Genomic DNA, 144,179 nt, shown 5'->3' with positions numbered 1-144,179 from the left:
TGCTTTACACCAGCTGAAGATTTACTGAAGAACAGCTTCTCTGCTGGTTTGGGGGAGGCTGGATGGCTGATAACAACCAGAAACAGAAATGTCACTACTCGTTTTGCTCTCCATTTTATCAGCATAATAATGCTTGTACTGTTCAAGGCTTCTCTTTCAGTCCTTTGCTGTCAATACATTTCAAACCCAGCATCTAGCGCTACAAGCCAATTAAATCCCAAATTCACTTGTCAGAGCATTCCCTCTATGTGTCTGCCATGTTCTGGAGCCAAGTTCTTCAGTTTCTTGGGTTTAGTCCAAGAGGAAACGTTAACAATAAATAACTATGAAGAACTGTATGCTGGGAATTAAAACAATATCTATTAAAGGCACTCCATGAAAATGATCTTGAAATGCATGATGTGAAAATTAAATAAAACCTGTAAGAATATTAAAGCTCCGAGGAAAAAAATGGAATGACTGCAGAGAAAAACTGAAAATGAGGTGCCCAGTGTTTTTAAACTGTTCAGATTTTTGGCAACTTGCACAGTAAGTAAATGCTTTGAATCAGAAAAATTCCAAACAACTTTCAATTGCCTTTAAGCATATTTTGGACTCAGTTCTCGGTGTGGACAAATGTCACGGAGGAGAAGAAATCTGGCTCAAAACTATGAAGTATGAGTATTGAAAAAAACTTAAATATGCACAATATGTGACTTTCTATTATATTTTTAACAACATTTCAAGGTTGGATACATAATTCATGGCATTTTGGATATCTTGAGAGAAAGTACAGTGTTGTAAAATTTCTGGATCAGCATCTCTTGGCTCGGGAACGGACCCATGCCTCTGAAACTTTTTCAGTTCCCTTAAAACTGTTCTGAATGTAAAAATTCCAATGCTATGATCCAAAGCCCACTGAAAAAATCAGAATTCTGCTTATCCCAAAATGTGCTCTGAATCTGCCTGCATTGTGTAAGGAAAGGGATTCATTCCTTGTGTGGAATGGGCTATTTAGAAATATAAGGCAACAAAGCAGCATGCACGCCAGTAATTTCCTCCTTCAGAAAGTAGCAATCATCTCCTTGCAGAAGGGACCACACTCTTTCAGAGGGTTTATTTGTTGTTGTTGGTTTTTTTCATCATGGCAGCAGTCGCAACGAGGGGGGGGGCAGGCACCTTTGGCTCGGCATCGCGCCGAGCCCCATTTTTAAGGCGAAATTTGGACAACCGTGTCCTGAAGCCGCAGGCGGCTCCCACGCTGCCCTCGCATGCGGCTGGCGTGGGGTTGGCGGTGCTCGTACCCCTGTCTGAGACTCCTTCTCAAAGCACCTAGAAGGAAATAAACCTCAGTGCTAGTGAACTCCTGTGTTTTGCCTCCCCCCTCTCCCCCCCCCGGGTGGTTTGAGTCCGTTTGTTTTTTGCTGTTGGAAAGGAAAGCCGAGTGGTATGGTTGTACACAGCTCCCAGTCGCCGCGGCGCTAGGGTCAACCCGAGCTAAAACACGAGTGGCCTCTCCAGGCTCCCCCAGCCAACAGTCATCCCGAAGCCAACCGAAAACGGAGCCCCGCGCAAACACTTGAGCCGCCATCCCTTTCATCCGCGCTGAAAGGCTTTCGGTGCGGTGTCACCCACCGTCTCCCGGTCCCGCCAGCGCCAGGCGGGTCTGCCGTCGCGCCGGGGCTGGCCGCCTCTCCAGGGCTCTTCACCCCTCTCCCCGTCAGCCTCTGAAAGCGCGGGGGTCCCCGCGCCCGGGGCACCCGCCGCCCGCCTCCCCGCAGGGGCCGCCGGGGTTGCTCTTCATCACCATCTGCTCGACAGTTGTCTCTCGACTGGAGATACTCAGGGAGGCCCTTCAGCGCGAGACCCAGCCACGGGATAAAAGCCGCACAGTAAATAATAGCTGTTGTTCTCCATCCTCTGCACACAGAGTTTAAGGCAGAAAAGAAAAGAAGAAAGGGAGAGCGAGTGCTGTGAAAATAAGTAGTGTGCTGCGTGCTTAAGACTTTTTGAAAAAATGCTGCTAGAAATGAAAAGAAGGAGTAGGTAGTGTCCTCACCCTCAGGAATGAAATATTCCTTTAATAACTGTTTTCCTCATCTGCTCTTACAGCAGTTTCAGAGCCTTGTGGTCTTGCTGTTTTTCACATATTGCCGGTAGACTAAGACGAAACCCAGTCAAGTCCTCCCAAAGCCTCTTCCTTCCTTCACATAACCCCAGCGCCAAGTCAGGACCTCGGAGGACTTCTGGGCAACCACGTCCCTCCCTTGGCGCTCCCTGTTCTCCCCAAAAGACCAATTTACAGCTGGACAATATCATAAACACCTGCCCCAGAGGTTCTTTAATCCAGACCTTGGAGGCAACTGAACCCTCTGGATCTACAGTTCCTCACAACGTGCCTTACTTCTTTCTTGTGTTGTGATGATAAGTAGCTGCAACATTCTCCAGGGCTCAGTCCTGCACGTTGTCCCCTTGCAAAGCAGGTCACCAAGAGAACAAGCCTGTCTGGGGCAAGAAGGAGATCACCCCTACCAAGACAGTTTGCTTGACTCTCTTCTAAATAACCTTCTCCCGTAAGTACTGTTAGCGCTAGGGAGTGCCAAATTAAGAGCAATGTGAAATCTTTGCAAATGGTGACTAAATGATGGAGACAATAACAATGTAAATAACTTGGTAATTTAAATAGCTGGTTTATAAATAAACCAGAGTCAATATATATTCCTGCTGGTGTCTAAAGAAATTAGACCAGTAAATTCCTGTGAATCACAATAAGGAACATATTTTGTGCATTTAAAATAAATCTCAAAGCTGCATGATGAAGTACTTTTAATTATTGTAGAGTGGTACAGGCAGCAGCTTTATATATTATATCACACCAATCAATAACAAAAGAAGTGCTTTGCAGTAACTGATGTTGTACTTTTGGAAGAAAATAAGTTGTAGTTCAAAAGAAAAAGTTGAATGCTAACCTTAATTTGTCCTTGCTAGTCCTTTTATTTGACACGTATCTTAAAATTCAGTTGGTTACCTCATGAAAGATCACCGTGCTTAGAAGAATGTGGTGTACCTTAAACTGGGTAAAAGTTTGCTGTTTTTTGAATTTTAGTTGTAGTTGATAAGGAAAAAAAATGCAGAAATACTTTTCTTTGACTTTATATCAACATGTATGAAAGCAGAGATAATTTCTCTAAACATTCTTTTTATTTAAAAAAATATGAAAGCAACTCTGCAAGGTGGGCACTTAAGAATGGTATTTTATTTTAAAAGAAATGAAAAAATGCTCACAGTAGGCAAAATCCCCAAATGGAGCCTGTAGCCCGTTGCATTCAGCAGGTAGCCTGGATTGTTAGCATAATAGTAAAACTCCAACAGTGACACTTGAAGCAAAACTTTATGCATTTTTAAAGACAGATAAAAAACCCTCTGAATTTGATTCTTGCATTCTTGTTTTCAGACATGCCACTGGAAAAATAAGCCAATATATAGTCCTAGTAACTAATGTTAGCAGCCTGGACTTACCTCTGAACAAGTCTGTGCAGCGTGAACGCTTAAGAGATATTGGTCCCATCCAAGGTCACCGTAGATCCGTTTTTCAGAAAACCCACCTTGCTTATAGGTGGCTTCATGTTTAGATAACCACATCTGTCCTTCTGCGGCCCTTTAGGTTCATTCTTTTGCTTTGCAGTCATTCCTCAAGCAAGTTTTGTACTCCTCATTACCTGAGTAAATAGAGATTATGCTATTAGAAAGGAATAGCATCCTCTGAAAACGGTTTAGTGGCCAAGGTACTCACAGGAACACCTAGTTAACGTTACAGCTGACCACACTCAGGGGAACTGGGCGTACGCTTGGGGCTACTGGCAGAACTTGATCCAGAAGGTGAGAAGGTGGCTCATCTCCAGACCTGTAGCTATGAGGCTAAACTGCATTAGCTTTCCTTCTCTTAGCTTGCTTAGCTTGTGATATTGGTGTGTATTTTGTCCTGGAAATGGCCACTATTAGCTATTCATTGCGCCGTTTCACACCTTGGGTCTCTCTCAAGCTCCAGCTGTGGCTGTGGATTACTTCAAACTCATCGGAAACAGGCAGTGGCTCAAGACAGCTTCGAAGACATTTTCTCCACTTAAACACCATAGAATATTCTGGCACCTGCTTTCTAGTTTTCGTTGTGTTTAGCACATCTGGCAGGGTCGTTGCCCTCATAACAGCTGACATTTCAATGGCACCTCTGTGCCAAGGTATCCAAGGCATCCAGCAAACTTTGCAGAGAACATCCCGCTGCCGCTGGGGCAGCAGTTATCAGTGATTCCTCAACGGCACCAGGCAGTGTCCAGCCTGCGCTGCAAGGAAGGCTGGGGATGGGCAGAATGAAATATGCAATTTTAAATTGACACCAGGGTGAACATTATCCTGGGAGGAAGTCCTTGATAATTTTAATGACTGTAGCAATTCAGGAAAAAGCCTCTCTATTAGCTCTCATTCCGGTGTAGCATCTTCTCAACGCTGCCCTGAATAGCAAACGGCTGTGAGGAGGTGTCCTCTGCCCAGCCTCTCCATCCCAGCTCTGCCCCCGCTGCCCCTTTCCTCCCACAGGGCTCTGTGTGCCCTGGCACAGTCCTCCCAGGGATGGGAAAGGGGTCACCCATTGAAAAAGGGTAATAGGTGGCCCAAATATTCAGATACTTGCTTCGAATTTCTCTCTGTCCCCTGTGTCTATATTAAAATGCCCTGCCCAGGTCGGGGCAGGGAGGGCGGTGATTTCTCATGAGAGGGACAGCAGCGAGGCAGCACTTTGCCCAAGAACAGCTTGGGTTTTGGCTGCTCCTGTGGGAGGGAAGGGCATTGATTTCAGAAGATGTATAGGGACATCCACAGGAGCACCTTCCCAGCCCAGTGCATCAGTCCTCACTGTCTGATAGGGACGGATGCACCGCTTCCAAGTGAAAGAGAATTATCTCCTGAACTGCTGCAGTTCTCTTCCTTTGCCTACACAGCCTGCCAGCCAAATTCCTCATAGGATGACTCTGTTTGGTTGACAAGAGTCACTGTGATCACAGTCCAAGGCGACATGTCCGCCATTCGCAGGAAGCCATGGGTTAAAGTACAATTGACCTTCAAAGCCCACCAGTCCAGACAGCGCTTCGCTGAAGTGAAATGCAAGGCTAATTTATGAATGGGGCAACTCATCATAAGCATTTTAATGAATCAACGATGTGCCCATTCATTATTTTTCCATTTCCAAGTGTTAATAAACAGCCTGGTGATAATTAACTGAAATTCTACCTTTATAGAAAAGTGGCACTTCATAAATATCAAATTGTGTTATTAATGTACATATCTACTGGGTTTCTATGAATATATAAATTCAGCAATTACCTCTGGAACTGTTTGTTAAAACGTAAAAGCAGGTTAGTGAAGAAGAGGAAAGTCATACAGCAATTAAAATTTGAGAAACAAACAAAACGTCCTCTTGATTCAAAAATTCAATGACAGTAAACAGGGCAATGCAATCAGGAAGGAAAGCCCTGCCCTAATCAGCAAAGGTGATTTTTCACATAACTTGAGATGTGACTGAGCGAGCAGTGGTGAAACCTGCCTGCAATCAGCCGAGCGAGGATTTCAGGCACTGAGCATCCAAAATTCCTGCCCAAGGAAGCGGAGCCTCGAGTCGCACGACTATATCAGAAGGTCAGCTCTCTTTTAGAGAACAAACAGATGCCCCCAAATTTTTGAGCCTTCCTAGAAAATTACCCTGCAAAAAAAAAAAAATGAACTGACCTTTACCAGGGCCTGGGCTTTGCACATCGCTGGGAGAGGTGTGAGCTGCTTCTTTCATCTCAATGAGATGCTAATTCTTGTACTGTCTTTCTGCAGGGAGACACCAGGTCCCACCGGAGCAGGAGGCCGTGGGAGCGGGATGGAAGTGGGGAGCGGGACCCTCCTTCAGCACGTGGGGCATCCCCGAGTGACTGGGAAAAAGGAGGAGGCGAATTTTCCCTGAATTTTGATGAGTTGCAGGGCAGAAGGGAAAGAGCTCTTGTCTCCTCGGATTGTGACTGCCATCCTGGTCTGTCGTCTCTTGGAAACTAAGCAAGAGCAAGAGCTTGGAAGAAGATTTCAGAAGAAAACGGAGAATGCAGGACGTGGTGGAGGAAAGACAAGCACAGCCGCCTGTACTCTCCAGCCCGCGCTGAAGCGGAGCTGTGTCTGGACCGGAGTGCACTGGCACCTCTGGAGCCAGAGCATCCCTGCGGTGGCCTCAGCTGCGCCGGCGGAGGTTGTGGCAGCGCTGACTTGGTTCGGCTGAGCCCACGGCAGCACGGTGCCTGGCTAGCCGGTTGCGTGTGAGACCGAGACGCCAAGCCCATGCCCTCGGTTTGGTTGGTTCAGCATCTCCCTCATCGAGTGGGGCGGTGGGGGACACCTACAAAACTAGTGGCTAGTGATTCTGGGGCAGAGATATGTTGGACTAGAGGATTAGGGCTAGTTTTTAACATGCGTTGCTCCTTCACATTGCAAAGAGGTGCCATGCCCTCCCTGGGGACAGTGTTCCTTTACTGAGGGGAAAACCCGGACTCTCCCGCTCCCGGATGACCAGAGGTACCTGAGGGATGAGGAATAGCACCGAGACAGATTTCCGTTTTTTCAGACAGGCTGCGTAGCTTACATTGCTATTTCAGCTGCAAACCCAAATTCTGACTCTGGGGCGCAGGGCGGTGAGCGCAGGGACTCCCTCCCGCTTCACACTTAGACGCACAAACGGAGCAGCACCGCGCTACGGTCAGACAGCTACTACCGAGCGCTCGCCCGCGCGCAGCAGTTTTCCACCAGCCTGGGCGACGAGATTATCTTGCCCACAGCAGGTGACAGTGTTGATTCATGGCTCAGCCAGCCGCGGTTGCTTAGCTATGCAGCTGCCATCCCCCAGCTTCCCACATCTCCATACAGTTCCTGAAGCCAAGACTACTCCAGCAAGGGAATGCACTGGGCCTAGAAAGGCAACTTCCTTTGATGAGGACCTTTCAAACCTCTTTGACCTGACCTCACTGACAAAAGAGCCCTTCAAAGAAGATGAACTGTTTCATGTGGCAGCAATTTCTCATGTCAATCAAAAAGATTTTTTTTCTTACAGCAACAACTCTCTACCCTTTCCCCACAAAATTATTCATTTTAATACAGCTATCCTCCTCTCTACAGCGAACACCCTTGGGTAGCATCTTCCACTGTTTCACAGACACACTCTTCACTTCGTATTTCCATATTTTATTTTCTTTAAAAAGGGGGGGAAAGGGAATGAATTGAGCTTTCTTTGATTAAGATTCTTCTTTTGCATTTTTAAAACACACATCTTCTAAAGAGCAAATTCCTGTATGAGATCTGGTGGTCTTCTGAATATCTTTTAAGAAATAGATGCTCAACTTCCTTTCTTTTTTTTTTTTTTTAAATGATAGATTGTTTGACCTCTTGGCCTCAAATTTTTAACTCAGTTTTCTGCCTTAAAATATTGCTGCAGCAGTATTTGAACTTCTATGACATTGGGAGATACAAGTCAAACAAATATTTCTGATGTTGAAGTAACTATTAAACTTCAATGTGGATCCATAACCTTGAACCATATTTTAGCCAGGAAGCAGATAATATGGATGCACAACTCAGAGGAAGCCATACAAGCTGCTTTAAAATGGCCTACAATAGATTTTCAGCACATAAAATTGTCCTGCATTGAAAGTCCATTTTCTCACATTCCTCCCAGGCTCAGAGGAAGCCTCAGCCTCCTCTGTGACTCTGATAACCTCTACATCTTTGGAAAGGAGAGATCTCCTTCCCAATGATATAAAGCATCTGTCCCGATCCTTGTGCAGGAAATACAAAAGAAATGCTTGAGTAGGTTAGTTTAGAAGAAAAGCCTTAATCTGTTTAGAGGTTTGGAACATCTCAAGAGCTTCAGTAGAGATGGATGGATGGTCAGGGAGTCAATGAGGTGGTCAAATACACATGCATGATTTACTCATATTGTCATTGCTCCAGGACTTTTCCTCGCAGTTCCACGCTCCGCCATATGGCCATCATTACCCCAAACGTGTGATATGCCTGTGTGTTGAACATGTTCATAAACAAAGCTGTATGTAATGCCTACAGTCACGACTATATAACCATTTCCACCTTGTCACCTGCTTCTAATTTCGTTTCTCTTTACCTCCTCCTTTGTAACTGTCAGTGTTTTCTCAATTCTGTAATTATTTATTTATCCATTTATTTGGAAAATGAGCTGGCTTAGGCATTTTTTAAACTTTAAAAAACCCCAACACCTTTTCAAATGAGACCAAACTTGTCAAAACAAACAGAAACTGGACATTTTTGAGAAAGAGGATGTGTAGGAGAGCAAAATGTGCTTCCTGTCAGCTGGTGGAAATTAGCTGTGATTTGAAAAAATGGGAAGGTTTTTTTTTAAAAAATGTCCTTTTTTCGCATGCTCTCTGCATTTAATAATGTGCTGTGATCACAGCCTAGCGGTTCTGTGGGAATGCCTAGTGTAGGAGTATGTAAATCACACCCTGCTTTTCTCAATGATTATTGGAGTTGCATGGAAAGCTTTCTGCTAAGCTGCCAGAGAGATGCTTGTCACTGCCTGTGTCCAAGCTTTATCCATACAACTCAGGAAATTTATCCATATAACTCAGGAAATTTTACATTAAATGAGGCAGAAAGTTCGATCTCAGGTTGTACCTCCTGAACAGCCCCAGGTGCCCTGGTGCTAACAGATCTAGGCACATGGCACAATAGGTTTATTCCTGTCATTTTAAAGAAATACAAAAAAATCCATAGGAATTGTCTTAGAAGATTATTAACGTAGCAAAATTAAAGGTTCAAAGGCAGGGGGAAAAGGGTAAAAGTGGCAGCTGAACTTTAATTCTGGTCTCTGAATTAGGCTTTTAATTACGCCATCAAGCAGTCCTGCTCAGAATCCCAGGTTGCTGTGAACGCTGAAACCTGCTGGTTATTTCTCGCACCTTATCTGCCTCAGTTATCCCTGGACACTGCGGGATGAAAGAGTGGGAGCCTCCCGACTCTTCAGGTTGCAGTTAAAATGAAGAATACAGATACGAGCTGTACACGGCTGGACTGAGCTGTACACGCAGCTAGCTGCAGTTTTTACAGAGGGCAGCATTACTTTTTCCATGGCATACCAATGGCTGATGGAAACTGAGGCTGCGTTTTAGTTGTTGGTCTTTATTTATGTGGTCTTTATATTATGCCAGAATGTAGCTAACCTGCATATTTCTTTAAATGGAAAATGAGCATTGAAAGAAGCTGTAGCTGAGGCCTTTGGTCACAGCTGTTTGTTGTAGCTCTTCTTTGAAAAAGTAGATACAGGACAGGAATTCCAATCCAGTTTTCCAGTTTTGCAAGGGAAAAAAAAGACTTAAACCTGTACTGCCTGCGATCCCACCCATCCCATCCCTATCATTTCTTTAATCCGCTGATGACTGATGTAAACAAGTTTTACCAACTGCAGCTCTCAGATATGTGAGTTTATTAGAAACTGTGAAAAGCAGCATCTGCAAAAGGAAGAGGGATCCAAGGAAAGGCTGTGCTGGAGATTTCCTCAGGGAGGAGCTCAGCAGCAGGAGCCCGAGCCCAGCAGTTATCTGTGGGGTTCGGTTGCCAGCTGGCCAAGCAGGAGGTGCTCACTGGCCGGCACCCTCATCCCGTCAGACCAGGCAGGGTGCAGGCTGCTGCGGGGGTGCCACGGGGGACGGACGGCGGAGAGACGGCAGCGCTGGGGGAGGCGGAGGACGAGGGGGTGACGGGAGGATGCTGTGGGAAGGTATCGAGGCCATAGGGACCACGGTGAGGATTTGGGACGGTTGGTGGGGAGGAGGAGAGGAGTAGGAATATAGGACACAGTTTCATAGTAAACTAGGCTTTGTTAATGATGCGGCTCTCAGAACTGCTTGTTTTCTAACTTGCAAAGAGTCTGTCAACTGCTGCCTTTTTTTCTCTCTCAGACTTTTCTCCTCATTACTGTGTTCTTTTCTTTATTGCCATCCCATGCTGTGACTTTGATTCTCTGCTCTGAGTCACAACATATCCACTGCCACTTTATATTTTGAAATGCCTTCACATCAGCATTAATACAAGAATGTATTTTGGCACAATAATTGTATCCAGTTATTGACCACATAATCAATAGCGTGGAGTTGGTGGAACCTTTGCTGCCATTTAAATCAAATCATTAACCAAAGCAATAAAACCCTAAATGTATAGATCTGTAAACGGTCCTAGCAGTTGCTTTATACTGAAGGGAAAAACGGGACTCGGAGTTGGGTTTTTTTTTCCTCCCCGTCATCTATAAAGCTGCCAGATAAGATGATTTCATCCTTTTGTTCATCTCTCAAGCCACCCCAGGATTAGGCACAAATTACCACAAGTGTCAGGCTGGGCTCCCGGGAGGCCGCGGGCAGCCGCGGAGGGGACGGCGGGCCACGTCACGCCTGGATTGCGCGGGCAGAGCGATCCGGGAACGGCCGCCACACGTTGCAGCCCGCGGACGCTTCCGTGAGCCTGGCGCTTGCTCTCGGAGCAAAAATCAAGTTGTCAAGGGCTGCGTCTGTGCTGCTAAATAAAGCAGGGCTAGAGAGCAAGCTTGACTGCTGGCCATCCCGGCGACTTAGCGGTTAGCTCGCACCTCGGCGTGGCCGTGATACGTGCCGGCTTCTCTCCCTCGGGGAGCGCCGGGACGCGCTGGCCCCCGCGCTGGGCTGTGGCCGCCGGCGAGGGCACGCAGCCGTGGGTCCCTCCGTCCTTCTGCAAGACCTCTGCCCCTGCGGTCGCAGTACGGAGCCTGGGGTTCCAGCTGGGAACGTTCCACCGTCACGGGCTGCAGACCCTCATGATTCAGCGCCAATGCAGCCCCGGCAGAGCCGGAACGCCACGGTTGTATCCTAGGCCTGGAGGAGCATCCCACAGGGCCCAAGGGAGAGCCAGAGCCTAGTGCCACGCAGCTGGTTAGCCTGCGCCTTTTTGAGCCGCAGAGCCGGAGAACAGCTCCTGGAGCCGTTTAATTTAGCGGTACAGATACAGCTGGTGTGACCGGGAGTGTAAACATGTCAGATGGAGGATGCTTCTGCAAGGACGTATGAACTGGTGTGAGGTAATGCGCTGAGCCCGCTCATCCCATTTGCAAAGGTGCTTGAGCTTTGTATCTTTTCTAAGCTAGATAAGCCTTTCAGTACTGAATTTTGATGTCTTAAATGAACTTAATTTTCAGACACTGTTAACGCTCAGCATTATGGAAACTGAGACCTTTTATAGAGCCTTACGCCAGGCATCTAGAAACTGAGGAGCCTCAACTCACTGGTTACTTTTGAAACTCCTGGCCTGAATTTCTGGCTCACTTGCTCTCTTCTCTTCCTATGTGATACATCATTATGATATGTAAGAATTTCTCACTGCTGTACTTTCTCCAAGAGCCTGACTCAGTTCTTGCTCATTCCAGTTTAAAGGAGAATTACTCCCACTAATGGTAAAGGGGTTTCATCGACATAAACTTTCAGTACCAACGCACACGAAATTAGAAGCAGACGGCCAGAGTTTCAGGGGTTGAGAAGAAGTCACACTGGCACTGGTACTCACCTGCCTGTACTCCTTGTCAAACTGATGGCAAGACAGCACAGTATTGTTTTGCACTCTTTGCAGGGTGTATTGGCTATGACGGACATGTGCACATCCTTAAAACACCCCCATGCTTATGAGACTACTTGTTTGTGTGGAGTGCTTTAGGAAGGCTGTGTTTTTAAAAGGCCGATTAGAGATATTTGAGAAAAGAGAAGACAATGCACTGCTTTGGTTCCTTTACGTCTTCTTTTTATATAACAGAGACAAAATTGTTTCTGTTTAGCAAAGCCAGCCTCGCACTGTGAGCTTCACACCCACAGTTCAGGCTTTGTGACCTCAACCCCTCAACTGAGATCTTGTCCTGACTCCCGGCTCTCCCTCCTCCTCCCCTCCTTTCCCCACCTCTAGGGTCAGCTGAGCGAAAGTTACACCACAGCCCAGCCGAAAGGAAAAGAGGAGGAGAAGTCCTCAGAGATCAGCTGCATCAGGGCAGTTCATAGCTGCATCCCAGGCAGGGCAGCTCCCAAATCCCCCGCTCAGGTCTCTCTCTCACCTCTCCTCGTTTGGCCTCTCACCCCAGGGCTGCATGAGTTTCTCACAATTCATCTGAGGCTTTTATAGTCAAAGGGTCAAATCTATAACTCAGATGCTCATTTAATGTACTATGTAAATGTAACCTGCAAGTATAATGGAGAAGCTCGAAGTCTGGACCCTGATCTGAAACATTTTGTACGTGTGCTTTTAAAACCATAAGCAGACCACAAGCGGTCCTCCCCTACCGGTTCACAGATCTTTTTGAAATCTGACTGCAGCATCTGCTGGCAATGTTGTCTACATATATGTAAGCTTTGTTTTTCATGCATATTCATGCAGGAGGTCATTTATACACAGCATAAACAATAACAGACCAAGGACTATGTCTGATGGACCCCAACAGGACTAGGCTGAAAAGAAGATTTAGTGCTTCTAGTAACAATATTTTGTTGGCAATTTGACAGCTTTGACCTAAGCCAAGTGACAGCGTTAGGTGATACACAGTATGCTGACAACTTATTACATAAAGTATCATGGTTGGCTGTCAAAAGCTTTCTTGGAAACCAGAAATATAGCTCTGGCCAATTTTTATGGCAGTGAAAATGTGTTCAGTAATTTCTACCAAGGCAGTTGTTGAGTGGGGAGGCTGAAAGACAGGACTGATGGAGAGTTATTTGATAACAACAACAACAAGTTGTCCACCTGCAATCAGGCAGGTTTATCCACATGGTTTTGTAACCTTCTTGGCAGTGACTCAGACATTCCAATACAGTCTGGAAAACTCCTGTTTCTTTCTGGGGAAAAACACAATCCCAGCAAAAATAACATGCTACCTATTTCCTTTTTAATCTAAAAGTGCATTGGGAAAGAGTGGCAGTGCATGGGAATAATAAAGCAATGCCAGCTGGATTCTGTGCTTCAGAAATACAGGGCACTGCATTTTATGCCTTCAAACTGTGAGGAGTCTGAGGGCCAGCGGGCATTGCTCACCCTTGTACGGCCCTGGGAAGCTTCAGGGCATTAGCAGAGCCAAGGATTTGGCAGACCCACGGGTCTGCTTCTTCAGTAATGATTTGGAAATACAAAAATCACAGTTCTTCGTATTCTTTTTCTGAAGGTTTGCTTGCAATAATAAAGACACGATTCTTAGACTATGTCATGCAGTTTTGTGAGGAGAAGGATTGTTATGACAGGAATGGTCACTTTTGGGCAGCAAAAGCCCTCAGTGGCTTTCCTGAGCATCCTTCCCTTTGCCCCTGTTAAGGGAAGGGATCAGCACATGTCCAAGTAGCTGGAAGGACACGCAGTGTTTTGAGAGAGGCGGAGAGCTGCACTGCAGAGTGTAAGTCAGCAGGCACATGACTCACATACTCATCAGCTCAGGTATCCTACCAGGTGGGCTCAGATCTGGGCTGCTTCTTTTTGATGTGGCTTTTGCTACAGTGGTTGCATGCTCTGAGTTACAGAGGTTCCCATATAATTTTAAATGCAAATCAAGCATAGCATAATAGACACGTGCTCTTATTTACAAACCTTAATCTTGTTTTGACCAATACAGCAATTGCTCTTGTAGAAAAAGGACATTAGCCTAGGGAGTTAATTTAAATTAGTGCAATTTAGGCTGGGGAAAATCCCAGGAGGATCCACTGTCCGGGGATGCATCAACAGGCAGCTGGCCCCCAGCTTTTGTCCCCTGGGTTTGATAACTCTGCTACAACCCGGCTTGTGGGATGCAGTGGGGAAGCAAAGCAACACGACCCCCGACTGAAGGGGAGGCACTGCGGTTATCGGCGACGGCCTTGCCTTTACGTGACGCCGACCCATCTCGGTATAGCCTTATAAAATGAACCGGTACGGCGAGTGAAGCAACCACAGGCAACCGTTTTTAACTGCCTGCACGTGATCAGATGCACAGACCCCTTCTTCTGGCATGTCTAGCACAGTCTTAATTAAGAAAGTCAGGAGCTGGAGTTGAAAATACAGTATCACATTTCCCTTAATGTGCTAATTGATGGTTTCCTACAGTCAGCGCCGACAAAAATCTTCCCTTTCCTCCAAGTTCAAAGTAACTGTTGAAGATACAGATGGGCTGTATCTACACCTTTCCCCTCACAGGGAAAAGTGCTTTAGATGATTAAGGATTTAAACTGTATTGTGAGCGAGAACCTTAGCCATTTTAAGGAATAAGGGTTTCCTTAGAAACTGGGAAAAGTAGTTTAGGAGCAGACGTTTATGAGGGCGAATATGTACACCATCAATTAACACCTTGTTTCTTTCACAAGTTCAGTTATATTTACAACACTGCTATGAAGCAGTGAAAGCAGACAGTTTTGTATGTGCATCAGGGCTGTGAAAGATAGACTCTGTGCTACCAGACAAACAGGGATTCACACCATATGGCTGGTTCAGGAGTTTTGACCGATTTAGAGCAAATGCATAGTAATTTCCCACCGGGACCGGGTTAGGATGAATATTAATACAGATCAGAAATGACAAACGGAGAAATGGACAATGATTGTCCCCAGATTACATCCCCCCCCAGCCTTACAATAGGTTTTAAAGCTGTTTTCTTGGCAAAGTCAGAGATTTGCACCTGATTTCCATGGTACTATACTTACATCAGGTCTCCGTAAAATCCCACCAAATGTTTCCAGCTCCAAGCGGCAGATCATCGGCTGCAATCTGATATCCAGAAGAGTTCATAGGCTGAACATGTTTAAAAAGCAGCCAAACAAGCCAAGAGCTCAACAGTTAACAATGTTGAGGAGGCTGTAGACACCGAGCTTGGCACTGACAAACGCTGCTGTCATTCCTACCTTTAGTGCCAGTTTTATCCAAAGAAGGTTTTAGATCAAACGCAGTGCTGGAATACCAGCACATTGCACATACATATCCTGAGAGGCTGCAGTACTAATACATTACAAATAACATAGCACTTCAGCTGACAAGCAGAAGAGTAAACTATTGTGGACCCAGCTGGCATAAAATTAACCCTGGTTTTATCTTGCTTTCACTGAAGGAGATTTATTCCCTTTCTTTGCAAGAAGATAATTTAGAAGATAGTTTATAATTGCCTACAAGAGTCTCCTCAATTCAATTTCTGATCAGCTTGTGTAGTGGAAATAATGAATAATTAGTTCTGAGCCAAAACTTGAGTTCTGTGTTTGGTGCTAAAAATGGACATTTTGAGTTGTAGTCCTCCACCTCTCATTTCAGAGATGCAGCACTGCATTCAGCTCCATGGAAGGCAAAGGTGCCAGCACTTAAAGCACTGCTCCTCAGCTTCTAGCAGAAAGCCCTTTTGGAGATGATGACTGAATGGGGTTGTATCCCAACAGCCGGGTGGATCCGATCTGAGTACTCACCACCTGCAGAAACATAACAGCGTAAGCCCAGCTACGCTTAGGGTATGTTGATCCTCTCTATGGACAGATTCTGTTTTCATCTGACAAACTGTAACCGTGTGAGTGGAAATTTTTCATTCAATGGCTTGTTTCAGGATGGCCGAGCTGAAAGAATTCAATTCAAAATGACTCAGCTGATTCTGAGGGCAGGTTAATAGAATGACTGTTTTCCTATGTTAAAAAAATTCATTTATTTGAGGAACTCTCTCATGCAAATGCTCTGGAGTGGTGCCTTCAAATTTGGCAGGATGCTTGACTTTTCTATACAAGATTTGGTTTTTTTGCAGTTATTCTGAATATTCTCATGCATAGGTCTTTTAAAAGCTGCAATTAATACATGCCCTCTAGTATATGAGTCTGGCTTTTTTAAAACTGAATTATTAAGCATGTTGATATGGGGATTTTCTTGTGACTTCTTAATTTTCTTTTTTCTTCATTCTCTATTTGGGTTTTGCGTACCACTGAGCTACAGTATTTGTGTTGTATGTATTTTGCTTCCAAAGAGACTATATGAAGGAGCATTAAGTTATGAATTCAAAACTTAGGTAATACCCTAGCTTAATTTTCCCTTGCCCACCCAATGTACATAACAAATGGGGTGAAGACGACCAACTATCTCAGCAACTACATGCAGTTTAGTTTCCTCTCCCTTGTTTGGCATGCTTTATTTTCTATATGTTGTTGTATTTTCTAAATGCTGTTCACATTCTCGTCCAAAGGCAAATTTTCTGATTTTCTCATGGCTTGCAAGATGCTCCTCATGGGTCTATCTTCATGTTCCAAACACAAATTTAATTTTTGCAACGCTTGGCATCAAAGAAGACTGAAAAGACTACCACAGCCTGGAAACCACCTCTTCTTGAGATCCACTGCTTCATCACTACCCACCACTTCCACAGCAGAAGAGGCAGAAGTCATCCAGAGACTTGCTTTTTTTTTTTTTTTTACACAAGCTTGTTTCAAAATCTGTTGGCTGACTGTAGCATCAGTCTTGTGGCAAAAATGCAGCCATGTAAGTAATGCTTACTGCAGGTAAATATGAGGAATTCAAATTCAGGGTTTTTCAAACAATCTCAGCTGTTGCATAACCTATTTTCCAGAGTTCGATTTTCCCGCCATTGAAATAGTCTCATTCAATGGTTGTGCAACAGGTAGACTGTTTATACATTAACAAAAGAAGAAAACACAACAGACCTTAACTCCATGTCCTCAGAAAAAATGTCTGCACCAGCTTTAAATGCCAAAATGAAAGGCAATTCTGAGAGACTTCCAATAAGATATGGAAGAAAAAAACCAACCATGACCAGGCTGCATTTTCTTTTGAGCTACTGAAAAATTGTTCCTTGAGAATAAATGCATGTAAAGGGCCTCTTCCAGAATGGGATCTATGCAACTGCATCCTCCGACCTTTTGCAAACATGAGACCTCAGCCTGTGCAAAATACAGTAGGCTTAAAAATCTGAGCAGCCTATCACCGTCCGGCTGAGACAGACTCGGTGGACTGCAGGACTTGCGTTCCATCAGCGAGGCCGGTGTTCACCTCCTGCACGTTTCAATCAGCCCGCTGGCAGATGTGCCCCCGTACAAGCCCGCACGCTCAGCCCCGCCGTGGCTTCCAGCACTGTTTGGCAGCACCGCGACAGAAGCGAGACAAAGATAAATGGAAGTGCGAAAGCTATATTTACACTGCATTTAAACACACTGTATACTGGAGATTGAAGGGCTTGCTGATAGGTGACACTGCCGGTTTCAGTAGGGAGCACATCTAGTAGAGCCTTTATGCCTCACTCAGGTCATGCGGCTCCCATGACTTTACCTAAGGGTTGTTGTTTTGCCTGGAAAACAGTTTTTTTTGTGGGTAAAATCCAGAAAAAAGTGCAGTTTGATCCCTGATCAAACAGTAAAGCAGGAACATTGCTCTCTCAGAAATGCTCTTCAACTATTCAAAGATCATCCAATCTAAAGAGGAAATAAATACAAAAAGGAGCATATACAGGAAGCACAGACCCAGCAAAAATAGTTACTTTAAAAATAATTGATTTTGCTTCATAAGCCAAAAGCATGAAGCAAGAATAGAAGCATTACAATAATTTTTCACCATTTGCCATTCAAATAACATCTCCATTTGGCATACCTTTAGACATTAGTTTTACACTTCCTAGAGTGTTAATATTAAAGGTGGAAGAACATGAAGCTGCAAGTATTTGTAACAAAACAGATTTTCACTGAGATAGGTCTTTTTTTGAATTCACATAACATTGACAAAACTGGAGTAAATTTACGATATTTTGAAAGCTGTCAATCCATTTTTATCATAGGATAACTCTGGAATTTTATGTTGAAGACTGGCATAAAGGAGATATCAAGAGATATTACAAGGTATGTCTTTAATGAACAATATTTTACTACATAGATATAAAGAAATCACCACACTTACCATGTGTCCTTTCAAGAAATCTTTTGGTTCTGTTGTGAGTCACTGATGAAGAATACAGAGTACGAATGGCAATAAACACAGCGGTATAAAATAATAAATAAATTTTCATTGTAAAAGATTGTTTTAACCAGGTCTTCTTGGCTAGTGGATGGAATAGTTATGGCACCAAGGCAGTCAAAATCTTGATGTTACTGCTCCGCTAGTGCAAGGGATGAAGGACTGTTAATGTTACCAGCATCTCTGTTAGACTATTACACACAGAAAGGGATGTGGGTCATGCATGTTATTTGTACAAGTAGTGCCTAAGCACCTTGAAGAGGTGTGTCACTTGTTCCACCACAACAGATGAGGGGGGATTCAGCTGCCTGGCTGTTCCCTGCAGGCAGGTCTGTAGAGCTTTGTGAGAGCTCTGGCCATAGTTGTGGGGTGATATCTTTTCCCAAAAGCCAGTTCTGATCCTCAGAGGATGCAGTCCTGATGAGACTGCATCCCTGGAGAGATGGGGGGGATGACTACGGAAAGGTAGAGCTGCTCCCCCATCATATGCTGGGGGTTACAGCCCCTTCGGCTCCCGCTATTCCTCCCTGCCCATGAAACTGTGCCTGCCTTACTGTAGTGCAAAATAATTCAGCAGAAACAAAAGTAAAATACTTCAACCAGATGAAATTTAACTAGTATAAAATTGTGATTTGTGAAGTGAAACTGCTGAATGAGTAAAAGAAAAAGAAGCATGAACGATTTCGTATCAGTTTTCTCATTTCAAAAGGCTCACCTGTAGAATGACCCATCCAGAATTCTTCAGGCTTTAATTAATTAAAAGCAGGGAAAAAGTTAGGATTTTGGCACAGGATAAATATTCCAGACTTGAACAGAAGATGTTGCTTTAATGACCTGGACACTATCCAGGAAGTACGCAAAGGCTAGCAGGCACTTCTGACAGCTAATATATCTGATAAAAAAGAGCATTCTGGCCAATTAAAGAACTGGGGTAGAAATAATGGTTTGTCACCAAGTGTGTAACGGAGGCCAATTGGTCCAGATTAACCAATGGGTTATCCTTTGTAAGTGAATTTAAAGGTCACGATGAGCTGTCTTGGTGGGTAAAAGATAAAAATGTTAAATTAATACGGTGGCAAAAGATTTTCAAATGTGAGACGTGGAGATAAAAATTAGATTTGCAAATCATGCAAAATCACCTGGAGTGGACTAAGCAAATTGCTCTTATGGCAGAAGGTCATTAAGAAAAATGTGTGAATAAAAGTATGAATTTCTATCCACCGTAGAAAGCAGAAGCTTTCTTTAAGTATTGATAGGCAAATGTACTCCTGAAGGACTTTATTACAAACTAACAGCTGGGTGCGTATACCTCTGTATGCTTGGGGGAAGCGAGGTGGGGCTGTTTCAGGGCAATCTCGTTTCCACCTTCTACAGTAAAACAACTGGTTATATCATCGGTAGCTGACCTATGCGATACAACTTGCCCATGAAGAGATAATCTCTAATCTAGCTGTAATTGTTATCGTTTCCATGTTGCAGACTGTCCTGGAGACAAATCCTACTGAAGAGGATTTTTCCAGCATGTTTTTCTCTACAATCTTCCATTGCAGAGAGGTAAAGTTTGACACTGACTCTGGACGAAGAAGATGGTCGCAGACTTCAGGATCCCCATGAGACCTACAGGAAGCTCTAGGATGTCCATGGGGATGGAGCTTTGGTGTCCCTGGTTTGGCGATGGCAGCCTGTGACAGAGCAGAGTCCCTGGGGTTACGTTGCCTGAGTATCCCAAACTACAGCCAGGCCCCTTGGGAGACGACTGAACCCAAAAGTTTGCACTCAGTGCTGGGAGGTGATGTCTGTTCCTCCCAGGCTTGCTCTTGCCCTTCTCCCCGCTCAGTCCTGCTCTCTCCCCACAGATTGATGTAGGTGCAGACGTGAGTGGCCGCTAACGGGATGAAAGGATGTTTACGCTGTAAATGACTGTCTGGCTTCCCAAATGCAAAAAAGCCTGTTTAGACACGGCGTGGTGCCTCGCTGAGAGCTGAAGCCTCTCCAAACTTGACTCTCCTTGTGGGGGGCAAGGCGAGCTGTCCTGCCCTCGTGCCGACGCCGTGCCCGAGGGCTGCGGAGGCAGCCTCACAGCCCTGGCTCTCGCTACCAGCACCGGGGGCTCCCTCCCGTCCAAGCACCCGGCCCTCAGGTGGCTGCTGCTTGCTGCTCCTCCCGAGCACCTCTGCCCCATCCCTCTCCAGAAAGCCCTGTTTTGCTATTACCATTAGAAAGAGCCTGTCCACCAAACACTTCCGATTGCATGTGCATCACGGCCAGCAACTGTATTCAAACGGCTCTGTTTGCTGCTACTTGAGAGATAAGATTCCCCAAATAAGGCAATAAATATCCACAGTAGCTGTTGCTTATTTTTACAAGCACCTGCAATAGGGAGGCCCCACATCACGACTGCAGTGCATAAAAATGTAGATGTTTATAACAAGCCAAGTCTAGCCAGCCCTGCAGGGAGGCCTTTTGGTGCTCACGGCCTCCCAGCTGTGCTCGGCGCTTCCTAGAGGGGGTAACCCCAGCCCCCCGACCGGGGGTGCCGCCTGCTGCCTCTTCTGGGTCCCTCTTTCAAGCAGACGAAGAGCTTGGGAAGAAGCCTGCCTGCCACCCACCTGCCCAGGGCTGAGCTGCCGGGGACGGGCAGGCGGGCAATTCCCTTCTCTTCCAGGGCAGGCAGGCAATTCCCTTCTCTTCCAGGGCAGGCAGGTAATTCCCTTCTCTTCCAGGGCAGGCGGGCAATTCCCTTCTCTTCCAGGGCTGCCGGCCAGGAGAAGAGGAGCAGCGACAGCCCGAGCGCGGAGGAACAGGGCAGGGACGAGGCGGCCGCAGCTGCCTGCCCCTTCCTTCCTGGCACAGTGCAAATATTTCAGTTTTAGCCCCCTGCTTCCAGCCCCAGGTCTAACTGCGTGTGCAAACTGCTGTTCTGGCAGGATTTGGATGGCTTGGAGGCCACAGCAAACAGAGAGAGCTCAAGCAGTGTTAAAAAGCGTAGAGCTCCATTCCTCCACATAGCGCTGAGATACTGGTGCCAGGCCGTGAGATTTCAGGACTTCAGAAATGGGTTATTGCAAGTATATAACCAGTGATCATAAACGGCATTTATTTTTCTTTATGTGAGTACCTAAAATACCCAAAACACACATAAAGCAGCTATTTATTTCTCTGAGGAGCATTTAAAATGCTTGTTCTTCCATGGATTACCCGTGTGAGTGAATGAACTTAAACCACTAAACAGCTGATTCTGAGCCAAATTTTCAATGGATATTAAAAAAGATGTACACATACGTAGGAAAGTGTGCATTGCCACACGAGGTAAATGCATGCAAATGAAGATATCCAAGTACAATGGCCATAAAGCGTTGATGAAAGGTATTTTAGTGACACTGAAGTAACCTTGTTGAATTGCAAATTTTGGCTTCATTTCCTTTTCTGTAACCAGTGCAAAAGCAAAGAAAGGATCTGATTTCCTGGAAGCAGGTTTGTCTTATCTGTTAATATATAGTCCCACCTTCTACATTGGGTGAATATATTTGTATGTCCTTGGTTGGCATAATTTGGGACGAAAAGGAGGCGATATCTTAGTTTTTCAGAGAGAAGTGGCTATTTTGAGGATTAATTCTAGAGAAGCATTCTGACATTTCTTTAAAGAAAATGTAAAACCAAATCATGTCTAGTCAGAGCATTAGCAAATTGCCCTTCTAGTAGAAGGAATTACAGTACTGAAACTTTTAGTACATGGTTTCCTATAGGTAGACTACCTTACAGGGTTTGTAGGAAGTGAGACACCCAAGTTGAAGTTATCTTGTACATGAGATTCCTTACGGTGGGAACTTCAGAAATACTGAGAGGTGCATGAGTTTTATTCCCATTTTTGACAGAGACTGAGCTTAGAAGCACAAGAGCATGTGGCAGCGCATGCTGGCGATGGTGTGGAGAAGCCTGATGGCTGCTCCGGCTCAGGCTGCGACAGCATCTGCCTGGGTCTGCCTCTGCCTGGTGGTGTCTGTATGGCAGTGGCAGAGCTAGCAAGCTCTTCTGATACCTGCTGGTGAGGTTGGTTTCAAGGCTGTGCTCATGTGGTGCCATTTCAGGGATTGCTACACCATACTTAGCTGCACTAAGGTTCCATCGATTCTCAATTCGGTGCAGGCTCCCCCATCCCTTACTCTCTTTTGAAGACTCACTTTAGAAGCTTCTGAAACTTTTACCTTAAGTCTCTTTGCTGACACCCTGAGAAAGTGAGGGAGCATATGCAAGTACCCATGTACAATAAAAATATACATATTTAATATTTGTAATCTCAATGGAACTGCTGTTCTGTTTAGAGATAGCACTGTCCATTCAAGTGCTACAGTGAGAAGCATCTCATCTTAAACCCACAGAGCTGGCAAAATCTCCTTCTGAAATCACAGTATTTCTTTCATGAGATGCAAAATATAGGGAAATAAAGCTCAGTTGAACTTTTCCTCCACTCTTGGTAAGTAACATGTAAAATAGAAGAAAAACCCTACACAAAAAACGAGCAGAGCCTTCTTGACCCAGCTGGCTTCACTAGTTAGTGCCTTGTTTTCTTCCTTTTCCTTAGCTGTCATTGCATCTCGCCCCCTGTATGCAGCTCAGTCTCATTAAGAGCAATGTGGTGAAACTAGCCACATCATTATACTCACTTAGACGGAATTCTTGTAGCCAGCACTTACCGTTCATAGTAACTGCCACTTAGGATTTGTGAACCCCCTATTGGCACCTTCCTGGAGGTTTGTTGGTCTTTTTTTTTTTTTTTTTTTTTTTGTGTGCGTGTGTGTCTTACTTTGAAATTTACATGTCTTCAGAACAACTAAAATTCGCAAGAACAAACTAATTAATGGATTCCAGTTTTGACAGCTACAAGAAGACAGATGAGAAAGTAACATGCTTCTGGCAGCGTGTTATCAATTGGGAGGCACCAGTGCATCGCCTCTATGTGGTACAGTGAGCTGGAACCGACACTGACAGATGACACAGCCCTTGACAGTGAAGCCTGTACAAGCTGACAGCTCCACTTGCACTCAGGCAGGTCCACGCTCGGTGCTGGAACTGAACCAGCTTGATGTGCAGAATATGCTTGCTTTTATCTTCCCCCCGGCTGTTCAGTGGGCAGGCTGAACAGCACTGTCAGGTGGATCCCAGGTCCTACCTTAGAAAGGTACAACTGGAACAAGTGCTAAGATTTTAACAGCAAAAATAAACTCAAACAACAAGTATTACTATCTTCCAACCGGTGCTTTGCTCTCCTTTTTGGAAGCAGGGTGGCTCCCTGGCCAGGGCGACTAAGGGAGCCTGGTGTCCTGCGGAGCAGTGGGTGTCTCTGGGTGGATTCTCAAGTGTCTACTAAGGGGCTTGGTCGGAGCGAGCCTCTGGGCACCCCCAGCCTCCCTCTGCCACGTGGATTCTCCAGTGTCGAAGAAGGACTGAACGCACACGCCTGCCTTTGTTTCAGACCCCTCTGTCAAATTTGGTCAAAACTGGCCAAAGGTTTAAGTTCAGGTGGTGCTGGGGGGTGGAGAGAGGGTGCGGATGTGCATGCAAATACAAAGCGTGACAAGACAGACCTAATTTCCTTTGAAAATAAGGGTAATCCAGCAAGGGTAGAGTTTCTTCACACTATACATTCAAGACATATATCTACAATCTTAAGATTAGGTTGAATCTGAGTGTAGAGGCCCTGGAGCCTTGTCTAACTCTTCCCTAAGGGGACAGGGATGCTAGAGGCACCTGCGTAACTGCTCCGTGCTGTGGTGAATTACAACCCTACAGCAAGTATCTCTTCACAGATTACTGCGATAGGTCTTTGTTCCAGTCCTCCTCTCTCAGAGTACGTAGATGAGCTCAGGAAGAGGCCGTATGCTTTTAAAAGGAACAGAATACTGGAATCAATATTCTCTCACGGATTTAAGAGAATATTGTCTTAATGAAGAAACAGTCTGGTCAAATTAGTTTGAATCAGCCTAGATCTTCAGGAAGCTTCCTTTCCTTCATCTCTAATGCTATAATTTTTCTCAGATCACATTACAGAGGAACTGAGAGCCCTATTAAGGGGAAAATCCAAGTTTTATGGCTCCAGCGAGGGGATTTATTGCAGCCAACACATCTCTCTCCCTTGCTCCTTACAGCTCCATGTGGCCCTTCTGCATGCTTCCCTCCTGTTCATTACAGTCTCCTTTGGCCCTCGAGAGCAGCTGCCAGTGCTCCCTTGGCCTAACACCGGGGTGACACAAGCAATAATACCGGCAGAAGCCAGAATGGCATTGGACATACTTGTCCACATTCAGCAGCTGTCAACAGGAGCTATTTGAAAGACAGATGGGGGTTTATGTGGCTTTGTTTGTGCACATGTGCCTCAGAATAGGGCGCTTAACTAGAAGGAACATAATTCCACTAGCTTCACTGGGACTATTCGCATCCCTAATATTATGCTGATGTTTTAGGGACTTTGCTGAATCGGGACCTAAATTCGTGAAATTTGTGTTGTGTGCACATCTGCCTGGATTTCTCTTTACTGTGGCTACCTACACATGCTGTTGTTTCAGCTCTTCAAGAGCTTGGTAGAACTATGTAACAGGAGGTGCATTTCACACAGTCTGTTTTTGATTGTTTTAAAGTGTAAGAAGAGAAAAAAGTTCATTAAAGATTGGTCTCTAAAAAGACAACTGGGAAATTTTGTTGAAGTGCTTTCCTCTGTGAAGCTCTATGAGGACAAAATTAAGGCTTTTTTCCAGGTATTGATACTTTTGCTTACTGTTCACATCTGTGTGATCCATAAATAATAGATTTGCTGGAAGTCTTCAGAAAATTTTTTTTAATGAGGATCAAGATTAACAGAACTTCCCTTTAAGTCAACAAGAAGGAATTTATATTCCTTTTTCCAGGTAGCCTTTGTGCATCACTTTCCCTTTCCCTAGAAACCAAACAAAATCCACAGCCTGAGTGGCTCCAACTTCTCAGGTGGATCATATCACTGAGAAAACAGAAAAGCATGTAAGCATGATCATTATTTAGCTTATGCTAATGCTTAGATACTCTTATTCCAACTTCACAGTCAAGGAACAGTGAGGCAAAGAGGAGCAATTGCCTAAAGCAGCATTGTGGTCCCGCGCTGAGCCTTGAAGCCCCCATTTCCTCTGAAGCAATGGAAAGCCACAGTCACCTCCACTTGGTCCTTCCTTCTCTCGTTGAGGCAATCTGGATGCCTGGGTAAGAGCGTGACAGCATGCAGGCGCTAGCTCAGCCACGGCAGCATGCTGGAGGGCAGCACTGCAGGCACTGCCTGGCCGAGTCAGGCTGGTCGTGTAGAGGTGAAAGGCTTTGCTTTAACATTGCAGCAGCATGCTATAACTATGTTTGAGCAGACAGTTATTGCTACGTTCTTGCTTTCAAGATCTTACACCTACCTGAAAAGTCACCTTTTAGAAAGAAATTCAAATAATTCTTCTTAGCCTAAACCAGTTTGGAATCAACAGAATACAGAAAAGCAGTGATTTTCACCGTAAAATTATTTTCATAGGCAAAAACATTGTATTTCCTGTATCCAGATGTTTGAACATATATGTTGCACCAGATAATTTTTTAAAGAAAAAGCTTATAGAAAAGATGAGCTAAGGATATGTGGCCACAGTTCTTTCTCTCTTATTTCATGCTGATGAAAACTGATTTTATATAAGCAAATAGAAAACCATCACTGGTATTCTTAATTTTTAGGTATTAAAAAAAAAACCTCTCTGGAGATAAAAATATCTTATGGATACTGCTTCTGATTTAAGAAAAGTCTTCCCAAGCACAGAACAAACATGCCGTGGGAGGTGCTCAATGGCATTATAACTGAGTGCCCTGGATGGTCTCCTGCAAAGGTCAATAGAAATAGCTATTTAGAAACCAGGCCCTCACTTCAATCCCTCTAATATGAAATTGAGCAGTGAATTGACTACCCTTCATAATACACCTTGCAGCAAGATTGTAGGGTGTTTGACTATGCAGAACCGAAGGTATTGTCCTTCAGGTATTTTTTTTCTTTGAGGTTTTTTGCTTCTATATTGGTTGTGAGAGTCACATCCTTACACACTTACAAAACAAAGCAGGATCACTGAACAGGCAATTTGTGAACTCTGCCTATCTAGGTTAGGAGCTGAATCCAAATTCAAACTAGATCCAGATGAAATATTTATGAGTATGCATAGATAGATATTTACACAGAGAGACATGGATATAGACAAATTCAGATTATCTGTTTTTCTCCCGCATGATCAGACTGTTCCTGGATTGCTCGCTTAGATATATTTTAAATGGCTTGCATTTATATTCATGGTGTTGCACATATCTGTGTTCTTGCTGTTTTAGATAGATTTTAAAATATCATCCTGAAATTTTATGGAGCCTGATAAAGTTGGATAGCAAACTTTCTTAAACAGAATGAAATTGTACTATCTAACATCATACAAGGCTATCCAAGATACTCTTTAACTTCTTTAAATACAACATAGAGCATGCAGTTCTTTTTCTTTGACATTTTTTGAGCAAGTTCTCTTCAAAAACCTCCATCATTTATATCTGCAACCCAAGAATACATGCAATATTTCTTTACAGCCTTGTTTATCATGAGAATCTCAAGCAGAGGAAGCTATGGTGAGCCAAATTTTCTGGTGGTGTAAGTGGGAAAGCTCACTGACCTCATGAAGGCTCTGGCAATTTATACTCCTAGAGTCTGACTTTTCTGGATAATGGAGATTAACAAAATATACGTAAAATTTCAGCTGAGTACGTATTGTGATACTGTCAGCATGAAAAAAAGTGTATTCTATACAAGGAAAAAATGAACTTAAATTTTTCTTGACATTTTCACTCCATTGACTCCACCCTGCATTCAGGTAAATGTAGAGTGTCTGACTGTTTCTTGTTTCTGTTTTGGGGCCATCCATGGAAGAGAAACCCACCAACGGCTGTTAAAAATGAAACACTTTCTCTGGCTCAGAAAGCCCCTGAGATGCAAATTGTGGTTGCTAGGAGAGTATTTTGGGGAAATATCACTATGTGTTTTCTCTATTCTCATACTTTTCTGTAGCCATCTGCCCTCGGACACTGCTGAAAACAGGGTCTTGGGCTAGATGGACCTTACATTCATTAGAGTCAAAGAGGCTAGGAGCAGACGTAAACCCACACCAGTTTAAATTCTCGAAGTTGTCCTATAAGTAGAAATGTTTGCTGATACTCCGAGTGCATTAGATTCTGATAATGACACTTTCCTCTTTCCTAGATGGCCCTGGTTCTTTTCCTCGGAAGTTTATGTTTGTGTTTCTTTCTCAGAATTTGTGATGAGTAATCAGACAAACCTTATTCAAAATATCCTACTTAAAATGTCCTCACAGTGCCCCTTGTCTCTGTCTCTTATGTCTGGGAAGGACTAGCGCTGTGCTTTTTTGTCACAATATCATACCTGGCATATGAGAAATGAAGTTGCATTCTGTGCATGGATTTTCTGCTGTAACTCTGGAAGACAGAAATGTGGAGCTGAAAGTGGTGAGGGCAGCAAGTGGGGAAGAGTTTTACTCCTTTGAGGGCATTAGACACTAAATAAGAAACTAGAACTGTCTTTTTTTTTTTTCTTTTTAAATGGTGTTTTTTCACAGTAAATGAAATGAGGAAGAGATTATCCAGTGGTTGAGTAACCGGGCTGAGATTCAGGACATGCGGCTTCAGTTTCTGCCCTATCCCAGCAGCTTCTTGCATGTCTATAGGAGTCTGTCCATACTACTAAATGAATGAAGACCAAAGAAGTTTTCACTCGGGGCCCCAGTTATGACCTGCTAATTGCTTTCTCACTCCTGGCTTTGGTTTGGGTCACTGCAGACAACTCATTCACAGGCAAGGCACAGGTAACTTCCCTGCTCAATTCACTCCCAGGTCTGTTCTTGAAAGTCAGTATTGAGGAGATTGCATTAGGTCTGGCTGCTTCTGCCTGGCACAGTTTTCCAGCACTATCTCACCCACTTTGGACCCTCACATCCCCCTCCAGGACATGTTATGTGAAGCCCTCAGTTGTGTAAAAACATTGCTCTAGTGGGTTGCAGTGCAGGTTTCATATTATTCCAGCAGTTCAAGTTGAAGAAATATATGGAGGGAGTCATGATCACATCAAAATCTGCAAAGGCACCACTTGGCCCAAGAAGAGATCCAGGTGTCGTGTGGATGATCTGTAGAGAGCTGAAGGAAGTATCTCCTTCTGCATTCCTTTCTGAGAAATCTGAGTCAGCAGCTGTCTTTAACGATATTTTTTAAAGCAGCTAGATTAACAGCTGGAATCTCTAAGCACTACTGTAAGCTTAGTAAATAATAAAAATGAAGCTACCTTTTTGATAAAGCAGTTTTGGTAGGAAAGAACAAGATTGTCCATTACTCTTTCTGAATGCGATGCCTTTAAAGGATGGCTCATTGGAAGTGTATACAGCAATCCTGTTTGAAGAGACTCTCAAGAATTTCCTTAATTAGCCATCCATGTTTACTGTACTTGTTCCTTATAATATGTGCAGTGTTATACTTGCTATCTGTAATCTCTTTGTTGATTTTGATTTTTCTGAAATGCATTTTTCCCCTCAATGAAAAATACCAAAAGGGCTTTCATTCAAGAAAATATGCTCGGCATCTGAAAGTTTGGGATATGTGGGAGTCACATCCTTTTCATACAGTTTCATTTAGTACAGTGGGAGTTTAACTCCTTACTGTCTCCTGCAAAATGAAGTCACTTACGGAGCTTGCCGTGTAGGTGCTCAGAGGGAGGGGAAGGTTTCAAGAGAAAGCCCAGCAGCGGCTGCTCTCCTGGAGAGGGGGCAGGCGGAGGGAAGGAGAAGAAGCTCTACCTGCGCTGGCCGTGCTGTGTCCAGGACAGGCAGAGCATCGCTCTCACCACCGCAAAACAGCTAGTGCAGCTGTAGAGCAGCTGTAACTTTGGTGCTGGATAGGGAGGGCTCCCTGGAAGCACTTACCTTTCTGAGGCTGAAGGTCTCTGCAGGCTTAATAGGCTGCATTTTCAGTTTTTATAGATCAGGTTTTGTACTGTTAAGGATCAGGCGTAATATCTCCATGTTAAGCTTTTTACATAGCTCCTCTTTTATTTTCCAGTACTGTTCTGACTCCAGAGTCAGGTTAAAAGTTCTAGAAGCTGATGAGAAAGTATTGGATGCTGGGCTGGAAAGAAAATAAACAATATTTTGATTTTGTCACCTTCTTAATTTTGGTTGATCTGTGGGCCACAGGGACTTCTCCTCTCCCCACCACCTGTAGATGTTCTGCTTTCACAGCCTTGCACACTGGTTATGGCCTGTGCCACTATGCACACTTTGCACATTAAATACATTTTCTCCCACCCAAGAGCCACCTTCTCCCTCTCTTGGCTACATTTGTTCAGCCGAGACTATATGGCAGAGGCATAAGAGCAGTACAAATGTAGGAAATGTTGAGACTGCAGCACCAGAGAGTGCTTCCCAGCTCCTAAACCGGCTTAGCATCCCACCAAGGTCTGGACTGCACAGAAGCAAGGGAGCTATGATGCTCTCGAGCAGGGCCCCTGAGGGCACCTGCCCTGTGGTAAAGGCACAGCCATGGGGCTGATTTACTCTTTTTGCACCTGAGGAATTGCCAGAGATCATGACAGGCTTTTTACTTTGCAGGAGGAATATAAAAGAAGGCAGGAACCAGTATCTGGCTCACTGACAAAAAGATTTCAGGCCAAATGACTCACCTCTGGAGGAGTCAGACAAAGCTTTTCAGAGGACATGACTTACAAGGGAATTCAGTAGCTGGGATTTATTTATTTTTCAGGACTTGTTGAGCTTTTTTTAGCTCTTAAACAGTAAATCTGTGCACACAAAGAACACAGACTTCAGACTCATGAGGTCCGAGGACAGACTTCATAAATGGTCACTTGTTGTGACTTAGACACAGAGGAAGAGAAAGCAGGTTTTAAAATCTTATTGTTGCCCAGATCATAAGACCCTGATGTTTGTTTTTGTGAAGATGGCAAGCTGAGCATTTGCCTCTCGTTATAAACACATCATTTGTGAAAGCATCCATCCTGAAAGAGAGGTGTTTGCTTCTTATGAGAACTGTCTCCTTTTTCCCTTGGTTCTTCAGCTGAAGCTTTGCCAAAGAGGTCAAGTAGACAGCGGTTTCACAAAACTGAGAGTCACCTAATGTACTCGATGTATTCATAACTCTAACGGTTTCTAAATATACTGCTAGAGAAGGACCAGAGTGTTCAGGAAAAGACCACACTGATAAAAACGTGAACGTCCAGTACAAATAGCCAGACACAGAGTAAGATGTAATACAATGGACTATTTGGAGCATAACTCTAAAGTTGCATTACCTTGAAATTCTTCACATTCTGTGCAATAGTTTACACCTTAAGTCCTTCGAGCATTTACCGCAGCATAAACTATGTATGTCAGAATAAATTCACAACTCACTCCAGATATAACTGAAAATTAACTAACTGGTGTGTTTGCCTGAAATTGAGGATATTATAATATGTGGCAATTCTAGTGAAATGTTTACTTTTGCCATAATAACTAGAAGTGATTATACTATACAGTTTTCAAGAAGAACTTCCCCAGTGAATTAAAAGGATAGGAAATTGCTTAACATATATTGGTATTTTTTCCCTTTGAGAAGTCATATAACAGATTTGTTGGGTAGTTTGTTCTGTAACACTTTGTATCTTCAGAACAATCCCTTTTACATGGGACAGAGAATGCTTTGATACCTGCTTGTGATAAAATTACAGGCTGCATAACATTGCTGCTTCACTAAAACATGACTTGAAATAGGCTGAATTAAACTCTAAAAACAACAGTTCAAGATTGACAGCTTTCAGGTACTTTGCAAGTCCATTTTTAATTAACAAATTTTGCTATAGATAATATAACTGCAAACAAAACACATTTACAGAAAGCTTTTGTGTTTAGAATTCTAAATCTACCAGTAAAAGCCTTGCCAGGGTATTAGATAAAAAAAAAAAAAGTTGCATTTTTCTGTGCTATGAGTGTTAATTGGGACTTCCTTGTCACAATGAAGGGTAATACAGAAGGTGATCTAAAGAAACTTCTTATAATCTACGGTACCAGTACTTACAGATGGCACTTCCACTACTACTGCTGGCCTGATCTACTCATTTCGCTAGGTTTACATAGTATTTCTATGTTTATCTGTTGCAGAAGTGAAGAACTGTCATAAATAATCTAGGAATTCTCCTAATTATAAAGAAAAAAATACATAAGAAATTAAAAAAATATTTAATCAATGGACTACAGCTGCATTTTACAATTATAAGGAATTGTAATGGCTTGATGAGCTAAATCATGTAGCTTGTCTAAGCACAACAAGGTGAGCTGGAAGAATAAAAAAACCTTCTGTCTGTAAATAGTTCTTCTACTGGGACCATTCTCATGGTCTGCTTCAAGGTAAAATGGCAGCAGCAGGGGAGGATGAGTGGGGAGATGAGAGGAAGGTGTTAGATGCCCAAGAAGCTGAGGCATACCTAAATGGTCTTCTGTGCGTTCTTTTCCTGCCAGCAGCAGTGTGCAGAATTAGGCAAACACCTACGCCTAAAGCCAACTCTGCTCAGGGTGCTCCAGTTTTGTCAGAGCTGGGATTTTCAGCATTTCTGGATTTGGAGGCCCGAGGAAGGATTCAGATCAATATTAAGATATTTTTGTTTGGAGTTGCAGGCATGGGTTTTGGTGGCATCTTGCTTGCACTAAGCCTCCAGCTGTTGGTCCAGAGGGGTGCAAGTTGCTCATAGCCTTATGCAGATGCCTTAGATACCACAGAACATCTCAAATAACACCAAGTGCCTATATTTAGGTAACTAAACTGAGCCTTAGGTGTCTACATGGAGATTTCTACAGGTGATCAAGGTATCTCATCTTCCTTCGTAACCTGTGGAGATCTACCCTGTACAGTCAATGGAGACCTGAGTTTGTTCTCCATGGTCCACTGACAGTATTGACAGGGTGTCTATTTATCGAGACAAGAGCTTACATACCTGCCTCCTATGCAGACATCTACACATATGCATCTATACCTGGAGCTGAATCCCACTCCAGATTCTGTCTTAAATTCTGGTTTGTTTTTTTCCCATCAAAACCAGACATTTTTTTATTGCTCTCTAAATTGTGGTGATGTCTAAGATGTATGCCGTTTGAGATTAAGTAACTCATTAATCCAGTCGACTTTAAAGTCTAGCTTGATGGTGGCAGAAATAGCACATTCACCTGGGGCATGCTGGCAACATGGTAACAATGTGATCTACTTACTGCAGAAGACTGCAGAGAGCAGACTATGAATGAAATGTGAGTGTGCAGGTTCCCTTCCTGTTGACATGTAAAACGGACTGCTCTGGAAAGCAGCATTGCTTTTAACTGAGCTTTTCCTGTTCTTCACTGCAAGATAGCAAGCTCCTCTCAGTCTGTCAGAACATGGGACTACCAGGAGGTGTAGAAAATGTTCTTGCAGTCGGTCATCTGTACGTGGCTCCAGCCAATTCTGTTTGTTCCTTCGCTCTGTCAACACCAAATTTTAGAAAAAATATGTACCTGTCAAAAGTGGATTATTAAGGGATCTCTTAATTTCCTTCTGATGTTGCACCTGAGAAGCCAAAAAGGAAAATGAGAAACAGTCTATTTCATCTAGGTACTGACTACAGATTAGAGAAACAGCAGGAGGAAACAAAAAATAACACTGGATGAGGCCAGGCTTGAATGGCCTTGGCTGGATGAAGAAGAAATGCCCACAGACAAACTTGAAAAGCTCAAAGACAGTGTACAATTTATCTAAGTAACTTTATTCACTAGGATTCAGCTCACAAAGCTTGGTGCTTAAATAGGATATATAGTCACAAATTTGGGTGTTGTAATGGGCAATTATCTTTGGGTGAATAAAAATGAGGCAGAATTTGTGCCTCCTACTGCAAATACCTAAGTATGAAAAGTTGGGTTCTAAATATTTGCCTTCCTGGCTAAGAACAATTATCAGACGTTATATTTTAAGGAGTACACTTTATAGCTTGCAAATAACAGTCATGTGTTTTAATGTATTTAATTTTACTGGCCTGACTTTCACATATTTTAAGAGCTCTCTACCTCTCCTTGGCAACATAAGAAATTTATCTTGCCAGAGGGATATAAAGGGTCTGTAAATGAAAATCAGGGGTCGGTTATTCTACATCTAAACATCAAGGTCTCAGGTATTAGGCTTTTTGATATTATTGTTACCTACCCTACCTTAATGTGAAGGTGAAATCATGCAGTGAAGAATGTGCTAGGATGAGTGAAATATTTTCCCCTTCTGTTGTTGTGTTTTGTTTCCTTGCAGTTAAGAGAGCATAAAATGTGCAGTTGAATCCTGTTTGGTTGATATTAAGATAATAATTTCACACACATACCCGTACAAACAATGCTGCAATGAAAACTGAATACATTCCTGCAACCTATGTAGTAAATAGCCCTACTCTAAATTAAGTAATAAAACTTTTCTAATTACGCATGGTAGAAAGGGTAAAGGAGAGTGATAGCAGGAAATTCCTTTTGCCTCATGCTATGGGTTTGGAAATGCAGTGACATCATTCCTACTGCCAGACACTAGAGGAGATCATAATGGGATATAATTGTTGCTTGCTCATTTGATTGAACTCCAAAACTATATCAAATAACACTTAATTATACACATAGAATATCATTACAGAAGAGAACTCAGAACTGAGAACTCAGTGTAAGCAGAAGCATTTAATAATTATACAGCTCCTGTAGATACAAATAGATAACTCGCCGCTAATTAGTCTGGAATTTAACTCTCACAATATCCTAAGTAAATCTAGTGAAAATTAGTTGGGAGCCTGAACATACAGTTTTACTATAGCTCCATCTGGTACGTGCCCTCTGATTACCCAGCACGTTGGCTAGCTGTTTGAGGGACGCATTTGATATCTGGCCAAGTTTAAAGGTCTGCTGGAGGTAAAACAATGCCCACCCTTTTACAAGGGGATCATTGTTGCTCAACAATAAAGCTCTCTGGCTTATTTGAATGTCAACAATTCAGAAAAGTTGATGTTTGGAGCCATCAAATAAAATGTTTTTGTGAAACAGTTTATTATTTCAGTGGTAATTATTTGAATCATTCATGGTAAAGGATGTTTGCTAATGAGAGCTTGGCTGCTGTAAATTCCAGGGAGACTGAATGCTCTTTGTGCTGACAAAAAGGCCCAAATCACTGGAGAGCGACTGACTGGACAAATCATTCATCTATGCAAATGCCAGCTGAAATGGTCAGATGCATTTATTACCCTCCTCATTATAGTAAACAAGGCAGAAATCGTGACTGGCAGTTATCAACTTGCCCTGAAGTGTGATTTGTTCTCCTACCACTATTTAAATGAGAGGAAGAAAGGCATGCCACCAGGGACTTTGTCGGTTTATAAAAGAGTAAATGTCACATAGCCCAGTGCTTAAAGACTTTTGATTGACAAATGTTTTATTTGACATATCAAACAATAATGGTTTTCATATCAAATAGTCCATATTTGTTAGCAGAAATTTAACCCTTGGAAGAGTGAGAACGGATTTTTCAGAATCCTCTGAATCCAGATGGAAAGTCACGAGTAAAAAGAAACTCTCTAACTGGGTGGACTGGGAAGACTCACACAGTACTGTAGAAAGATGTTTTTAATGGAGGCTTCAAATGAACTGCTGTCTTAGTTCCTTCAGGAAAGCATCTCACATCGGGAAGGCTAATAACATGTAACAGAAGGAAATAAAAGAGTGATTTATTTTTTTTTTTTTCCCTAAAGGAAATACAATAGCAGCTTGAGAGATCTAAACAGGACCTGCTTCACCCTGAAACTATGTTCCTGGGACACTTATGCTTGTATTAGGACTAGACCTATTTGTTTGAGGAATGTATGGGTTTGATAACCAGATAATACTGAAAAAAATAAAAACAAATTAAAAAGAAGCAAACAAGAACAAAAATCAGAACTCTTATTTGTATTAGGAGTGTGTATTTGTTGCTACCTTTCATTTTAACATGCACAGACTTTTGTGTTGGTGATCTGATGTTATTGAATATGAACCATTTATTATATAGGTGGTTCTAAGACCCTGTATAAATATTTACAAAATCATATGTCCTCTGGTATTAAACAAGAAAGAAATTACAGGTGATTAAATGATGCTCCACATCATTTGCTGATTATGGCTTTCCACCTCTGTTAGTTGGTGCAAGGACTGGATGGAAACAGCATGTATGCTCTATCCAAATGGGAATGTACACTTTGATTGTTTGAGAATGATCCTTTTTCCCGCTTTACAGAAGTGGCAGGACAAACTCTGAGTCAGATCCTTTAAACCTTTTCCATCCAGAATAGTAAACTGGGTCTCAAGAATGAGATCCTGAGGCTGAGAAAAAATGAGAGATCATTAGGTATTGTCAGAGGAGAATAAAGCTCTTTGATCATGACTTGGGGGGCAGCAGGGGGACATGATCCCACCTTTCTATATCTTCTAACCTATGCATACTGTTGAACTGACATTCTGCAATCCGGGTAGCCTGGAAGAGAAATACTAAGTGGAAAAGGAGCAAGAAAAAGCATATCAGAAAGATGCTTTGGGTTATCTAGGAAATATAATGTGATTTTAATAATAGTATGAATATGAATAATACTGCTTATTAGATAGCATGATAGAGGGAGGAATTAAAAACAAACAATGTCTATATAATGCTTTATGGCTCTTGTGAATCAAACATTAACTGATTCATTTTCTCATTAGCTCTGTGAAGTAGCATCATTAATCCTCCTTTGTGATGGGAGAGCATCTGCATGCATAGATAGGTGATAGATATTTAAGGTCACTCAGCTGGCTGCAGCAGACCTAGGTGTTACTACCTAAGGCATCTGCTTTCCACTTGTGTGCATAGCTATTACTGTATGCTAGGAGTATGTACAGAGACATTTCCTACATGCTGAAAATGGATCACCACAGCATTAACTTGTACTGCATACCTCTGCTATCAACATTTAAATGTCCCTGCCTTTTAACATCATAAAAAAGCACTTGTCATCGTGACTATCACCACTGTCATTAGAAATACAGAATTTTCTGTTCCAACCTGAAATAATGATTCTTAATTCCAGTACACGGTGTGTGGAGGGCTGTGCTGCCTTGCATATGGAAGGAAAAATCCTCCACAGATATCCCAGAACCACAAGGACATCTGGTGAGATATACCTTGTAGACAGAGGACTACAAACATTCTTGCTGATCACAAAATAATCCAACAGTAGTATTTGATTCTGTGACATCATGCAAAGATGACTGTCAGACCATAATTATTGCAAATACATGGAAGAAAATGTTCCCCCTTTTTTCTAACATAGCTTCTATTATTAGATCCAAGTGCTCCCTTGCATTCTGTTCCTAATGTAGTCTGAATACACATATGAAAAATAAAAAGTCATTTGTTACCAGCATCCTCTTTATAGGCATTTTGAGATTACCCTCCTGTCTTGGGATCCGGCCAGCTCTTATTTATGGGAGTCCCTGCTTCTCCTCCCTCCTATGCCCCCATATTCCCCTTTTATCATCCTCATGCTCCTGATTTCTTCCTCAGTCTCTCAGAAGCTGGTGTGTTTAAATGCTCCCATCGGTCCACCATTCTAGCTGCCATCAATCTCCTTCAGACCTGCCACATCATTCCAGAGCCGCTGCTTCTGCAGGTCTTGAGGGTGCTGTCACAAGGGGCTGATTTAACACGGTGGAAGAGGCAGACAAATGGTTAGCTGCAGAGACAGGACAGGCCAATGGAGCTTTGTAAAAGCTATAAATAGCGTTCTTGGTTTTGAGGATTTTGCAACTGAAGAAGGCAAGGTGCTAATGAGGCAGGGAGGAGCACCTGCTCTTCAATGACATTGCTGGCCTCCACCTTCTCCACTGGAGAAAAAGTTAAAGGAGTTGATTAATATAGTTCAGGAAGGTTTCAGGATTAATTTTCAGGAATGTGAAGTAATCAACATTTTCTCAAGTAGTTAGTATGTTCAGTCAATAACAATGCCACCTTCAGGACTAACTATGTGCCCAGAATAAGTGATCATCAGAAAGCCAGGGACAGGACAACATTCAGTCTAAATGGTTATAATAATAGAAGAGAGAAAAATCTCACTAACAGTGCTGAATATCTTTCATTAATGCATACTGGAAGCTAACAGCAGGCAGAAAAAAACCCTGTTTCATTTTGCCAGTTATTCCAAATAACTTGGTGTCCCCTGCATGGAGGCGAGGGGGCTGCGGCTGCATGCACATAAGCAGTTTTCTGTGCATCCTGAGCCTCCTTAACCCGTGCAGGAGCTGCAGATGTCACTGCAGTTTCAGGCTTGGACTGATGATCCCTAGCTATGTCCTCAAAACAGTAAGGAAAGCTTTTGGTGCCAGGAAGCAGAGACATCAATACATAAAAAAACCAGATTCAACCCAAACACTACTCTTCTGGTGAAACTGCTGTATTTAAAAGCTAAAAATGAAATTGCTCTGCCATGAAAAACATATTCCAGTGATCTTAGCAACTGCACACTGTTTCCTTAGTTTTGGATGACCTAATTAATTACAGTACCAGTAACTGACTGGCAAATCTCAGGCATGATATGTCGGAGGAAAAAGCTCCAGGAAGAACTGACCTACCTATGATCTTCCTTAATAGACTTTATAATGGGGTAATTCCAGTTACTTCAAAGGAGTTACCCTTGTTCAGAATTGTACAAATCAGTACAGCAGTAGGCCAAATATTTTATATATATTTGTAGTCAAAACCTATTCAACAGTCAGAATTATGTGAAACCATTGGCAGATATGCTGAACAGCCTGAAACTGAAGGGAGAATGGAATAAACAAAACAAACTGTGAAGACATTTCTACATTAAAAAAAATGTTCCTTACCCAGTCTGAACTGTATCCAATACAAAGATATGAATACCACTTTTCATTATTCAGAATTCTTTCAGCAACTGCATCCAAATTAACATAACCATCTATTTCCATGTGAGCAGGAATTCATGCTAATTGTACATTAATTCCCAGGATGAATAATTGAGGTATCAGATGCAACAGCTCAAAAAACTAAATCTTGTTTAGTGCTAAAGTAACAAGTTATAAGCCTTAAGTTAATCAAGAAAACTATACATAGGTCTTCATTAACATACCAGGAATCAATCCACAGCTGATAAAATCACAGACCATGCAGGTTTAATGGTGCGCGACTCTATCATACCTAACTCAGTCTGAACACATCTGTGTCTTTAAAGTTTCACAGCGCTGGTAATTTTATAGCTAGGAACCATCACCTCCCATTATGCTATGAGTCCTCTTTCCAAAGCAATAATGATCTGTGGATGTGGAAAAGGAATTATTTTTAAATGATGCCTAGTTTTAATTCTTTGGGATCAGCTAGCATTTACTCCTACTTCCTTGTATTTCTCCCTGGCAATGCTGCACAGAGAACTTATATGTAGATGTCCTGCCCATTACAATTCCTCTGTGTACTAGTATGACACTACGTTGCTTGATATTGCTGCCTATTCACCCTCTCTTTGTAAATATTACCTAGATCACAAGCCTACTTATCAGCTATGGAAACCAGCCAAATTCCTGCAAGAAAATACGATGATTTCAAATGCTAAAACATGCAAAATAGAAGGGAGCTAGCTAAATAAACTAAGAACTAATTACTAAATAAATGAGGCTAATTACTATACTAAGGTTGGAGAACTACTCTTAACTAACAGCTCGCTTATTTCTGACTAGCTGTAAGACAGAAATAGAGCATTCAGCCCACTAAGGTAGAAAATTCCAGTATAATTAGTAGACAAGAATGAAAAAACCCCATATTCTTGGCTTTTATATTCTGATTGTTTGAATGCCAACATGGTATCCACACATACTTGAGAAGTGACTTAGTCCAGTTGTTTCTATTGCTGTAGCAAAGTCATTCCTAAACAGAGAATGCTTGAGTCAGACATCTGGCTGTGTTATTTTGTGTTTGCACCGTATCCATACTTAAGGGACTTTCACAAATTAAGGAGATCAAAAGTGTTTCCTGCAATGGGGGCAGGCTGTGTGTGGGGGGGGAGTGTGTGTGTACACATACGCATATTACAAGCATGCATACACAGTGTAACTTTCAGCTGTTGGTATAGCAGGGAAAGGAAGGTAGCTACAAGCCTCTAGTTAGACGTTGAAGCTCATTAAGTCTTTCCTGAAATTGGCTGCTAAAAGCTTATATATTTAGGGAAGTGACAGTCTATTTTCATACACATTATCTGCTGGAAACAAAAAGCAGAAAGAACACAACTAGAGACTTCTTGCCAGTTTTACACACCCACCCTAGCAGTATGAGCCCCCTTTCTCAGTCCATTCTCCTAGTTTGCTCTACATTCTGGAAAAATGCTTGAATGACAAACTCAGCTGCATGACCTGAAGCCATTTATCCTCAACTCTGGGAGGACTAAACTTCTGCTGATGAATAGACCTTAACTCTTTGAGAAGATAGGTTCCTTTTTTGTGCCCTTGCCTGCTGAAGAGGACTCATTAGGTTAACCAAGAGGTCATTAGGTCATTAACTGCCCAAGTTGTGGTAGATTTCCCATGACTTGTCAGGGCTTGCATATACTTAGAGGTCCCAGACTTTCCTTCACTAAAATTCAGGAATAATTTTGTTTTAGAAGGTGGCAACAAAGTAAGATGCTGAATTCTAATACATAGTCTGAACTGTACCATCACAAAATAAGCTTTGCAATGTGCTTTGTATATTTCCTCTCCTTTTTTTTTTTTTAATAAAACACAGCAAGCACTAAAGCCTCCTTAATTTTTTATGGGTACATTTTCTTATATTGTTTTTTAATACATCGCTTTTACTTTTTATACTTGTGCGATATCTTTAGCAGTGGAGAAAGGTACTAAATAAGCATAAGTTTTACTGTTGTCATATTTACATGGCTGAAAGCAGCTTTTCTGCATGCAGTGGATGCACATGCTATTTCTGAAAGAAAACTTGCACATCTGGTCCATCGTGTTGGAAGCCTAAGACATCAGTTGCACCACCACCCACTTCTCCATTCATTGCCATTGATTAGAATGCTCACATTGATCTGACTGGAACAGCGATATGAACTTCACAGTACTTTTCATAGTTTTCCAGGTTTCTAACCCATGGGTGGAATCATCTTACTGTTTAGCATCTGTAAGTCTTCAGCTGTGCTAAGCTGTGATTTGACTGATCATGCCATTGTGAAATGTGGCGGCAGTAGATGAGCCACAGGCAGTTTTGTAGCTATGGAACACAACTGACCTATAAAAATATCTCTGGTCATATGAACATATTATAAAGGGTTTAAAATAGTTATGTGATGCTTGATGAAAGGCTAAGAATGTCTCTTTGTGAGGCTAAATGACATCTCTCTATTGAAATCAATATGGCTCAGATCCGCAAACACTGAAGTACTGCACTGCAGCTGTACCTATTCCCTTGGTTTTTGTGCTAAAAAACTGCACAGTGTGGACATTACACAAGTCTATCTCAAAACTACCAGTCACCTGCTCCTTGCTGCCAGTCAGTTCATACAGCTGTTATGCAAGAAAATATAAAATGGCTGATATATTTCTAAAGAAAAAGTACTGGCATGATAAAGGAGACTTGAGTTGATTAACAATTACTCCCAATCAATATCATAAGCCTGATAAAACAGAGTCCCGCTAATTATTAGAACTTTCCTTTCATCATGAAATTACAGAAAGACCTTGTGCAAAGGTACCTTGCAGCTCTCTAGTTGTTATGAAGAAGGAATCAATTGTCCCTGTTACTTGAGAGTACATGCCTGTGATACTCTTCTGCACTCCTAGCAGGCTGCAAGGAAAGCCTAGAGACTAGAAGCAGCCGACAGTGCACCAGAAGCACTTAGCTTTAGAAATCTGACATTCAGAAGGTTAAAGCAACGGGTCTGGTTTGAAGAAAGTTGGTGCTTTGCCAGAATTGCCTCTGGGAAAGTTTTTATGGCATAGACACCTAGAGCATTTACTTGTCTGCTGGAATAGAAAAATGGCGGTAGCCCAAGGGCTAAGGGAATTTCCTACTTACTCTTTCAATTGTTATTCAGGTTTCAATGTTACTGTATATCTTGCTAAAATGTTATACAGGTTTTACATTCCCACTCTTATATTTCAATTGAATGCAGTAACAAGCTGTGCAGTGTCAACACAAAAGCTTAATAAGATTGTATCTACCTCTGTCTCTCTAGATCCCTATATGAAGCCTATTGCTGGTTAAAATTAGCATATTATCCTTACTGGATCCTATTGCTGCTGACAAAGGATTCTGATTTAAAACTTGTCTGAAGATTCTTGCACAACAACCTCCCTGTGTACAGTAGATTTTACTATCTCAGATTCCCTAATCCTCATTAGAAACCTCACGAAGACTTCAGTCAGCACATCCTTTCCAGGCTTTAGGATTATTGCTCATATTTCTGCAGAAAGACAAAAAGGAAAGAGGAAAGATTTTTAACCACGATATGTCCAGGTAATACTGTATTTTGATAAATTAGGATTTTCTCATTCTTTATGCTTTTTTCTTAAAGCTTAATTACATACCATGCAGAGTGCTTCCACAGTAAGGGCAGTGCTTAGCCACTCAAATGCTGAAACCGCTATTGTTATATAATTTGATAATGCATACTAGGTACTTCACAGGAGTCATAGCAAGACATTGCCCTTGCCCCAGTGAGTCTATAGTCTAAATTGTGTGATCTCCCGAGAACCAGCGCCAAGCAGCAGAAACACAGACAAAACACTGCAGTAGTTTAATTGTGTATAAAATTTTAGCAAATACTTGTACTGTGGCACTTTCTTCTCTTTATCTTTTAATAAAAATATAGGAAAATAAAGGTAAAATGCAGCAAATATGATTAACTATGCAATATGGTGTTTTCATAGAGCACAGCAGAGAGAGGATGCTATGCAAAATATTGTTACACGTCAAAAAAGCCCCACAGGGAATAAAAAATTTCCTCTGGAAAAAACAGAGTTCAAGCTGACACAGAAACCAATGACTTGTTAGACCTGGCTCACGGAAATACCGACAAACATGTTTAAATTTACTCAGTGAGGAGTCTCATTGACTTAGTATACTTTTGCTTCCACTTCAAAGAATATATGTAATTTCACATATCAAAAAGCAGTAATGCTGGCCCAAGAGGCAGTGAGGTGTTTCCCGTGCTGGGTTAATATCCTGGGATGCAGAGGAAGCCAGAGAGAACAACTCACACCAGTGGCAACAGTGTTATGCATACGCACTCAGTGCTGCTTTGCAGTTAACACTTGGCTAAGTTTGTTGTATTAAAAATAACTCACTGATTAAAATGATTTCATTATTTTTTGGGTTCAGTTTAACACTTTAAAATACAAAGCTTTGCAAAGTGATAACAAAATTCAGATCAGTTTCCTGCTGGGAGCAGGAACTGATGACTTACAAGCCAGGTAGTTTTTCGCATGATTTGTTTATTTACAAAATGTTTTCTCAACCAGTATGTTAGAAATAGCAAGACAGGCCTCTCTTTTTTTGCAAACTTAACTAAAGTGTTACCGTGTTTTCAGGTGGAGCTGTCTCTTAACTCTTTATCCAAGGCTCAGGCAAGCTTCATTGGTTAATCAGCAGATTTTGTTCTCACTAAAAATCCCTTTGCTACATGTGCTTTTTCAACAACCACCTTGCCTGGAAGAGTGGATCTGGACATCTTCCGGGGGTGCAGAACGTAAAAGAGCCTTGGAGCTCCAACCACCAGACACAATAGCTGACGTGGTGGCATCTTTACCTCCTCCTACAGGAAGTTTCCCTCTGGACATTTTTATCAGTCATCACAATGGTGCCTTGTGGTGACAAGTGAGTTAAAATACCTGGCCGTGGATCCAAGACCCAGCCACACATCTTGGGAGTCAAAGGTAATTGAAATGTCACTAGCCATATCATTCCTTTATGTGCCTTTGGTATAGACGCAGACATAACTTAATCACATTTAACCATGCCAGTTACATGGCTTTTCTATTCTTTACACCTAATTTTGAAATAACAGTATCCCTACTGACTTCAGTAAGTTTTACCCCTAATGAGCAAGCCATAGGACCACTTACCATAACGAGCAAAAGCTGAATGAGGAGCAGGATGCTGCTAAGACATGAATTTGGCAATTACAAAGTTTGATTAGCACACAGAAGATAAGTCTCACTGTTACTTTACAAACGGAAGGCTTCCTGTACTGTTCTACCAGTGTATTTCCTTTCAATATGGAGGACCATTTCTGGAACATATTTTATGCCTAGTTTTACTGCTGGTGTGTATATAGAAATATGTATAAAGTGTTTATGTGGCACAGCTCACTGGAAATTATCCATCAGCTCCAGATGTGGATAACTGTTGAATAAAAACAGATCATCAATTGATTTTTACAAAGGCTGCGGAATGACAATTTGACAGTAATTTGGAGCACATCTTGAATGCATATAGCTTGAATGCGAGACAGCAGCCTAGACAAAAAGGACACTGTCACCCAATGTCCTCTCTCCCCTTCAATAAATACTAGTCTGTCTGCAGTTTTAAAATGCTACCTGCTGTTGGACAACCTCTGTGAATAACGATGAAGTTGGTTCTGTAATTTTTCTAGCTTGGTAAGGATGTGTTCATACACAGCACATCCTATTTGCTGTCTGAAAGCTTGGGGATGGTCTGTGCTAAGTGGAGAGAGGTGTACCTCCAAACGGTGGTATCTTCTGTGCGTCTTCGGCACCTGTCATAGGAGTGAATGGGATAGGCTGGATCACCTGGAGGTATCCATGTCTCCCCATGGATTATAGCATAAGCCTAGCAGACTAGATCAGAGACACAACTTTTACAAAGCTAAATTTAAGTAAGATGAATCTGTGGTAATTCCAGCCTCTGTGAGCTAGCAGATGAGTGGACTGAGAGAAAAACTTTTCATACCCATCTATCTTCTGCACTGATGCAGAAACTCAATCTCAATACAGTCTTAAAATAAACACAGTATAGGAATGATTTGGCCAAACGTAGACATCTGTACAGCTATCTCAAATAGTTTCCTGCTTTTACTTTATAGCAAATAGACAGAAACTTCTAGGTTCCTGTTCTTAGGTGATACATTTAATGCTAAAGTAGAGGTCTTAAATGGGTTAGGTAAATTGTGCCTTCCAAGTGTTCCCTTTCTCTTAATTTCATTTGGAAAGGGAGGATAGCACGATACGCACAAAACCTAAAATGAGAACAATAACATATAGAAAATAAACCACAAAAATTCAGCTTCATGCCTAACCTATTTTCTGACTCACCAAACTTATTCATAGTCTTATTTTCTTTTTTTTTTTTTTTTTTTTTTTTTTTTTGTATTACAAATTCAAATTTTGAGGCAGCCACTGCCTGGGAAGGTGGTTATTGAAAACACCTTTATAAGCGCTTGGCAGCTAGCACCTGACTGTAGAAGTGAGGCTGAATGATGCAGAAAGGCATGCTACACCGCTGGCACTGGAACATGAAAAGCCTACCTTCCTCCTCCATAGATAGGAGCAGTGCCTTGAAAGTTGGGGCTTAAATTGTTATTTTAAAATGGTACAGTGGCATCTTATGCATATAAAAAAATGTATGTATGTGTATTTCTGTATGTGCATGCAGGTATATGAATTGCCTATGAACTGGGCACCCTGGCATGTCTGCTTGCAGAAAGCAGGGCTGTGCAGTGGCCTGTCTGCCACTGCGGTTAGCAACAGAGAAGCGGTCTATCCTAAATTTATAGATTTCTGCATTTGGAATTTGCTACAAATGTATAGAATTTAAGCATTATACAGAAAGTACCTTAGATATCAAGAATTTTGAACCTTTTCTGGCTTTTTAGAATTATTTTTTGACCACCTAGTCAAAGTCAGCTTCACGGTTTTCTACCGTAACTGAGCGGTCCCAGGTAGCATCCCACACGGACCATGGCCGGAGGCACGAGGAGAGCAGACGGGCTGACGGCAACTTTGGTGATCATCACAGGGGCTTGGATCGGAAGCGGCGGTTGAGAGAGAAGGCACAAATGCTTGGGCATGCGTACCAAATTAAAGGCTGTGGAAGCAGAACACGACGCTTCCTTCGCAGTATGCCAGCGAGGGAGCCAAGAGCCACTTCAATTCGCTGGAGCAAGTACTCATTAGGATCAATTAAAATCAGGGCTGCCCTTACGACACGCCGGGGACTCGAAGCACCACGTTGAAAGCATGACGCGGGTGGGCTGGGGCTAGGGCGAGACCTACGAGCCGCCGGTCACGAATCTTGGGGAGAAACCAGGCCGGGGCTTGCCACGGGCAGGCGGGCTACCAGAGGGCGGCTGACGGCGCCCGCCCCACCGCGGCCTTCCGCGGCTGCAGCCGTAAACCGGCACACACCGGGGCGGGGCGGGCTCGAGTCACAGGCGGTAGCCAAACAATGACCCTCCACCGCCTCTTCGCTTGAGTTTGCGACTGAAAGAAAGGCAGGACCGACGGGACGGGACGGGCCGGGCCGAGGGCTCCTCTCCTCAGGGCCCGCCGCGCGCGCCCCGCCGGCAACGGCCGCCCCGCCCCGAGGCGCGGGCACGCGCAGCCCGCCGCCCCGCCCCCGCGGCGGCCCGCCGCCGCGCCTCTTCCTCCGTCGCCCCGCCCCCGCCGCCGTGCGGGGCTTCCGGCGGCCCGTGGCGTGGCGTGGCGTGGCGTGGAGTGGCGGCGGCGGCGGCGCGCGGCCCGAGCTGCTCCGCCCTCCGGACGGGGTAGGGTGGCGGCTCCGCTCGGGCGGGGGAGGGGAGGGAGGGGCGGGCGGGGGAGCCGCGCTGCCTACCGGGGCCCCTCCCCCCGGGACGCAGCCTCGGGGAGGGGGTCGCCTCGGTGAGGGCGGCAGGTGCCGGGTGCCTTCCTCCTCCTCCTCCTCCTCCGCGCCCCCCCCCCCCGGCCCGGTCAGCCCATCCGGGAGACAGCCCGGCGTGGCGGGTGCCGGTGTGCGCGGGCTCCCGGCCGGCGGAGGAGGGGAGCGGGCCGCAGGGCCGGCGCCCCGGCGGTGGTCGGCGGGGCCGGGCTGCTGCCCGCGCGTCGGTGAGGGCGCCCGGAGAGCAGTGGCGGCACCGGGCCGTCCCGCCTGCCGCGGGGTGGGGGTGCCCCGGCGGTGCCCGTGGGCCCCGGCGAGACCCCGGCCCGGGGAAGGTCCCCGTCGGCAAAGAGCGCGGGTGCCCGGGGCTGGATGACGGGGAGGATGGCGGGGGGCGGCGGGGCGGGAACGGCCCCGGGAGCAGGGCAGGGCTGCGGGCCGGTCGGGGCAGGGGCCTGCGCGGGGGGCGCCGGGCTCTGCCCCGGGGCGACCGGCTGCGCGCTCCCCGGTGCGTTGCAGGACGGGACTGCCCGGAGAGGTGGTAGGGCACTGCCGAGGGGAGAGGGCACCGCGAATGCTCTCGGGTCGCTCATCCAAAGTAGCGTTGAACGGGGACGCGCCTTCCTCTCGTCTCGTTTCGGCCCGAGGAGGAGGGTTTCGGCGCCGCTGAAGGGCGGTTGGCCGAGGTGAGGTGGGGTAACGCCGGTGTCGTCAGGCTTTGTGCAGAACGAGTCGTTTTTAAAAAGGGGCTACCTGACGATTTACCTGCATCGAGAAACAGTTTCTGTTGCGTGTCAAGACAACCTCCGGAAGGCAGGGTGGTCACTTCCAGCATGTGGTGGGTGCCCAAGGAGTGTTTGTCCCCGTTACGCTGCGATGCTAAACCACGCAGTGAGTTCTGGTCCTAGCGGGAAGGAGCAGGCAACCAGTGAAGTAATCTGAAGTTGCTGGATTTTGCACGTTTTGATGTCCACGATGGCAACACAAGCAAGATTTAAATACATAGAATTGTCATAACATTCCAGTTTTTTTCAGGCTGTAAGTTGCAAATGTGTAAAATGGCTGTGTCTTTAGTGCCAGCGCACATCACAGGAAGAAACATAGCAAGCGGGGCCCGAGTTTAAAGTATGCTGTAAGAGCTTATTAATTTTTAATTAATATCAGCTTCCAGTTTCAACAAGTTGAGTGTAGATGTTGGTGTAATCCTAGGTAATTAACAGTGAGAGATGCTAACCTGTGGTAAAAATACTCCGTTTTAGCCTGTAATGTAAGGACCCAGTATTCCCTCAGTGCATTAACGTGCAAAGATAATTAAGAGATTTCCCGTTTACCATCTTTTATCTAAGACACATGTATTAAATTGCATTAATCTTTCTTCAGAGATAATATAATCTATTGTTTTTGCCATTTATACGTTCTTTGTAATTTGTCAATGTTGCGTTTCTTTTATAGTCAAATGAAAGGAAACTCTGCACAGTACTCCCAAGTGTGAGATTAGCGAAGCTGGTGTAAAGAGGAGTTATTACCTCTCTGGCTTTAAAAATCAAACCTGGTGTAGACATGACTTCTACATACAGCATTTGCTCTCTTGAAATAGTACGAACTCTCGTCTAACACGTGCGTTGCCAGGGACAGCTCAGGGATGAAATATGCCATCTTTTGTTTTTTTCTGTGTCTAATATCCGTTGTTATGTTTTTACACACATCCTTCACTTTGCAGTCCCTCCAAATCCCCAGTATTTTTCTGTATTTCCCACCTTTTCTCAGCAGTCTGGTTGGTGGATAACTCCGTAACTATGTCTTGTTTCTGCTCTCATGGGATGAAATTGTGAATACTGGGGAGCTGCATTTGCAAAAACAACTAAAATGAATAGGTACAATAATCATTCGCGGGATGGTTTGCTTGGAAGCTGGAAAATAGATTTGTGTACATAAACTCCCTGTAAAAAGAGGCAAAATAGACTGAAGGGATGTAGTGCTTTTGAATGCTTTAGTTTAATTAGTGCCTGTTCCCATGAAATCTGTACAGAAACCATAAGACCTTTTCCTTTATCAAGGTTTGTTGTGTTTGAAAGAAGGAGATAGTGAATTACAGTCTTAGAAGGCCTTCTGTTTGTATAGCACGAAGGGAATAAAGGTTAATCGTAATGGAAAAGGGAATTTGCCCATATAATTGGAATAGTTGTCAGTTAAATAATGATCTGAATGGGAGAGGTTGTAAATAATATGATGGGCTCTAACATATTTTGAATGGAGGTAGCATCTGTCTCCCCTAGGAAGGGTTTATTCCAGGTCTAGTCCAAGCTGGCTCTCTGGAGTCCTGTCTGTCTTGTAACACTGGAGGTAACATTTCCATGGCCCTTTGAGCTGGTCCGACCTGGGGCTCTTGCAGTCTGACAGCCCCCCTGAGCCAGCGCTGACCTCGTGTCAACAGGCAGCCGCTTGGTTCGGGGAGATGAACGGACTGAAAAGTACGCTTGCAAGAACGGCTGGCGTCGGGCTGGACGAGCCCCGGGGCTCGCCTGGCTCCCCAGCAGTGCCGGCTGGAGCGGCGGCCCTGGAGCAGGGAGGGACGGGTCTGCGTGGGGCAGGGGACGGGAGCGCAGAGCTCAGGCAGCCCCGAGAGGGGCCGAGGACGGGATCCGGTCTGGAGGTGCAAAATGGGCATGTAGGCGTGGGACAGCACCTCACAACCTCACTGTACCTTCATAGTGTGTTGCTTTTTGTTTCTGACCAAACCCTTAACGCTCTCTGTGCTAGTCTGTGGTGGCTGTTGAAGGTCCTGGTATTTAATAGCGCCATTTCAGTCCATTTAATGGTATCTTGAAAAAAAAAATTATGACATGAAAGAAACCAAATAAAAGAAGTAGAAGGCTGCTGCTTGGGAGGAGGATAATAAGATATATTTAAAAGAAACCTTTATTAAGCTTCAGTTTAGCATAACTGTACCTGTACAAAAGAAAATGAACAATATACAACAGGCCAAAGATGCTGCCAGAGATTGGAAGGTACGGTTGCGTAGGCCAGAATGCAGATCTCTTAAAAATAATCAAGCAGTTTGGGGGACGGGGGCAGTTTTTCACATAAACTTTGCATGTACATGAACTGCTTTGCTCCAGAGCTGTTTATCTTGATGCTTTGCATAGGCCTGAGTCTGCATTTTTATCCTTTTTTTTTTTTTTTCCAAAGTTAAATCCCTTTAATTGGAAATCGGCTTGACCTGTGGTGGTTGCTGAAGAAATCTCTCTATATCATCCGGCCCTACTGATCTGTATTTAATGTAATTCTTTCACTAGCTTATTATCCTTCAACCTCCTGAGCAATTTTTCATTGGTCTTTTAACTCTGCACAATTCTTAATGCTTCTTTTATAATGCCAAAAGAAGAGTTCCTATTTGTATTGTAGTCCTGATGCTTGTTTATCCTTCTTTTATAATAGTTTTCTCTTTCCTCTTACTTGTGAGAAACTACTGAATCCTGTGTTGCTTTTAACTCTTTAGAAGTAATTTACCTTCACTTGTATTGTTTAGACTAACACATTTTTATGAAAGCTGTATGCTCTTCCCTGTTTCTTCCTACTTACTTTTGAGCCGGTTGGCCAATGTCAGCCAAAATTGACAATGTTGCATCAGTGTCAAAGATATCAAATTTTTACCGGTTTTATGAAAATCATCAATTTGGTAGAGAGGGAATGACCCAAATTAATGGTTCTGCTAATGGAGAATCTGCAGCATGATTTCAAGTTATCTGCTCCGTTAGACGTGACTTAAACTGGGCAGCTAGTTGACGTACAGCTCTGAACCAGCCGGCGGTTCTGCTTCTCTCTGGCAAGCTGATAGGGAGCACAGCTGGGTTTGACAGCGCTGCTGTAAGAGCTCCGGGACGTGGCCAGAGGAAGCCTGGAGTTTGCAGCACTGACGTGAAGTTGTGTAGGATGTGTATATGAGAGAAGTGATTCGTACCTGATCTTGAAGTACCCCAGGCTGAATGATTCTTGAAATTGAGCTCTGTAAAACCGTAATTGCCATGGAGCAGCCTTCAAACCATGCTAGTCAGTGAAATTTTGAGTTAGAAGCTGGTGTATGTGCTCGTCTACCTACACGATTCCAGGGCTTGACAGCAGTAAGTTTGTTGAAGTTTAATGTCTGTTGGCATATTATGTAAATAGATATTTACTTTTAAGAGGGAAAAATCCAGAAGGAGAATGTATTTGTAATCTTCACTTACATCTTACAGCAGCTCCTCACTGAAAAGATAAAATAACAATTTTCAGTTTGGAGTTGTGGGGTTTTTTGTTTGGTTGGTTTTTGGGTGGTTTTTTTTAAGGAGGGAAGGTTGGGGTTTGTGCTGCTTTTTTCCCAGTGCTTTTTCTAAAAGGTGGTTGAACAGGATGTTTGGGGGAAATGTGACATTGTTGGGTTTTGGCATTCCAGGAGAGCTTGAAGTGGATCCAGCATATTGTCTTATGCATTCCCTTCTGCACTGAATGTCAGGAGTAATTCATGTTGTTGACAGCTATGTCAACATGTGAAACTGAATGAAGGACAGGAACTAAACAAAAAGCTAATAATAGAAGAGGAAGAAAGTGAGAAGTGAACACTTCGTTGGTAAACTTTCTTGCTGTCACGAGTAAGAGGGTCAAATAGTGCAGCCTGTCCTTATCTGTTACCACAAGCGCCTTCTTGTTGGCAACGTTCAAGAGCTGTTTGTACATCTATGTGCGTTTTGTGAGCATGGGAAAGAAGCAATTCACCCAAGAAACACGCACAGTGGATTTATGTAGAGGCATACAAAAATCACTTTGATTCATCGCCATTTGTCTAATTATTTACCCTACTTTAACCTTATGCTTCCAAAAACTCTATTAAGTATGGTCTCACTTGTACCGATTGCAAGCATTAAATATGTGGTTTGTCTACCAGGCAATATGAGGCATTACATTAGTTGTTTTTTGATGCGTCTTCTGCGGCGGAAGAGTCACTTCTGTTGGTTCAGTGATTACCACAGTATGTATCCTGTGATAAACTATCTGGCAACTCCAGTACAGGCTGTTGAAGAAACATTTATTGTATTTTGAGACATGCATAGTCATCCCTGTTTTGGCCTCTAACAGGTTGTGGGCTTTACTCCTTATTCTTCCCTTGTGAAGCTGATGAACAAGTTAATTGGAAGGCCAGCTTGTGAGAAACAGTTTGTGGTACTGGAGGATGTGAATTCTGGAGTGCTGTGTTACTGCCCAAGTGTGTTGTGTACTGCTAGCGGAAATCGGAGAATACGTCTCACATTTCGTTGTGTGTTGGTAAATCTAACAGTTTATATCACGCAGGTATGGAGCGGCTGCTAAATATGGGACAAGCATATGTAAGAGGATCTTTATTAGTAGAGAATATGATACAGCCCTTCTGTGTCCTGAAGACAACATTCAGCTATCAGTATTTCTTCACCATTGTAAATAGAAAATTTTAGTAAAGAGGTTTACCTTTAATTTGGCTCTTTCTAATTGTTAAACCTGTTTGTTTTACTTGTGATTTGGTGTAGGCTGTGTAAAACACATCAGTATCCTTAACTATTAGTATGTTTTGTGCTGATTTTTTTAGGTGGCCTGGCAGTACACAGATCTGGTACATTTTATGTTTATGTGAATTGTTACATAAATGAAAATATTTTCTCTTATCAGAAGTAAAATGCTTTCTATGGAGACTTCTGCTTCTGATGCCAGGACTCTCTTGAAAACTTACTTTGTTGCTTGGCTTAAAGGAAGATGATGTCATTAATGAATTCTGAGCATCCTTCAGGAGGCTGGTGACCCTTCTATCATTGGTGAATGCTGTCATGGACAACTTCAAAGGGTAAAGATGGTATTTTTGTGAGTCTATTTCACACTAGTGTTCTGATATAGGAAACGTGGGTTAAGTTTTTTGTTTAGATTAACTGCCCAAAGTTTACTCTTTTCACTCTTAGAACCATTCACAAATTATGGAAACAAATTAGAGGAAACAGTTTGCTGGAGTAGCTGTCCAACTTTCTGTATGAGCTGTCTTTGAAGGGTGTGTTTACTCTCTAGATTGTAATATAGATATACTTGAGCTAGCTTTAAACTAATTTGGGTCTGGGAGCAGTCTTACTGCAAAATAGAAGCAGTGAAGTAACTTAGGTTTTGTTGAGCTGTATACTGCTGCAGCCTGACTAGGCACCTGAGTACTTTGTTTAAAAGTCAGTTTTAGTTAAAGTATTTCAAAACTATACTACGCATAATTTTAGCTGTACCTTCACATACTCTTCTACAGTTGTTTACTGCAAGGGATAGGTTTCATTTCATACTTGATTTCATTTCCCTAAATCAGTGCAAGATCTTCTTCTCTTAATAAATCCCTGAAAATAAATAATGCTTAATTTAACCATTAGTCTTTTTTGTTGCTCTAGGGCTAGTTTTGGCTAATGTTTGTTCATAGTCTTCTCTTTTTTTAAACACGGTAAATGGGAAGCCACACTTAGTAGCCTCCAACTAAATAATTGTCTTAAAATAAAATGTAATAGTTTATTAATATTTTAGTAGCAGTACTTTGTTTAAGAGGATATTTGAAAGAGTACGGTTTTCTTTCTAAGAATGTTTCGTCTGCTCACTGTGTTTATTCATTCTGTTTCATCAGCTCTTTTCCAAAACACCACAAGCAGTTAGTGCACCTTACGAAGGACTCCTGACCTTTCTCATCTTCCTAAGTCATACGTAGATGTCACCAGTGTTTCCCATGTTAACAGTTCTGAGCATGTTTTACTATATGTGCCTTCGGCGCCGAGCTAGGACAGCGACGAGAGGAGAAATGAACAGCCGGAGGGCTATTGAATCAAACACCCGAGCCTTACCAATCAACGTTGAAATAGTTCAGTATGCCAAAGAAGTGTTGGATTTCAGCTCTCACTATGGTAGTGAAAACAGCATGTCCTATACCATGTGGAACCTAGCAGGTATTCCAAATGTGTACCCTAGTTCTGGTGACTTTACTCAGACGGCCGTCTTTCGAACTTACGGGACCTGGTGGGATCGCTGCCCTAGCGCTCGGCTGCCCTTCACGAGGACGCCACCCACCTTCTGTAGCCAGGACTATGTGGAACTTGCTTATGAGGAACCAGTTTATCCCACTGCAGTGCACATTCTGGAAACGTATCATCCGGGAGCTGTGGTCAGGATTTTGGCATGCTCTGCAAATCCTTACTCACAAAATCCACCAGCTGAAGTAAGGTAATTTTTTCTTCTTCTCCTTTATGCTTTCCTGTAAGATGTTAAATGCTACAAATAATGTGGTTTAGAGAACTTCCTAGTATTTCTCTGCTTTGTATCTGACCCACTAACGTTTTCTTTATTTCTGCGTGTTTTTAAAACTGTGGTGACATGTTCTTATAGCAACTTCAGAGCTGTGGATTTTTTTGGTAGGAATTAATGCAGATCCTAATATCAGATTTGATTTGTGTAATGGTAGCTTTTGTGTTGGAATTTTTATAAGCAGTAATTACTATATATGTACAAAAATCACTTTTGAAACGGCAGTTCCGAGTTCTCTTTCTCCAATAAGAAAAGCAAATTGTGTAGAAGAGGCTGAGGATTCATGGTTGCTGTGTCATCCTGCTTCAAGTTGCCATAAACTCCTTTTTCTCTCTGCATGCTTTAGGCTCTATGTATAGTACAATCAGGCTCTATAACTATTCATATGGAAATGAGGCCAAAACCAGAAGCACAGAACAGTCGGACAAAAGATGATGCCATTTGTCTGATCTTTATTTTTGGTCTGATCAAAGGGTGTGAGCCGCGCTTCATTTTTACACTAGCTTCATAGACTAAAAGAAGCAGATTTGATCCTGTTGGTTTTCCTTATAGTAGGAACTCCTGATGAAATTCCAGTTGGGGGGGGGCAGGAAGATGGGGACCTGGGGAATGGTAAGATAGTAAAAAAACCACTGTGTATGAGGTGTGGAGCTCTTAGTGAGGAGGTGAGGAAAGAGAAATGGAAGGAGAAAGGGAACAGGTAAAAGCACATAGTGGGGAAAAAATTGGGAAAAGCTATCAGTATATGCAATCAAAGTATTCCGTATACATCAAGAAGAGATGAAATTATACCAAACTCATAAAGGAAAGGAGAACCAACAGAAGAAAGACTTAACAAAATGTATCCTGTAGAAAATGATATGCCAACAAATACTGTATTCCTTTAAAATGCACACTTTGGTGGTATAAGTTTAGGTTTTGGTTCTTAAAACAATACACTTTAGTTTTGTGTAAAGACCAAGAAGTGTTGAGGGAAAGCTCTAGAAATGTTAACTGAAGGACCTATTTAATAAGGTGCACTAAAAAAAGAGAAAATTGTTCAGAGAGATAAAAAAAGATGGAAGTGAAAAGGCTAGTATAAAATTTACTGGCATGTGCTTTATGACTTCTCTTGGGGTGTGGTCAGAGTGAGAGCTCAGACTTTCCCTTCTTCATAAGAAAGGACGAAGTTTCTGTAGGACCCTGCTTTTGATGTGTAGGCAGGAGAGTGTCTTCTGTTCTGCCTACCTAGGTTAACAGCATTTTTGGTTAGAAGAAGATTGTCTCAGGGAGCCTCAGAACTAGTTGTCAGTGCTGCATCTTCAGTACTTGCCAGTCTTTATGCTAGAGAAGTGTTAGAGGGACTTTTTTTTTTCTTTTTTTCTTTTGGCTTACCTTTCCTCAGCAGGACTTGTCTGTTCAGAGCTGCACATTTGGTTTGTCTCCTCCTTTCTTCTGAAAGAGACAAACATGTCTTATGCATCGTGTCTTGAAGGCAAGATGAAGGGACGCTTTCTCTACATGAGGTATGCAGTATTTTTTCTCTGTTCATTTGCTCACCTTTATGAGGGGAGTATGAAGAGTTGCAAGAACACGGTCTCTTTTCTGCTTCAGTTCTTGGTCCCTTGTTTTCATGTCCAAAAATTGTCTGAGATGTCTACTAAGAATTATTTTTTCAAAGGTGGAATGCTGCTGGTAATCTCAGTGTTTAACTGATGTTTTGGACTTGAAGAACTGCCATACTATTTTCTTCTGTTAAAAAAGGCCATGTCCTAGTTACTTGAAAGGCACCTAGAACCTTGTTCTCCGCTTCTGAATGTTTTGATACTCAATTTTAAATCACCTTATTACCTAAAAACCTTAAAGTGCTGCTTTGTTTTATCTGCGGACTCTGGATCTGTTTCTTTCTGAACACCAGCGTAGAAAGGGTAGGCCATTAGAAAGGTTCCTTTTCACCAGTTCTTACTTTGATATAAAAAGAAGGCCAAATTAATGGTGGAGTCAAAACTGTTGAGAGGAAAAAGTCTGTTGAGACTTGTTTAAATGCTGTGTAGTGGATTATACTAGTCCATCTGAGTAATCTTTTTTTCTGTTTGTTTAGTATTTAAAACATTAGCTCATCCAAGACTTTGGTGTGTGCAAAAGCTTCTAACCTACAAGAGGCTCTGTAAGGACTTGGTGTACTGCAGTCCTTGCTCAAGAGCATTTTATATATTCTTGTAGAAAAATGGCAATAGTCCACATAGTTGGCCAGTGTGTTGCTCTGTTGCTCACTTTATGCTTCAGTTGCATGGAAGAAAGACTTATGCAGGTTTTCAGAAAAAGGTCTTTAGTCATGTTGCTCTGTTGCTGGTGGATTGAATACTGCTATCAGTTACAGCTTTGTAGGACACTGTCTCAGATCAGCTTTTTTCAGAGTCTTTTTAGAGGTGGGATCAGGTCTTCATGGAATGGGAATAAGCATTTATTTTTCAGAATGTAATGTAATTGTTCCTAAATAGCTCAAATGTTTAAAACGTGACAGTTAATTTGAAGTTTTTTCCTTATGGTTTAACCAGCTTCCAGGAATTTGAGGATTCTCTGTCCTTTCATGTCTTTTGCTACTTTAAACACAGAAGAAATTACATCACTCTCCTGCACATAAAACAGTTTTTAAAAATCCTAAGTGTCAGAGAAACTACTGTCTTTACACATGGAGACCTTTTGTGCTTTTCTTTAGTGCCACTCGCACCTTCACTGGTGAGAATTTCTTAAACTATACTAACATGTGCTAGTATCCATGTACAGATTTGTTACATGAATTATCTGAGTGCAGAAAGTCCGAGCAAAAATTAATAATCTGGGATTAAAGGAATATTATAGCATATAGTCTCAGTTTTTATGTGGTGAAGAAATCCCTCCCTTTTTTGTATTGTGTTGTGCTTACACTAGTGTAGCCTTGAGATTTTGCACTGTGGTGCACGTTCTGTGTACGCAGGGTTTGGGGACACCGACGAGTCCCTCTTCGGCCAGTGGAAGAGGCAGAGCTCCGCACAGACGTGATGGGGACACCGCACCTGATAGCGGCGCGGCTGAACCCAACCAAGAGAATTTTCTTTGTTTCTCGTAGTGTATTGGGTTGATGGATAAGATGTAGCTAGCTTCTGTGATGAGGAAAATGTTTTCTTTCTGGTCTCTTTCCTCCTTATTTACCCGGAAGGCTTACTCTTGGCGATTCCCTAATGGCTTCTTCGGTGTCAGCCCTTTTGAAACATTTCAATACTCCTAATAGTTAGCTGCTGTCACAGAAAAGTTTGTGTATGTTTAAATGGGAGCTTTCAAGTCAGAAATAATTTTTTCAGAAGTTTTCCAACTTCTTCCTTTTACAAAAATAACTTTGCTTTTTAAATTTGGAATATAAAAGAAAAAGTTGGTCCCTGTTCTTCTGTCGGGGTCTTTTTTTAACTTAATTTGACAGTTTCTCTTATCTCATGTACGTTATAGTGACACCACATATTCATGTGCTTTTATAAAAGCTCAAAACCAGAGATTCCTAACTAGTCTGGGATGTATGGCAGTGCTTGGGGTGATGTTTCATAGCATATGTCCTTACTGCTGTGCAATGATTGCTTCTGTAGTAGACTGGAGATTGTTTTATGATTATTTTTTTTTTCTTGTTTTCCACAGATAAAGGGTAACACTGATTAGGTTGTTTCTCACGGGTGAGATACCATGATCATTTGACTGGCTAGGAGCAGTTCCATTCTGCCTTGTGTGTTCCCGCTATTTATTTCTATTTAATTTCATTTCTTTCATGTCATTTAGAATTTTGCTAGATGCTCTTTTGAGCAAAATTCCGAGTTTGATTTGTAGATTAACAGTTTGGCTCAGTATTTCCTAGCTTAGCTGTGTTTGTTCCATGTGAGGTTCCTTTCTGTTTCTGAAGGTCTTGAAACCTGTAGAGGCAGAAGCTGCTGCAACCAGAGGAGCAGGCTAAGGAAGATGGACAAAGTAAAAGGCTCCCTTTCCTTCCATTAGGAAGTTCATTGTATTTACGCAATACAGTGCTAATCCAATGTTGCAGATTTGTTTGCTGGCACCCAGGATAGGGACCAAAATGTTTGATGAAAAAAAAATGCTCCCTTCTGATAAAGGAATTCAAACTAGAAAGGCAGTGTACTGAACGAATATCCTCTCTTGCTTGTAGAGAGTGGCATTCAGATGGTTCTTTCGTTCTCCCTTTTGTTCCCTGTGATTCTCAGCTGAAGGCACCCAAAGCACTGCTGATACCATCAACACATTCGAGTGTGATAAGGGACCTTCAGGGCTGTATCTCACCCATGTGTAACACGCAACTTAAGTTCTAGCCACTTGTGTCCTTACTTATAACTTGTTTTGACATCATCAGGGAAACAGCCTTTTCTTGTCCAGATGACTGTCATAGAAGAGTGAATTCTGGGTTCATGGGACACCGTCATTTTTGAGAAAACCATAAAAAAAAAAAGCTCATGTGGACAGGGCAGTTATTTCAAATATCTTTTGCTATTGTAAATGCCCTGAGCATTCTTGGAGTCCTGTCTGCTCACTCTGGTATTTCAGAATTCAACTCTCAAAGTGGAAGTGAACATCTGCTGCATGTTCCCCCATAAGTAATTAGATTGCTGTGAACCCTGCTTATCACCTTTATCTGAATGGTTCTAAAATTGTTCTCGTATCTTCCTTTTATATTTATGAACTGACAGCTGTGGTCAGGGGTGCACTGTCCAGGTTGTGTTAAACCTAGTGTGCTGGAGCATCCCTGGCATGGTAAGAGACAGGAAACATTTACTTGTAGGTAGCCTACAGATTATTTACAGAGTACTTGCTTGGATAAGAGCAAATGGGATGCATTATAATCACGTCATGATTATAATTGTTGCAGAAGTTGTAATTTCAACAAAGGTGTGGTCATATTAGTCTCTGAGTTTCCTTATGTTCTCCTTGTTGGTCTATCTGAAACGTTCCCTTCTTTTGGCTTTTAACACAGCTATAAGTTTCTTGGGACAGGGCATTTATTTTTTGTGCTTGAATTGCACATAGTGCTTTATTCACTTTCTACACCAATCTCAATTTTACAGTGCAAGAAATCTCAGCAGATTGCAGACAAAATTTAATCTTGTCTTGCCAGAGAGAAATCTGATTACTTTTCCTAGGAACCACTTTTCCAAAGAATCTTTATTGTTATATATTTTCTTCAGAAGTATCCAGGTCTACTCAGGTGTTACCTTAACCATTAAAAAGCTTTCCAACAACATTAGGTCAACAAAAAATTAAACAAGCATTAAATATGTGCTCTCATTTGACACAAAACTTGCAAGTATGTTTCTCAGCCTAAAAATCACTAGACTGTATTTTTCTTCATGGTGAGGAAGGGAGCATGGGAATTTATTTTTTTTTTTTTTACCACATAAGTGTATGGAGTCTTTAGGATCAGAAATTTTAGCAGAACAAGTTCCTGGCTATCTTTGTGAGATAGAGAGAAATCTAATGGAAAAACTGAGTCCATTAAAGCTGAATGGAAAAACTTCACTTAAAGTCCTCATTTTCTTCAATCACTAGAGAATGAATATGGGTGTTACTGCCTCTCATTCAGGCTTTGCATGGCAGTGTAAAGATTGAGGCTTTCTAGCACATTGCTGGTGAAACCTTCTTATCAAAGCACTCTCATTACAATGTCTTTGATCAGCTGTTACTGTATTATCTGCAAGACCTGAGGACAGAAAATGTCCTACCTTCAGTCATTTGATTCTGCTTGATTTTTTGAGAGCTACCTAATTAACTCAAAGGGGAGACAGGGGGAGGAAAATTCCTTCAACTTCTTTACAGGTATTTGTTGGGATTCAGTTTCTCTTTGTTTTGGGTTAAGTATTTTATCAAACATCTTAAGCTTGGAACAAATGCAGACAACCTTATTGGGGAAGCTGATTTTGGTACACACTCTCAAACCAGGACTGACTGTCAAAATGCCTTTCTTCTGATGGATTTTGAAATGGATGACCATAACAAAAAAAATGCTCCAGAGCAGAAGAAATGCAGTTCTTACTGAAGCCTCTTGGAAATTTAGACTTTTTTGGTCCATTTCCAACTGTGGAGTCTTCACTCCCATTCAGATTACATGTAGCCCGTAAATGTCAAAGTGCTGATCCTAGATTAAGAGGCTGCTTCCAATAGTAGTAATGGGTGTATTAAGAGTACGCCTACACTCAGGAAGAGTTTGCCAGCCCTGACTCGGAGCAATGCTATGGCCTGTTCTTGTGTGCGGTGCCACCAAGGCAAAGAACATCAAATCAACCTGACAGACTTGAGGTTTTCCAGTTAAACCAATAGCTAACTCCTTTAAAGTTATATTAGTGGGCTGTTGATGAAAACAGTATGATAAGGACAGTGGGAGACATTCACCAGTGCTCTTGTTCATCAGCACTTGGTATGTAATGTGGAATTTCGCAAGACTGTAAAGTCATGCTGCATGTCCTTCCTTTTCTCTAGTTTATTACAAAGACTGGAAACTAGAGACACTGCTTGCTGAAGGAGGTTATTGCTCTGCAGTTTGATGAACCTAGACCTCCAGATGCATTGTTTTTTTCCAGAGCTCTGCTACTGCTAGATAATCCTCTCTCCAGGGCACCAAAGGAGAAGTCAATAACTGAGACACGTTCTGTTAAAAGTTGATGGTCCAGTGTGTGCTAAATTAGTGAAAAAATAGCCTTGAGTTTCCCTAAGGATAGTTTGAGTGGGTATATCAAAGTGTCTAAGCAAAATGTCAGATGGTGATCTGGATGTGTTCAAGAAAGGTCATGTGCATTGCCAACATTAAGTATTTGCTTAGGGAATCGACCTATGTGAGAGGGCGTGACAGTGGGACTACATCTCTTACTTTTTGCCATGAGTCGACATTCATTTCCTAAATGAATGAAATCTTCTCTTAGTAATAAGTGTCTCTTAACAAAACCTGTTAACTTTAGAGCAGAGTTGTCTGCCCTCCTATGTTGGTACTTTCTGATGTGCCATACATTCACCAGTCCTGCATGTTTGGTTTTAGTTCATGACTTTTTTTTTTCCTTTGACAGAAGACTTCTGCAGGCCTCCTGTTCAACTGTAAGGTATTTGTGGAGACTGGCGTGATGTAGGATAGGAAAATTTACCTGTGCATACCTGAAAATGTCCATTGTGAAATGGAAATTTCAGCCGATGTGGATTAATTTTCCTACCCTTGAAATAGTAGCAAATACCAAGCTTCTAAGCCTTATTTATACTGTGTGCTATGTTTTAATGAAAGTCCTTATATATTTTTTACTTTCTGTCATGACGAACAAAGTTTAAGCATTTGGTTCTGGAAAATAAAACGTTTGATTTTTTTATTTATTTTTTTTTAATTAATATTTTTCCCCTTTGTCTTCTGCAGTACATGTCAGTGTTGAGCAATACTTGTAAGTTCAGAATAGTGGTATCTGGTAGGGAAAGCCAAGATGCTGAAGTACTAGGGAGCAGATACAGCATTTCTAAGACCTGTGTGACAGGACAAGTAGCCTCAGAAATCCTTGAAGCTGGGACTAGGGTGATCGGAAACAGATGGAGTAGATGTGGAAGTGTCTGGGCTATGCACACAGGGTACAGAGATGGCTGTAAGCAAACTGTCAAAGGGAGTAGCAGCAGTGGCTGCTGGAGGCATCCTTCTTTAAGGAATTAACTAGACTTGAGGGAGGAAAAAGATGGACATCAGTGACTGAAGGACCTCTAAAATCCATTCACTGGATGAGGACCCATGCAGTTATAAAGAGCATGTTTCTGTTTTCAGGCCTTTAGGTAAGTCAGGGAGCACTGAAGACCTAAAAAATATAAGACTTGATTCTGCAGATTGCTCAATTGGCAGCAGGTTTTGCTGTCATTTACTGGAGGAGATTTGAGGGGTGTGTGTAAAAGTAAGGGTGTATGTATGGAAATTCTGTGCGTGCCTTGAACCTCCTTCTGTCACTGGACCAAAGAGGAGAAAACTTTTTAGTTTAGCGGTTTGGAAATTCTAATGTTTTTTGCAAAGGACCCTTTCAAAAACGACTTGGAAGATTGTATTTTCTTTGGTAATTTGACAGTGGATTACTTTTAAAAGCAATAATTTGCTTGCCTAGACAGGTAAAGTAAAGTTTAGATTTATTTTTTTTTAAATAATTTTCAATGCTGCAATTTGAACAGGTTTGATGCTAAAGAGTCTGAGCTGTGGGGTTTTTTTCTTTTTCATTTTTTTGTGAAAACCTTCTGTGGGAAATAAGAGGTGAGCTGACTGTATATTTATTTAGGTTACATGGCAAGACTATTCCCTGCATACTTACACTAACACACCATCGTTGTGAAGACATCTAATCCATTTGTTATGATTACCTTACCTGTGAGTTGTTAGAACAACTTGCATGTGTGTAACAGTACTCTAGCGCAAGTGCCTGACTATGAGTACACAGCTTGTTTTGTTCATTAGCAATGCAGAGAAAATATGCTAAGGTCATGAATTAGTGTGCCCTGTTAAATTAATCCTTAGGGTATTTATGAAATTTAGGGAAAACAATTTTCTTTGTCTTTTCAACCATGTTTCTCATTTGTTAAATACTTCTGACAGAGAAGCGCTCTTACTGTGTTCAGGAATTGCTTTATTAACTTTGACTTATCTGTATACTGTCTGTGTGTGCAATTTTTCTTTCACAGATGGGAAATCCTTTGGTCTGAGGCACCTACAAAGGTGAATGGTCCTCAGGCTCGGCAGTTCACACCTTGTATCAAACAGATAAACTTTCCCACAAACTTAATCCGACTAGAAGTGAACAGCTCTCTTCTGGACTATTACACTGAATTGGACGCAGTAGTACTACATGGTGTGAAGGAGAGACCTGTGCTTTCGCTTAAGGCTTCGATGATTGATATGAATGATATTGATGAAGATGAGGATGAAGAAAAATACGGCTGTGGAATGGACACCCTTAATAAGCAGTTCAGCGTTGTTACCCTCAGGGAATGGCCGACTAACGGATATTTTGATAAATTGCCTTATGAGGTAAGAAAAGCATGTTTATACTCAGTATATTTGTCTTGATCATTAAGGGTGCCAAGGTGCTTTATAGGGTACTGGTCAAGATTGTTGTTTTTTCCAGTTAGTTGCTTGCATTCTTTTGTGAATCTGTTGCAGCTATTGTATAGTTATGCCTGAATTATGTAAGTCTGTCTACTTCCATGGATGGATATTAGCAAGCCACTTTGCTGGTATTTGCATAGTTATTGCACTTTTATTTCTCAAGAATCTGTCTACTCACAGTGTTTACGCCAGTTATTCTAGCCTTGAATTTCTAGCTCTTGAACTTAGAAGCTTCTAACAGTTTTCCAGTAGTCTTAGTCCTCATGCTTGATGAAGAAGATAATATAAAAGAGATATGAAAAGAATGAATCAAGATCTGTAAGTGCAAATAGTTTGTAATAGGCTAAAAGCTTCTTTTCCTGTTATCTCTCTTAAAAAAACCCCAGAACTTTGTTCTTGAAACGACCATAATATTTTCATATTATTATGAAATAAGCCTCTTCCATCCAGCTAAGTTTTGAATCATGGTGGAGGTAAAAAGTGTTATAGCTTGACTTCTGTACACTGTCTTGTTTTGATGTTTGCACAGAAAACAGTTGTGAAGAAACTACTCCTTTCAGATTCCCTGGCAGTGGGGCAGTTGCAAGTGTGCTCAGAGTCAGTGTAGATAAACATTTTCTTTCCTGTAATTTCCAGTATGATGAGATTGTGAAGTATGATTGCTGAACATTGTGTGCAGGCCAGGAAATTCTCAGTGGGGTATAGCTGTTCGTGGAGGCTAGTACCCTAGTTAAAGTAAGAATTGAGAGATGAAATCATTGTCTTCACCTCTCCCAAAATAAACTGGGTTTGCACATAGTAGAAAGGAGCCTTTACTTGCCGGTCAGACCTCTGGTCTTGGGCAGAGACATGATTGTTCCTGCTCTTCACTGTACTGCAGTCTGGCAAAACAAGCGTTTGTTTACTGCGGTAAATCATCAAATGCTTGGAGTGCTTGTGGCTTGAATCGGAGTTGCTTTTGAAAGCAAAGGGAGGATGGTGAGAGATGCTGTCTCTGATTGCAGGGCACTTTCAGAAATACATGATCTGATCAAATAATATTTTGGTTTTGTTACATCCTTTGTCTCTAAGTACCCCAATTTGGCATGTGAAGGCCATGGTTGGGTGACTGTGTGCCCTAGTAACCTGCACAAGTTTGCTGTGCTTGTGAAGAGGAAGAGTGGGGAAGAGAATGTAACAACTCTCCCCATCTTTCCCCTGTGTATTTATCTTCTTTCTTAAGTCTTCTTCAGTTCTTGAGTTTGTTTTGTTTTTTTTGTTGTTGTTGCTGCAGTGGAATAATAAATGAGGTTACTAACTTCACCCTGAGTTAGCTCTAGTGGTGTTTTTTCCCCCAGAGTCCATATATTGTTTAATACACTGTCAGTGCTTGTGTATCAGTACTGAAGTAAAGAAAGTACTTGGCATATGCAAAGGTGCAGTTGATTCCAGAATATCTTAAAACATATAACTGTTTGAAAGTTTGCAAACGTGTTGGTTTTAGTCATTCAAAGGAATTGATTGTAGAGAAAACTTGATTTAAATCTAGGAGGTCTTGTTTGAAAAGGCTGGATAAATTGATTTGTAGTATAGTAGACTACCAGAGAGATTGATTAATCTCTCTTCTGTTCCATGTGACTATGCATATTCAGATTATAATTTAGGAAGTATTTGTGTAGTCCTGTTACTCCTATGAACTTCTACCTCCATGTACTTTATTGTGCTTTTCTGCTTTCCTGTTTGTGTACCAGCTTCCCTTTTTATCCATTTTTTAACAAGTTTGGTTTCATGAATATATTTATATCGTCTATCAATACCAAGCACATTCTTTTTCTCCTGCTTTGATATAAAGAAACTGAAAATAAGGGTGGAATATTTATCAGAAAACTACAGGAGACTATTTCTGGACTGGTTTTGTGACAGCAGAAATCCCAGTCCCCTACTTTCTTGGTCTAGCTGGAAGGTTTGGGTATCAGAACAACAAAAATGTTGCACTTTGTAGTATGACAGTTTTTTACCGCATCAGTTATGGGAACAGTACTCTGCATGCTGTCTTCAAGACTGACAAGTGTCAGATTTTTCTGGGAAGTGTTCGAACCTTGTAATGATAAAGTAAGGCAACTGCTGACTCCTTCTAGTTTTGATTGATACATTACATGAAAAATTGTATCTTTTTATGTGTTCATGTTTATTGTGAATGTGTAACTGTCCTAAGTCTTCATACATACGCCTGTTCCTTATCTGAGCTGTTTCAGGCTTTTCATACTACCCTCCGTAATTCACAAAATACACAAGCTGAATGGTCTTCTGTGCTAATCTTAAAGTAAGCAGCAGTTCCTCCAGCCTTTGTTTTGCCTTCGTTGTCTTTCTGAAACTTCCATAGACTATCCTTTCATAGACTGTGTTGTTCCTCAAAATGGCATTAGGAATGGCTTGCTGCAGTGTGAGCTCTAAAACCATTGTAAGAGTCTAGATTGCTCCTGCCAACAAAACAGAAAAATGCTCGACTCCTGGGGCACAGAATTCCTTAGAAGAAAGTGTGAAATCTTGGATGACCTAGGTGAGATAATTTTCCTTCCCTGCTCATGAATGGTGTTAACCAGCCCTTAGTAGCTGTTCTCTAGAATTACCTTAAAATTGAGGAAGGGTTTTCTAGGAGAGACTTCACGTCCTTGTCTTTCTTCCCAGTTATCTTTGATTAACTTGTGCTGGTTGTAAAGTGGAAGGAGTAAGGCCTTAGTCTTAGTTGGCTTTGCAGGAAGGCTTGAGACCTGAAGCCTGAACAAATTAAAAGCCTTTGAGAAAGGTGAAGAATACCTGCCACAGCATACCTGTTGTGAAGTTTGAGACTCACCAAGATGTGCCAGGTACCAAGAGCCTAACTTTTGTTCTCCAGAGAGGAGAGTCAGGAGAAATCCTGCATGCTGCAGTCCAAAAGATATTTTTTATATAAATTTTGATATAAAAAGATACCAATGACATCTTTGTCATTCCTTGAAGCCAAATTTTCCTAGAGCTGCCTACAAGATTTATGAGCTGTTCACGTCTACTGGGGAAGTGAATTTCACCGCTAAATGTGGATTTGGCACCTATGTTACAGGAAAATGGGTCTTGAATGCAAGATCTGCATCCCTTAGATGATACTTAGATGGAAGAGTCGGAGAAATAAGCAGGAGCATTTTTAAGTGTCACACACTTTTTTCCCTCAACAGTAAACTTCTTGGATCTTTCCAGAACAAATATTTGTAGGCTTTCAGATAATCTGCAAAATTTTATGCCTCGCTTTCTAAAGAGAAGCTCATGAGGGTCTTAGAAGCTCTCTTAACAGCTAATAACCATATGGCACAAGATTCTTCCCTTCAGTTAATGGCCAATATACTTCCAGTTGCTATAGCAGACTAGGCTGTGAGCAATGGCACGTGGAGAAGATCTCTCCAGCTTTAGTCCTCCTGGAGTCTCGATTATTTGATTGTGCAGTCTGTCAGTAAGATCCTTTTCTGTTCTTTGAATCAAGAAGGAGCTCAGAACCTTTACAGCCTTTCATTGCTGAGAGGGTCAGAGCCTATAGCCTGGTGATGTAAAGCCCTCTCTGACAAAGCATGTTATGGGAGTAGAATAAAGGAAAGAGAGACTTAAATTGTTCTGTTTTTGTGAAACAGTTGCAAGATCCACTTTTCATGTGTTCATGTGTACTATTAAATGTGTATGCATTTGCTGGTTCAAGCTATAGGATCATGCAACTAAGGACTGTGTTTTCTTAAACTATGTTGAGGAATGTCAAAAGCCCTAGAATACCATCTTCTCCTTCCTGCCTTCTCTCTTTGCCTTTGTCGTGGTTTAACCCCAGCCAGCAACTAAGCACCACGCAGCCGCTCACTCACTCCCCCCCCACCCAGTGGGATGGGGGAGAAGATCAGGAAAAGAAGAAAAACTTGTGGGTTGAGATAAGAACAGTTTAATAGAACAGAAAAGAAGAAGAAAATAATAATGATAATGATAACACTAATAAAATGACAACAGCAATAATAAAAGGATTGGAATGTACAAATGATGCGCAGTGCAATTGCTCACCACCCGCCAATCGACACCCAGCTGGTCCCCGAGCGGCGATCCCCTGCCCCCACTCCCCCCAGTTCCTAAACTAGATGTGACGTCCCATGGTATGGAATACACCGTTGGCCAGTTTGGGTCAGCTGCCCTGGCTGTGTCTTGGGCCAACTTCTTGTGCCCCTCCAGCCTTCTTGCTGGCTGGGCATGAGAAGCTGAAAAATCCTTGACTTTAGTCTGAACGCTACTGAGCACAACTGAAAATATCAGTGTGTTACCAACATTCTTCTCATATTGAACTCAAAACATAGCGCTGTATGTATTTTCATATTGGAGGGACTCACATTGAAGAACGAAAGAGGAAATGTGTAGAAAGTGCAGATATTCTAGGTTTGACCAGCATCCAAGCATTATTTTCTGACCAAATCAAGTTCTGCATTATTGTGCTCTACTCACAGAAAGCATTTTATTGGGTACAAATGGTTATTGCTTGCTGTTATTCAGCAAAAAAGCTTAAAAAAGCTGGAGAAACTTTTGGGTAGGTAAGTACTATTAGGAGCGACACTGTTGGTAAAGTTTTACCCCATGTATTGAAGAGTGTGGTGGAGATCCTGTCTGAGCTTATAAGTGAACTTTGCACGGGGTGAGATGTCTGGTTTTTTAAGTTGTTACATTTTTTAATTGGTAATTCAAAATATATGCATATATGTAAGATGCTGCAGTCAGGGACTATGATGATAAAACACACACGGATCAGGATCTATTTTCTGCTCAAACAGCACACAATGGATTTGTATACTGCTGTTTGATGAATTGTTGTGGAGAATCATGATTTGGAAACCTCCAGTTTTTGGAGGTTTTCACTGTAGTGGGTGTTGCTCTCACCACATCTCTAAAGCTGGCATGTGCCATGTTTGCCTTGGAAATGGGAGAGAAAGTACTTCTGTACTTTTTGTCCATCATAGCCTAAAAAGGTGATCAGTGTTGTATAAATTATATTATGTTTTCCTCTTTATACTCCTTTGTATTGTTTTTCCAATAATTTTTGGTTTTTCTTGATTGATTTAAAAGAAAGTGTAAACCAATAATGGTTGTCATAATTTTTCATAAATGCAGAGTAAAACCAGTTGTTTGCGAGAAACTGTGTTATGAAATTAGTTTTCAAAGCAGATACTCAATTCTGCAGCATTCTTCGAATCACTGTGAACACGGCGTAGCACAATACAGCACATCATGTCACATACTTATTATGGTATCAAACTGTGCTTTATGCTAGGTTACACATACAAAAAAAGCAAGTTTCTGACAGACATCAGACTCCAGACTAATGACGATTAATGGTTATTAGCCTGGAGGTTTGGAACCTGTTATCTTTGTTTAATCAAAAGCCAGAAGAAAAGTACCTCATATCTTCATGTCCTAGTAGTGACATTTTGTTGTATTTTTTCATTCTAGATATTATGAAGTAGCATAATTTCAGTAAAAAATAAAGAAGGATTATCTTTTCTGATTAAGACATTCATATAGTGAGATTTCATCTCAGGTGTGGAAAGATTGCAACATCCTGTATGTTATGAAATACTTATTGAAGTCATCAGTTGGTGTAAAGGGACATTGGCGAGGCATTTATAGTTTCATTCACCATTATCTTTACTGCTCAGAAGTTAAAAAATAACTTCTTTTTTCTATTGAATGAAATTTGTGTTACTTTGTTTTTATCAGACATTATTATGCCACATTAATTTTAGACATAAATTCAGCTAACTGTGCAGCCTTTATTGCTGACCTCTCTGCTCTGGAAAACTTATTAATAAGCATGGAAAAATCTGAGGGAAAAGACATTCATAAAATAGATATTTAGGTGGCTTACAGAGTGTGGAATATCTAAAGATTGCAAAATAGTCTGAAGCTGTCTTTCAGGATATTGAAAATTATTTAAAGTGAATTGATGGTCTTGGAAAAATAGGTATATGTTTAGGTATCTACTATTAGAATGACAAACAAAACTGTGTTAAGCAACTTTTAAGCTTAAGTATGGGTCTGAGCCAAGCAAAAATCAAGATATTAACTTGGGATTATATCTATGTTAGCTCCTAGTTATTTTACTTTCTTAGATACCAAAATGCCGACAACATAAATGTCAGTTGGGAGTGAACTTTGTTGGTTATAATATATTAACTGCAGTTATTATGTATGTGTATATATTTTATATATGTATTGCTGTCACATTGAAATGTCTATGCAGATCCTCTGCATCAAGCTGAGGTGAGAGTTCTGGGCACCTGCAGGGACAAAAAGCTTGGGCTGTGTTTAGGGGAAAGGAGGAGCGAGGAGAAGGGAAGAGGGAAGGCTTGAAATCAAGCTTGAGAGAAACTGGAGTATATGCAAACACTGTATTTTGGCACTGGAGTTGAAGTTAAATTTTTTGAAGAGTCGTAGATTGTGTTTGAAATCCAAATACTAAATCTGGAGCTGAGTAGGAAGTAACATTTTTCATTTTGCAGGAAGTTGGATTGTTTTCTTATTTCTTCTCTTCCAAAAATGAAGGGGGGAGGAGGGGAGGTGGAAGCTAGCTGCATAATAAACTGGTACTTTGGAAGTACAATCTGTTTGGATCTCACAAAAAGCTTCATTTTCATTATGTCAAGCCTTTTATTCTGATTTTTGGCGGTTTTGTCTTATGAATCATTATAAGACACTAAAATGAAATATAAGACATTAAGGTATTTTGAAAGGGCCACAGGACTCTCTTCAGTTTAAGCTGATTTGTGGGGTTTTGTTGTTTTTTTTTGTCTTGTTTTGTTTTTGGTTTTGGTTTTTTTTTCCATATACACTGATTCATTTCAGTGAGTTACTGTTTCCCACTCTGCTTGAGAACACTTAGTCAATTTTAGTTACATAACTTGAGTGCAGGTACTTACAGCTGTTAAAAACAGCCCTGGTAAAGTAAACATTGATTTTTTAGATTTCATTTTTCAAGTGTATTTTCTCTCAATTTCTAAGCTAAAGGAGACTTTTCTTTGTTGTCGAGCATTTTTGTTATTTCCTAAAGCAAGTATTTATGTGTCTGTGTGTGTTCATTTTCCTGTGGAAAGGAAAACAGACCATGATAGGAGATGGGATATTTTTTAATTTCTGAGTGTGAGATAAGTCATTACAAAAATATGTGTAGTGGTGCTAGTCAGAAGGACTGGTGATTATTCTGAAGCTGAGATGATTCAATCTGATAAAGGTAAAAAGGGGTTTTGCTTTTCCGATTTGACTCTGGCATAGAACAGAAGTGCTCTCAAAAGTATTACAGCAAGGAAGAGATTACTTTGTCAGAGAAGATGTGAATATGTTGAATTTTTTACCTAGTTGCATAGTCTGGCATGGATGGGAAAGGTTATAAGGTAGAAGACAAAACACCGATTTTTAAACCAGGGAGCAGAGGAGTAAATCTAAAATCAGTTCAAGGTGTGGGGAAACTGGGACGTAATATGTTTTCTTCCATGTACTCTGCAAATATGCTACCATCTTAAAAACCAAATCTAGAGAAGAAAGAGGATGCCAATTCAGTGTTCTGATCAATGGCAGTGCAGACATTATGAAGGGAAATATGTAAACATAGTGTTTACATATATATCACTGTTTAAATTAGCATGGGTAAAGAAACTTCTAATTTGAAAGCTTCCTGTCACTTTCATATGCTGATCTGTTTTTTCCTTTCTTGTTTAATATGTTGTCAAATTGAGAAGGCAGTGCAGTCCTATTTAATAGTTAATCAATGATTTATTTGCAAAGTTACTTTTAAGTAAAAGGACTTACTTTTCTTTGAAGTTAGAACATCTTTTCTTATTCTTTTGCAGTTTTCCCTTAACACTTCAAGTGCTATATGACCATCTGTGACTTTTTTTCTGTTTTTAATATAGCTCATCCAGTTGATTTTGAGTCACCTTACAGTACCAGACCTGTGTAGACTAGCGCAAACTTGTAAGCTGCTATATCAACATTGCTGTGATCCTCTACAGTACATTCATCTCAGTTTACAACCTTACTGGGCAAGGATTAATGACACATCTCTGGAATACCTACAGTCTCGCTGCACTCTCATCCAGTGGCTGAATTTATCTTGGACTGGAAACAGGGGAGCCATCTCTGTTTCTGGATTTAGCAGGTCAGTGCTAAATGTACAGAAGTATTTTGACAAGCTCTGTTTGCAGAGCTGCTGCACAGTAGTTTCACTAAGTATTTGGAACCTTTTTAAAAGACAAGAAATGTCTTTGATTTGCTATAGAGGGTGTGATTGTTATGATGTAGAAAAAAACAACAGCTAAAACAGTAAGAGATACTAGATATAGCAGCGGAAGTCCATTTCAATATGTAGAGTCTGCGTGTGCCAAACTGCCTGTGACTGAAAGGCTTCTTCCAGGGGGAGCAGTGTTTTGCTTTCTCCTGGGCTTCTAAAAGACTCCACTAGAACCAAGCTGTCAAAAGTCTGTCTCACGGAGAAAATGTTTGCGGTTGTTCTTTGTACAAATGAGTCATCAGTAGGACTGTATTAGAATGGCTGCAGTAATAAACTGATTACAGTGCATGCTTACAAGGTATGGGCCCTAAGTAATCACTGGAGTGCAATGTAAATGCAAATATTTTCATAAAAATGATTTAAAACATTAGCCCTGTTGGGAAACAGGGAGTTTGCATGTGCATCTTCCACTGAGCTGAAAATACGACTGTGCTGTAGGTCATTAAAATAGCAAATTCACAGGGATTCTTCTCTGTATAACAGCCGTGTTCTCTGCTTTCTTAACATATCATTTCTTGCTTCTTTGCTCGTTTGCATTAGTTAAACAGCATCTATCAATGCATTTCATTTAAGCAAAAAATTGCTGCTTCAACTAAGAGGTAATCAGCAATGGCAGGTGAAAGCAGAACTTGACTGATAAGAAACAGAAATGTTTAATATATCTCAAAAAAATTGTCTTAACTCTCATTTGTTTTCTGAATGAAAAGGTTAAATCAAGTATTCGAACATTTTCTTTCCTTTGGTGCCTGGGTGCCTTCCCTGGGGAATTAAAATAATTTAAAGAAATACTTTGTCAAGATGAGAATGTTGCTTCGTTTTTTCCTGACCTTCCAGTATAATCCAGGAGCCCTATGCTCTTTTGTGCTTGTTGGTAGAAAAAGGAGATAAACATCAGCTAGTTGTTGAATGGGGTACAAACATTTCTTCTAAATTTGGATTTCATACTGGGTACATTAGGCAGAGGATAAATATGCAAGCTTTAATTGAGAATTGAACTCTGAAATCATGAAGTGCTTGCTTTCTGATGCTTAGCTATTAAATCTGTCATTTAAAAACTTGAAAGTATGTGCATCTTTCATGATTTTTTTTTGAACATGCAGTACTGCTAAAAATTTTTGTAGTCCTGAAAGAAATGAATGTCTAAATTCAGAGAATTACAAACTTTGCAGTTCTGGCATTTCTGACTTCCACTTAGTTGAAAATAGCTTTATCGTTAATGACTTTTTTTTACTTCAGTGCTGAACTAGTAGCAGCACTTATGTATAGTCAGCATTTCTAAAATAATAAATATTCATTGTTTGACTATTAATAATCTGTGAATAAGCATGGTCAATTTATATTCATTATAACAGGTGATATTTATTTGTAACAAGGGGGAAAGTGTTCTTGGACACTGATACAATTGTGAAGTTATCTGTATTTCTAGGAAAAAGTATTTCTTGGAAGAGATACATGCAGTCTGGGAATGGGAGATGCAGTTCAATCGTAAATTTTTGAAACCAAGTTGTAAGGTAAATAATTTTCAGGTGTGACTTCTGCTCAGAATTTTCACTTCTGAATCAAAAATTCTCCACCGTAATTAGGTCTCATTTTGAAAGTTTCCTTTTACCTAATACAGAAATAATTTTGCAACTCAGTTCTGTACAAGTGTCTTTTCTAGTAAAATTTCCAAACACAAATTTTCCTTTTGACATTCTTCATCAGCATGTTTGTCAGATTTGCTGGCCTCCAGGAAGGGAAAATTTGCTGCTCATTTGCTGTGGAAGTATCTATTAATAAAGGAGACTTACTAGAACAACACTTACTTTTCAAAAGCATTAATGTAACTTTCTTCAAAAAAAGTAGCTTCCTGGTAAGAGATACTGTTCCTTAAAGGAGCAATCTGTCAAGTAATGTTTTAGTTCTGTTGCCCTGGCTGTCATTACGATACCACCACCACGACGTGGGTGTTGCAGCATCCAGGACACGTAGTCATGAACTCCCACAATTTTTCCTTTTGAACTCCTAGATGTTCCTCACTCAGCCTGACTTTTGGGAGATATTATGCAAAACAGAGTTTCCAAAGAACTTTGATTTTTCTAGGAATTCTGTTTCACACTTAAATTTTCTTGCCAGTTTATTCTTCAGAATATGAGTATTACAGAGGAGGCTCTCAGGCTGGGGAGAGTGCGTTGCTGCTCTTATCAGTTACCTGCTGATGTTAACTGTTACTAAAAACTTAATCAGATTTTCAGACTGTAATTGTTCTTTGCAGAAATTAAATACGTATTTCTGTATGTCTCTATACATAACAGTAGAAGACATGTATCACTACATTTATTAGTGTAAAATCTTCTCTTGCTGCCTACTGCATGAACATTTCTGAATCTGTTTGTTGGCTTCTCTTTATCTTGCTCTCTTTGGCTCCCTGTCTGGTCTTGGAATTTTCTATTTCTTTCTGCAAAGGAAATTTTAAAATAAGGCAATGAGGTGTGCCTATAGAGTACCAAGCTGCATCTTTTATTTTGGATTTAATTGGTGAAAAAGTCTTTTTGTAACTTGAGATTGAGTTGAAATGAGCCCAAATTGCTTGTTCCAGTACTTCAGGTTTATAAATTTTGTGGTAAGTTGCTGAATAAGCGACCAGGAATGGCTGTCAAGCCAGCTACTTGGAGGTGTAGAGAATTCTGCCTAGAAGTAGTAACAATTTGAAGGACTCTGTTATGCTGTTTTTAGAAGGCCAACCTACATTTGTCAATTCAAGGAGAAAAAACATTATTTGCTAAATGAAATCTGTAAATAACTTCACAAACACTACAAATTGCTGCAGTATAGAAATGGCAAAATGCTAAACCCGAAATACCTTATCCTCATAACAGTATTTCACTTTTACAGGGCCTGTTTTTTTTATTTTGTTTTGGTTTTTTTTTTTTTTCACTTTTCTCAGCATTTGGTGTTACAGTTGGCACTGTCGAATTCAAAACTGGTAGAGTTAGTTTCATTGGTACAACTATACAATTTAGGTTATGATTTTTGCAAGCCAGGGCACCTTTAAATGCTATTATTGCTCAAATTTTATTTTGGCAAACATCTTTAAAAAATGTTTTTATCTGTGGTTTCTTATGACAGTCTTAAAAGAAGTAGCTTGTGTAAATTTGTGTGTTGCTTTAAAAGGTTCATACAGACATGATGGTAAGAAATAATTGAAAATATATGTTTTCTTGCAAAAATAAAGTAGAAAATTTTTTAAAAGAGTAATTTTAAGAAATGTGACTGAAGCAAATACTGTATTATCATGAGAGGATAAAATGCTTCGGGCATATGAACATCCTGAGGCAAAGCTGAAGGTATTTTAACTTATTGATAACGTCTACTCCTTAGGGCTAAAAATGACTATCATAAATTTTTCATTTCAGCATATAATAGAAATTAACTAAACTTTATCATTTAGATTGAACTAAAAGTATCCAGAAAAGTGAAAGACAAATGAAATGAGTATCTGAGCAGTCTCAAGTGTCTGGAATGCAAAGTGACAGGGAATAAGCAAAGATTTCACAGCAAGCATTACATAAGCAGCGCTGCATTTCTCTTGGCGTTAGAGGTATGGTGAATTTCTTCACGCCAGGGGAATATCAGCGGGGGAGGGTAAGACCTATGTAGGAAAAGTGAGGCAAGTTGATTGGAGGTATACTAAATATCGAGAAGCTGAATAAATGCTCTGAGGTTTAAACAGCTCAAGGACGATGACAATTTAAGAACAGAGTTCTGCATGGAGATTTCTTTGTATCACTGATAATGTCATTAGCTTGTTTAAACTCTTTTGCTTTAACTATCTGAGGTATTAGGATTTTTATTTACTTCTAACATTTTATACTGTGAAAATGAATTAATAGTGTTTTATTTTCAGGTTAGTGATGCAGTGTTTGCATGTCAAGCACATCGAGGAATGTTTCTTTAACAATTTTCTTGTTAACGTTTGAAGGCTTTAGTTGCTGTTTAATAGAGGTGTATTTTGACAGTGTTTAACTTGATGAGGCTTTGCTATGAATCAAATGAGCAGGAAGGTCATAGAAATTACTGAAACATACATCAAATAGTCACAGAAAGTTCGAGTAATGTGTGACTTTACGGGTATTCTCAATTTAAAAATCATGTCTGTCTCTTGCTTTAATTTCCACATTTTTTTAATAATACCTAGGGTTGCTGTAATCGAGATTAAGTAATAATGTTTGTTTTGCATGTTTCTACTGAAATAGTTTAATCTGTGTTGAGAAAAGCACAAGATTGGAGACTTAATATTCTCCTTACTTGAATGCAATGTTTTAAGGTTTGCTGACCAAAAAAGAGTGTAATATATGCTAGAGGAGAAAATAACACTGTAACAATTAGAATAGCTTAGAGGAAGGGAAGGTGGCTTCATTTTAAAAACAAAATTATTTTACTCAGTCTCACTCTCAAGCATGCATGCTCGCATGCACCAAGGCGACTGAGACGTGTGTCCAAAGCAATTTGTCTAGCGTGTAGTCTCACTATCCTGTGCCACCTCTGTCCTTCATCTCCTAATCTGCGTGTCCTGAGAAACTGCACATATATATGTTCAAGGATCTTGATGACCTGCTCATCTGGCTTCCACCAACACACACCGCCCTACCGGCCCTTGCATTGCCATTTGTTCTTTCTCATGCTTCTACACCTGTATGTACCCATTTGTTCTCCAGTCATACCAATCTTAACACTTTTATTACAATTATCTGTACTAGATGCTGCTGCTGTTGTGTAACTCAGCAGTCCTGAAAGGAAAAGCATCACCGTGAATGTAAAAATATCTGAACATGACTTTAAGTATATTAAAATGTATTTTAATATACATCCACAAGTCATTGGATTAAATGAAAGACTGTAACTGCAACACAGGTTGAGATTATGAAGTGCTCTGCTGAGTTTGTGCGAGTAATCATATAGATAGAACTACAGTAATAAAGAGAAGACCTCAAGATCTTAGTAGTGAAATGAGGAAGAATAAAATCCAAGTGTTTTTTTGACAGTATTCTTGTCTGGTGGCAGGCTCCAAAAAGCAGGAGACCTGAGTAGCTAGAGGGAGTGTGTAGTTGGCTTGAAGCAAACTGAAACGGGTGTTTTCATGAAATACTGGTTCTAGGAGGGAGATACCAAGGAAGGCTAGGCAAATGGGGCAATGTTATATCTGTCAAGTAATGGAGGTAACATCCCTGATCTGGATGCTAGCATAAGGCAACACTACAAGGGAAAGTGCTAAAGGAAAAAAAAAAAAAAAATCTATCCAACCTTATGTTGTTCATAAGTGGAAGTTGTTCCTTCCCCCCCCCGCCTTAAACACCAAATGCAGTGGTTTATATGTCAATAACTAAAAAATTAGTACCTAAGATTTTCATTGAAAATAGATTTGGTAAAATCAGCATGATTGAAACCTGTTGGGATAGTTGTACTAAAGGAACATAAAACTAGGTAGCTGTTTGTGTTTAGGAAGGATGAGTAGATGAGAGAGAACTGAACTGTGATCCCTGTTGTAGAGTTTTCAGTAACTTTGAACCATGGGATATCGAGTAAGTGGGGATCATTATGCTAACAGTGAAGTGTAGGTTTTGGATCCAGTGCAGTTCCATTAGAAACCATTGGATCAAATGTGATTTGTTCAGTTCCCTCATAAGCATATGTCTGAAGGTATTTTGCGAATTTTGTTTGGGAGGTCTTATGGAGCCGGTTCTGACATGAAGGGTGCTATCTCTTGTATCTTGATATTTTAATTTTGGATCTTCTTTGGCTCATGGGATATGCTTATGATACAGACATGAATTACAAGGTTGGAAGTTCTTAACAGACTAAGTGGCCCCATGATTATGATGGGTTTAACATTAACATCAGCATCAGCAAATGGTGTCCTAACTGCTAGTAGATATATTTGATGTTTCAGAAGGATTTCACTAGGACTAACTTAATTCCCAAAAGCTGAAGCTGAAGGTGGGGAAAATGAACAGCAGTTCCTGAGAGCAGGCAGAAGGTGACAGAAAGTGAGATAGCTTTTTTTTTTTAATTAAAAAACAAACAAACAGGAAACCCCTAAACCGAACCAAAACAACCCCCCTGCAAAAAACCCAAACCAAACAAAAAACAACCATGCCTCCCCCCACCGCCCCCCCCCCCCCCCCAAAGCCAAAAAAACCCAGCCAAAAAAACCCCTGAAATACTGCAGTCTAGAACAAGGATAAATTTAGAGGGAAAGGCCCAATCCAGTGTCTAGCAAAATAAATGTACATGTTCACGTTATTCTAGGTTGTTTAGTTAGTCATATTTCATAACAAACATGAAGGGATGAAGGGAAATTACTTCAGAAATTGTGTGTATAAAATATTGATGATAAAAGCAAAACTAAAGGGATGGATGACTGTGCAGAAAGGAGGAGAGACTAAGAGGAACCAGTCAATCCTCAGTGATTAAAGGAGAGGTATGTGAAGATATGTTGATTTGGGTAGAAGGTGCTTTTGGGGAGTTGTTTATTTTCAAATGAGCTAAGTCAGAGTCAGGCATTCAGTGTCTGTTAAGTCTCAGAAGTATGAAGGCCATGCCACATTCGTTCTGAAAGCACGAGAACCCATGTTGTACCTTGCTGTATGGCTTTGGAGATCCATGTAGAAAGACGTTAGCAAAAACCTCTGTCCTGAGCAGCCTGTTAAGTGCAAACACAGATTGGGGTGTCTTGATCATTCAGAGAACTCTGCAGTTCTGCCTAATGTTCCCTGTCCTGTGCTGGTTGGTGACTTCCTCAAATTCCTCCTCCTGTTTCTGTTCATCTCTTTACTTCATGCCTGTGAGCTCGTTCTTGTACCCTGCTGCATGTCCCATATCCCCCTTGCCTTTCTCTTTAACGTCTCCTAAATAACCTTTTCCAAAAAGGTACCAAAGCCATGAAGTGCAATGCTCGTTGCTGTTGCTGTGTTCACTCTGCCTTTGTGTTTCAAGTGTAATGAATGTAAATAAAATGTTATGAGGGTAGTAAGTCCTCAAGCTGGTGAGCCTGGAGTTCTTCTCCAAGTCTAGGGGGTTAACTGAGTGTTTCCCTGACTTGGTAATGTTAACTTTTAAGTCCTAGAAGGAGAAAAGCATTGATCTGTACCAACATTTGTAACAGCCAAACCCTGTTAAATTATATGGCAGTTAACCTAACATCCATTATTGTAATGGAGTAATTCATAAAATATTTATCCGTTAGCAAATTAAAAGCTAGAGGTATAATAAGTGACGATTGACAAGGTTTTATGGAAAATACCACCATTCAAACAAACCTGATAATTTGTTGATGAAAGAAGCTGTGTGAATGTATTGTTAAACCACTCATTAAATAGAGGAATTGGCTAATTGGTAATCAGCAACGAATCCGTATGGCTCAACTCTGATTTCCAGGGGATTTCCATCCTGTGTTTCTCCATGGCAGTGTTGAACTCTGTTGCTAGTCTAAAATAGCATTTTAATGTTTAAATACCTGATGTTAATTGCTGTGAATTGTCATGTCGTTTCAGCTCTGACACTCGCGTAAGAAGGCTTACCAGTCTAGGTGAATTCTCTGTATCCAGCATGAAAACAGCAAATAAGTCCTTGGTGTTTGATTAAACTCTGATTTTACAAGCTAAAATATATTCTAGAGGGAGACTGCAGAGTTAGACAAAAATAGTGGAAGAGTAGGTTTGAAGGCCATACTTGGCAGAACCCCTGTGGCTCTGGGGCTTATGTCTGCCCTTTCGTGTCTCAGACGCTCTCTTTGTTTCTGTTTGCATAGGCTCATAGAAATGTTGGATGTTAGGGACCTCTGAAGGTCGTCTACTCCAAGCTCCCACTTGAAGTGCCAGTGTCCCCAACGCTAGATCAGGTCAGTCAAGGTTTCAGGTGACTCTTGGAAATCTCTAGGGATGGAGATGCCACCCTGGAATCTCCTTTCCCCTCTGTATTGTGTAGGATCTGCATAATCAAACTAAGGCTGTGTAATGTGCAAGATGAAAGGAATAAAGAAAGGTGATGATGAAAGGCAAGTATGACTTGAGTGATGAGAAAATAAGGAAAGGAGAAGGTTTGAAAACTTGGATCTTGAAAGATGGACTTCAAGTCCCATGCTACTGTTAGTGTCATTGAGGAATGCCTCCCTGAATGTGTCTGCTTTTAAGACCAGCAGCTATGTCGTCCTAAGTTTCAGCAGGAGCAAAGTCTTGGGAAGGTTAATACCTGTTTAGTTGTAGCAGTGGGAGTTTTTGTGCAAGCAGAAGCCTTGTGTCTCTCTGGCATTTACTTCTATTGTATCAGTTAAACCCAAGAAGTAATACTAACTAAGTGCAGTGAAAGTGTCAGAACCTAAAGCTACTTTGTCTGCTTGAAGGTTTTTGTAGGCTAGAACTGGTAATAGAGCAGATCAGAATATTTATTATGAGAAATTAATTCATGCTCTCTCACAAGTAGCTCCATTATTGTAGGAAGTAACAAGAGGAACTCATTGCAGCCCATAGGTTAGGAACTTAAGTTTTTATTCTACTGGAGAAACTATTAAAATAAAGTATAACAAAATCATGACAAACGTGGCGGGGGGGTTCCTATTAAATATCAAACTTACAAGCCTAGTGATTTATTTACAGTTTGAATGTTATCTTTGCAACAAAAAGGGTTATAAGCTTATGTGTTTTTAACTAAAGCTTGGATTAGGTATAATAGAGTTTGAATTTCTGATGCAAGATCTCTGACAGAAGGTGTAATTTATGCAGAGACCATCAAAGTTTCTAAATTTTGGATGTTTTGTCTTCAATTTTTATAATTCCAATGAAAGTCATATGAAATATTCCTTAGCAATCTCTGTGTTCTAGAACAGCTACAAGGTGTTGATTTCGACTTACTTGTTAATGAAAGAAATGAGATGTTTTTGTGAAAGTCTTAAAATATTTCTGAGTAGTTCATCCATTTAAAACTATTTGTTTAATGTCATCTTGACATTTGCAGATTTTTCTGAGATAAAGATAAATATGAAATTATTGGTGGTAACCTGCAGGCCATTGTCAGAATTGGCTTTGGGGACCATTTAAAACCGTTTCAAGCATTATCTGTGTTGTACTTTGCTTCATTGTCTCAGAGTAAATGGCAAGAACGAAGCGTGTTCCAACTTTCTAAACTGAAACAGTTTTCAAGACTGATGTTAATTTAATAAAAAACCCTCTCTATACTGTTCTCACCCCCAAGGATTTTTGCAATTAATTTTCAAGTTTTTTAAGACTGCTTTAGTGACATTAGCCTCCTTATGCCATGTACAGCATTATATAGCCTTCTGTGTTTCTTAAAATGTAGTCAAATATCTCTTTGTATGAAACATTGTATAATATGTAGGTTATATACAGTATCAAGTCAATGTTGATGAAACAGCCTTGATTCTCAGACTACCTTTTTTTTTTTAATACTGCTCTCTAACTCAACACCTAATTGGTTTGGTCTCTTCTGGATTTGTACAGATTTGATTCAGAAGTAACTTCAGAGTGGTTATGATTAATGTACTTTAACCTAATCATGTTTTCCGTTAGTTAACTGAGCTGACATAAGAGCTGTGGTCTGTAGGCTTTTCATTGTTGAAAGGAATTATTTCCTGGTTTACATGCATAAGGTTTTGACAATATTCAGACTCTCACCTGAAAGTATGTTTATTTTTCACTTAAAATGTGTTTTTTGCAGGTTCTTGAAAGTTTGTGGCTCTGAACTAGTACGTCTAGAGTTGTCTTGTGGCCATTTCCTCAATGAAACATGCTTGGAGGTCATTACTGAAATGTGTCCAAATCTTCAGGAATTAAATCTCTCATCATGTGATAAAATACCACCTCAGGCTTTCAACCACATAGCCAAAGTGGGCAGCCTAAAACGTCTCATTCTCTACCGAACAAAAGTGGAGGTAGGAACAAGTATTTTTAACCTTTGCAATAAATACTTTTAATCCTGATAAAGTTGTAATTTTTTTTTCAATTAATGAAGAAGTGAATTAGAATTTTGCATGTAAATTCAAAGGTAAATTCAGAAAATTCAAAGATAGTTTCAAAAGCCATAGGATATTTTTATTTTCTAAATAGCTTGTGGATTTAACAAAAATAAATAAAAAGCCTCCATGTTTTTACTTGCATGGAAAATTGGTGACTTTTCACCAGCTGTTTTAAGCAATGTAGTGAAATCAGAAATGTGAAATCTTTTCTCTTGTTTTGAAGTGTACTCCAGTCAGACTGTATTTGGCAATATAATTGGGAAATTATCATGTTTAGTAACTTACTGTAATTCTCAACATTCTTTCCTTTAGAGTGCCTTGCTAATTACTAGATTCCTACTGTCTTTGTATAGTAGTAGTATGTGAGACATGGAACACAAATTTTTTTAAAAATACTTTTCATTTACAGTGTAAAAATTACTTCTTTATACAGTTACTGAACTGCCCGAATCAGGGTTGTTATTGTTTGCTGCAACACATTTCCTATCTAAGATGGAATGGTTTTACATGCTACGGGTTTCTCCACTGTTGTAGTTTACTACATTTTAAAAATGCTGTATCCTAGTAAATACAGCAGTTTGAATCAGAACCAGTTCCATTCCTTCTCACTAGCTACATTACTTATGTATTACAACTGTACTACTCTGGTTTACATGGAAGCTCTCATACTTGTGCTTCTCTTGTTGCAAACACTACTGTTTAGTAGGCCTCCAAAATGGGGGGGAACATGTCTCTGCAGTTTTTTCTAGCTTTTAGCTCCAGGTGAACATTTTAAGAAGAATTTTCTTGTGTGTGTGTTACTTCTGCTTATGCTTTTGATACACAGGAGTGAGGTTGTGACACTGGATTGTGTGGGGTTGGTACGCTGTAGTGTAATTGAAGAACTGGAGCTGGAACAGTAGGTTCTGTCTCCTAGATGTCCAAGGGTCGTCTGAAGTTACACTACCTCATTCCATTTTAAGCAGTTCACACCTAACACACATGCTACAAAGTTAGTTGCATCTTGTTGTCCTTTTTTTGGTAAATCACATGTACGTTTGTGTCCCAGCTAGCTATCTGTAACTGTGATTTCATAATGCAAGGTAGTCAGATTAAAGGGCAGGCTACCTGGAGTGATGGGCATTTGCTGTGGGGTATGCAGGCAGTCACTATGAAGCCAGTGCCCCTCAATAACTTGTTACTTTATGGTAGTTGCTCTGTGTATTGAAGCAATTATTATTTTGTACAAACTAGAAAATAAAATAAATTGGTGAGCCCTGCTTTTAAGTGCCTTTTGTATAGAGCTGAATCAGTGGCTTGGGTGTATCTGTTCTGTTTCTAGATCACTAGTCTTTCTGTAAATCTTGGAGAAATCTCCTAACCTCGTTTTGACAGTGGGCTCTAATTCACAAGGCTTTTTCAGATCCAGGAAAGATCATTGTATCAGAGGTAAAGATTGTGTAATTTTATTTTTTTCTACTGTTGATTGATCATAATCTTCTTGATTCTACTCAGGTAACTTCTAAAATTTGAGACTTCATGCTTGTAATAGTGCAGCAGCTGAGGTATACTCTGAAAATGATTGGTAACTGTCACTTCTCAGCTATCATTTTGCTGAACAGAGCTTGAAATTAGATTGAATGTAGATGGTAAAGATTTCCTGACTTTGAAGCCCTTACGTTGTGAAGATTCATTTCCGCTTTTCATGTGTATGGACATGCATCTGCTTGTACCTGACGAGAACATTGATTTGTAATCAAGCTTACTTAAGATTGTGCTTCTATTTTATACATAAGTATAAACAAAAGGCACTGTTCCTAACAAACCATGGAAGAGAAATTTCTAGAAATTTGAATAGGTAAATTGGTGAGGATGCTTTTGTGTTATTTGTAAATATGAAACCACTTAACATATAAGTTGTGCCTCACAGGTGGAAAAGTAAAAGGGAAAGAATGAAAAGGTAGCATAGAATTTGAATTAGAGGATTAGAGTTATAAAAGTCACAGATTTGTAGAAATAACATTACCTTTCTCAACATTAGCTTCTCTTAATGCAAATCTTTGGTTTTCTATACAAAATAGGCTGCCATTCCTTCTGTATTCTTCAGCTGATACAGAGATGCTAGGTAGTGACTGGTATCTAGATGCAAAAAAGGCAGGATGGATTGATCAAGCATACTCTGAAGTGATTTAGACTTCTCTGAAACTTGTCAATGAACTGTATGTTCTTGATAGTACAGATAAAACACTACTAAATACAGTAGTGTTCTTGATTTTTGTGAAATTTCTGCTACTACTGCATCTTCATTGTTGGAGTTTCTAAGCAAACAATGGAACGATGCTAATGTTTAATCAAGAGCTTGATGTTGTATTGTTGCCAACTGGACCTGCTCAGAGAAAACAATCTGAGGCTGTGAATCTACTAAGGAAAACTGCTGACTGATAACAAATATGTGATTATTAAGAGAAAGAAAGAAGGTGAGAACAGAGCTGATGTGTGTGTTATCGTCCTCTGTAAAAGTTCTGTCTCAAAATCCAAAAAAAAAGAAACCAAAAGAAAAATTCGTTCATTCCATTTAGCCCATCATCTTCCTAAACAGATCAGTGGTTTGCTTTTTTTCTTAAAAATAAACCAAAGAACAAACAAAATAAAGCACCAAGTCTCTTGATCTAAATTTTTTTCTCGCATCATATTCTAGAATGGCAAATGTACAGGTCCTACCCTAATTATCAGTGTGTTGTCATTTTTTGTGGCAGAAGGATGGCATCCCTGTTCATCCTGTGTTAACCACCTTGATGTAAAAATGGGGTACTATGTTTCTGATATTATTGGAGATTTTGAAGTAGTTGCCAAAATGTGAAGAGGGAATGAATATGCAGAGAACAAATCCGTAAAGTTGACCAAAATTTCTCCAGTGAAATATCATAATATTCTTTTTGTACTGCACAATTAGAGGCAGTCTTTGGAATTGAAGCATAGTAAAATTAGATCAGATTAGGAGGGAGACTGCCTTTTATGCTTGTAAACAGGGATTTACTGTTTAATTTATTAAACTGATTAATTTATTGTTACAACTGACCGAGGTAAACACTTAGGTTGATTTAAGTGAAGTGAACATATTTTTTAAAAGGGGCAACACTAAAGAGAACAGGAAAAGCAAAATAGGACTTAATGCTGTAATTGACTTTTAAAGGAGGGCCCTTCTCTGCATGTTATTTGTGATGCCAGTGAAAAAGGGGTCTTTTTCCTACTCCACAGTTGTCAGTCTCTGTCAAAAATGCAGTGTTGTGTTAGGGCACATCTGGGTAGATAGCACAACTTGCTCTTTTGGTTGTGAATTTGGGCATGTGATTAAATAACATAGGATATGGAATGAACGTTCTCCATCCTTTTTATCAGTATGTGTTAAAGCTGTTTCTGGTTTTGTATGATGCTTTATAAAGTACAGCATTAACATTTTAATAAAAGAAATAGTATTTTGATTAAATAAAACCAAACTCACATGTACCTGCCCAGGAGTAGGATTTCCTTACTCAGACTGTGTCTTGCAGTACTCTTGCCTTTTATTTTATTGTTTTTTAATGCTAAAAAAAAGAGAAAAATTGCTTTTAACTTTAAATTTAAATTATTTGTTGTACTTTTTCTGTTTATATGATTACTGTGACACTAATGGATGAATTCTGAGAAAATACTCTGCAGAAGATTGACTACTGTTAATGATTTTTGTGTTAGATACAGAAAAACAGATTTTGAGGAAAACGGAAGCTTAATAAAATTGACAACGTATTATGTAATCATCTGAGCATTTATGACAGTTCCTTGTTATTTTAGCTGTTTTCTTTGAATAGGTTTTGTATTTAAACATATTCCCATTGTCTCTCTAATCAACGCTCCAATTTTTAAGTGTACATTTTTAGCGAAATGGACAATTCTGGTGTTCTGCTACTTACTGCACTGCAATGCTGTTTTGGAAGATAGCTGTACCATCTGGAGGTGTTTACGGTCTTTGGTCCTAACCCTGCTGATTCTTAAGGCCATATATAATGTTATTTCCTTGACTTACTGAGTGCAAGTTTCTGTGTGCAAAATCAGTTTCAAACCTCTGAATTGAAGCTTCCAACACCCTTGAATTATTCAAACCTCTCTGTTACAAGAAGGAAAGTCCAGTGACTTTCAGTAACTTGTTCCAGGCTGAACAAGCAAAAAAAAAAAAAAAAAAAAAAAAAAAATTGTCCTGTATTGCTATACTCCTCCCCACTAAGTGCAGCTCATTTTTCCGGTGCTTCAAGTTCATTGTTAAAGGTGCCATTCTTAAAGGTTGTTCGATTATGTGTATGCTTGAAATAATTTGTAACTTGCTTTAAGAAATTAATCTCAATGTTTTATAAATGTAATATCTGCTAGCTCAAGACCACTGTTATACTTGTGGGATTTTTGTGCTGGTGGTTTTGGTATTTACTGATACATGACTCCTTAATATTTATTCACTGAGAGTGTATTCACAGCATAATTTAAACACTTGTTGGCATTGATACATTTGAAGAATACAATGAACAATGGAGGTATTATTGTATACTGTAATTGACAGTGCACATCTTTATGGTTTGAGTATGAATATTATCTTGATTTAATGTTTATCATGAAGTATTCCATCCATATAAATAATGTAGCCAAAATCGTATTTTAAAGAAACTGAAGCCACAATTACAGTAGGAGAACTTGACAGTCTCCTTATTGCTGGGTGTAAATTTTAATGTAAGATTCTGTATTTCATGTTGCATGACATTATGGATTCTTTATAATGTGCGAAGAAAAGGTTTTTAAAGTTTTTGTATTATAATTGAAATAAAAAAATGAACTAAATTTAAATCAAATTACAATGGACAAAGCACACATTTTAAAGCAAATGTTGTATTTGTGAATTTTATCTCTGATACCTTTGACCAAGAGCAAATTTGGAACTTGGGCAGCTGTATGAGAGGACAGTGGAAACTTTAGATACCAAGAAGAGGCATAAGAATCTTAGCAGTAAATGTAACAGCTCTTATTTTCTTATGCTATGAGCAATGAAAGAGTTAATGCTGCCATAAAATTGTTCTACAGAGTTTTCAGAAATAACCTGTTACGGGTCGTGTTACACTTCTGAGAGTTGTCTGAGGTTTTTCAGCTTGGATGAAATTTCATTGGCTTGGGTACAAATCTTTAGGATTAAGAGTTACAAGCAAACAGTGGAAAAAAAGAGAAAACCTCTAGCTAGAAAGTGCATTCTTGTTAGGAGGTTGAGCCGGTGACAGATAATCATGCAACACAGGGCCTTGACGGTGCCCTTCTGATCCCGTGTCGGGCTCATCGGCTGAATTTGGTCATTTGAGCCTGTAATGTGAAGAGTGACGGGGAAGAATGAAGGTGTAAAACAGATTTGCAGACATAAGGGAGGGTGTAATTTGACCAAATGAAGCAAACCCAAAATACAGTAATTGAATTAACTACAGAGACTATTACTTTCATTGAATTAATTCAGTAATTGCCGTGTTGCTGTGTCCCAGTCCCTGCTGTGTCCCTGGCACTGCCAAGTAGCTGTGGAGAACAGAAAGGTGCCCCTGTACGTCCTGAATCCCGGCTTGCAAATTACACTGTGCCTGTTTGTGAGGAGGCAAGAATTTTGACTTTTGAAAGGCTACATCTGCCTTTCAAAATAAGGTTCATTCCACTTTCATTTCCATGTACTCTTGTTCTTCTCTTACCTGATGCTCATACGGTGTTCATATCGCATCTGTTTTTAAACCTGTGTCACAAAGTTTTGGAGGCAAAAGTTTGATCACTGTCCAGTTCTTCATCTCAAAGGTGGTCCAATAATCCGAGTACATTGGGGTGGGGGCAGGAGGAAGGAAGGGGGGAGCTGATTTTTAACAAATATATTCTGATTCTCACCTTTTTCATCATGTTTCTTTCCACGTTGTATCTTCCAAGGTGATAGCTGATGGCTGCTTGAAGGGAGAACAGACTTTCTGTTCTAATGCCAGCTTATACGGTACAGGAAAATGTTTCTCCTGCCATGTTTATTTTGAATCTATCCCTGACAATTGTTTGCATTAATGTCTCTATCCAGAAGGCATCACTTAAACACACTTGTGATTGTGGTAATGAAGGGCAGGGTGGGGGGTTATCCCCTTCTGCAAACATCAGCTGAGGAGGTGTGAAGGGACTGGCTCCTACATCTGTCGACGGCTTTTTTCAGTCTGGCTGGAGAGGCCCGCAGAGCTGGAGCCAGCGGGGCTGGGCTAAGCAGTCTCCAGAAGAAGTCCCTTCCAACACTCGGCTCTTCTGCGATTCCGTGACTTGGTGGTGACGGCACTCGCTGAGGACTGACTTAGCCTATGAGCTTTTGTTCTCCTGGGCTGTGACCGGGGCAGTGGCCAGTTGTGAGACGCACCGTTTCTGTATGCCACGCTTTTCCCATCAGTAAAATTGGCGTAGTAGCACCTTTCTCATTTTGTAGCTGTGGTATGAGGATAGATATGCAGAAGATGTTGAGATTCTCTGATCTGTATGGTACTGTATAGGGTACTGTACGTAGGGGTGTGTGTAGGGACTTGAACTACTGTGCCTTGATAACATGCTTTTCGAAGTTGCAGGAAGTTCAGTTAGTTACAAAGCTCAGCCTTTTTCCTCTGAAAAAGTGGAGGAAAGGATTGCTAAAGAAAGCTTGCTCATAGAAGTATAAGCATTTCTGTGAACTAAATGATTGGAGACTTTCAGTGGTTATCTCTGTCTGGGACTATACGGGTACCTTGTTCTTCCTAAAGGCCACAGAAACGACCTTGTAAAGGATGGGGTGACCTCTTCTATTTGCTTCCTCATGAAGTGGCACCAGGTAGCTCAGGGAACTGAAGGACATAAGCATAAAACAAATTTGGCCACCATTTAGTTCTAATTTGGCATGTGATTCCCTGCCATTTTCTGTAATTGACATTTTCTGTAACATTTCATTTAACTGAAAACTAACATATGGAGAAGTGAAAATAGAAACCAAAAGAAGGTGAACAACTTGGATAGCTTTGTAGACCTCTGGATTCAATTTTAGTTTCCAGAAACAGTATATTATGTATTTTGTGTGTTATTGAATGTTCGTGTACTGTCCCAAGACGTGTTCTTTCTGTCAAAAATAAGATACTGAGGATAAGTATTTATCCTTAGAAGTAGTCTGAAAATGAGTGCTTTCTGGGAAGCCAGCAGGTATGAAAACTTTTCCTGAAAACTAAAGCTAGCACTGTATAAGTATCTAAAATTCATTTTGTGTTCTTTTTTAACTGGTTAAACCAATGACTCTTGTGTTTAAGCACACATACCATCTCATCTCTCTCAGCCTCTCAAATTCCCTCATATCTTTAACATAGTTGTTTCAAAGTATCATAGTACCCAACAAGTATATAACTGAAATGATCTTGATGCCTTAAAATGTCATTGGGGGTGGAGGGAGGGGAAAAATAAAAGACCAGATGCACATTTTACAGTTTATTTACTGGAGCAGATTTAGATAAGAATTTTATTTCACCATTACTATACCTTTTGTTTCTGCATTATTAATGTATTACATTCTTCTTTCTGTGAGAATAATTGCTTTTGGGGACTATTGTAGGTTGGTTTTTAAATGCTGAGGTACAATACCTTGAAATTCATGAAGTAGTTTTGTTTACCTTGTTATAGGCAATATTGATTTACCCTGTTGTACCTTTCAAAATGAACGGTTTAATAGAAGTTTACAGAATTCTGGCTTTGCATCTGATGTGTTTTTTAATTACTGTATTAGAATAGCAGATGCCAAGTAATTTCTGACATAGTTTTTTTCAGAGACTGTGCCAAACCCCCCCACCCACCCAAACAGTTGATATTTGGCTTTCTTTTTGTGGTATATAATGCCAAAGGGAGGAAAAAAAATGTATTCTGAATTTATATAGATTTTGAATTACTTTTGATGATCTTAACAAGATTACCTTTTACATTTGCATGAGGTGTTTGTAATTACAAATATTTGTAGCAATAGTGGCACTCAGATTGAAATAAAATTGTCTGCTTTCATCTGAGGTTTTTGTTGGTTGGTTGGGTTTTTTTGCCACAGGTAGTTCTAATATGGTAAAACCTTTTTTGGTGTGTTACATGTGAAACAGAACTTCACTGGCTTAACATGAAGACTGTGATAAATTATAATTGTATATTTTCAAATAGTTGATGGAAGACACCAGTAACAATGTTTCTGTAGTATTTTTGCTGCTAGAAGCCAAAATTGGAGGGAAGAACTTTCTCTCTGTTGCTGAGCGGTGTTACTGGTGGGGGGAGCATTGGTGGTTGTTTTCTTATTTTTGAAGGAGTCTTACTAGAATGTCCTTTTACCCGGTTTTACATATGGAAATCAATTGCCATTCCGCAGATACCTTAGTCACATATAGTAATAGCTGTAGTCTTAAAAAAATGAATGAAGTGATGTGCTGCCATCAAGATTCCTTGCAGTTGTTATTCACTAAGGCATTTCTGGAAGTCCTAAGGCAGAGTTAACATTTAGTTAAGAGTCTCAGTCATTTTCCCTGAAATTAGAGGTAATTTGGTTCATTTTCTGAAATATTTTGGCAGAGGTTGTATATGTCAGTTTGCAGTAAAGTGAGGGGACGCTGCCGTACGGAAGAGGACAGCTCAGGATGTTTCCCGTGGTGGTGGTTTTGAGGAGGGGCTCTCTCCAAAGGCTCGGCCGTAGACCACCGCAGCAGCCTTTTTCTGTCTGAAGGGTTCTTGCTGAGACGTGGGGCTCAGCACGGTGTGACCTGTCTGTACTAACCAGTGTGTGTTTCTTAGGTCCCTGCACGTGTCCCCACTGTTACATTAATTCTTATAGGGGAAAACTACTTTGCTGCCCGTGGGATCACTAACCATTGCACTTTTCAGGAACACATCCTCGGTGAAAAGCAGGATGTGACTGTTGTTAAGTAGGATGGGTCTTACCAAAGGAGGTTTGAACTGTTGGTGTGAAATTGGGAAGGGGATAAACTTGTATTTGCTAGTCTGCCCTTCAGAAAGTTTGGCCTTGATTCTGGTAGCCAGGCTGTTGTGTAAAAAATTCCATATACCCTTTTGAGTCAGATTACTCAATCCCAATAAATAACCTGTGTGAGATGATTATCTCAGTGTCAGGTGGTAAGTACCACAAGCATGATTTCTTTTCTTGATTTGCCAAGAGCTTGTTTGTAGTTTTCTTAAAGCAAATCATGGTTTCCTTCCTATCTGCTTTCCAATCATCTTGATAGTCTGCTTTTGACTTTACCATGAGGTTCTTCATGCATGTGTGTTGAGCATTAAGAGGTTTGGTTCTACTTGTGATAACTTTGCAGATCTTTTTTACTATTATTTTAAGGAAGGAGTTCTTAACCTGTTGGGCATGTTAACTTGCTAATTTCTATATTATCTTTACTTTGTGACTGCATGCAGGAAAACATGTCTTTTGTACGTGTGGTGTGTCTCACTTGGGTCTCCAACAGGATAATTCTAGTCTGTGGCATGCCGGAGGCCTTGCGTTACCTATAAGGAAAATTCCTAAAGTCATTTTGTACACAGTAATGTGTGTGCAGGATAAGGCAATTGCGCGGGAAGGGCGTTTGTCTCCGCAGCGGCAGAAGTAGCATTCATGATGTGTGTGCTGAAGTTTGAGCTGTTTTGAACTAATCTGTTCCCACAGTTGTGTGTCTGGCTGAGTCACCTGGTCCCAACCTCCCTTGCTGTAAATTTAAACTTTTTGGGAACAAAAGGGAAGCTCCTGCCGAGATCATGAACAGAGGAGCTTCCTGTGCAGCTGAAGGTTCAGCTTCTGAGAATATGGATGTGATTGATGGGCTGAGGGAAACATGGAAGATTTCATTGGCCTGGCCTTAGTCTGTAGTTCTCCAGTTCTCCTTTCTGTCTGTCTGCTTCTCAGGTTCCAAGAATTTTAAGGAATTCATTCAAAAGCCAATGACTATGACTTTTATTAGGAAGACAGAATACTTCAAGTATCCTGCAGAGTTACCTCCTTATTACCACATTTACCCCTCCTCATTCAGGCAAAGCTGAATTTTCTGTCTTTGATTTTCTCTCAGATTATTAGTTGTTACTAGATGGAATAATATCGTCAGGTGCTCGGTCAGATAAACAGGTTCCCAAAATATAACTGCATGGTATCAAATGCATACTGAGTGTTTGGTGTCCTATAGTAATTGCCTAATTGCTGTATCAACTTTTAGCTAAATGTGTTGGGAAATGTAAATTTGATTTGTACACAAACAGCATGTGGCAGCTGGTGATTGGGTACTGGGTGTTCAGGGTTCCACAGTTCTTTACTAGCAGGCTGATCAAATGTTTTGATGCTTTTCCTGTTTGTCTTATGAAAAGAAGATTGTTTGTGGAATAAGCTTGTCTAAATATGTTATCCAGTACAGTTGTTTAATATAGTCCTAAAGACCCTGATTCTAACTTAAAAGCAAATATTTTTTACAATATTTTAACATGGATCTGTAGAGTAAGATGAAAATACGACCTAGAAATGTGGGTAAATACTGTGATAGAACCTGTTATTAAATGTAACAACCTCATAAATGTATATGCAGAGGCAACTCACTGCAAAGACTCTTCAAGATGTATTTTTTAATGGAGATATAAGTAACTGAAATAAGAAAAAGAAATTGTGGTCTTTAGGAACGTTGTTATATTAATTCTTTGATATTGTGGGAAAATGCAATATTCTTGTTGTGGTGAGCTTGCAAATGTAGGCATGTTATCTGATATCTGCCTGCAACTAACGTTATATAAGTATTTGAACGTAAGTGGAGACAACAGGGTTTGGGGGGGATAGGGCAGGGAGGGCTAGAGATGAGGTCGTCATTTGGAAATGGTAAGAAAAAATAATAGAGCTTTGGGTGTTGTCTCATGTAATGCAATTGGGGGGGTATTAAAGGATTTTTTTTTTCTACACCTAACTTAAATTTTTAATTTTAAAACCCCCAAATTTAAGTCCTGCATAATTAAATTTTTTCTTGAACAAAGAGGTGAACTGGAGAATTAGTAACTCTGTGATTTAAAATCAGAGCAAGCAAGGGAAACCATATTTGAAAGAGGGAGGCAGCAGTCTTTAATGAGACTTTAAGATTACTTTCAGCATTCATTTCATTGAAAATTTTGAAGAAAAAATTGCAGGAGAATAAATGTCTTGTAAAAGATTCAGGCTTTCAAGTTGTTTCATTGAGAGGCTGGAAGAATTCCTGACTTATGTCAGACACGGTTCTTCTGAGAAGGGGGGTAAAACCAGCCCGTTGTTTGTTCCCAACAAACAAAAGTAACAATTGTAAAAGTAGTTTTTAAGCTTTCTCTATAAAAAGAAAGTTTACAAAAAGGTGCAGACTGTTTCTTCCCTATCCCAACCCTAAAAGTAAAACTTTGTTGTTTTTCTTAAGCTCTTCCTTTAATCCTCCAAAGGCATGCTGTGGTGCACTTATTTTCATGCCTTTTATTATAGTGCAGCCTTCATGTGATAGCCATATTATAGTGCATAATTGGTATTTTTTTAAAACTTTTGTATTTTTTTTTTTAATCTCGGACTACTTGACAATGACGCTGCAATGAGTAAATGGTCAAATGTTTAAAGTGCATCTTTCACAGGTGAGACACGTCTGCCACAGACAGAAGGGTTTTCTGTTTGAACAGATATTGAGCTCGGGCTCTCTGTTGGATGCTTTCCTCATCATACTAACATCAGAAATTATTTGCGTTTCCTGCTGGATCATGAATGCAAAAAAATCCTGAAACAAGTCAAGCAAGACTCAGTCTTGCCAAGTGTATTACTCTGGCACCAGTATGTGGTTTCTCCACTGATGGGTGGTCTGTTCAAACCAGCAACGCTCCTGCAACACCTAAGTCAAAACTTGTGTGTGATGTCTAAGGTCTTTACAGAGGCAGGTAGGATACAAGTTAGTCCAGTATCAGCTATTTAGTTGAAGTATACACAACGCATAAATGTCTTCCAGGCTGGTCTGTGTCACAGAGTGGAGGACTTTCATGTTTGGGCAGACCACTCGTTGGTCTCATGTGGACTGTTAGGATTTTAAGCGGTAATCTCATCTCTTCTCTTGTCCAAGGCAGGATCAACTCTCTTGATGTCCCTTCAGACAGATGTTTGTCTGACCTGTTCATAAAGACTTCAGAGACTCCTCAGGCAGTCTGCTTCCCTTTTCTGAGGTTTAGGACTAACTGCCATACCCTAAAATATTTCTATCATCTGCTCTGTAAGGTTGTGTTTAGCAGCAGTATCATATCCTTCTGATCAGTTCGACATCAGAGTCTTCTCTCTTAAAGCAACTCCTGCACTGTATGTTTTCCTCATCTGAAAACACCTTTCCTGGGAATGGAGGACAGGGTACATCATTTTATTTGGCCCCTTTGGACTCTTCCTGTTGTCTGTGCCATCTTATAAAAGTGATTATTTTAGTAGGTTTTGTTTTGGGTTGGATGGCAGAAAAAATTTAGACCACTGAAGCCATGCCATACATTACTCCACAAAGAAAAAGTAATTCTCACCTTAAGTTTGTTTCCAGAGTGGGTTGTTTTGGTTTGGTGGTTTTTTTTTTTATTTTATTTTTTTTTAAATCATCCACTCTTTTCTCAGTCTCTGTAAAGGGAAGCAGGTTCAAAGCCAAACCTTACCTTTGGTTCTGGAAAACTCAAAAGATCTCCAAACTACGTGTCTTGGCTACTAGGCTCGAGAATGGTATTACATGGGTAGTTTTGATTTGACTGTCTCTGGCTGAGAAAGTGAAATTAGACTCTCTTCAGGTTAAAGCTTGCTGATCCAGAATTTAGGTGGCCTCTGGGTAACATCTGAAGTTTGGCCTGTGCTACAGGTTCAGGGTTGGGTGATTGCTTTGCTCTTCTCCTTTGCTTAAATAGGAGTGTTATCACTCATCTTGTATTGCAAGTCAGAGATGAATTGTACAGACAGATGGCTTGAAACAGACAGGTTATTACAATGATAGTCCTTCTATATGTAGTGCATATAGATTCTGTGAGCTGCCATTCTCTCCTGCTATTTTCATGTCCTTTGCCACATGGATTCTCAATTGACTGTGGCACAACTAGGCATGCATAAGGGACTTTTCTTCTTTCTTGACATATGCAAACCCCACCTCAGTTACAGAAGAACAGACACTGCTTCTGAAAGAAATCTGAGTTGTATGTGGGCATGTATGCGCCCCAGAAGAGGAATTGATATAACCAGTATAATTAAAGTTGAGTAAGCAGTTGTTTACTCTTGGGCTTGACTTGGCACAATTTGTGATGGTATGATACGGTGTTCTACCAAGCTCCCTTCTATTACCCACATTCCTAGTGCTTTTTTTAAAGTTGATTGGTTTTTTAAAATAATTGTTTAAAATAATACTTTAGGTTTTATAGGTTGTGAAAAGACCCTTGAAAATGTGGACTCAGTGCACATCAATACAGTAAGGACTGTCTCAAATTAGAGAGCGACTAAAAAAGGTATTCTGAGAGATGTGTCAAATTCCTGTTCAAGTTAACAAAAGTAGCTCAGTTATCTAATCAAGATAACTATGAATATCTGTCTTCCTACCTATTTCACTCCTCTCTCAAGAAGAGGGAGTGTGGAATTGATCTCACATCCTACAAGCTGTTCAGAGTGACTGTTCACTTTTGCACTGTTTGTGTCAATTAAGGAAAGATATTGCTGCTTGCCAACCTTTCAGGCCAGTGTTTAAATTCCAGTCTGGAAACCCTTACTAAAAAACATGGTGGAATGCAGCAAAGTATTCAGCTTTCCTGTGGAGTCACCTGAATACCTGCAGAAACCCCGTTTAGTACTGTGTGTGCAGTCAGGGACTGATTTATTTAGCTCTGATATTTAAGGTTTGTAGAGAGGGGTTTGGGGATTTAGCTTTTAATTTCTGCACCTGAGTAGGTTCTAAAGCTCATAGCTTTCCCTAAGTTAAATAGTAAAGACTATGTCTCATTCTCTTGGAGTAACTTGTTTATTCGGCGTTAATGATCCAACTGTAGCATTTGCTTAAGTATGTTATTTAAAATGTATTGGATATTTACACATTTACTAGCTTTAAAGTGTTCTTAAGTGTTACCTCTTTAATAATGACGTCTTAATGCTCTTGTGTTTAATTCCCTAGCTACCTTTTTATTTAAAAACATGAATGAAAGTAAAGCAAGTGAGCGGACAGTGACTTTTAAGACCTCTGCAAAGATACATGTGAGGAAGACTTACTCATAGCATCTACTTTTAGGCTGCCTTTGGGAAATCAAATCTTAGAAGGCCAAGTTGGAAGCTGAGGTTCTATACATGTCAAGTGTTGGGTGTTTCTAACTGCTCCCTGGAGACACCTAAATTAGATGTCTGAAATGGTCTCCATGAACACCCCATGCTATGTCCCCGTTGTGTATCTGCCAGACTTTCAGTGCAAGGGATCAGATACTTCTTCATGGCGGTATGACAAAGGGTCACGTTCCTGCCAAGTTTTGTTGGAATATAACAAACAGAGGAAACTAAGTAAAGCATTTAACTGTAAACTTTCTGAAAACAAGTAAATTTATATTTCAAAAAAACAATATAAATTATAATACCCATGCATACAAATATTGTTGACTAGTGCTGTTGTAGGAATTCCACTTATTAGCAGTAGATTATTTTGTCCCTTGTATATTGCTTGGGTTTTTTCTGCTAGAAACTGTTGTATATCCTGTAGAAACCCACAGACTTTTATTGTTAATACATTGTGAAACTAACTCCCATTTTCGAGCTCGTACAGATTAAAGTCCTAACAGTGATGCATGTTTTAAGTATGATGCACAGCTATTTGTGATGTGAATCCCAGACTATGTTCTTTTTTGCACAGTGTGTATTTCCAGCTACAAAGCAAAATAGGGCTACAGACAATGTAGAAGAGTCTTTTCTGTATCTCAGAAGCACAAATAAAAACCCTTGAAGTTTCCCTTGTTGTGGAACAGAACAGCCGCGTACTTTACATTTTGTAAGATGCATCTGATGTTCCAGTCCAATTTCAGGCTGAGCAATGCGCAGTATTTTCTGAAAAGAATGGCCGTGTTAAATGGCAGGAACACGACTGTAAAATACACATTATATCTGTTTCAGTCTGCATGCTAGTAGTGACAGGTGCTCAATGGTTGTCAGCATCCTTGTCAGCACGGAGACTCCTTTGACATTAAAGTCCCCAGCTCGGTCCTGATGCTGCGCAGCTCTATTGGCAGTTCCATCAGGCTGCAGCGGATCGGCGAATGTCAGAGCCTCCGCTGTTCTTCTGGTATGTCGCCAGCCTTCTGTGTTTTCGGGCTGGTCTTGCCTGTTATTTGAACTTGCCATACTTCAGCAGCTTTCCTGTGGGAAATGAGCGGGTAGGTCATGGGTATGTAGGTATCTTCAGGGCAATGCAAAACCACATCCAAAGTGACTCGCATCAAGGTTTGTAACGATTACCGTTGCTTTAAGCCAATCAATGGGTAGAGTACCCAGGGACTCATTAAGTGGCATTTGTGGTGTCTGTAACAGAGCTTTGAGCTGTATTTCAGGAAATGCGGTGACAGCCTTTAATGTCTAATTGACCTCTTCTCTTTGTTTCACTTTCCATATTTTCTTCTGATGTGTTCCCCTGTGGCAGCAAACAGCCCTGCTCAGTATTCTGAACTTCTGCTCGGAGCTGCAGCACCTCAGCCTGGGCAGCTGCGTCATGGTGAGTGCTTACACCGTGTGTGTGGGGGGGGGTGCGCGCACACTTGCTTTGGAACTCAGTCTGGGCTTATGTTTCACAAAGACCTGTTAAATGCTGGGTTGATATTGTACTATACTCTCTTGAAAGGTCCAATGCAGCTTAGTCATATACTTAAGGGTTATGTACTAGTTTAGCAGGCCTAAAACATAGCTTGTAGGCTTTCTCCTAGTTCTTCAGCCTTTTCCTAAAGTTGGGGGCATTCTTTATATGCATAGTCACTTTTTCTTTCCAAAACTAATAATCAAGACTGACTTATTTTTATTGAGACCAGGTCATCATGCCTGGCAGATTAATGCTTGTGCCTGACCCTACAGTAATAACCACGAGAGAAGTATTTCCAGCAGAAGCTGTCTGAGTCCTGGACTTGCTGGGCACACTCATTGGTTTAAAGAAAGAGAGTACAGGGACAGCAGCAGTCCCTGCAGGGCACTCGTCTGAGCTGTACCGCACGTGCGCGTCAGAGCTGTGCGGCGAGGGATTCTGGCTTGCTGCTGTCCCCCCGGGTCACCCCTCAGGAGACTTAGCTGACCTTCCTCCTAGGTCAGGAAGGAAGGGACAAAGCAGAATTGGCTCGGCCTTCCCTGCTTTGACTCATGGACGGAAGAGGAAGGCAGTGTGACTAGGCTTTTCTAACAGTCCTTGTCTTCCTGTGGTTTCTGATGGTGGATTTCATTCCTTCTGCCTGTGTGGTGGGACCCTGTTTCAGTCCCTTTGGCTTGCCCAAGGTAACTGATAAGACTACCATAAGAAGATGCAGCAACTAGTCAACCCAGAATGGAAATAAGGACAGTCTTCGGTCTGCACGTGCTTATGGTTGCAGTGCTTGTGGTCATAAAAACAGTTTTATCTTTTAAAGGAAAAACAACTGTGCAAAAAAGAAGGACTTTTCAAAGAAAATAAACTTTTCACTGCATTTTCACTGATCCTTAGTATTAAGTGAATTTAAAAGTACCTATGTCTGGGGGTTGATAGAAAAATTATTTTATTTTTGTCTTCTGTAAAAGTAGACCTCACTGTACTCTACAGTGAATAGTTTTCAGAGCTCTTTAGAAATGACAAACGCTTAAGACGGATCCGTAGGGGTGTTAGCAAGCAAATCTTGAAACACCTATGTATGTCTGGAAAGATGGTACACATGACAAAGTGTTTGCTTTCCTTGCAGATTGAAGACTATGATCTTATAGCAAGCATGATGGGAGCAAAATGCAAAAAGCTTCGCAGTCTGGATTTGTGGAGATGTAAAAACATAACTGAAAATGGAATAGCAGAATTGGCTTCAGGCTGCCAGCTTTTGGAAGAACTTGATCTTGGCTGGTGCCCTACATTACAGAGCAGTACGGGCTGTTTCACAAACCTTGCACGTAAACTCCCAAACTTGCAAAAGCTCTTTCTTACAGCCAACAGGTCTGTGTGTGACACAGACATTGAGGAGCTTGCGGCTAGCTGTACGCGTTTACGGCAACTGGATATATTGGGTAAGAAAATGGAGGAATACTGTTATTTACCTTACTGTGTCTCAAAAGCCTTGCAGTTAAAAAGGAGTCCTTAAGACAAAACTGTCTTCTAGACATATTTTTAAATAAATATTTCTTAAAATTATGGTTTAGCATATGAAAAAAAACGAGGGAAGTTTTACTCACTGCAGTGAGTTTCTGACTCAGAATCCAGTGGATTTATACCATGTAATTTGACTGCTTAGTATGAATTGCTTAAACTGAGATTTAAGTGCAAGATTTTTCAATAATTTTAGTTTCATGACCATTAGTTTTTTAACTGAAATTTTCCTCTTGACTGTTGGAAGATCCAATTTCTTATTCTTTCTGCTTTTGCTTGTTATTTCTGTGAAGTGTGACAAAGCATATGTATAGTGCAGGTCTGTGATCAATAAACAGATTTCTGCTTTTGCACAATACAGATACACCAAGAAATACTGAATTTCTTTGTCACTTTTACCAGGAAGTGAATTTGACTCATTAAAGAGGAAAAGGTAATTAACAGCAAAACTTAAAATGGACTTTCTAGTAAGTTGGGAAAGAAGTGATGAAGGGCAGAAAGCATAGCTAATCTTAAATTTCTAATCCTCTGCAGCTTCTATAGCTAAAAATATTTTTAGAAATCTAAAGTAAATATACTTTGGACCCTTGAGTAAGGACTTTGAGAAATGTAGTTTTGCGTGATACTGAATTTATTCTTTTGATGGTGGAATATGAGGTTTTATTTTTAAAGTAATGTAGGACAGCAGGGATATTTGTGACATCAATGTGGAAGAAATTTCTTCATGCTTTTACTGACTTATTTTCACAGGGTTGGTTGAAAAAGGAAGATCTAAAGGAAAGGGAATACTGTGTATTTTTAATATTTAATAATTTTAATGAAAATACTACATTTAGTTTGAGAGAGATACTGGAAAGAACTGAGAGCCCTCAACTCAAATAATGTTCCAAGCAAGTTTAAGGCTATCAGCGTTTCTCATTACAAAAAGATTTACCACATAGCTTCAGATTGTCACTCCAGTATAGCTAGCACACTCTTCTATAATGAAATACGGTTTTACTCATCTCTGACTGAGAAAGTTGCCTTCTGACCAACAAGAGAAAGGAGAATGAACTTGACTCTACCTAGTACAAATTGTAGAGGCTTGATGTGTATGTCCACAGGAGGCAACGTTTTGTGTATCCTTACGGGAATCTGTTTTGTAGCTAGATTATCAAGAGCGCATTTCCCTATTCAGACAAGAAAAATTTCCAAACAGCACAGTGAATGAGGTCTTTCATAAACACGTATGTTCTTCTGACCACCCACTTCCATGCATTTCTGTTACAATGGCATTGTGTCTGCCCACAAAGCGGTCTGACCTTTTCACTACACCAGAGGCTCCCCATGAATAGTTTGGCTGCGTTAAGCCTATGGACAGTCTGCTGCTTCTGCTGCCTCTCTGCCGGCAGCGAAGGTTTGTTGCCATACTTCTCTAGCGTTTGAATTCAGTTTGACATCTTATTGATGTTTTTGTGAAAAAAATAACATGTGAACGTGGAAAAAGAATTTGTTCTGTTCCCTGGGTGCTTACCAGTGTTCCTGAGCCAAGTGGATTTGGAGTCAGCCTTTCCCAGTGAGACTGCACGTTCAGATAAATGTTCTCCAGGGGATATCCAGTTGAATTACTTGCAAGATGCTACCAAAAACCTTAATATCCACCTTCCAGACCTCACTTTCTTCCTTCAGAGGAATACTTAGTAGGGTGGAAAAAAGGTTGTCTTCTGCTGTAAACGTGTCAGTACAAGGTAACATGATATATGTGAAGGAGTTACCCAGCTTTTTTGGCAACAGGGAGGAAACTGTGTTCATTTCTTTGTGGGAACCATTCTAGTCTGTGGTTAAAAGAAAGAGTTGTCAAGTAGAACATCGGGTCATCTGGAGGTAGAGTTGCCAGGTGTTCCCATGTAAGTGCAGAAGTCTGTGTTGTCTGAACTAAAGAGCTAGTGTCTCACAGTGCAGGAGTACCAACAAAGTCATAAATCTCTGTATGTGCTCTAACTTTTGGCAGCTGATGTAGGGCCATCCTGTTACTCTAAGCTACATAAATGCTTAATATGTTTTTGTCCTTCTGAAGAAGTGTGACAACAGGTCTGAAGCTGTTAAGAGGCCTGAGGTCAGTGCTCAGCTTTGCAGGAGTAACCTTGAACAGTGGGTCTTCTCTGTGATGTGAATGAACGAGAGGTGCTCTCATTATATCCTTTGTCATCTCCCAAGTACAGAAATGTCTGGCTTGTACATGCATTGTAAAGAGTGTAGAAATATTGCTGCTAGGTTAGCAGTGCATGCTGTAAGGGAACTTCTTTTGCTTCAACAAAGCTGTGTAAAAGCTTGAGGTTTTTTGCTGTATACAGGCACTTACCTAAGTAGTCATCAGCATTGACAATACTATGCTGGTTTCTCTCTGCAGTTGTTAGAACTTACAAACTTGTCAGGGAGAAATTCTTCTTTCAGTTATAGATTATTTATCATCACAATAGCATCAGGACTGGAGGAATCTAAGCCTCTGAAAGAAATCTTGTTGAGCTGTGTGTTGTTTAAGTATTACAAAATGAATGTTCTATATACCCTGGATGCTGTTTTCAGGTAGTAGGTCCTGCAGCTTGCTACCCATCTGTCCTTTACGTAGCCTCTCCGTTGTCGTTCGGCAGTTTCCTTGTTGCAGAATCAGAGGACTCTGTAGAAGATGAAAATTGCCAGTTTTCAAGGGCTCCATAAACTTACTGGCACATGTAAAGCATTGTATGATGAGTGGCTGTGTTCGTGGTGTGTAAAATGTACTTCAGAAAGTAAATTTCTGTTTAAAAAAATCAGTAAATCATGGGTTGGATCTACATTGTGTTTTATAATACAATTTTGAAGAGGAAGCATGTTGTAAGCATGTCACTGAGAACATGAGTTCAGAGCTTTCTTTTACCCATTCCATACTGAGCTGCCTGCTTACAAGTACCATTTTCTTCTCTGCCCACATCTTTTCCACTGACTGACGTGGCAGGTTTCCACCCTGCAGTAGCATGATCCAGCTGTGATCATCTGACAGTTTTGTAGTGATGGAGTACCTAATCCAGTGCTATCAAAAGTTAAGTGGACACCTCTAGACCTGTAGTTAAAATCTAGTCTTCAAACTGCGATCAGCATTGAGCAATGTGACAAGTAGACGACAACCTGACGTGGCAGTGCCAAAAGCTTTTCTTGTACATCATATCAGCTGCTTAGTTCTGTTGCTCTGGGGCTACCAGCTGCTGTCCAGGATGAAGAATAAGTCTTCTTAACCTCACTCCCCTAAAGTCCCAAGTGCTTCTGTCCTGCACAGAAAGAGTAGTGAAAAGTAGACACCCTTGTTACCACAAAATTCATGTATTCCTATCTACATACCAACACCTCCCACACCTTCCTGAGCAACAGAAAACCCAGCTGCCCCCTTGCCAGCTGTCAAAATTTGCAGCTTTATCTTGAGAGCATCAACACGTAGTTAGTCAATTCAAACATGAAAATGGGTAGCATGTTAAAATTTTGAATTTGAGTTGTGTGTAGATTGAATAAAATATAAAGACTAATGTAAAGAATGTGAAAAATGTAAAGAATAAAAGGCTAATCTGGCTGGTCTAGGGGAGGAAAAGAAAAGTAAATGTTTGAGGGAATAGTGCTAGTTATTTTCATGGTCTCTACTGGTAAGTTTTATTTGGTGTGTAGTAGTATCCCTTGCCCTAGAAACTAGAGCTCTCGCAATTTTTATAGCCATGGTACACAGGCCTCCTGAACAGCTCTAGAATTTGAAGACTTGGATACAAGATAGGTATAAATGAAATCATTTACAGCTAATAAACATAAGTGTTCTAGCAAAGAAAACGTTACTCAAAAGTGCCTTTTACAAAGAGAATTTTTACAGAAAATAAACTGAACAACAAAATTAAATAGCAGATTTTAATATACTGGTTATGTATTTATTCTGAGAAATGGCCTATTACTCCATGTAGGAAAAGTTGTAGTAAATAACAAAGGTCCCAAAGCCTCCAAACTCTAGAAAAATGCGCTATATAGGTAACTAGCAGGATACATTGTCAGTCTTTCAAAAGCAAAGGAAAATATGCTGTATTACACTTCTGAAGTGCTTTTGGATGTGCTTTTAAGAAAGATGCATCATTAATTGTACATAGTATAAATAAAAGAAAGACTGCAGATGACGTTTGCATATCCTGTGGTGTGAATAACCAAACCCCAGCCAGGTTGCTGGCCTTTTTAGCTTTTAGAAAAAGGTATTTCCTAACACGAAATTTTAAGTCTGAGGAGGAAAAAAGAAACAGGTGCAGTAAAACATGCAATTTAGGATGTTCTACTTAGTTACAAATCCATTAAAAATCTTAGTCTTAGATGAAATGGTAGGAGAACTGTCAAAGTTCAGGTAGGAAGGAATGAAGAACATCCTACACAAAAATCTGTGGCTAGGCATCTAGATCTAGCATTTTTGTAGAAACACACATTTGGATCTTGAAGCGTAAAAGCTGTGATACATAAATGAGACTGGTTTTAAATGAAGGTACTGATGCAGTAGCAATTTTAAGGCTTGGTAGAAGAAAGATGAGTAGCATAATGTTTTGCTCCTAGAGCTTCAGTTGGAATGGTAGAGCAGATCCTGACTCTAGAACAGTGGTACTGTGGTAAAATTTATGGTCAAGTGAAGTGAATAACTAAAGTGTATTACAGAATTTCTGTGTATGGCCATAGGGACTGTTACATCAAGCACCAGTCTGTTGTGGTGACAGTGATCATATAATGGTAAGGGAGTTAACAATCACAATAATAATGACAAGCTTTGATTAGCTCCGTGTGGGTGAGGTAAAATTTGGGCGCATAATAGCAAAGACTGTTTTTGAGTGATGTTAATGATGCCCCAAAGCAACTAATCTGAGAGCCTACCATAGAAGAAGCAAAGACCACACTTAGATACCCCCTTGCTTATGCAGAAGAGTACAGGAGACTGCTGAAAACAGAGGCGTCTTTCTGGAAATGAATCCTGTTCAGAGAAGGAAAATAGGAAGATGAACTCTAGAAAGTGAAACAAAATCACAGTAAGGCAGTATGAGATATTAAGGAACCGTTGACTAAAGCTAAACGCTAGAACTGTGTTTCAGATATGTTAGAAGTTTACAGGAGAGTTACTGAGGTTGGTGGCTATTCCAGATGTGAAGGATCCCTCGGATACAAGAAGGCCATTGCAGAACTGTTGTCTGTCCATTAGTGATGGTGTTAGTTCATGGCAAGGGGGATCAAGTAGGCTGCTACATCAGAGCCATTCTTTCCAGGAGATTAGCCTGGAAAACTGCCTTAAATTGGAATGCCAATACAGAAAGCTTTTGAAGAAATCAATACATTGAACAATAATAAATTGTTAGGACTAAATGGTATTTATGCAGCGGTTCTAAATGAGCTCAAATACAGGGCTGTGGAAATCCTATTTCTGTCATGTGATCCGTCACTTAAATCAGCCTCAGCACTAGAGGAATGAAGGGTTACAAACATGGCACAATCTTCTGCGGAGGTTGCAGGTTAGAGGCTACAAAACAGTAAGATCGTCTTTCGCTCTGTGTAAACCAGTTGCAACCATAAGAAGGTCAGTCAGTGGACGTGAAAGCTGTTGCAGTATTTTGAAGGAGAGCTGCATCCCTGTGAGGATAGTATAGTTATGCCTCTCCAGTCTTTTAGAATTCCTTGGAGTTCTTGGTGAAGGTGAGCACTGATCCAGTCCACAGGGGATTGGATTTTCAAAAGCTTTAGCCAGGGTTGTTCTGTGTTTGTAACTTAGCTGTCTTCTCCTGGATTATGAGTGTTTCAAAGACAGCAGAGGACAAGAACCTATCATCTCTTTTCACAATGAAGTTACGTCACGACTGTGGTCACCAAGGATCTGTACTGATCTGCTTATAAGTAATCCAGGCAAAGGGGTGAATAATGCTGTACCGGAGGGTAATACACAGGTATTAGGGGTACAAAAACCTTAAGGTGAAGAACTTAACACTGAAAAATTGCAGAATGATCTTACAATACTTAATAAACGGATGATAAAGCAGGAGGAAAACTGTTGCATCAAGTGCAAAGTAATCGTATGAGGCAAAATAACATTAACTAGGCATATGGGGGGTGGGGGGAAGGACACTTTATATTAGCTACTGTTTTGTAGGAAGGAGATCCTGTGGACACTTTTTGGAAAACGTCAGCTCATTGCTCAGCATCATTTTAGCGGGCAAAGAGAAGGTTAGGATTTCTTAGGAAAGAAATGGAGAAAACAATATAAGACTTCATTATACAGTTACTTTGTGCTCAGTGCACTGTATAGTTCTGGTCATCTAATTTCAAATGTACTAAACTAGTGCAGAAACAAGACAACAGGGGTCATCTGAGATGCAAAAGAGTCTGGAAAACAGACAGCCTTGAGGGAACAGAAGAGAAGTCCATAGGACTATGAATGATGTGGAAATAGTGCACTGGGAATGAACTCTCGCTGCTTCTTTATTATTCATTGCACCTTAGCTGTTGCAATTAATAGGCAGTGGGGGTTTAAGGCTGGCTTTTATTCTTCTTTTTTTAACATATAGTTGAACCGTATAGCTCATGTGAAGGGGGTAAAGAAGTTCAGACAAGTAGTAGCACTCATGAAAGGTAGCTTCAGAAATCTTTAAACTGATAATTTTTGGCAGATGAAGATCCACCAGTGAAAGACTGCTTTAAAGATCTGCTCTTGCTTTTTTTTTTTTTTTTTTTTTTGTTTGTGGCATTATTGGCCATGGCCATAGACAAGTTCCTGGACTAGATGGCTTTTTGGGGTGCAGTTCAGCTCAAGACGGAGCTGTATAAGTTGATGTGTCTACCAGCAGGTGTTGGATGTCATGTTGGATGTACAAACTCCTTTTAGAGCCGGGAGAGCCTGATGAGCCATTTAGCCCACTGCAGACATCCAGGCTTGGTTCACTTGCCCAGAGTAACCTGCCTGGCTTCCAGCCGTTCCAGTAAGACATGGCTCTCCTCCTCGGGGTCCAGTGTCTTGTCCGCCAGCTCCGTGTGGATGTCCTACACGGTGTAAGGAACCCCAGGGGGCTCTAGGCGCTTCGGGCAACTGAATTATACCCCAGTGCCCGGTCAGCTGAATCATGTGCTGTGCACCGTTGACTGTACTGACTAGATTTCCATCACCTATAGTGGGTGTGTGGACGCGTGCTTATAAACACCTATTTATCTGATTTCTGACTGAATCCCATGCTTGATCTGACGCTGTGTGATGCTTGGGAGTTCAGTCACTGTGGTCACGTTTTCAGCAGGGGTAAACAGTGTGTTTTCTGTTACGGTTAGCGCATACATAGGTCTGATTCCTCGTCTCTTGAACGACTGCCCCTGCGTGTGCGTAATACCCACTCGCTTTAGAGTCCTAGAAGCCCCGCTGATGTGTTTGGAATTGGAGTAGCCCACAATAGTTGGTGTGCTGTGCTGGTCAGTGCAGTCAGCAGAAGAGTCACGAGAGCGTGAGTGTCGCGTGCTGTGTCGCTTGCTGCCATCTGGTCACTGGGAGGTCTTGTGGCTTTGGGTGCTTGGCTTCTGTAGTTAGAGATTCCCCTGAAGTGGTAAAGTTGCCCCCCAGTAGAAAATGATGGAGTTACTTAAGCTGTTAAGAAAATAGAATAAGCTTCTTAGAGATGAAACTTTTGCACTGTCTCTGAGAAGCTTTTCATTTGAAATCTAATTGAAATAATCTAAATAAAAATTGTGTTGTAGCAGCATTTTTTCATGACACAGTATTAGCAGCTTTAAAAAAAAGCTATCATATTCTCAGTAACTTTACAATTTGTTTCGTTTCTTTTTTCTTTTTTTGAACAGGGACGAGGATGGTAAGCCCTGCATCTTTAAGAAAATTGCTGGAGTCTTGTAAAGATCTTTCTTTACTCGATGTGTCCTTCTGTTCACAGATTGATAATAGAGTTGTCCTAGAACTGAATGCCAACTTCCCTAATGTGTTCATAAAAAAGAGTTTCACCCAGTGACTCCCTACATATGCTGCTGTGGAATTTGTTTGACAGAGTTGTTTCCTGTGAATTTGTGCTGACTGTTTTTGAGAAGAATATAAATCCCCTATGAAATAGTGGAAAGTATTCATTATCTACACAAATGGGTAAAATACGTTTAAATATATTATGCATTTCTTAAAGAGTCGATATTGTACCTAAGAATTGTTTTACTCTGTGTTAATTGGTGGCACTGCATGTTTTTAAATACCAGCCGTATGTGTGGCTTTAATGAGAAGAAAATTAATAATGTCTTCTTAGATGTCCCTTTATAGGGTGTTACACACAATAACCTGTGTTAATATCCAGGCAAAAGCAGAAGTTCAATATTTAGCAGTAAGAGACGGGTGCTTCCTCTTGATGTATATGTGTTTGTGTGTGTATATATAGATGTATACAGATCTATTTGTATATACATACACAGATACTGTAGCATTCTAGTTTGGCCTGCAACATAAGATCTTATGATCTGGCCTATAATCAGTTTTATGAAAACCTGTTTAAGCTTGTATAAGAATGGATTGAAAAGACACTTTGTCGTCTTTGGTTTTTTGGGCAATGAATTCTACCTGATACATTTTTTTTCTTCCTTCCTGCACCTGAAATAGATGTAGTGATGTTTTACAGTCCAGCCTAAGTGACACAACAGATAAATGCAAGAGCCTTTCACCTGAACTTAGAGCAGAAACAAAAGAGAAAATTGGCATCTGCTTCTTGGTATTGGATATAAAGTTTGAGTCAGGTACTTAGTGTTGTAACTGGTAATGTGTAGAAAACTCCAGAGCAATTTTCTTTTCAAATTTCTGTCATGGTCAAGACTTGATTTGTGATACATCTGGTTATCATGCAGAGTACCATAAAAAATAGAACTTAGGGTAATGCATTAGCAACTGTCCCTTACACTGGCATCAGTTCTACTGTCAAGTGTAAAACCAAACATCTTTGTTCAGTAAAACAGCAATGAAAATATAGTAGGTTTGAAACAAGGGCAATATGATTTGGTGATTTAATAATCACCCAACCTTAGTATTGTATTTGTTTTGGTTTGGGATTTTTTTGTTTTTCCAAGAGGTGATGGGTCAAAGTACTATTGCACTCTTTTTAACACTGATGGACAAATTCTAGAGGTTTGTTCCTTTTGCACTTCCTTGGATGAAGTTTTTATCTCTTTTTTTTTTCTTGTATGTTGTTATGTACAGCTTCAGTTTAGAATTTTACCTTTTAGCTATTGTTGATGAATATGGACCATGAAATATAGCCTGTCATTTGATATTGGTTCCACTGTTCTTGTATTGATGGCACTTATTACATACTGGAATAAGAAGAAAAATATTTTGTCTGGCGAAGTATATTACTGCACCGAAGATCACTGGCAAAGAATACCAGTTTATGCAGTAAATAACCGACCGCTACTAGAGGACTGCTACGAATCATTAAAGATTTGACGATCTCTGTGACTCCTGAATGAACACTTTGAACTCTTTGTGCTGGTGCCAATACTTTATAAACCATGTCATGAAACAGCTACAGAACATTTATCTGATTTTATAGAAAGACCTTTCTCTTCAGATTTTTAAATTTTACAGAATCTTTTGGGAATTCCAGATCCAAAGAAGGGCATGCAGAGTTGGCTTTTTGATTTTTCCTTCACACAGATGGCACTATGGGATTTCCAACTAGATTATGCCATTCCTTTTTTTTTTTTTTTCTTTCCCCAGAAAACTGGACATTGTCAGAGAGCTTCAGATTGATTTACTTTTTTTTTTTCCATACTGACAGATGTCAGCTTTGGTGTGATTCTGTGTGAGACCTCATTTCTTTCAATCAGGTTTGGGTTGATCTATTTTTCTGGGAACTTCTGACTTTTTTATCTACAAGTAATATTTTTCATTGTAATTGAGTATTAAACATTATTGTTCTAGTTATAGGAGAACACAGGTTCAGATAATGGGAGTTTACAAAGAACAGTATTTCAAAACAAATGTCTTTGTTGTGAAATTTCACTTCTCAGGGTGCATCTGTGTTTATCTCCTTTTTTTCTTAGAGATCCTTCTTGTTTGTTTAGATACAGATTACAGATTCTGTAAATAGAATGGGATGTGGATGAAGTGATAGCCATTGTGCCTTCAAACTGGTAAACTTGGTAAATAATACAGTTTCACTTCCACAGCATCCGTGAATCAAATAAGTGTTTTTGTAATCATGTCTGTGTAAAGGACTTCATTCTCTATTGCTTTTTAGATAGTATAAAGGAGGTTTAAATTGACATTTTGTTAATAGTAAAGGACTTTTTTTTTCTTATGCTGTGCCTTCTGTTTGAAATTGTTTTTGTCAGGAATTCTTTATTGTCCCTTGAAAGATAAATGGAAGTCTACTTTTTATTTGGACTATTTAAAACTTAGCTATTGCTAACACATAATTAATTCAAATAGCTGAGAAATAATTGGGAAAGACTTCCATCTATAGTTGTAGACTTCAACCTTCAATCAGTGGGTAAGAAGCTCTTTTAGCTATGGCTTTATACGTCCAAGAAGTCTTCCAGCAAAGAGAGGATAGAGCAGACTTGACATGTCTAATATTTCCAGGATAAAGAAAACAACATGCTTTTTTAGACCTTCCTTATACGTCACAAAGAAGCAAGAATAGATCACTGTCTTTTTAGTTCTGCTATTTTACACTTAAGTGTGTATATCTATTTATACATATGTATGTATAAATTATATATACACATATGTTTGTGTGTATCTATGAAAATTTTTTGTATGTGTGTACATACTTATACGTATATGTATAAATCTCAAAGTTTTTCATGTAGGAATTACTTTTGTGAGGTGAATGTAATAGCAGAAGATGTTCCATAGCAGTTCTGTTTTCAACTGTTGCTTTACTGTACCTGGAGACTGAGTTCCTCTCCACCCGTGCAGCAGGAAAAGCCTGGACAGGAGATGTGCTGGATTTCCTGTGTTGCTTTGCCAAAGTGCCTTTTGGTTTGTCTAAACGTGAAAGGTATTACAGGGTATGGTAGAGTGTGAATGCAAAGTCCGATAACTACTGTGGACTGTCTCCTTGTGAAGCAGTCATATAGAGGGAAACTTACTCTAGTTTCATTAATCCAAAATGAATGATGGCAGTTCCTTAGTTGGAGGAATTTAATTATTCTGGAATTGGGTCGTCATCTCCAACACTAGACCGTCCCTCAGTCATCTTGTCTAAATTCCGCTTTTAAGGATATTCCATTTTTTTATCTCATCCTTTGATCTTGTCTGTCTGTCTTAAGCATTGTAAAAGATGTGCTTTGGCAACAGATATTAAAAAATCATTGCTAACGTGTCCAAAAAAAAGAGGCTTGCTCTGAAGTGCTCCTGTTCTTAAGCTAAAGGGGAGCTTCAGTACTATCTGTATGAAATTGGTGTGGGATGGCGTGTAGGTAGATACATCATTCTTTTGGTCATTTTAAAAATTAGTATGATAATTTTACCATTTAAAGCATCTTCCCAACTCGAAGGCTTCAATTCAATAGTGTACTTGCTTGTATTCATAATTCTGAGCTGTCTGGCTAGATAGCTCTATGGAAGTGGATGGGGTTTCTGTTGTTTAAATCATGCACATGATTAAATACATTAGTGAGCAGGATTTATGTGGAAGAACAGTTTTGCATAGGAGTTTGGACCTTATAATCCCCATGTACTTGGAGGTCCAAATTTCAGACCAAAAAAAACCCCCAGGAAGACCCTTGTATTTACTGCCTGATTCTTTCCTTGGAGCTTTCATGCCAACTTTTCCAGATACAAAATGTCCAGTAATTGTGGTACACAGTGAGTGGAATTCATCTCACTGAATGTTAGCTCTCTGAAAGTTAGACATCTAGTTTAAGGGAGGAATCTGGGCACCTCTAGAGAGCTATTAATCTCCTCCTAAGATAGATATTTAAGGAAAGTAGAATGAATCATGTTCTGGAGAGCCTCTCTGGAGACTGTGGAAGCTGTGATTTAGCTCAGGTTAGATACTTGGCTTTAGAATACTAAACTGAGATTAATTCCATCCAGTGCTGTACTACCTGTCTTGGAATAGCAAAAAAACAAGACCGGAACAAGGTCCATCCCCAAACCTCAAAACCCTCCAAAATCTATCTAGAAAGAAGCAAATTAAAGAGATGCTGACAACTTGAAAAGTCAGTGTTTTAAATGCCAGGATCTACTTCTGCCCCTGAGTCGTTGCCAATGCCTGTGGTATGTCTGGTGAGTTTGGGGGGGGGGGGGGGGGGGCAGGGGGGCAATGCATCCCCCTTCCCTGTTCTGAAATCTGATGTACCTAACTGGCTATATGTATAGTTCTGTTAATGCATGAAATTAGCGGGCAAATGTAATTAATGTATTGCAGCTATTTTGATAATCTTTCATGTTGCTATAATTAAGACTATGACTAGTTTAACTGCTCTCCTGTCATCAGAAATGTTACCCACTGTGCACTTGCAAAAATTGTGTGTTTAGTCCTGGTTCTTACTGTGTGTGCTTATTGCATCTTATGGGATACGTTTCCCATGTCACATCTGCAGAACTACTAAATTTACAAAAACAAGATAAAATGTAGCATTTTATTATATGGAGTATGGGGGTGACTTTATATATTGATTTACATGTTCATTATTACTCTTTTGCAATGATTCCGTAAATTGTAGCTTTTGAAATTACTAGGCTAGGAATTCCTGGTTTAATGCATCTGTATATGCTGTGGTGGACACAGTCAACATTTTTCCCAAGTGAAGTCATTTGTCCTTCACTGAGATGACGATTTCTGTGATTTTAGATATCTGACTTGATAATGAAATCCAAGAAGGGCTCTTTAGTAAATATTACCAGGCATGGGACAGGTTGTGATAATTAACATTAGCAAGGGCTGAGGCATGAGTCCTGTGCGTTACAGATCCTCACGATCTTCAAAGAAGGGCCTTGGCAAGAGGTGGCTCTTTTTAAGAAGATTCAGCCTCAGTGATAGCAAGCAGTGGTGAGATTTTCCTTTTTAGCTAATGGACTTAAGTACTGTTATTTTAGTTGGAGTTATGTAGGTCTGGTTTCTCCCTGTCTTGTTTTCATTTAGGAATGATGAAAGGCACAGAACAGAGATCCTAAATTGAAGGGGATCCTTTGTGAGGAATTAAGATTTTTCTCTTGCATGTTTTGTTCCCCTTTTCTAAAAACAAACAAATAAAAAAAACCCTCAACTATTTGAAAGCTCTCTCTTTTTCCTTGGGTACTGAAGAAATGCAAATGTCAAGAAAGTTGAGAACAGAAACAAAGGGGACTTATCCAGATTTATCTGGAAGCTCATGAAAGGGTGGCCAGAGCTATTTCTAGACATAAGTAAGTGCATTGTTCTAGACCAGCTGTTATCTTTCCCAAAAATTTAGTTTCCCATGTAATTTCACATGCTCATACTTCTCAGTCAAGATTTAGCATTTAGATGCTCTTAATATTGACCTTTCATATACATGCTTGTGCAGTAATTCCTGGTGTCTCATTCTTATGAACTACATAAAAATATTTTTTCTTCACCTACCGCTGCCCAGCTGCATTTTTGTTAAACTCTGAAATTATTTTGTGCATGCACACACAGATGCGCATAAGACTTAACCGCTTAGGATTTTTGCAATTGGTTCTTTTTTGAGGACAAATAAACTGCAGTTTTGGGGTAGAAATGGTAAAGAGAAGGCTCTGGAGAAGAGAAGGCTCAGGGGAAATCTTGGCAGCACATAGGAATACCTGATGGAGGGGGTGGAATGAAGAAGATGGGAGCCAGATTCTCAGTGATGCACACAGACAGGACAAGAGGCAGTGGCCACACGCTGAAACATGGGAGACTCCATCTCAACACAAGTTGACACATGTTATGGGAAGGGTGACCAAGCACTGGCACAGGTTGCCCAGAGAGGTGGTGGAGTCTCCCACCTTGGGGATACTCAAAAGCTGTCTGGACATGGTCCTGGGCAACCAGCTCTGGGTGGTCCTGCTTGAGCCGGGGCTTGGACCAGATGAGCTCCAGAGGTCCCTGCTGCCCTCAGCCATGCCGTGGTTCTGTGATCTGAGATTGCCCTTTGGCTGTTCTGTTTGCTTCAGTCTACTGATTGCTGAAGGTGGTAGGGAGGGGAAAAAGAAATAGTACCTATCTGAAGAAACCTGCATGTTGAGAACAGTCACAACCGTTCATTTGCTTTTTTTCTTTTTTTTTATTTTGAGAAGTAACATTTTTCTTGGTTTAGGTTAGTAGGAAAATCTGAATGTAACTTATTAAAATAAAATTTTGGTAATGTTTTTGACATACAGTTCTGTAATGTACAACACACATGATTGGTTTACAGGAGTATTGTCATTCTGAAGTGTTAAAGTTAGACCAAGGACTAAGATAAATATCCCTGTTCTTGGGTACTGAAACAATAGTTTCTGTTTAGAAAGTGAGTTGTCTATAATACATTAGGAAGTGCTTAGTTTGCATATTTTTAGTATTTGTTTACAAAGATCTTATAATAAATTGGGATTACCATGGTTTAGGTGCCAGTTGTTTCTGCTTACTCTCTTGGAAACTGAGTATAGCTGTTAACAGCTTATAGTGTCAAAACATGAAAATTTGAATTCAGGTGAAAAAGAGGGCAAGGTTTATGAAACACTGAACTGTCTGAGCGTTTTAGGGAGATCCTCTGTATAATTGTGGTGAATTCTCATCTGGTTTGTATTTATTTACTGTTGTACCCTTCTCAGGGGCTGCTGGGTAGTACAGTCCTCTGCTCACCGTCAGGAGATGGGTTCTCTCTATTAGACATTGGTCTCTTTAGATTTATTTTCTTCAGGGCAGTGCCACAGATTTCTGCACATATACACTGTTCTGAAACTAATAGAGACAAATTAAAAATAGCTGGTTTGGTTGTGATTTGAAAATTAATGGCTAGTCTATGCTTGGAGTTATTTTGGAATAGTTAGTGAACTAAAATAACTAGGAATTGCTGTGTTCGCGGGGGGACCTTGCACTTTCTGATTTAACTTTCACATACAGACAAGTCCTAATTACCAGCTGTCCCTTGAGCCATCTTAGTGGAATGGATGTGATGGTCTCATTCTGGTTCTTCCTAGTGAGCACAGAGCCACTGCAGCTCTGGAGCATCTTGCGGCGTTTTGCATTCCTCTCCTGAGCACTGGGGCTGGGCTGTGCTGAGACCGGCCTCGTCTCTGCAAGCGAGGTGCCTGAACTGCCTGGGGAAACTTCCAGCTCACATTTATTCCTATGTGCGGATGAGAAGGAATGGCATCGCCAGGCGTTCAAATTTAAATACCTGAACCCAGCACCTGGACTCATTTAAAAATCATAGGTCTCTCCCTGCCTCCTCCCAAATACCAGCAACAAAATACTTGTACTGTATTTATGATTGAATAGTATGCTCCGTTTTCTGCCGCAACAATAGGAGTTTGAGTAATGTTACAATGAACTCCTACAGTGTTACCTTTTAAAGGGACTAATTTATATAGAAGATGGAAGAGCAGCAGTAGAGGGAACAGTTCCGGACACTATCTGTAAATAGCTCTGCTATGCATGCTATGCCAGTAAGCACCAGAAGCAAGTTATGCCTTTTTTTAATAACAAGTTGAGAAGGACAAAAGGGATAATTGCCTCTAAGCACATTTTCTATAGCTGGAGGATATTTGTATCATCTAATTTTAAATATCTAGGGTAGGTACTAAAGTTAGGAAACTGGTCTCCTAGGGTCCCTTCCCTCTGGGTAGATAGGCTCTTCCACAGGGTAATTCAGATCAGGAGATCAATCTTAAATTGAGGTCTTGAATTGACCCTTGGAGACGCGGAGGTCCATACAGACCACATAAAACTTCTGCTGGAAACTAGGTTGCTGAACTACACGTGCTACCCTAGCTATCCCGTGTGGATTCAGAGTAAGAGGTTGCTTACCCCTTGGTGCTCCCTCTTAGCCCCCGGCTGCTTCTGCTTCCACCGCAGGCCACCGCTTTCTTTGCTCTGTTGGTTGAACTGTATCTGATTGCTCCCTACAAAATATCTTGGCTAAAACTAGGAAACCTTTTGTTTTCTAGTAGTCGAATGCTTAAAGGTTGTTTGGGTTTGGGGTTTTTTTACCCTCCCAAGTTGGGTATTAAAGCCAGCAGAAGAAAGAGGGCATTTAACTTCAGTGAAAAGAATAACAAGCAGCAGGTGGGAACATACAGGTTGTGCAAATGTTTTAATTCAAATTAGCATAAACAAGGATAGCCACTCTTGATTGTGTTCCAAGGCTCCTTTCACCTCAGTACTGTGTCCCAAAGACGTCCAAACTGTCACCTCATCATGGTGATGCAAGCCCTAAAATATAAACTGGTACTGTGAACATATGGGAACGTGCAGGTCCTAACTGGCCTCGATAAATTTCCTAACTAAGGTCCTTTGAGCAACAGACATTGGAAGGTTTAGATTAGAAAGGCTAATAAGAGCGTATTTAAAGCATGGTGAAGGCAGTGGTTAGTAAAGCCAAAAGTGGGAGGTGGGGGCAGCAGTTCGTGGATGTGTTTTTCAGGACCGTTGCCTGGTTTAAGCTCCGTGGGCCCATGAAGCTAACATCCACTACATTGCACCGCTGCAGTCCTAAACAGAGTCAATATTCCAAGAGCTGTGCCTCTATGTGCAATCTTAGATCCCAGATCTGTTCTTTGTGCTGTCATTCAGTAAGTCGTATGCATTCAGTATTAACTCCATTTTTCGTTTTGTGCTCCTCAGTATACTAGCAGTGTTTACCTTAGCATCTTCTGTATATTTGTTTTTAATATTCCCCTCTAAGGCATGTGCATTTTTTTTTTTTATACTTATGCAAGTACTTGATTACATTTCAAAATTAGGAGTTTTTTCCTCTCTCGGTATTTTGCTTGACCAATACATTTTTAGTGTATTACTTCTGTTCAGATTTGACTACTGCATCTTCTCTCTTGGTGTAAACCCAAAGGTCTCTGTGCGTATGCAGACACAGCTCAGGCACAGATACTTCTTTCCTCTTCGTTTGAATACCTTTGACTCGTATCACTTGATGTGTATTTGTGGTATAAGGTAATAAGGGTATTACTTGAACACCCGTAAAACAGAGATGTTAGCCCTATGTTTATATATTATTTAATTTATTATGGAGAAATCATGCAATGCCTTATATTGCTAACTTAAAGGTAGTTTCTTTCTATCTTAAAGTTGATTACATATTTACACTCCAATTATTTCTATTTAGTAAATTAAGCCTGTTTTATTCTGACACATTGGATCATTTTAAATGCCACAGTACTGTTGTACAGTTTTATTCTGTTACTGCCAGTATAAAGGAGTTGAAGTTCATGTCCTCACTGAGTTGTCAGTGTCTGCTCATTCAGAGATGACAGAAATGTGGTAAAATGTATTCAACCTATAATATTTATTTTGCTTTGCACTTAATTTGTTTCCCTTTGACTGTGTTGCAAAATACCAAGTGTACATAAAATAATGAATAAATAAAACAAAAATAAATTATTTGTCTACATTCATTGACCTTTTGTACATTCATTTTAAAAAACAGTGTAATAAAACACAAAATATGATGCATTCAGAGGAACAGTTTGGGCATATTTTTATCAGTGTTCATTTTGAAATAAGCTACCCTGGATGTTTTTAGATACAAATTTGTGAGCTAATTTTTAAGTGTGTTATTGTTTAATGTTTACCTTACTGTAGCCCTGTGAAAGCACATGGAACTAGGTGCATTACACAAAATACATGTTTTGCTGCCTGAAACAGTTTGTGATCTAGGTACAGAGCAAGAGGTAACAGATGGGTACAGGCAGACAGGATATGAAGCAGAATATGGAGATTACAATGTACCAAGAAAAAGATAATTGTTGAATTTCTTTCAAGAATAATTTCCTACTCTAGTGCAAGTCATGTTACCATAACGTATTAATCCCTTTAATTACGTTGGTAGTGATGTAGTTGTGTTTGGATGTTGTGGAACTCAAGTAATACGATAAACTCTAAATTTAGCAAAGATTTTACAGAGTTCTGCAGCTTTGAAAATGGGAACCAGAAGGGGACACGTGATCGGTTGGACTCGACTTCTCCAGAACAACCCGAGTACTGGATTGGAAACGAGTAACTGCTTTGCTAGGCTTTGTCCTCCTGTTTTGGTGAATTGTCTAGAAAGTTTGTTTATTGGTTTGGAATTATTTGCCAAATCGATATTGGTCTGATGAGTGCCCATTTTCTTCTAGACAGAGTTAATTGTTAGGTTCACCTGATACTGTTAATTGTTCAAGACAACGCTCCTACTAAAACAAATAGTAAGCTTGCATTTCAAGAAAACTTTACCTAAGACTCTTTTTTCATCTCCAGTACCTGCAGAAGTGTTCGGCCTCATTTATGTGCCTTTGTAGCACAGCTTTGCCTTAGGCCAGTATCGTTTCAAACGTGCTAAAACTACCTTCTAGCACCAATTTACAACTGCTGGTGCTTCTGATTATCAGGAAACATAAGGACAAGACTGGACCCGGCTGCTGTGCATCTTGGAAAAAAAAAATACAGCTGATTTTTGATACGTGCTAAGTACAGTTTCAGACGTCATTTTTGACTGCCCTGTTTTTGACAGATACCTGTTTCTCAGTGCAGCTTTCACAGTGTTGAAAATTCACACATAAAACTGAAAATTGTCAGGTGTCTCTGTTCCTCTGTGTCGTGCTTCTGATCATGCAAATGCTTTAAAAAACACAGATAAAGACAGATTTCAAAATATTTCAGGATTTCCAGACTTTAATGCCCGAGAGCCTGTAATACACTTTATTACATTATTGTTTGGCAGGAGTGCGTTATTATTGAGGCAAGTGAAAGCAGCTATGTGTTCTTCGTACTCATGTAGTTGTACATATTATATGTCCAGAGAGATGGAGGAAAGTTTAGTGTTCTGTGAAAACGTTAAAAAATGTTAACTTGTCTCTGTTACTTTAAGATGCAATTGGCAATCTTCATTGAATTTAAACAGAATGCTGTAGATCGGATGCCATGCATGCTGCAATTGTTTATTCGCTGGTAATATCAAATGTCATCATATACAATGCAGGCATTTATTATTACAAACAGATTTTAACATAACACTTTCCTTCACAATTTTGAAGAGCTAGACATAAAAATGCCCTGATGCAGTGACCAGGCAGTTTTGAATGGCCAAACATCTTTAGGAGTTAAAATAAGTGCAGCAGCGTTTTTGTAACAAGGTCATGTCTATCTCTCTGGATGCAAATGCACAAATTTTAGTTCAAACTTCAGGCCAATGGGTCTCCGAGTGCGGTTGGAGCCCAGTGATACTGTCCGCATAGTTCCTTTGTAAAAAGGATAAATCGTGCTTAGAATTGGCCTTGTTAACTGGCTGCAAGCTCAGGGCTTGAGCAAAGTCCACCACAGGCAAAAAATAAAAAAAATGAAGATAATAGACATGAAATAGCCTATATTTAAAAACTCTGCTGAACGTGACAGAAAGATGCGATTGGCAATCCGCTTAGTTTATTTTTCCTAGTACCGCTCTCCAATAGAAAACATGACAATGTAGGCAGCTGTTCATTTAGCACAGGAGGCCTCTCGTAGAAGGATCAAGAGCAACCTGTCTAAATTAGTCGTTTTAACCGTTGCTAAAAATTATCAAAAGCAGCTCGGAGCTAATGAAAACGGGAATGGGAATTAAAATAAGAAGTTGCATTACATCTAAGAGCGTGTGATTGATGCAAGCCACTCTCGGTCTTGCGTGGAGATGCTGCTGAAGATGGTTGGGGCCGGTGCCTGCTATCGCTTCCCAACACCTGTTCCCGGGATGCTGCTGCTGGGAGCAGCTGTTCCCTTGCAGTGACTACAGCAAAATGTCAGCATGCTAAACTGCTTAATTGGGCATTTTGAAAATATGTAAAACGAGTGTGCTTTGGGATGAACTTTAGAGACCTTACTGTGCGGAATCTGTTTAGAGAAATCTTTACTGCGTTTTTGCAGTCACTTCTGTTTAGTTATTGCAAAGGGTTTGTGTGCAAATTATCCAACTATCGAGTTCACTGAAGGTGATGACATGCTATTTTCAGCATTTGTATATTTGTTTTTTTCCATACAGTGCATTGACAGACTTGATAGGATGCTTTCCTCCAGCAGATACCTTTTCTTGAAGGTCTGCAACCACTACCTAGTGTTGAGCATAAGATGTTCATCTTTTTTAAGTGGTCGGGTAAGGGAAAAAAAGTGGTGGGTAGGTCCAGAGCCTTCAGGTGGGCACCCTGGACCATGTTGCTGTCAGTGCTGTGCCTGCCGATTGTCCTGGGGATGAGTTACTGAACTTGTAATTCACTTTACATCTGTGTGTGATCAGGTAATATTTACTGTGTCTCATACTGATGAGATTCACGGAGAACTTAAATGTTATGCAAAAGTAAATCATTATCTTTGAATTGGCTAAGAGAAAGGATTTGTAAGAGGAAAATACAGTGGGTACCGAATGAACCTAGAGATCTACAATGCCTCTCTGATATTTTTTATATGCTTTTAAATAATTCAGTCTTTTCAGAGAATGACAGCAGCTTTCAAGTTGAAGTATTGATCCATGGGTGTTCTGCTGCTCTCCAAAAGGCGCAGAGGCTTTTGCATCTGTGCCTCCACTGCTCAAAGTGGCAAATCTTTGGAAAGGAGGCACGGATTGAGATTAATGATCTCCAGCTAATGATCAGGTGCTATCTGTCACCTGATAGCAAGAAGCCATTTGCGAGGGGGTGGCATGATGACCCACCTTTTTGCGTTTCCCTTACCTATACAGTCCTTAGGCAGTTTTTACATCTTTCAGTTGGCAGGAACTGAACCTGAACTCTGGCAGCTAGAGCTGCCATATTCAACTGTGGCTCTGGACTGGAGGAGTTCAGTGCCACGCATCAGTAGATGGGTCACCTTTGTGCAAGCAGTTGATCTGTGGCATGTATCGTACCATACTTCAAGGTTACCACAGTGTATCATCTGAAATTGTTGAGCGCAGTTTTATTAATAAACAGATTTTTTCCTTAAACGCTGTAAGAGGCTAAGTAAAAATGTACACTTCCCTCTTTGCAAGAAAGCAAGCATACTGCTGTGCTGGTTTTGGGTGGGATAGAGTTAATTTTCTTCACAGTAGCTAGTATGGGGCTATGTTCTGGATTTGTGACCAAAACAGCATTGATAACAGGGATGTTTTCGTTCCTGCTGAGCAGTGCTTGCACAGAGCCAAGGGCTTTGCTGCTTCTCACCCACCCCACCAGCGAGCAGGCTGGGGGGGCACAAGGAGTTGGAGGGGACACAGCCGGGACAGCTGACCCCGACTGACCAAAGGGATGTCCCAGACCGTAGGACGTCATGCTCAGCATATACAGCTGGGGAAGAAGAGGGGAGGGAGGACATTCAGAGTGATGGCGTTTGTCTTCCCAAGTCAGCGTTAGGCGTGCTGGAGCCCTGCTGTCCTGGAGATGGCTGAACGCCTGCCTGCCCAGGGGAGGTGCTGAATGAATCCCTTGTTTTGCTTTGTGTGTGTGCGCGGCTTTTGCTTCCCTGTTAAACTGTCTTTATCTCAGCCCCCGAGTTTTCTCACTTTTACCCTTCTAATTCTCTCCCCATCCCACTGTGAGGGAGGTGAGCAAGTGGCTGTGTGGGGCTTAGTTGCCAGCTGGGGTTAAACCATGACAACTACCTTGTTCCCTAGCATATCTTTTTCCTCAGAACAACACTGTCCCCTTACAAAAAACTTTTTCCCAGCAGTCTCCTACAGATGATGAGTTTAAATTTGGAAGAGTGAGGGAACTCCAGCTCCTTGCATCTTTCCATCTGCCACACAGTTAGTACCTGTGATGGCCCCGCTCGCGCAGAACAGCAGGATCTGTCCAGGGAAGGCAGAGAGGCCGTTCCCTCTCGTTGAGAAATAGCAATGCTGTGTTTTGTCTCAAAACTAACAGAAATGAGAAAACGGGCTGTATTCACTTGGGATGCTCTTCTGTATTGGGTAACAGGTTGGGATTGTGGCATTTCCATGAAGCTGTTCCTCATGTTTTACAGCACTCGCCGCTGTCACAGCCACTGCCTCGAAGGACTCCTGCAAACTGCACGGCGCGTCCTTCTTACCCCAGTCTCTCTGGAGACTGCTGAATGTGATCTTAAATAGAAAGCGTTTGGGGCCTCTAAAGGACAGGGCTTCCCACGGCCTGTAACAGCCTGTGGCCGTCCGTTTAGGCTGTGCGTTGAGGACTAGTAGGTGCTGAACACCTACTGCAGCTAACCTGATTTGACCTGGGTCCAGGTCTGGTGGTAAAAGCATCACTGGGATGTGGGAAGCCTTGGATTCAGGCCAAGGGGAGCTGGAGGTGCAGCTGAGGCTTAGGCGCTGGGTTATGGGTTGGTCCCGTGGGTCACCCCCCCTCTGCCCTTTCCCTGGAGATGTAGTGGCAGGAGTGCAAGAGTCACGGTGCTGGGCCGGGCAGGGAGGAGGGAGATCGATTTCAGCCTTGTGGGTCGAGCCAGCGGGAAGGGAAGGGAAGTGAAATCTAACCTACCCCTATAGATACGTAACTTAAAGTGGCCTAGCCCCTGCTGCGGGTGGGCTTGTGTTTCTGAGCGGTCAGCTGGAGAGGTGGCAGCGCTGAAGCCGAATGGACCGGCTGTCCCTCGGCAGGTCCCCCGAAAAACTTCCCGCCCTTAGTCGGCTACACGAGGCATGTGGGCAGGCTGGGTCGTCCATCCTCTTTCTTGCCCAATTCAAATGGCCAAACAGGCATAATTTTAGTAAGGGACTGCTTAAGTTAAGGGCCTAGATTCCACCCCAAATTAAAGCTGTCTGGTTTGGGATATGATTTATACACTGAGGGTGTTCAGCAAAATTAGTATGCAAAAGGTCAATGTTATCCAGCTCCCCAGACCTATTAGCAAATAAATCAATCCTTACTTATCTGCCAGTTTAGGAAAGGTCCCTGAAACAAAGCCAGCTTTTCCCTTTAGAGGCTGAACCTTCATCATGGCTTTCTGCCCACTGCGAACAGATCTGTCTCCACAGCGAGGACTGACCCAGGCTTGGTCTGCAGTGGAAGGCGTAGCCACTGCTTACCTTTCCAGTTCCAGCTGTATGCATAGCATCTTATTTTTGTTATCTGAACAGGTCCACGATTGATGTTCAGCTGGGAAACAGGTTATTTTCTCCCATGTCTGCTTAATGCTACAGTATTGGCTGGCTGTAGTGTGATTACCTCTGTGCAGTACGCTCATTTCTTTCTAAAACTTAATCTTTCTTGGGTTTTTTTGTTTGTTTTAGCTCAATTTTCTTGTTGAGTTAGCAAGAGACTCTGAGATCGTGATATGTCACTTATCTGTTTTCAGTGCACTGAAGTCTGCTGTAGCAGAATGTCTGAATGGCACGGGTTCTTGATATTCACAATATTTTAACATTTCCACCACTACTTACACAGCGTGGCAAGCCGTAGTTACGAAACCGGTAGCACTGAAACAAACCCAAGATGTAAACCTGTACCGTCTTCCCAGCCCGTGCTGCTGCGGGGGTCTGTGAGGAGCCGAACCCCTGGCAGCCGTTGGGCGGCATGGGGAGGGTGTCGTGGTGGTGGGTGAAAAGAGAGAGCACCCACCCACCACCAAAGGGCCCCGTGGGAGACCAGGGCCGTCTCTGGTTCTGTGTTCCTGGGAAATGGAGGTTTCACCCCAAGGGGAAGGGTTCTGGGGGGAGGTTTTCCGGAGGTGATGGTCTGGCATCTGGGATGGTTTGACTTCAGCAAGAAACAGAAGCCATTTGGTGAAGCGGTGGGATTTGAGACCCCCACCCCCCCCCCAGAAGAAGGGGGCCGGGTGGGGAAGGCAGAGATGTGCAGCGATGCATCCCCAGGGGATGCACGGCCGGGCCGAGGATCGACCCCCCCCCCGGGGGGGGGCTGCGGGATACCTGGCGCTGGGCTTAGACCCCGCAGCAAACTCGGAGGGGCAGCGCCAGGAACGCCACCCCCCCCGGCCCACGCAGGAACAGCCGAGGCCCCGCGAGGGGAAGGTGGCGTGGATTTGTCCGGTTACCCGACACGGAGGCCGCTAGGGGGAGCCCGCACTCCACGCTCCGGCTCCGGTCCCCCCCCCCCCCCGGTCCCGGCCCCGGCCCCGGCCCCCCCCCTCCGGGGGGGCCGGGGCCGGGGCCGGGGCCGGGGGGGGGGGGACCGGAGCCGGGGTCCAGTAGCGCCTTCCCTGACCCCCCCCCAAGACCCCCACCCCCCCCCTCCTCCCCAGACCTGACCGCTGTCCCGGTCCCGTGTCCCCCCCCCCGCTTCTCCCCACCACCTCGACCCTGGGGGGGGGGGAAACCGGTTCCCCGGGCAGCCTTCAGCGGGGGAATCGTTGGTCAGAAGCGATGGGGAAAGCCGTCTCGCCCCCTTCGTGCGTCTGGCGGGATTTCTCCTCGCAGAGGCAATTGGCAAAGGTTAGGAAGGCGGCTGTAGATCCCCTATAATCCCAGTTTAAATATTAAAAGTATAAAGCAGCCTAGGCCCAGTATTTACCTATGTAACTCCATAGATTTCCCTCCAGACCTGGACTTCTAAGAATTTACGGGACGGTTTGCACTTCCCCCCCCCCCCCTTTCTTTTGGGGGGTGGCGGTGGTGGTATTTCCCCCACCCCCCGTTGGTATTTATTTAACAAACTAGCGGGAAGAGGAGGGGGGGAGACCCCAACAATAAAAGCAGTGTTTTTATGACCGAGAAGTAGCCAGTCTCCCCGTCTGTAACGTGAGAGGAAGGCGAGATTCCGTCCCCGCCGCCTGCTTTGTCACCGGCGGGGGTTGAAGTGGCCGGCACATCAACACAAAAGGCAAACACCCCCCCCCCATCCCCATCCCCAAACTCGACACAAACCCCTCTATTGGCTCAATAGTGGAGACGGGTATTTTGATAGCGAAATAACCTCCCCGCTCCGGTGGGGTCTGGGCTCCACTTCGTACCTCCGCCGTGCTTCAAACGGCATCAGCCACGGAAAAGGGAAAAAAAAAATCTCTCAAGAAAGTGTTGAAGGAAAAAAGTAAGTCCCAAACGGGATTAAGGTTTTAATTACAATTCCCTATCGAAGTAACGTGTTTGATGAACTGATCTTATCAATTAATAGTAACCTTAATTTAAAACTTACGGAAAAGATTCGCATCAAATAAACCTCAGACTCCCCTTTTTTGAGAGGGAAAGAAAAAAAATGGTAAATGCTACAACCATAAAGTACCAAAGCACTAGCAGAAGACATTGTAAAGAAGAAACGTGCTGCTTTGGCTAGAAATAATTATTTGTGAACGCTTTGGGGGGGTGGGGGAAGTATCTGTCTGGCGGAGGGGGTCTATAAAAAATGGAAGCTCTTTTAAAAGGGAAAACAGATGAATCTTTCTAGCCGCCAACGGTATCATTTCATCATATTTTGGGCCCGCGCTATATTGAAGAGAAAAACAAGGTAATTGGAACATGCATCAACAGTTTTCCATGAAATAAGAGTTAAAAGAAGTAATAGAACTAATCACTGTCTCCTCAAATCAAGTAGAAAACATTTCAATGCACTAATTAGAGTAATTAGAATAATAAGACTGCCTATATGTGGTAAGACAATGTGTACAAACAACTTTATTTAATGTATACTGGTAATCAGCGATGCGTGCGTGCTTGAATGCTTAGTGCAATAAAATTCACCCCCGTCCGCCCAAACAATCAAATACAAATTAGTTTAATGATTGTGCCTGCTTGAACGTCTTAGAAATCCACAGGCAGAGGGAAATAAATAGCACCATCCTTGTTTGTACGTCTCCCCTACTGACCAAGGAGCTGATGCCTCCATGGACTTGGCAATGAATGACTGTAGACATGAATGAATCGAGGAGGGAAAGGGAATTAATGAATGAGTCAGGCTGGCTAAAAACAAGTCCTAACTTTTAGACGAGCGCCTCTCACAACTCCCGGGACGGGAGGGGACGGGACGGGACGGGGACGAGGAGGAGGAGGAGGAAGAGGAGGAGGAGGAGGAGGAGGGGGAGGAGGAGGAGGGGGAGAGCGGTCTCGCCGGCCCTTTGACGAGCTGCCTCTGCCCGGGTTTTCCGGCCAGGATTTACCGCCCTGCGAGGAGGAGGGGAAGAAACACGGGCCGCCAACTTCCTACCGGCCCGCTCTCTTTGTAATCCTTAAAAATGACACCTGGGCGGCCCCCCCCGCCCCGCAGGGTCCGCGGAGCTGTACAGCTGAGCCCGCCCGGGCGGGACGTTGCGGGGCCGCCGGGAGAGCCGCAGCCGGGCTGGACCGGTCCTGCTGCCCGGCCCCGGGCCGGCCCGCACCCCCCCGGCCCCGCCGTGGGAGCGGTGGGCTCCCCCGGGCCGGCCCCGCCGACCCCCTCGCCCTGCAGCCCTCCCCGGGGGGAGGCAGCCCGCCTGCCCCGGGCCGGCAGCGGCTCTGCCCCGGCGGGGGGACTGATCCTGCGCACGGAGGGGGCCGGGCGGACACCGGCCAAACTCGCCCCCTCCCCGGGGCGAAGGGGCCCGGCGACCCCGCTGCCGGCCGCCCGCCCCCCCGGGGAAGGGCGCAGCGCCCGCCGCCGCCCCGCCGCGGCGAAGAGTTTCGGCCGCTCCTTCGCCGCCGCCCTCGGCCCATCCCTCTCCCTTCCCCGCCGACGGGAGGGCAGGATCCGACCCCTGCGTCCCGCGGGGAGGCCCGGGCATCGCGGGGGGCGGCTGCGGGGCCGGGGGAGGAAGGGGGGGGCGAGGGGAAGGGGCTCCCGGCCGGTACGGGCGGCCTCCGCGGCCCCGGGGGCTCTGCGCGAAAGCCGGGCACGGCCGGGACGCTTGGCCGAGTTTCGGAGGTGTTCGCACGGCCGTTGCAGGGAGGGATTTGCGGTTCGAGGAAAGCGACTTGCAGCGTGGGCCAGGCCACGGGCTGAGGCCGGCCGCGGCGTGGAAACCCACGCGCTGCGGCTCGGACTCGCCTGCAGAAAAGGCCCGCTTGTTTGGTTTATGATTTGATGAGAAGTCGGGTCCGGGGAAGGAGTTCTTGCTTTTTATTTTACCAGTTCTGCTAAAGCACGCTTTGGTTTTGCTCTCGCTCCTTTCCCCCGCAAAAGTACCCGCTCCCCAAGTACCGCCCGGGGCCCAGACCGCCCGGCCGAGCCAGGGTGGAACTCGCCTTCTTCGGAGCATCTTCCTACACCCCCGACGACAACCTGGCCGTGCCCCGAGCACAAAAGTACCGACTTAGCGCCCGCAACTCCGAAAAATTGGTTTTCATCTTTTCCATCTCGAGATTAAAGCCGGAGCGGCAGCCCAGGCCCCCGTCCCTTCCCAAAGACGAAATAAATAGATGACCCCCGTAGGGGCAGAGGCCGCGGGAGAGCCACGTTTTCCAAGCCAGACCACAACGCCCAGCCGCCGTTTTCGAGGCAGCAGAAGAGCCGCCGCTGCCCCGTCCACCCGCCGAGAAGCCGCGGACAGCGTGCCCCCTTGCTCCCACCCCCCCTGCCCCGCAAGACCCTGCCCGGGCTGGGGCTGGGGGGACACCCCGTCTGCGCGACCCTCCCCAGGGCTTTACCTCAGCCCAGAGGTTTAAGCCGGACTAAGCCCAGCGCGCCCACCCGCCGGTGGTCGCTCTCACCGCCGCCGCCGCCGGGCCCCATCGCCCACCGGGGGCCGCCGCTTCGCGTCCCCAGGCGGGTCACCCGTCCTCTGCCTCCCGCCGCGGAGAAAGCCCGCACCGACGGCACCGGCACGAAGAGCCATCAAACCCCCAGCGAGGCGCCTTGGGACAACTCGGGGGCCTGCGGCCGCCCCGGCGGGCAGGGGCGAGCAGCCGGGGGAGGGGGGCTTCCCCCAGCGGGGCAGCCGGAGGAGGATGGTGGCCCCAGGCTGGGGGTCGCGGCCGGGGGCAGGAGGCCGGGAAGGCGCAGGCAGCCGGGCCCGTCCCGGAGCGGGCCAGAAGCGCGCCCGGGGGACCGGGCACTGGAGTAGGGGGTCACGGGGAGGGGGGGAACCCCGAGCTCCCGCCAGCAAAACCCGAGGGAGAAAGAGAGAGAAACGACGGGGCGGAGCCGGGGGCGACCGGGGCTTCTGCCCCCGTCGGGCGTTTCGCAAGTTGCCGGGCCCGAGAGCATCACCTGCCGAGAGCATCCCGGCCTGCCCCGCAACCTGGGGGGGTTTGCCGGATTATTTCCCCTTTCCCCGCTTCTCTCTTTCCGAGCCCCGGCCCCCCGCCCTCGCCCGCCCTCGGGAGCACCGACCGCTGCCTCTCAGTCCCGTGGAGCCCGTGGGGGGGGCGTGGGGGGAGGCGATCGCGACTCAAGGGCTTCGGGATACGCACTCTCCTCCCGCCTTCCAGTTTCGGCCTCCGTCGGAGGGAGCGAGCCGAGGAAACAGGGCTTTTGTTGTCGACACCTGATCTACGACAGAGAGTCCCGTCCCTGCCGGGAACGAGGGTGGGGGAGCGCAGGGAGCTGCCGCGCACCCCGACATCCACCCGCAGAAGGTGCATCCCACGGCTGCTGCCTTCCCCCTCTTCCTCCTCTTCAAAGAGAGAGAGAAGGAACAGGGGGGAACGTCCCCCCAGCCGGCCGGCCTCCCCGCAACCAGCCGGGGAGGACCGGACCGGAGCAGTCTCTCCCGTCCGGTGGGCAAAGAGCCCCGGCGGAGCATCCCCGGAGGGGGGGGTCTCCGCCGGTGGCGGCGGCCCGGCCCCGAGCAGCAGCGGGACTCACCGCCCCGCCGCCGGGTCTGGGCGTCCATCCCCGCGGCGCCGGGCCTGCCCCGCCGGGCGAGGCCCCATCCACGCGAGTCACCTCCCGTCCACCCGAGACGGGAGCGCTCGCCGACGGCGGGGCCCTGTCGTCAAAGGCGAACTATTCCCCCGGCGCCCACCCGAGTGTCCTGCAGAGGGCAGAGGCTGCTCGCGTTCCGCCGCCCGTTCCGCCGGCTATTGACCGAGGGCTTTTAAATCCATAGCCGGCTTCAGCATTTTACCCGTCAGCACGTCTGCGGTCAGAAAACACTTCTTCTTTCTGTCACTTCTCTTCGAAACTATTGATAAGATCATTTAGCTGAATCTGTTCGGGATGAGTGTAATATTGACTAGGAGTTAGGAAAGATGATTAAATCTAATAAGCCTAGAAACTACCGTGAGGGACGGCGGGGAGCGGGGGGGTGAGGAGGAGAGCGGGGTACCGCGCTTGGCAAACCGAGCCGCCCAAAAGGGCCCGGGACGCGCCGCCGCCTCCGCCGCCGCTGCCCGCTTCGACGCCGCTCGCCGGCGCGCCCGCCCCGCCGGTCCCCGGCCGGGACCCCCCCCCGGCTAACACCGACCGGCTCGTTCCACACCCGGAGCCGCACAAGTCCGACGGGGAAGCCCCGGCCCTGCCGGCTCGACGTCGCCGCCGCCGCGGGGCCCGGCCCGGCCCGGGGAGCGCCCGCCGCGGGGTGCGCAGCCCCGCTGGGCAGCCGCATCCTTCCTCCCTCTCTCAAGCAGTACTCCCCAAAACGAAGCCCCGCCTTTTTGCCCTTTTTGTTTGTTTTGGTTTTTTTTTTTTCCTCCTAGCAGTCAGACCTGAAATTGCCCAAAGGGAAGGAGGAGAGGAGCCTCCTCTCCCCCGTGCCTCCCGCCGGAACGCGCAACTAACTTGGGGAGCAGCTCTCCCCACCAGCACCAAAGGCAGGACACCCCTACCCGCACAGAAAGCGATGCTTCGAAACACACGGCTGCGGTTCAGCTGCGGAGAGACACAATGAACCCGGCTCCCGAGGCTCTCCTTCAAGACCCTGGAAGTTATGAGCGTGGAACCTCTCGGTATAGGCATCAAATTTATTCCAAAAATTCCATGAAATATAAAGGAATGGCGGTGCTTTTACACAGAACTCAACTCAGTATAAGTACTGGGGTGTTCTCCCTCCAAATCTTAAGAACTATGCAAATCTGTGCTATCTTTAAAAATAAAATAAAGATATTTCAATAATTAGAACAAACTATGAAGGTATTGTGCATTTCTGTTTTATGTAGATAATAAAATATTACTTTAACATAAATATATAAGGATCTCTGCGTTTTTATTTTTCCCCACAAGCACATCCAAATGTACCAAAACAAAGTATTTTTAAAGAGACTGAACCAAAAAAAAAAATTACATCCCATATAGATTTTGTTCACCTACTCATTTAAAGCTACAGAAAAACAGTTTCCAGAACCTGTTTGCTTTAAAAGAAATAAATATACATTGAGGCAGGCCACTTAAAAATGATATGAAAATATTTCCCTGGGTAGCATTTAAAAAAAAAAAAAAGAAAAATAGACAAAGAAAACATTGAAACTATTTCTGCATTTCAAAGGACAAATATTAAACATATATACATAGTGGTAAGGTTTGCGTGGTAACTTTTTTTTTTTTTTTTAGTAAACCTATTTGGAGTTTGAGGCTTTTCTCAAACATCCTCTCGACTCCGTTTTCTGACCTTACGCACGTATTAATAAGTGTCTGAAAGTTCATTTCCTCCCTTTACCACTGGATCTGCCCTGATCTGATTCACTTCACTAGGCGCTAGTCCTCAACACTTTAAATAACAAGCAGCTCAATACATCCAAAAAAAAAAAAAAAAAGAAAAAAAAAAGAAAAGAGAAAAGCTTGGTGCCCGTATCTTTGTAACAATTGTTGGAAAACTAGGAAAAAGGCTAATGCATGTGCCTCTTAGAAATCATCATCTGTCTTACCAAGAAGAAAGAAAGAGAAAGAGAGAAAGAAAGAAAGAAAAGGAGACAGAAAGAAAGAAGGAAAGAAAACCCAATGTCACAGGCGCTTTAAAAGACAATGAGAAACATACTCTAAAGCCTTAGCTACTGAATGCAATATTTATAGGAGAGTTCTGCGAGAGAATGCTTCACTGTTTTTTCTCCATAATTGTCCAACACTCAACTAAGTAAACTTTTAGATTATAAAAATGCTTTGTCTCTATAGCACCCGTTTGTGCTGACTAAATGATCCCTTTATGAATTTATAACTATCATAGTTTAAAGTTCCTCTAATGTATATGCATAGCTGTGTGTGTGCATAAGTACACAAACACACGCACGCAGACACACGCACATACATGCGCTGCTCCCAGGTCCCGCTCCTCTGCTTCCCTTTAGAGCTTTTTGTTTTGCTTTTTTTTTTCCTTTTTTTTTTTTTGTCCCCGTGGGTTTTTTCTCTTTTTTTTTGGAAAGTTAACCGTTTCCCATCAAGATAATGTCACGAAATGCACTTTAAAACTATTAACGAAGGGGGGAAAAAAGACGGATTGAAAAATGGCATTTTTTTTTTCCCACTTCATTTCATTCCCCAGTGAAAGACACAAGGCTGCCCAAGTTAAAACTGGTCCTTTCCTTCAATAAATTATACCGCAATCTGACCAAAGGATGGGAGGGGGCGTAGGGGGGTGGGGAAGGGCAAGATACGAATAGAAAAAAAAAAAAAAGACGAAAAGTAAAAGCAAAAAAGAAACGCACACGGTCTCTGCGGAGGGGAGGGGGCAGCGTGTGTTTACACGCAGGTGTAAGCACCCGGCCCCCCCCCCCCCAGCCCCCGCCCCGGGCCCAGCAGCTCCTCGGGCTCTCCCTGGCTCTGCCTCGATGAAAGAAAGTTTTGGGGCTGACACGGGCGCGGGCTGCCCGGGCAGTGGGACCGGGGATGGCAAAGGCACGCACGGGGAGCCTCGGGGGGAGGAGGGGAAGGGAAGGGGGCTGGGGTGGGGGTGGGGGAAGCTAAATAATCCCCTTTCCCTCTGAAGGAAGTGCCACTTTCTCCGGGAAAACTCTGGAAACGTGTTGTTTCATCTCCGCCTTTCCCACACCGGGCCTCGCTCGCCCGCACTGACACAATCTGGAAGGGCTGCACATATTTTTTTTCCTCCCCCTCTGGCTGCGCCTCGGCCCCCGGACACACTGCCTGAAAATGAAGTTTACTTTGTCGATTTGCATTATTCTCCCTTCTCCAAACTCGACTCTTGCCGTTGAAGGCATATATTAAGCAATTACGAGAGTCACGTCTCTGGAGAACGGAAGCTGGCGGTGCATATATATGTGTATATAGAGAGAGATTATATATATGTGTATGTACGTACGCCTATGCACGCATGCATATGTATACATACATACAGATATACGCATTCTTTTTTGCTACGGTAAAAGGAGAAAATAAGCGTTACACGTATTTAAGAAGATTTGTTTATAACAAAAGTTCACATATACACATAAAGCAAAGGCTAAAACACAGTAACATATTGTAGACCGGTCACTGGTTGACTAACGCTCACCGTGGAAAATGCAAGTCATTTGCAAAATTAAGGTCGGAAAGGAAGGAAAAAAAAAAAAAGAAAAAAAAAAAGAATTTGTTTATGTAAACTTCGATTTTCTTGCAGTGCAAATTGGTACGGTTAAATACTGTCTACATCAAAAGGGATAGCTTTTCCTTTCTCTTCTTTTTTTTTTTTTTTTTTTTTTCATATATTCCTACAGGGGATCCACAGAAAATAAACACAGCAGCATGTGCCAACACCGAGCGACATTCCACAATGCAATCTGCCTTTGTGTGGCGGGAGGGGGCTGCGGAGGGGACCCGAGGTGGCTGAGCCCCCCCTCCCTCCCCTCCTCGCCGCCCCCCCCCTCCCCTCCCGCCCCCTCCCCGGCCGGGCAGCGCCGTTATTTTTTTCGCCAGCGAGCAAGGGAGTTTTGTGCGAACCGCTTCGCCCTGCGCCTGCCCTGCCGGTGCCGGTGCCTGCCCCTGCCCTGCCGGTGCCTGCCTGCCCTGCCTGCGCGCCGTACTCACTCCGCTCCGGTGCACGGGCACTCGCCTGGAAAGGTCAAACCCCAGCATCGCACCCGCTGCCGTCTAAGGGACGGTCCGGTGCAGGTGCTTTGTCTGTCTGTCTGTCTGTCTGCTGTGATTCGCGCTCGCCCTCTCGCTCGCTCGCTTTTTGTTTTCTTTTCTTTTCTTTTTTTTTTTTTGCGCGTTTTTTTGTCTGTTTTTTGTTTTTTTGTCTTTTTTTTTAAAGATAGGAGAAAATAATAATAATAATAAAAAAAAAAGAAAAACCAAAAAGAAAAAAAGGAGGACAATCAAAAGTTGGGGGAAGGAGGAGAGGAGGAGGAGGAGGAGGAGGAGGAGGAGGAGGAGGAGGGGCCGGGCGCCCCCGCCGCGAGTTCACTGCACGGGGGTCTGCACCCCGTGGTGCGGCGGCGTGTCCCTGCTGGCCCCGTACACGTCCTCGGCGCCCGGCAGCGTCCCTCCCGGGGGAGTCATGCGCTTCTCTTTCTGTCTCCTGTTACAAAACCACACTCTCACCACCTCCTTCTCCAGCTGTAGGCTGTCCGCGAGCGAGGTGATCTCCTGGGCGGAGGGCTTGGGGCACTTGAGGAAGTGGCTCTCCAGCGCGCCCTTGACGCTCACCTCGATGGAGGTGCGCTTTTTCCGCTTGCGGCCCTGCGCCGCGATCTTGTCTATGCTGGTGGGGCTGCCCGAGGAGGAGTCCGCCTCCTCCAACCACTTGTTCAACAAAGGCTTCAGCTTGCACATGTTCTTGAAGCTGAGCTGCAGGGCCTCGAAGCGGCAGATGGTGGTCTGCGAGAAGACGTTGCCGTAGAGGGTGCCCAGCGCCAGCCCCACGTCCGCTTGGGTAAATCCCAGTTTGATGCGCCGCTGCTTGAACTGCTTGGCGAACTGCTCCAGGTCGTCCGAGGTCGGCGTGTCCTCGTCCGAGTGCGGGTCGTGGTGCGGCGGCGGCCCGGGCGGCCCGCCGGCGGCGCCGCCGGCGGCCCCGGCGGCGGAGGGCGGCGGCCCGGCCGCCCCGGGGTGGGGGCCGTGGGGCGGCGGCGGGTGCTCGGGGCCGTGGTGCGGCGGCGGCCCGGGCGGCCCCGGCGGCGGCTCGTCGTGGGCGTCGCGCAGGCCGTGGTGGTGCAGCGCCGGCTGCGCGGCGCCCAGCATGCCGTTGACGGTGAAGCCGGGCGGCTGGGAGTAGAGCAGCCCCGCCTGCGCGCCGTTGGCCGCGGCCATGCCGGGCGGCAGGTGCGCCGCGCCGCCCGCCCGCCACGCCGCCGCCGCCGCCGCCGCCGCCGCCGCCGCCGCGTGGTGCCCGCCGCCGCCGCCGTGGTGCACCAGGTGCGGCGCCCGCCCCGGCGGCGGGTGCTGCGGCGGCGGCGGCGGCGGCAGCTCGTCGCCGCGCCCGCCCGCCTGCACCACCGCCGGCTTGATGTCGGGCTGGCCCAGCGCGCCCGCCGACCAGGGCGCCTCGCCGCCGCCGCCGCCGCCGCCGGGGCCCCCGCCGCCGCCGCCGCCGCCGCCGCCGCCGCCGCCGCCGGGGCCGCCGTGGGACAGCGCCGCGATCCACTGGTGAGCGTGGCTCAGCGGGTGCCCGTTGCTCTGCAGCGCGTAGTCCGCCTGCACCAGGGCGCCGGCGTCGCGGTAGCCGCCGCCGGGCTGCATGCCGCCGGGCGGCTCGGCGTGCACCATGGGGGAGCCGGAGGCGAGCAGGCTGTAGTGGTTGGAGGCTGCGGTCGCCATGACTCGCCGAGCCGCACTGATCGCGCCGGTTAAAGGCGCCGCGCATTTGACAGCTACTTTTTCGCCTCGGGCGCCGCGCGGCGCCCGCGCCCCCCCGGCCCGCGCGGCGGGGCCCACTGCGAAGGCACGCGCGGCCGCCCCGCCCCGCCGCCGCTCGCCATTGGCTCCCCGCGCCCTGACGGACGCGGGCGCCCCTGGCGACCGCCGCCGCCGCCGCCCGCCATTGGCGCGCCCCGCCGCCGCCGCCCCGCCCCCCGCCCCGCCCCCGACCGCCCCTCTGGAACCCAACTCCGAGGGGGAACGGGGCGCGGGGGAGCGGCGGCCGCGGGGCGGGGGGCGGCGGCGGCGGCGGCGGGAGGGGAGGGGAGGGGACTCGGAGGGGGGGGGGGGGCGCTCCGCCGCCGGCCCCGCCCCGCACCGCCTCGCCTCTCCGCACCGCGCTGTACCGCGCCGCCGGCGGGAGGCTGCCGCCGCCGCCGCCGCTCCGCCCGCCGGCTCCTGTTGCTCGCGCCCTGCCGCGGCCCCGCGCCCCGCCGCCGGTCTCGGCGCGGGGCCCGGCCGCGCTGCCCCCGGGGCGGGGGGACTCCCGCCCCCAACTTTCTCGGCCGGGCCGAGCGCACGCGGCGCCGCCCCGCAGCCAGCCCCGCCGGCGGGGCCGGGCAGCGCCGCGCCCCCGGGGGCGGGGAGCGGGGAGCGGGCGGCCCCCTCCCTGCCCGCCGGTCCCCGGGCACCCGGCGCTTCCCCGGAGCACAAGGGGCTGTCGGGGCTTCGCACCTCGGCGCTGCGGTGGTGGGACCGTGGCGCTTGTCCCGTCCCGGGGGGACGGGGTGCCCCGCGGGTCCGCCTGAGCGGGGCTGGCGGCTCCGCAGCGGTACGGAAGGTTTGGGGGGGCGGGAGGGCAGGAGGAGAGAAAAAATTAGGAAAAAGCGGGGGATGGGGGGGGGGAGGAAAAAAAAAAAAAAAAAAAGAAGTTGCGGCCCGGACAGGAAGGAAGGAGACCCTGGAACTGGATCCGGATTTCCTAGGAACGAGCAGCGCCCGGGCTGGCCGACGCGAAAAGAGTTAGCTGCCCATTTTTGAGCTGGAAGCCATAGCTTTGTCTCGAAAATAAACTGCTCACGGGGGTAGGTGCGCCTCGCAGGCTCCCGCTATCTTCATCGAAATAATACAATAGGGCGGAGCGGGGAATTTATTACTACTAACAAGAAACAGCTTTCTTCTGCGACTTGTTTATAAATCATCGTATTTAACGTGAGCGCTGGAAAGGCTCCTTGCCTGGAAATATTCCTCTGCGTGGGGGGTGTGCAGGAGCGGGGGGATGGGCTCCTGCACATAAACATATACACAGAAGCGGCATAAACAGGATATCCAGTGCCCTGAGACAAGGGGCGCAGCAGGAGTTACCTCGTTTCGTTAGTTTAGCGGCGTATCAAGAGCTCCTGCTGCCGGGGGGTGGGGAGGGAAGGAAGGAGGGAGGGAGGGTGGGAGGGGAGGGAGGAGGAGGGGGGGGGGGAGCGACGACAAACTTTGTCCGTGAGAGAGAGTGGAGAGTTTTCCTAAGGGATTTCCCCCCCCCCCCCCTTTCTTCGAGGTGCAGGCGAGGGGAAGAACAATGCTGCCTGTTCTGCGAGGGTGGCGGGGAGGGAAGTCAGTGCCTCTGAAGTGAAGCTCTGCCTTTTGTTTCCCGTGTGGAAACAACTGGGCACCCAGGAATTTTATAATTTGATGCTCATTTTCTCGTGTCTCTCCTCCCAATTAGGTGTAGACCAGTGAGTTGAAACAAAACAACAGGGCAAGTCCGCAGCAGGTTTCTTTCTGCCCGAGCATCGCGGGCACCGTCCGGGGATTGCCGCCCCGCTCCCCGCGCCCGGGCCAGCTCTCCCGCCCCGTTCCCGGGGCCGCCGAGGCTCTGCCGGGGGGCGGCTGGCCCGCCCACCCGCCTCCAGGTCCGCTGCCAGAAGTTCACGCGTGGACGCGACACGAGGGGCCACGCCACGCGTCATTATCGGGGCTAGATTTTTCACGCGGGCGTCTCCGGCGTGGGGTGCTCGGCCAGCACGGCCCCACCCCGCTGACCCTCCGAGGGAAGCCCCTTGTGCCCCGGCCCCGCGGGCGTGTGCGCCTCCCACGGGCAGCCGGTCCCCGTGGGGTGCCGGCAGCAACGCGCTCCCCGCAGCTCGCCACGGCGAGGAGGCGGGACGCGGGGGTCAGCGAGCTCCAGCCATCACTTTTTTTGGGGGAAAACCCCTGCAGCCCTGCCCCACGGTCGTGCACACCCCCCCCCCCGTCCTGGCCGGCCGCCTGGCAGGTGATGCTGCGGTCACCGTCCTGCGTGCCTCTTCCCCCTGCCGCCCCAGCGGCAGATCTCAAAGGCTAACGGTAATGGCACAATTACCGAAGTGGCAACACGGCGTTAGGAGGCGGACAAACCCCGAGCCCCGCAGCAAAGCCCCTCGCCGTCCCTCCTGCCCCCCTCCCCGGCCGAGCGCACGCCTATGGAGTCGCAGCTGGGAGCAGCGAGGAGCGCGGCCGGCGCATTCAGAGCCGCCGCAGACTCCACCTCCTCGTCCTCCCCATCATTGTTAGCCCTGTCATTAATACCGCTCCTTAAGCATCCTTCGCTCCCGGCTCCCCCCGTGGAGGGGAGCGCCGGGGAGCGGGGAGCGAGCGCCCGGCCGCCGCGCTCCGCCGCTGCCCGCCGCGGGCTCCGGCTCCGGCCGCCGCTCGGGTCCGGGGCGCTGGGGATGTGAAAGAGACAGTCATGTGGCCCCTTTCTGGCGGAGCTGACCCCGCGGGATTAGAGGTCTCGCCAGCCTTTCTTCCCTTTTCTCTGCTCGTATAAAAGCAGGTTGAAGGTGATGCGGTGTCTTGGGCAGACACTGCAGTGTTTTGATTCAGCTCAGCCCTTTTCACTGTTCAAAGCAGCTGTTCAAATACTAGGGCTGCTTACTTTGACGTGAAGAAGATTTTCAAACAACCCCAAAAGCTTTGAACTGACAGGCCTCCTTGATATCTCCTTCATTGCAGTGCCGCTACTCGAGAATATTCGCTATAAAATACATAGAGCGCCACTTAACTGGAGCTCTCTCCCGGCTGGGAGGCGAGGTGCTGCATACACATCAGGTGCATGCGGAGGGAGGCTGGCGGGGCTCCGGGAGCCCTCCGGCCGCCCCCCGCCCGGCCACCCCCTCTCCCGGGGGTCCCCTGCCCGCCCCCCGCCCCGGGCTGCCGCAGCGGGCTCCGGCTTGCGAGGCGTTGGGCTCCCTCGGCGTTGCAACTCCGCGCACGCCGGGAAGAAAGCTGCTTTTCCAGCAGGCAAACGCGAGCGCGGCTCGTTCCCAGCGAGCCTCGGCTCCCGGCCACCGCTCATCAGCCTCCCCGGCTCCGGGGGCTCTGCAAAAACACGCTCTTGCCCGCGCCTGGGTGCGGGCGGGCGTTTGGAGGGTGGGCAGTACGGATTGCAGATGCCTGTTCCTTTAGAGGTGGAAAGCTTATTTTCCAACTCCGGTCTCGAAGCCTCGAGATAGTCTCACGCAGCTAAAAGGAAAGGGGAGGGGGGGGGGAATCCCCGCGCCTCCTTTCTGCGTCTCTATTATCTTCCCATTAGATGTTGTTTTAGGAGGAAATGCGCCAGGAGTGCAAAGACGCGGCGAGTTGCTCGGAGAATTGCTGGGTGCAATAAACGTGAGGCTCCTGGTGCTCCCTTTAAAGGCCAACTTGGAAGATTTGTGCTTATTGCTGGGGCGCATTTAATGCACCTTTTGTGAGATGGGATTGTTTTGATCTCTGCTTCCTTTTTAACCTTTCTCTACGAGGTATTCAAGGCTGCACTTTCGTGTGGCTCTCTCCAGTGCTGCTCCAAGGAGTCTGATTCGGTGGAGAGACCCAAGACATGAATGAAACTTCAACTTTAAGGGCCTGCGGAGAGACAAAACTGAGGCCGGGGCTTCACAAGTGATTGCTTTAAAAAAATCCAATCTACACAAAGAGGCAGCTGGCTGCTTTAATGAAAACTGCTTAAAGCTGCAAGAACCGCAGCCTCAGGGATGTATTTATAAGATGACTCAAAAGCTACACTTTCAAGTTGCTTCTCCTCGGGGTAGATATAACAAACACATTTAACTAAGAAATCTAAACAAAAAGGACAGAAATTGATAACTTTGATTGCACAAGCTCACATTACCCATTGAAATTAAAATCCTCCGTCTAAATAGATTTCTCCACCTATCTCTAGAGGAAAGAAAATCTCTCTTTCCCTGCATATACAGATATACGCACACATACGTGTAATATCATACACATTTTTGCCCTGTCAGAATACTGATTATCCCGGAAGATAGAAAGGTGTAGAATTTTAAAAAAAAAAAAAAGTTCCCGTAAAGTTTGTATTAATGTTCATTTCCAACATTCCCTGCGACTCTATTCTTCCGGCCACTTCATTCATCTGAGACTCTGCTATTTTATCTGCATCACTGTTTAAACTAGTCGGATATAATGTTCTAAGTTCAGTATTTGAAATTAAATTATTTGAATTCACGGATATTAATCTTTTCCCTTCATCCTCCAGTTCTGAATCTTGTCATTAAAAATGATCCACCCTTTGTAGTCCGCAAGTGAATATTTTATAGACAGATACCGCTATGAAGACTTCTAACACAACGTCAACCAGTCAGACTTAGCTGTTGCAGGGATTACTTTGAGTAATTTATCAAAGGCAGGCTGCTAAATTTTGAGTGGTGAATATGAGGCCTTGGGGGGAAAAGAAGCAGAAGCAGCAGAAGAAAAAAGACAAATTCCATCAGTCTACGAGATAAATTCTGGTTGGAGTTAATACAGCTTGTTTATTGAATTCTTGGAGACAGACCCAGATGCGATTGGTGCTGCGGAGTTTGCAATTTAGTGTTCAAAAGCCTGGCTGGGAAATGACCGCCCCGCGATGGAGCTGGAAGGGCGTTTCTTCTGGCGCGGAAAGCAGGTGAAGTGGTAGGAGAGGGCAGGCGAGCCAGCCTCGCCGGCACGGGAAAGCGCTTTCAGCCAGGACTTCCCAAAGCCTGCGCTGGCCGGAGAATTGGGCAGGCAGGACGAAACACAGCAACAGATTTTAGAAAAAAAAAAAAAAAAAAAAAAAGAAAGAAAAGGAGGGGGGGGGGGGGGGAAAGGAAGAGAGAGAGAAGTGCCGAAGTGCCCAGCGTTCTCTGACAAATCTAACAGTTGCTTTTTTGTTTGTTTCGTTCAGTGGTCACGTCTGATGGAGACAAGCAGACACCCCGGGAAGAGCTCAGACAAATCGTGTCCCTGCTTCGCCGGGGGACACGGTCCTGCTCCCTCCCCCCTTCCAGCTTTCGGGGCACTTTGGGGCGCAGCTCCCGCTCCTCTCCCGGAGCGCCTTCTCAGGGGGCTCTGGGCCGCCCCTGCCCCGCTCCGTCACTCCCGCTGCAAAGCAGAAGCCCTTCCCGGCGGGGGACGCGATTTTTCGCCACCGACCAGGCGAGCCCGGGGGCCGGGAGCCGGCCGGGGGCTGAGCTCCGCCGGGGCTGCGGGCGGCACCGCTCCGGCCCCAGCCCCGCAGGACCGCCCCGCGCACGGAGACGGGGCTGGGGGCGGCCCAGGGCCGTCCTGCCGGCCCCCCCTTCACCCCTTTCCGCATCACCCCCCCCCCCCCCAAACCCCTGCAGCCCAATGCGACGGGGGGCAGCCCCCGCCGGCAGGGCAGAACTCGCCCGTCCCGCCGGCAGGGCGGCTGGGGGAAGCGGGGCCCCCGGCGGGGGGGGGGGGGCGATTTGTGTGTGTGTGTCCGTCCCCCTCCCCGGGCTCCCGCGTGGGGCTCGGCCCGGTCCCCGGTCCCCGGTCCCGGCGGGGCTGAGCGCGGCCCGGCTGCCCCGCGCCGGGATTTGCGCAGGAGCCTGCGCCGGGTGGGGGGGGGAAGAGGCGAGAAGTGGCGGCGGGGGCAGGGGGGGGGGCTGGAAACTTTCGGTCGGCGAGGAAGAAGAGGAGCGAGGCGAGCAGGAAGGCTGGGCCATTGTCCACAGAGGGTGCATTTTTGTCAGGCTGGCGTTGGTTGCTATAGTGAGGAGGGAAGGGGAGAGAGAGAGGAGGGAAAGGGAGAGAAAAAAACCACCCAACCCTAAACCAAACAGAGGAGCACAGTTCGCCTCCCTCCGCTCTCCCGGCTCCAGCCGGCAGCCCCGTCCGCTCCCAACCAAAATAAGAGCGCGCCGCGGGCCGTCCCGGGCTCCCGGCGGGGCGAGGAGCCTCCCCGGCCCCGGCCCCGGCCCCGGCCCCGGCCCCGGGCCGGGCCCCGCGGAGCGGCCGTGCGCGCCGCCCCGCACCGCCCCGCACCGCTCCGCTCCGCACCGCGCCCGCCGCCGCCGCCGCGCATCCCCCGCCGGGCGGGCGGGCGCGGGGAGCAGCGGGGTGGGCCCGGCGGGATCCGAGCGCTCCTGGCTGCAGAGCAGCAACCGGGCAGCGCTGCGGGATGGCCCGAGTCACACAGCCCGACACCACACCTGACCCAGCGCCTACTCACTTGGTCACGGTGGCTTCGCACCCCGCAGAGCATCCGTGACACTGGTCCTGACACGAGCTGCGTGGGGCTTTGCGGGTTGCTTTGGGGGTTGGGGTTGGGTTTCTTTTTTTTTTTTTTTTTTGGTGCCTAAATAATTTGAAGGGGGGGGGGGAATAACTTGTTCCGATGCAAATGAACAGCTCTAATTTTAAAAGAGACTCTTATTTTGCAGCAGTGTTTTTTGTTGCCTTGCTATTGAACTTTGAAAATAGTGTGGCGGGGGAAGGCAATAATGAAGGGTCTCGAAGGCTTAAGATTTAGTTAAGTGAGTGACTCAAGATGGCAAGAAGAAAGTTAGTTACTTAGTTAATTGAGAATTATTCACCTTCTGAGATCGGCGCAGCAGTTTGTTCAGATGACAGTGCGAACTTGGGGCGGGGGGAGGCAGGAGGCAGGCAGGCAGGCAGGCAGGGGAGGAGGCAGATTTCACTTGGGTTTTTTTCCAGGACAAGTTAAATTGCAGCTGAAGGAGAGAGGTCAGTATCTTTTCAAATCAATCTCTCTGTCTGTCTGCCTATGTCCCCATCTATTCCCTGTAAAGGGAAAAGCTCCAACTTTGTTCCTCCATCTGTTCTGTATCATCTGCAATCGACAGTTCTTTAGATTGCATGCACTTTTGCTCCCGATGAAGTGAAACTTTAAAGGTGTACAGTCACTTATCTGAAATAGGGAAAAAAGGCAAGTCGTCTTTTCCAATCTTACTGGAGAATTGTTCTCTTCCCGTGCAACTGTTAATTCTCTCTCTCTCTTTTTTTTCCTTTTTTTTTTTTTTTTTTCCGGGGGGGGTGTCTCATTTTCGAATAGTAGTTGACAAGTTTTATTTGAAAAACACTTTACAAGCCACCACTTAATGCATTATTCACATTTTTAAAAAATGCTTGAAAGAAATCACGTTAATGAAGAGAACATTTGTAGTAATTTGGTGATAATTATCAGAATCACCAAATATTCGCAAAGGCTTTAACATTACGTGTTGGAAGAAAAGCAAAACACATTACTTTAATAGTCTGATATGCAAACTATGGACCATTCAATTACATGGCTTAATAATGCATACATGATGTGATCTTGTTATTGGGATAGGAAGGGCTGCCGTAATTCACTCCAAAGACCAAGTGTGCTCTTACATTCAGTAAAATCCATTGCCATGGATCAGGGGGCCCTGCCAAACTACATTTAAGAGAATAAAAATTAATGACTGAGAATTTGAGCGTTAAATTAACATTAATTATATGACCTGCCTGCTGGAAAGATTAAATTTCTTACGCCCTAATTAGATAACGTCTCCTCATACATCAAACAATTTCCATTTCCAGATTTCAGGATTAAAATGCGGACCGGGGAGACCGGGCTGCTTCGGTCGCCGGCGCCCGCCGGCCGCACGGAGCGCTCCCGGCCCCGGCCCGCTCCTCCCGGCCCCCCGGGGGCTCACCGGGGGCTGGCAGCGGGACCGGGGAGCAGCTCCGGGTCAACCTCTCCTTCAACTCCAATTTCTCTCACCCACCCACCGCCCCGGACGCGGCGGCGAGGCCGGTGGCGGCGGGAGAGCGCGGAGGATGCGCGGGTGCGGGTGGGGATGCGGGAGCGGGTGGGGATGCGGGAGCGCCTCGCCCGGCGCCCCGGGGCTGCTCTGGGGGGGGCCCGGGCACCCACGCTGACCCCACGGGCTGCCCCCGCCGGCCGCCCCGGAGAGAGAGGGCGATCTTCCCTCGGCATGAGTGAAACTAATTTGTATTTAATTGCTTCTCTCAAGAATAAAACCTCAGCGGTCCCCCCCCCCCCCCCCCCCCCCCGACACGCGGGTTTCTGCCTTTTCCTGCCGGTGAGGAAATCGCTGAGAAACCTCCCTCTCCCCTGCTCCTTCACTCCTCCAGCTCCGGTCACCCACACATAACCCACGGGGCACGGGCACCCCCACACCCCCCCGCTCCATCTCGACGGCGCCCGAGGCCACGGAGCGGACACGGGTGTGAGTGGCGGGGCTGTGCCACCGGCGGGGCCAAGCAGCTCGGTTTCAGGGCTTCGGGTTTCAGGGTTTTAACCTCGACTTCTGCAGAGGAAAAATAAATTAAAAAAAAAAAAAAAAAAAAGGAAGGAGAGGTGGGAGCGTGGGAGGGGGATGCGGAGATGCTCACCTGTAGGGCCGAGGATGCCAGGGGCTGCTGGCCACCAGGGCCGTCTCCAGCCGGGCTGGAGATGACCCCAGTGGCCCCAGCAGCATCCCCGGCCTGGTAGGAGGATGCTGGTGGCACCTCGACGGTCCTTCCTCAGTTCTACGTTTGTGCTGTGCATCCAGGAAAGCTCCCGAAGAAAAGTCCGAAGAAGCCAGGATTAAACCAAGTGTTACTATCCAAAGGCCGTTTTGGGAGAGGAGGAGCGTGGCAGAGCTGGGGTGGCCTTTGGTGGCCTCACAGTTAAATGCAAAGGTCACGGCAACCCCTTCCCCACCTCCAGAAAGCTGTGAAAAAGAGGAATCACAACATCATAAAATTTTACCTTGTTCTCACTTCATTCCATAGTACCAGATAATTGCTTTTTCAACTCAATTGAAACTCGGTTTCTGTTATTGCGATGTTACTGCTCCTCCATGAGCTTCAGCATTTGTCTAAAACATCCATGTCTTGTCTATTAGTGTCTCTTGCTCACTTTCTGGACTGGATTGATAACCAATTACATTTAATGCTATGTTAAGTAACAGCTTCCAGAAATGGAGTAGGTGAGGAGGCTGTGAAGGCGATAAGAGGAAATTGTCTTGTTCTTGGGCTGCGTCCCTGAGCTCCAGAAGCATCTCACCTTCAGGTATGAAGCCTAGGCCATGCAGCCGGGCCAATGCTAAAAACAAATCACTGTTCCCCAGGGAGCTAGTCTTTCTGATAAACAACAAATGCCTTTTATTTTAAATAACCGATACCTTTTATTTTACATTTGATGGCAAATAAAGTCTGGTTGACAGGGGGCAAGAGTGCCGAGGGCAGTGGAAGTTAGCAGAACACAAGAAGTCTGTGAACTTGAACAGCATCTCCAGCAACACATCCGTGCTCCAGTAACAACAACCTCGAGCCAGAAACAGTTGAAAAACATATGTAAAGGAAGCAGATCCAGAAACAACACGAAAGAATATTGTGGCAGGCAGCAAAAAAACGTAGCAGCCTGCAGAGCTCCCACTGTTTGCCACTCCTTCTAGCTTTACAACTGTTTCTGTAGGAGGTTACTTTTCCCGCTGGTCAGATCGATGTCTGTCCCTCCATCTCCTCCCATCGGCTTTAGTGGCAGAACTGAAGGGGCTGAAAAATATATTGAAGAGGGTAGAAGTGAGTGGGTGACATTGTGAAGTTGTGGTCTTCAACTAAAACACACTTGTACTCGTCTAGTTACCCAGTTATCAGACTAGGAGTGTAATAGCCTATTCGTTATGATAATCTAATAAGTCTGGAAGTTTTATATTGAAAGCAGGCTACAGCTGACATAACTGTTTCTTCCCTGAAAATGCGGACGTGGATGTGGTGGGATGTCCCTTTCTCTTTGCTGTGGCGACTGATATCTCAAAGTTTAATTTTAAATATTTGCAGTCCAGCATATTTTCTCACTTTCATGTAAATCCCGTGGTTTGAAACAAGCTAAATCACTCTCTTGTTTTGAGAGCAGGGTGGGCAGGGACCTTGGCTCGAGCACTGCTACAGGTGAAATGATGGCTGCACTTCTGCAGCTATGCTTGACTGTCTGGGGGTGCTGACACCAGTTAGAAGAGCAAGGATTTCTCTGCCGCTCCCACACACAGCCTGTGAAAGGCAATCAGTCGTCGTAGGGAACAGCTCAAATAATTCAGGTACCATAATAATTGCATATTCCCACTAAAATGACACTGAACAGTCAATTCTTCAAGAAAAAAGATTTGCCCATCACCCTAGATGACTGCTAAAGTGTTACATATCTAAAAAAAAATCCCTAAAATCCCATGATGGTATGTAAGCACGGACAAATTAGTGATGATTCCTGAACCTAGAGCTCTCTGGCTGAAATGGGAAGCTCTCTGCATGTGAGCTGGGTGGCAGAAATGAGCCTGGGTCCCTCCCCTTTGCCTGCTAGACCCTTCATATCATGAGGACTGGGTCGTACACCCCACCCCCCCCCCCGCCCCGTTGTCTGCTGTGCAAACATATGGTTGGTGTTTCCTCAATAGGGAGCCTCCAGCTGAGATTGCACCTGTGATATAGTCAACAGTAAACACGACTAAAGAGAGTTAACCTACTTATGCACACCGAGAGAGGTGAGTTTACCCACTTTTATTTACTGCTACACCACCGGACTGCGCTTCAGCATAAATTGGTTCAAGGTGTCTTGTTTCAGCAGTCGTACAGAGAACTGGCTTCTTAGTTATTCTGTAACTCAAAGGTGTGCAAAATTGCTGCCTAACTGGGAATAAAATTATCATAAGCACAATTATGCCTGTGCTGAAAGGACAAGGTCAGAAGAGAGAATCCAAAATGTCAACAAGACTAGTTCATGATGGATTGTCCCAGACAAAGCTGTCCGATGTTATACATCACAAAAAGTTAAAAGATGATGTAATTTATATGTTAGACTCATTGTCAATTCACACCAGAACCCGAGGAACGGCAAAATCCGTTGTAGTACTTTCAGCCATATGGCACGTTTTGGGATGTGTGGTGAGGGTGGTTGGCAATACATGATTTTTATCTTCGGCGTGTCAGTAAAGCATTTTCTGATCTGATAGTAGCTTTTGCTTTTGGCACCGATAATCCTGGGGGACCCTGTGTTGGTCTGCTTTCCCTGCCATGGCTTCACGACAACTCACTCTCCTCTTGAAAGAGAAGGTCTTTATGCAGCC

At 43.4% G+C, this 144,179-nt stretch overlaps 2 protein-coding genes across 8 annotated transcripts; one reads left to right on the top strand and one right to left on the bottom strand.

Moving 5' to 3' along the window:
- Positions 1-45,824: 45,824 nt before the first annotated feature.
- On the top strand, positions 45,825-115,709 carry FBXL4 (F-box and leucine rich repeat protein 4). 7 transcript variants are annotated; one of them, XM_075046651.1, is made up of 9 exons: positions 45,825-45,934; positions 51,703-51,874; positions 52,676-53,265; positions 62,035-62,380; positions 70,396-70,640; positions 80,484-80,697; positions 96,468-96,539; positions 97,741-98,053; positions 105,978-115,709. In XM_075046651.1, the coding sequence occupies exons 3-9, from the start codon at positions 52,757-52,759 to the stop codon at positions 106,139-106,141; spliced, it is 1,863 nt and encodes a 620-aa protein (XP_074902752.1). In that variant the 5' UTR covers positions 45,825-45,934; positions 51,703-51,874; positions 52,676-52,756; the 3' UTR covers positions 106,142-115,709. The 7 variants fall into 7 exon arrangements, with proteins under 7 accessions (XP_074902752.1, XP_074902750.1, XP_074902753.1 ...); XM_075046649.1 differs by having other exon boundaries at positions 45,872-45,934; positions 51,139-51,874; XM_075046652.1 differs by having other exon boundaries at positions 45,919-45,934; positions 51,623-51,874.
- A 15,514-nt stretch (positions 115,710-131,223) lies between these two features.
- On the bottom strand, positions 131,224-132,856 carry POU3F2 (POU class 3 homeobox 2). The gene has a single exon (XM_075046373.1). It carries the CDS (start codon positions 132,763-132,765, stop codon positions 131,410-131,412), a length of 1,356 nt encoding a protein of 451 aa, XP_074902474.1. The 5' UTR covers positions 132,766-132,856; the 3' UTR covers positions 131,224-131,409.
- Between the last annotated feature and the right edge of the window lie 11,323 nt (positions 132,857-144,179).

Source organism: Buteo buteo, chromosome 15, assembly GCF_964188355.1.
Source record: "Buteo buteo chromosome 15, bButBut1.hap1.1, whole genome shotgun sequence".
Taxonomy (NCBI): Eukaryota; Metazoa; Chordata; class Aves; order Accipitriformes; family Accipitridae; genus Buteo; species Buteo buteo.
Note: the sequence above shows the minus strand (reverse complement) of the source record. Positions and strands in the feature narration are given on the sequence as shown.

What these genes read in the sequence shown, in the direction of transcription:
- FBXL4 (XM_075046651.1), top strand. Translation starts at nt 52,757, where the DNA reads ATGTCACCAGTGTTTCCCATGTTAACAGTTCTGAGCATGTTTTACTAT. An exon ending in AATCCACCAGCTGAAGTAAG is followed by an intron (nt 53,266 to 62,034) that starts GTAATTTTTTCT and finishes TTTCTTTCACAG; the next exon opens with ATGGGAAATCCTTTGGTCTG. An exon ending in TCTGTTTCTGGATTTAGCAG is followed by an intron (nt 70,641 to 80,483) that starts GTCAGTGCTAAA and finishes TGTTTTTTGCAG; the next exon opens with GTTCTTGAAAGTTTGTGGCT.
- POU3F2 (XM_075046373.1), bottom strand. Translation starts at nt 132,765, where the DNA reads ATGGCGACCGCAGCCTCCAACCACTACAGCCTGCTCGCCTCCGGCTCC.